This window comes from Archocentrus centrarchus, chromosome 13, assembly GCF_007364275.1.
Source record: "Archocentrus centrarchus isolate MPI-CPG fArcCen1 chromosome 13, fArcCen1, whole genome shotgun sequence".
NCBI lineage: Eukaryota > Metazoa > Chordata > Actinopteri > Cichliformes > Cichlidae > Archocentrus > Archocentrus centrarchus.
The window spans coordinates 18,565,488-18,687,577 of NC_044358.1; the positions used below are offsets into that span (position 1 = coordinate 18,565,488).

At 42.1% G+C, this 122,090-nt stretch overlaps 9 protein-coding genes and 1 pseudogene across 17 annotated transcripts; 8 read left to right on the forward strand and 2 right to left on the reverse strand.

The window, feature by feature from the left end:
- The first annotated feature begins 6,099 nt into the window (after positions 1-6,099).
- On the forward strand, positions 6,100-13,381 carry LOC115790407 (odorant receptor 131-2-like; annotated as a pseudogene).
- An 8,439-nt stretch (positions 13,382-21,820) lies between these two features.
- Positions 21,821-22,771, forward strand: LOC115790408 (odorant receptor 131-2-like). Its single transcript, XM_030744236.1, has one exon. The coding sequence runs from the start codon at positions 21,821-21,823 to the stop codon at positions 22,769-22,771; it is 951 nt and encodes a 316-aa protein (XP_030600096.1).
- Positions 22,772-38,739: 15,968 nt separating this feature from the next.
- Positions 38,740-41,013, reverse strand: LOC115790837 (diablo homolog, mitochondrial-like). 2 transcript variants are annotated; one of them, XM_030744803.1, is made up of 6 exons: positions 40,693-41,013; positions 40,410-40,524; positions 40,133-40,258; positions 39,782-39,892; positions 39,554-39,650; positions 38,740-39,355 (listed from the first exon to the last, which is right to left on the reverse strand). In XM_030744803.1, exons 1-6 carry the CDS (start codon positions 40,827-40,829, stop codon positions 39,150-39,152), a joined length of 792 nt encoding a protein of 263 aa, XP_030600663.1. In that variant the 5' UTR covers positions 40,830-41,013; the 3' UTR covers positions 38,740-39,149. The 2 variants fall into 2 exon arrangements, with proteins under 2 accessions (XP_030600663.1, XP_030600661.1); XM_030744801.1 differs by having other exon boundaries at positions 38,742-39,355; positions 40,410-40,527.
- A 6,892-nt stretch (positions 41,014-47,905) lies between these two features.
- On the forward strand, positions 47,906-48,871 carry LOC115791247 (odorant receptor 131-2-like). The gene has a single exon (XM_030745411.1). It carries the CDS (start codon positions 47,906-47,908, stop codon positions 48,869-48,871), a length of 966 nt encoding a protein of 321 aa, XP_030601271.1.
- Positions 48,872-54,399: 5,528 nt separating this feature from the next.
- Positions 54,400-55,362, forward strand: LOC115791262 (odorant receptor 131-2-like). The gene has a single exon (XM_030745436.1). It carries the CDS (start codon positions 54,400-54,402, stop codon positions 55,360-55,362), a length of 963 nt encoding a protein of 320 aa, XP_030601296.1.
- Positions 55,363-58,105: 2,743 nt separating this feature from the next.
- Positions 58,106-74,407, forward strand: p4ha3 (prolyl 4-hydroxylase, alpha polypeptide III). The gene is made up of 13 exons (XM_030744647.1): positions 58,106-58,375; positions 59,208-59,362; positions 59,493-59,716; positions 64,794-64,943; positions 65,018-65,069; positions 65,145-65,302; positions 67,026-67,202; positions 69,068-69,132; positions 69,268-69,427; positions 69,526-69,588; positions 70,008-70,076; positions 71,138-71,234; positions 71,744-74,407. Exons 1-13 carry the CDS (start codon positions 58,203-58,205, stop codon positions 71,812-71,814), a joined length of 1,614 nt encoding a protein of 537 aa, XP_030600507.1. The 5' UTR covers positions 58,106-58,202; the 3' UTR covers positions 71,815-74,407.
- A 380-nt stretch (positions 74,408-74,787) lies between these two features.
- c2cd3 (C2 domain containing 3 centriole elongation regulator) lies at positions 74,788-96,645 on the forward strand. Of its 2 annotated transcripts, none has more exons than XM_030744431.1 (33): positions 74,788-75,022; positions 76,739-77,008; positions 77,083-77,240; positions 78,567-78,745; positions 78,860-79,002; positions 79,084-79,216; positions 79,305-79,445; positions 79,539-79,686; positions 79,782-79,891; positions 80,063-80,260; positions 80,349-80,461; positions 80,557-80,675; positions 85,217-85,345; positions 85,440-85,886; positions 86,016-86,167; positions 86,653-86,896; positions 87,349-87,532; positions 87,620-87,803; positions 88,359-88,531; positions 88,673-88,808; positions 89,225-89,499; positions 89,849-89,929; positions 90,019-90,636; positions 90,717-91,061; positions 91,147-91,285; positions 91,365-91,429; positions 91,517-91,722; positions 91,813-91,943; positions 92,587-92,730; positions 92,803-92,993; positions 93,781-94,525; positions 94,789-94,897; positions 96,424-96,645. In XM_030744431.1, exons 1-33 carry the CDS (start codon positions 74,971-74,973, stop codon positions 96,559-96,561), a joined length of 6,600 nt encoding a protein of 2,199 aa, XP_030600291.1. In that variant the 5' UTR covers positions 74,788-74,970; the 3' UTR covers positions 96,562-96,645. The 2 variants fall into 2 exon arrangements, with proteins under 2 accessions (XP_030600291.1, XP_030600293.1); XM_030744433.1 differs by having other exon boundaries at positions 80,560-80,675.
- A 1,001-nt stretch (positions 96,646-97,646) lies between these two features.
- On the forward strand, positions 97,647-105,350 carry LOC115790022 (mitochondrial uncoupling protein 2-like). 2 transcript variants are annotated; one of them, XR_004020757.1, is made up of 7 exons: positions 97,647-98,039; positions 99,562-99,769; positions 101,136-101,339; positions 102,679-102,780; positions 102,859-103,039; positions 103,120-103,353; positions 103,442-105,350. XR_004020757.1 is itself a non-coding variant. In XM_030743668.1 (6 exons), exons 1-6 carry the CDS (start codon positions 97,914-97,916, stop codon positions 103,217-103,219), a joined length of 921 nt encoding a protein of 306 aa, XP_030599528.1. In that variant the 5' UTR covers positions 97,647-97,913; the 3' UTR covers positions 103,220-105,350. The 2 variants fall into 2 exon arrangements, 1 of the variants encoding a protein (XP_030599528.1); XM_030743668.1 differs by having other exon boundaries at positions 103,120-105,350.
- Positions 105,351-106,949: 1,599 nt separating this feature from the next.
- Positions 106,950-108,950, reverse strand: LOC115790023 (vacuolar protein sorting-associated protein 37D-like). The gene is made up of 4 exons (XM_030743669.1): positions 108,823-108,950; positions 108,175-108,346; positions 108,013-108,086; positions 106,950-107,687 (listed from the first exon to the last, which is right to left on the reverse strand). The coding sequence occupies exons 1-4, from the start codon at positions 108,928-108,930 to the stop codon at positions 107,268-107,270; spliced, it is 774 nt and encodes a 257-aa protein (XP_030599529.1). The 5' UTR covers positions 108,931-108,950; the 3' UTR covers positions 106,950-107,267.
- A 946-nt stretch (positions 108,951-109,896) lies between these two features.
- Positions 109,897-121,013, forward strand: LOC115790021 (calcium/calmodulin-dependent protein kinase kinase 1-like). 6 transcript variants are annotated; one of them, XM_030743662.1, is made up of 18 exons: positions 109,897-110,040; positions 112,229-112,560; positions 112,639-112,686; positions 112,781-112,834; positions 112,921-112,972; positions 113,058-113,191; positions 115,160-115,196; positions 115,283-115,304; positions 115,422-115,510; positions 116,346-116,545; positions 116,886-116,939; positions 117,036-117,109; positions 117,396-117,483; positions 117,592-117,720; positions 118,822-118,925; positions 120,216-120,266; positions 120,634-120,739; positions 120,786-121,013. In XM_030743662.1, the coding sequence occupies exons 2-17, from the start codon at positions 112,306-112,308 to the stop codon at positions 120,713-120,715; spliced, it is 1,473 nt and encodes a 490-aa protein (XP_030599522.1). In that variant the 5' UTR covers positions 109,897-110,040; positions 112,229-112,305; the 3' UTR covers positions 120,716-120,739; positions 120,786-121,013. The 6 variants fall into 6 exon arrangements, with proteins under 6 accessions (XP_030599522.1, XP_030599521.1, XP_030599526.1 ...); XM_030743661.1 differs by having other exon boundaries at positions 120,634-121,013; XM_030743663.1 differs by lacking the exon at positions 120,786-121,013 and having other exon boundaries at positions 109,918-110,040; positions 112,234-112,560; positions 120,634-120,715.
- Positions 121,014-122,090: the final 1,077 nt, after the last annotated feature.

Sequence of the window (122,090 nt, forward strand, 5' to 3'; positions counted from 1 at the left end):
CCCCCCACACACACACACACACACAAAAACTTGCTATCACCCAACCCGCTTTCTCTACTACAAAGTTACGCCCTTGGCAAGATGACAAGCCCTAGACCAATGTCACTGAAATCAAGGATAGGGTAACAATCACAGACACACAACTTATATAAAACAACAAATACAAATGTTATTTTATTGCTATCATGTGAATGATAATAAGCACTGAAGTACAGAAACAATTTATTTTGAAAAACATCTTTGTTACAAAAACAAATGCCGCAAATTCGTCCTGTGAAATGAAGCGGTCAGTGTGAACGGCTGCATTAAGAACAGGCGAGTCGGTCCGGTGTGTAAAGGCCTTTAAGGCCTTTCCTGTCCGGACGCGTAAATTCCAGGTGAATGTTTTGTTAAAAATATTATTATTAATGCAGCCATTCACACCAACCGCGTCATTTCACAGGACGAATTTGCGGCTTATATTTTTTCAGATCAAGTTCGATTTTTCTGACTTTCGCAAGGAACAAACAGGTCTGACCAATCAGAGCACTGCATTTAGCAACGTGTGAAGTCATAGCTCAAAATGTGCACTGATGCCCTGAATATACAGTGATGTGGGAACAATAAAATCATACTATTTTATCTCGACACATGGCTACACGCTGCTCCGGGTCAGTTGGCTATCGGAAATTATTCTCTGCCTCCTCACATGTGATCCCAACTCTGCCAACAACTGCCCACTGACATCCTGAAGTATGCGTGAAAGCGGCCGTGACGCAGCATCAGCTCCTGTGTTGTGCGAAATTCCGTTCCCCCGTGAAAATCTGTTCCCCCTGTGTCAGGAGCGCGAAATGCAGCCAGAGAGGCGGATCCGACTGAATTCACGGCGCTTCTGATCGATTTCTCGGTAAAAAGACACTGTGAAAGACTTGCTCATAAATGAATTTGTTCCCATTTCATGGAGGGGAACACAATATTTTGGATGGCTGAAATATTTGGTTCCCCCCGTGTAACTTTGGCAAATAAAGAGCAAATGTTTTCATATTCACAAGAGTTGTTGTTCTTGATGAGAGGAATAAACACTGTAAAAGACTTTTACCGAGAAATTGATCAGAAGCGCCGTGAAGACTGTGGGATCCGCCTCTCTGGCTGCAGTTCACTCTCCCGAAACGGGGAACAGATTTCCACGGGGGAACAGAATTTCGCACAACACCGGCCCGTCGCCAATTTGTCCGCGTGTCTTCCCCTGTATCTTTTCCCCATTTCCTGTCTCTCTCCACTGCTAACAAAAGCTGCTGTGGCCAAAAATGCAAAAAAAAAAAAACAAACTTTAGTGGTTTGATAAGCCTCCCGCCCTGAACACAATGATATGCATAAAGTCCCTAAACCTTAGAGCGCCACATAGTGGGACCTGGAAATATGAAATACCATGTTTTTTATCTACATATCTGAAATTGTGCAGGCTCATATAACATCCTAAGACGTACAAAAAAGCCTCTTGGACCCATACCCGAAACCCTACAGGAAGTCAGCCATTTTCAATTGAAGGTGTCGATTTTTGCCATTTTCAGGCCTGCTATTTAAATCATCTCCTCCTAGGGCATTTGACCCAGTGAGACCAAAATGGCTCCAGATCATCTACACAAGTAGCCCATCAAAAGTTATTCATGGTTTTGTAGAATATTTAACTGCCTTGTCACACCAGGCCATTGAATTTAGTAGTGACTTCATGGATTTCTTTACAAATAAAATTTTAGACATTAGAGAAAAAATTATTCATAACCATCTCAAAGATTTATCTTCATGTTCGGCTGCTTTCAGCACTGCCGGTATTTTTTAGACTCTTTCGCTCCAATTGATCTTTCAGAGTTAACTTCATTAGTTACGTCCTCCAAACCAGCAACATGTTTATTAGATCCCATTCCTACTAGAGTGTTCAAAGAAGTCTTTCCAATTATTGATGCTTCTATCTTAAAAATGATCAATCTGTCTTTATTAGTTGGCTATGTACTACAGGCATTCAAGGTGGCTGTAATTAAACCACTACTTAAAAAGCCATCACTTGACCCAGCTCTTACAGCCTCTGACAGTGGACTCATCTCTGTGCTTGTCCTGTTGGACCTCAGTGCAGCTTTTGATACTGTTGACAAAATATTTTATTACAGAGATTAGAGCATACTATAGGTATTAAAGGTACTGCACTGCAGTGGTTTGAATCATATTTATCTAATAGACTCCAATTTGTTCATGTAAATGGGGAGTCTTCTTCACACACTAAGGTTAATTATAGACTTCCACAGGGTTCTGTGCTAGGACCAACTCTATTTACATTATAGGCAGCATTATTAGAAAGCATTGAATCAATTTTCATTTTTAGGCAGATGATACTCAGCTTTACCTATCAATGAAGCCAGATGACACACATCAATTAGTTAAACTGCAGGAATGTCTTAAAGACATAAAGGACTGGATGACCTCTAATTTCCTGCTTCTAAACTCAGATAAAACTGAAATTCTTGTACTCGGCCCCACAAATCTTAGAAACATGGTGTCTAACCAGATACTTACTCTGGATGGCATTACTTTGGCCTCCAATAACAATGTGAGAAATCTTGGGAGTCATTTTTGACCGGGATATGTCCTTCAATGCACATATTACGAATACCTTCATTAGTCCCACAATGGGGAAATTACAGTTAACAGAACAGCCATCCAAGAACTACAAACACAGAAATAAACACAAACAGGGCAGACAGGTGTCTGAGGTCGTACAGCCGTTTTAGCAGCGCTACCTTTAGCAGGAAAAACAGAAAGAGATACACTGGGATAGGTAGGTTAAAAAAAAATCATCTCGTACTGTGTTCATTATGAACACCTTATGAGGTTCCAAAAAACATCTCAGCAAAGCAGCAGCACATTTAAAGCCTGGAGAGCACTAGGGTGGGTAGGGGAGGGGCTGCCAGCAGAGACGAGCAGGATACTGTGATGGACACACAGCTTCCAGACCAGCACTTCATGATAATGCTCATGATAAGATGGTACAGTCAGCCTTGGTTGCCAGGATACCTGTTCATACAAGTCACAACATGGGGCGGGGGTGAAGAGCATCTGTTTACAAACATCTCCAGGAGATAATTTAGATAGACAGCATCCAAGACCGTCTGGGAGCCAAATTCCAAATACTGCAATTGTTTTGGTTCAGGCCGTCATAACTATTTACTGACAGACCTTACAGTTTTCTGGTTACCACTCAGAAGTCCAATAATCTGAATTTGGTTCTACTCCGCCACGCAGAACAGAGACTCCAACACTCCTCCAGATGTAATCCACTTCGATTCAACTCTACTGAGTCTGATTGAGTTCGTACTGTTTCTGCATCCCTCATAGACAGCCTTACTAGGGCCTGAACAGCTGCCCAGAAACCAGATATCCCCAGGTCCAATTCGGGAAAAATCCTGGTATCAATATATATGCCACATCCACACAGTACAGCCAGGAAGATTATCTTCCATCCCCACGGGAATCCATAACATAACCAGCCGGGTATGTAGCCGGGCCAGAGGAAAGAGGGTTCCCCTTCTCCAAATCTCCTCGTGATGAGAATTTGATCATCAATAGTGTTGAGAGACCAGCTGACCAGATCCATAGTTTAAATTCCAGTTCGGGGATGTGTAAAGGGACGTTCTAAGCAGCGATGCAGCAAAAAGCAGGGGTAGATAGGGAAGGCTGGGGAGAAGACAAAAATGCGTCTCCACCAAGAGCAGGAAAAAAAAAATAAAATGTAGGACTGCTTTTTTGCATTTGTGGAATATTTCTAAAATTAGAAACATCCTTTCTCAGAGTGATGCTGAAAAGCTAATTCATGCATTTATTACTTCTAATGTGGACTATTGTAATTTGTTATTATCAGGCTCAGAGGTAGGAAGTAACGAAGTACAAATACTTCGTTACTGTACTTAAGTAGATTTTTCAGGTATCTGTACTTTACTTGAGTATTTATTTTTCTGACTGCTTTTTACTTTTACTCCCTACATTTTTACACAAGTATCTGTACTTTCTACTTCTTACATTTTCAAAACAGACTCCTTACTTTTTAACACGTCTGAGAAAAGTTTGCATTTCTGGTCAGTGCGCCGTCAAATATCAAATGATCTGAGCCTAAACGGAGGAATAATAACACATTAAAGACAATCGTACTGGCATATCGTCCATCACCGGGGCTTATCGGGTACAAAGGGATTAAATACGCAAACTCATATAATTTCTTTATCATTTATATCGCTATAATCAGGGGTTACTGCGGGCCGGACCGAGTCTGTAAGTTGTGCTTGCGGCACGTAAACATCTTAGCTAGTGGTGCTGAAGAGGAGCGAGCATAAAAGTAGTAACATGTTGCAGGTAATTTTGAATGCAACATTTATAAATGCTCAACAAATGTCAGCAAACACACAAAGTGTCTGCAGTTTGTCACACTGTGTGTCTGCTAGCTAAGAAGAGCTGCTGTATTTCAGGGAGAGCAAAGAGAGAGAGAAGTTCACTCAGAGATGGAGAAAGAGGACAGGAGAGGAAGACGAGAGGTTAGATTTAAAAAAAATCTTCAAAATCTCCCTGTCCTCTGCTGATGTTCCAACTGGCTTCAAGGCCACCACCATCGCCCTTATGCCAATTAAGTCCTCAGTGTCCTTCCTCAATGGCTTATCTATGACTACCCACTATCATGAGGCACTTTGAGAGGCTTGTCGAGGGGTACATAAAATCAATTGTCACCACATCTGCCTGTCACCCAAACTGCTCACAGATCTACAAATGCTGTTCATAGGCTTCATTTCAGTGTTCAACACAATCATTCTTTTGCACTTGGTTAGAAAATTGAGTCTACTGGGCCTGAACACCTACTGTTTATGTGCAACTGGGTCTTGGACTTACTGACTGGGAGACCTCAGTCACCCATAATCAAAATCTCCAAAATAACTGCACTGAGCACTGCAGTCCTCCAGAACTGCATGGTGAGTCCACTGCTGTTTCCCCTGCTGACTCATGACTGTGCAGCAATGAACAGCTCAAATCTCATCATTAAATTTGCTGATGACACAACTATGATGGATCTCATCAGCTAGATTGATGAATCAGCATAAAAAGAGGAGGTGCAACAGATTACAGACTGTTGCAGAGTCAACAATCTTCCTCTGAACATCAGCAACTTCTCTAAGAGATCATCAAGAGCCTCAAAAAGCCCCAAATTCCATGGTGTTCACGTGGTGAAGATCCTCTCCTGGTTACCTACATAGACAAAGTGTCTGTTTTCTGTGAAGGCAACTCCCACCATTCATACTCATCACATTGTACAGAGGTACTGCTGAGAGCATCCTGAGCAGCTGAATCACCATCTGTTATGGAAAATGCATAAGGTCAGATTGAAAGACCCTGAAAGGAGGACCTTGATAGACAGGATCAAACAGGGAACTTTGTTCTACCCACACTGGCCACAAATGTGTGTGAAGGAGTAACTTGCTTGAGTACAAATAATCACTAACAGTCTGTTCAGTGGGACCATGAGGTTTTTAGAAGACTGTTTACAGATCAACTTGGTTATGTACGTACTTTAAAAAACATCTCTCATCAGGACACATACCAGCAGACCAATCTATATGATGGTCAGTTTAATGTTTTTAAAGGCCCACTATGGACAGGCATTTCAAATTTTATGTTACTTACCTGTCCCTGTACAGATAAACAATTTTTAAAAAATACATGCAAAACTAGCAAGCAACAACTTTTTCAGTTCTTTCAGATCTGTAATGTAGAGTCTCTCGAGTACGCCATCTAACAACTATTTAAAGGCATCGAGGGGAATGGGTGTTAAGGGAAGTCAACAACACAGCAGAGCAAAAGTTCATGTGCTATTGTTGTTCTTGGATGCTGTTACCTTTAAATTAATGATGCGCAGTCATCTCTCAGAAAACTGCATGGAGCTCAGCAGAAGACATTTGACTCTGGAAAACAATGGAAGGTTTCTCCACTGGACTTGATTTTGAGTTTGGTTTTTAGAAGAAAACCTTATATTTAATCATGGCACTCTGATTGACTCTTAGAAGTGTTTCAAACACGTGTGTGTTTTCTATGGCAGGTAACAATTCAGTGAATGATGGTTTTTTGCTGCAACCATTGACTCCCCGGAACATTATTGTGCAGATCCTGGTCATAATTTTTCTTAGCATCAACATGTTGCTCATTTTCACCATTTTTAAAAAGGAATGCTTTCACACATCTGCACGCTATATCTTATTTTCTGTAACATTATTGTCAGACAGCTTTTTGTTATTGATGTCTGATATCCTGCTTATCATGATCTTTTTTGAATTTGCATTGCAAGTTTGGTTGTGTACAACTATCTTTGTTTTTGTGCTCCTTTACTTAAATGTCACACCAGTTACTCTGACAGCAATGACTCTGGAGCGCTATGTGGCCATTTGTATGCCTCTGCGTCACAGACAGCTGTGCTCCACACGCAGCACTGTGTACTGTATCCTGATCATTCACGGCCTCAGCTCTGGTCCCTGCATTGTTATTATTTCCATGTTCTTAGCTTCAGCGTCTCTTGGTTTCTACAAACAATATATGATATGCAATGCGGATTTGTTTATTCTTTACAGATGGCACGATCATGTTCGCTCAGCTGTGAATCAATTTTATTTCTTGATCATGGGCATCACTATTGTTTTCGCATATATTGAAATAATGAAAGTGGCCAAAGCTGCATCAGGAGAAAATAAGAAGTCGACACATAAAGGACTCAGAACAGTGGTTCTTCATGCTTTTCAGCTGCTCCTCTGTCTCATTCAGCTGTGGACCCCGTTCATAGAAACTGCTGTCCTTCAGATTGATTTTAATTTATTAATGAATGTCAGATTCTTTAACTATATATCATTTAATATTGCTCCAAGGTGTCTGAGTCCTCTCATCTATGGCCTCAGGGATGAAAATTTTTTTCTTGAACTGAAAAATCTTATGCCTACTTCATCCTGTTCAAAAATAATCATAACTTGACAAGTTATGCTTTCATCACACCATACAGGGAAAAACTGGTGGTGTATGTAAGAGCAAGTTTGATCATAATGAAATGTAGATAACCATTAACTTTACATTATTGGAGCAAATAATTTGTGGTAACTTGCTTTTCTATTTGTCATTTCCTTCTGTCTGTTCAGTCACACATCATTTTTCAGATACAAGTTACACATAAGTTCAAATTGTGAAAAATAAAATTAAAAATATAGTTTATCTTATTTGACATCATTTACTGTAGAGTATCTGTGCATTTTATGCAAGAAAAAGTTGATTCCTGATAAAAGGGAGTTCACTTGCTCAAAATTAATTGTTGACTTTCTGTAATGTTACAGTTTGATGTCTGTTGTTCTGAACTGGTGCAATATACATGAAACTTAAATGAAACTTGATAGGATCGAGTATTTTCAAGATGACAAGTCCTAAACATGTCAGTGAAATCAAGGATTATATAATAGGGAAACAAACACAGACATACAACATATATAAATATAAATTTCACTTAATTATTTTTATGTGAATGGTGAGAAACACTAGAATAATTTAAACCTTGAGGTTCTTTCACATTTAAATTTAAATTTTTATTTATATAGTGCCAAATCACAACAAACAGTTGCCTCAAGGCGCTTCCGCTTCCGGCGCCGCGCGAGCAGGCAGCCAGTTTCAGCAGCTCCGCACTCATTTCGTGTTTTTTCTCATTTTGTTTAGTATTAGATGTGTTTTTGTGTTTCTGTATCTTCTGCTCTTTTTCCCCATGATGGAGCAGACTTTTTTCTGGAAAACTTTGTTTTTGATTTTTACCCTTTTTATGGTGTTTATGTTTGGAGACTGCGAGAGTGGCCACACTCCTATTGTTTACTCTCGGGACCAGCTGTTCTCCATCGGGAGCTCCGCTGTGCCTACTCCTGCTGAACGACTCGATATTCCCCGCGAACTGAGAAGGAAGAGACGCGGGAGACGTGCGGGCATAGGTCGTCGTTGCCAGAGGAGAAGGTACAGGCCCGTCATCCCGTCCATCATCATGGGAAACGTGAGATCTCTTCCCAACAAAGTGGACGAGCTGGCGGCGCTAACGCGACATCAAAGGAGCTACCGGGAGAGCAGCCTCATGTGCCTGACGGAGACGTGGCTAACCGAGCTAACCCCGGACTCACACATAAACATGGACGGCTTTCATTTGATCCGTGCCGACAGAACCAAGGAGAGTGGTAAGAAGAGGGGCGGGGGTCTGGCTGTGTTTGTGAACGATAGATGGTGCAACTCCAGACATCTAACCATCAAAGAGACGCTCTGCAGTAAGGACATTGAACTGCTCGCTGTTAGCTTGAGGCCGTACTATCTTCCTCGGGAGTTTTCACATGTTATTGTGATAACTGTGTATGTGCCGCCCTCTGCTAACGCTGCTGCAGCCTGCGATGTCCTCCATGCTACTACCAGCAGACTCCAAACACAGCACCCACAGGCCCTCTTTCTGATCTCAGGGGACTTTAACCACGTCTCCCTGTCCTCCACTCTCCCCACCTTCACCCAGTATGTCACCTGCCACACCAGGAATACCAACACACTGGATCTACTGTATGCCAACATCAAGGAGGCATACAGCTCATCACCTCTGCCTCCCCTGGGGGGCTCAGATCACAACCTGGTTCATCTCCAGCCTGTGTACAAACCCTTGGTACACAGAGAACCAGTTGTGACACACACAGTGAAGAAATGGTCTGAGGAGACTGAAGAAGCTCTGAGAGACTGCTTTAGCTCCACTGTGTGGGAAGAGCTTTGTGCCCCTCATGGGGAGGACATCGACAGCATCACGGACTGCATCACTGAGTACATAAATTTCTGCGTGGAAAACACTGTGCCCACCAGGAGGGTACGGTGTTTTTCAAACAACAAACCCTGGATCAACTCCGAAATAAAGGCTCTCCTGAAGGAGAAGAAGAGAGCCTTTAGATCAGGAAATAAGGAGGAGCTGAGAGCCGTGCAGAAGGATCTGAGAAGGAAAATCAGGGATGGAAAAAACATCTACAGGAAGAAGATGGAGGACCAGCTACAGCAGAGCAACATCAGTGGGGTTTGGAGGAGTTTGAACTCAATTTCAGGCCACAAACCAAGCCCTAGGATTGTGGGAAACTTAGAGTGGGTTAACAACCTGAACCAGTTCTTTAACAGGTTTGACCAGCCACCCACCCCTCCCCCAGCCCAGTCCCCCCTGCTGTCAGCCCCACCATCTTTAATGACTGCCAACCTTTCTTCTTCTTGGGACCTCACACCTCTCAGCTCTCAGCCATCACCCACCCCCTTCACTTCTGAGGACTCCATCTCACAACCCCCACCCCCCACCTCCATCTTGTCCCTCTCAACTCATCATGTGAGGAAGGAGCTACGTAAGATCAAGGTGCGAAAGGCTGCTGGTCCAGACGGCATCAGCTCCAGGCTCCTGAGGTGCTGCGCAGATCAGCTGTGTGGCATCATGGGATACATGTTCAACCTGAGCTTGAAGCTGGGGAAAGTACCACAACTGTGGAAGACCTCCTGTGTGGTACCGGTACCAAAGACCAAACATCCAAAGGATCTTAGCAGCTACAGGCCGGTAGCCCTGAAGACCCTCGAGAGGCTGGTCCTCAACCATCTACGCCTCATGGTGTCGTCTTCGTTGGACCCGCTGCAGTTCGCCTACCGGCCTGGCATCGGGGTGGATGACGCCATCATCTACCTCCTGCACCGAGCTCTGACCCACCTGGAGAAGCCTGGAAGCACTGTGAGGATCATGTTCTTTGATTTCTCCAGTGCTTTTAACACCATCCAGCCAGGACTTCTGAGAGACAAGCTGGAACTGTCAGGAGTGGACCACCACATCTCCGAGTGGATACTGGACTACCTCACTGACCGCCCACAGTATGTGAGGACACAGGGCTGTGTCTCTGACAGGCTGGTCTGCAGTACGGGGGCCCCACAGGGAACTGTGCTGGCACCGTTCCTCTTCACCCTCTACACTGCAGACTTCTCCATCAACTCCCCACGCTGCCATCTGCAGAAGTTCTCTGACGACTCTGCCATAGTTGGCCTCATCACAGGTGAGGATGACTCAGAGTACAGACAGTGGACTCAGGACTTTGTGGACTGGTGCCAGCGGAACCACCTCCTGATCAACGCCGCTAAAACCAAGGAGCTGGTGGTGGATTTCCGCAGGCGCAGACCCACCACACGGACACCGGTGAACATCCAGGGAGTGGACATTGAGATAGTGGACTCTTATAAGTACCTGGGTGTTCACCTAAACAATAAACTGGACTGGACTCATAACACTGATGCGCTCTACAGGAAGGGTCAGAGCAGACTCTACCTGCTGAGAAGGCTGAGGTCTTTTGGAGTGCAGGGGACACTCCTGAAGACCTTCTATGACTCTGTGGTGGCATCAGCCATCTTCTATGCAGCAGTATGTTGGAGCAGCAGCTTATCTACAGCTGAGAGGAAGAAGATAGACAAGCTCATCAGGAAAGCCAGCTCTGTCCTAGGATGTCCTCTCGACTCAGTGCAGGTGGTGGGAGACAGAAGGACTCTGACCAAAATAACATCACTGATGGACAAGGTCTCCCATCCCATGCATGAAACTGTTGCTGAGCTGGAGAGCTCCTTCAGTGACAGACTGCTGCATCCTAAATGCACAAAGGAGCGTTACCGCAGATCCTTCCTCCCAGCAGCTGTAAGACTTTATAACCATCACTGCTCCCAACAAAAACCACAATAGCCTACACAATGTAGGATAATATATAATATACTGTAAATAGTCCGGCCTGTTAAGGTTCAACACACAGGCACATCATGTACATTGTATATAGTGTTATTATTAGTAGTATTAAGGTTAATATTGTTTGTTGATTTTATATATATTTATATTCTTTTCTTAGTGTGAATTATTATATTTTTACTTATATTTATAATAACTGCGGCTGCTGTTACACCCAAATTTCCCCTCTGTGGGACAATAAAGGCTGTTTCTTCTTCTTCTTCTTCTTCTTTATATTGTAAGGTTAAAAACCCTACAGTAATTACAGAGAAAACCAGGCTCAGGGAGGGGCAGTCATCTGCTGAAACTGAGAGACAGGACAAATGACATGCTGTGGAAGAGAGACAGAGATTAATAATAACTAATGATTAAATGCAGAGTGGGGTATAAACAGAGTGAAAAGAGGTAAATGAAAAGAAACACCAGTAGCTAGCCAAGACCCCTGTAGTCTGTGCGGACCATGGTAGCTTAGCTGCCGTTAGCTCCCCCCCAGCAGATCCCAAGCAGCAGGGGAAGCAGGCCGGCTGGGTGACTGTTAGGAGGAAGCGTAAGCCTAAACAGAAGCACCTGGTACACCACCAACCCATTCATGACTGTTTTTCTCCACTCGGTGACACACCCGCTGAGGAACAAACTCTGGTTATTGGCGACTCTGTTTTGAGAAACGTGAAACTAGTGACACCAGCGACCATAGTCAAATGTCTTCCAGGGGCCAGAGCAGGCGACATTCATGGAAATTTGAAACTGGTGGCTAAGGCTAAACATAGATTTGGTAAGATCATAATTGACATTGGCAGTAATGACACCCGGTTACGCCAATCGGAAGTCACTAAAATTAATATTGAATCGGTGTGTAACTTTGCAAAAACAATGTCGGACTCTGTAGTTTTCTCTGGGCCCCTCCCCAATCAGACCAGGAGCGACATGTTTAGCCGCATGTTCTCCTTGAATCGTTGGCTGTTTGAGTGGTGTCCAAAAAAAACAACATGGGCTTCATAGATAATTGGCAAAGTTTCTGGGGAAACCCTGGTCTTGTTCGCTCTCCTTTCTAGAAATCTGGCCAACTTTATTGGCTCAACTAAAACCTGACTGCCCAGGGCTGAGACCAGGAAGCAGAGTTGCAGTCTTACACGCCTCTCTGCAGCTTCTCTCCTCCTGCGATCCCACCAAAACTCCATTCCAATAGAGATGGTACCTGCTCCTAGACCACCAAAAAACAAAGCTAAAATCAGCAAAAAACTATTTAAGTGTAAAAATTAAACATTAAGTCTCTCTTTTCCAAGTCCCTGTTAGTAAATGATTTAATAATTGATCAACATATTGATTTATTCTGCCTTATAGAAACCTGGTTACTGCAGGATTAATATGTTATTTTAAATGAATCAACATCCCTGAGTCACACTTACTGTGAGAATGCTTGAAGCACAGGTCGAGGAGGAGGTGCCGCAATCTTTAATTCCAGCTTAGTAATTAATCAAAGTTTTAATCCTTTTGAAAGCGTGACTCTTAGTCTTGTCCACCTGACTTGGAAAATTTGAAAACCTTTTTTATTTGTTATTATCTATCGTCCACCTGGTCCTTACTCAGAGTTTCTGTCTGATTTCTCAGACTTTTTATCTGATTTAGTGCTCAGTTCAGATAAAATAATTATAGTGGGTGATTTTAACATCCATGTAGATGCTGAAAATGACAGCCTCAACACTGCATTTAATCTATTATTAGATTCAATTGGCTTATCTCAAAATGTAAAGGAGCCCACCCACCACTTTAATCATACTCTGGATCTTGTCCTGACATATGGCATAGAAACTGAAGAGCCCCCTCCTGTCTGATCATTTCTTAATAACTTGAAGACTTTTAGACTTTAGTCCTGATGTTTTGCCTGCTCTGTCTGGGCCTGGAAATCTTTGGACTGAAAGAGATCCTGTGGCTTATAACCCCACAAATGAATTAAGAGAGGACATGATTTACACGGTGCCTATCTTGTGTAACAAATGGTTAACTGGTCAAATACAAAACGGTAGTCACCTCCAAGCTGCAGAGACAAATTTCTGATTAATTGCCTTGGCCTTTGGACTCTTTACATGAACTTGTAAGAAACTTTCTAGTAAACACAGTGCACCTCAGTCCCCCAGCTTCCATTCCCTCAAAAACTGTTGCTCCTGTCAAGGCCTCCTCAGTGCTGGAGCACCCTGCATACATTTCTGTTCCTTGGGTGAGGGTGTGCCAAGCTCAACCCATCCCTGCACCAGCTCTGGATTGGCCTGTCTCTGCACTCGTTACTGTGCCTCAGGGGTGGTCGGCTAAGACCCCTCCTGGACGTTAACTTCAGGAGTCAGCAATGAGCCTTAATGAACAGCCTTCAGCATCTCGGGCCGCACTACAGCCCACATTGTCTCTGCCTGCACCACAGGCTTCTACGCCACAGCTACCGGCACCTTGGCCAGACTCTCCACCTTCACCACCACTAGAATCACCCAAGCAATCCCCAGAGCAGCCCCAGCCATGCAAGGAGACTGCTGTGAACCCTACACATCTGTATACATCTGAGCGAGTGGGTCCCACTCAGTCTGAGTGTCCAGAGCCTGAGCCTTCAGTGGGTCCTGCTCAGTCCAAACATCCAGAGCCCAAACTTGGACTGTTGGCATCACTACCAGCTAATGGTGAAAGATGCCAAACGGGAGCACTTGTCTAGCATCATTCTGCGTAACTGTCACAAGCCTCGTGTATTATTTAATATTATTGATAATGTTTTAAACACCCGTCAGTGTACTGGCATTGAGCCTTCACCTGAGACTTGTGAGAAATTCTGCAATTTTTTTGTGGATAAGGTGAACGGTGTTAGGGCTCATATATTATTCCCAGCTTTTGACCCCTCAGTCTCCGCTCATCGCTCTACTGCTTTGTACCAGTTTGAGCCTGTCACTCTGTCTTCCTTATGTGAGACTGTTGGTCACCTGAAGCCCTCAGGCTCTCCGACTGACGCTATCCCACCTCGACTTTTTAAGGAGGTTATTTCTGTCCTAGGCCCACTTGTCCTGGCTCTCATTAATAGTAGCCTGTCTACTGGCGTGGTTCCTAAAGTTTTTAAATGTGCAACAATTCAACCACTGACCAAAAAAACCTGGTCTTGATCCCTTTGTTTTATCCAGTTATAGGCCCATTTCTAAGCTTCCTTTTCTGTCTAAAATCCTAGAGAAAGTTGTTTTTAGCCAATTGAAAACCTTCCTAGATGACAATAATATCCTTGAGGTCTTTCAATCTGGTTTTAAACCTCTTCATAGTACTGAATCTGCATTGCTGAGGGTTTTTAATGATATCCTCTTAGCTACAGATGCAGGAGACTTTGTGGTTTTACTTCTCTTAGATTTGACAGCCGCCTTTGACACTGTGGATCATAGTATTTAAATTTCTCGTTTAGAGCAGTATGTGGGTTTCCAAGGCACTGTCTTAGAGTGGCTGATAGGTCCTTTTATGTTAACCTAGGCGATTTTAGATCATCCCCTACTCCTTTGTCGTGTGGGGTGCCACAGGGTTCGATACTTGGACCTCTGTTGTTTTCTTGATATCTACTCCCCCTCGGCTCCATCCTTAGAAAGCATAAAATTGCTTTCCATTGCTATGCGGATGATACACAGATTTATATGCCCCTAAATCGCAAGGAAGCCAACTCTGTACAGATTTTAATTAAGTGTCTTGATGAAATTAAATCTTGGATGGCTCTAAACTTTCTGAATTTTAATGACAAAAAGACGGAGGTGATTGTTTTTGGCCCTAGTACCATTGGTGGATAATTGTCTTGTCATGTTGCGATAATGTGATAATGGACCTGGGTCCATTATCACAATAAGTAAAGCCGTCTGTCACAAATTTGGGTTTTATGATGGATGAGAGTTTTAAGTTGGAGGACCAGATCAGTGCAGTGGTGAGATCTAGTTTCTTTCATTTGAGGCAGCTGGCGAAGATAAAAAATATTTTATCAAAACAACACTTTGAAGTAGTGATCCATGCCTTTATCACAACTAGGCTGGATTATTGCAACGCATTGAATGTTGGTGTTAGCCAGTCTTCCCTATCTCGTCTACAGCTGGTTCAAAATGCTGCTGCGTGGCTCTTGAATTTATTTATAACTGTCAGATACTTTAACTATATCTTATTTAGTATTGCTCCAAGGTGTCTGAGTCCTCTCATCTATGGCCTCAGGGATGAAGCATTTTTTCTTGCACTGAAAAATCTTATGCTTACTCCATCCTGTTCAAAATAAGAATAACTTGACAAGTTACTTCAGAAATATTAATGCTTCACATTTCATCAACCCATACAGGGAATAACTGGTGGTATATGCAAGAATAGCACTAATTATAATGAAATGCAAATAACCATTAACTTTACATTATTAGAGCAAATAATTTTAATTCTAAAGCTTGCTTTTCAATATGTCGTGCTTTGCTTCTGTCTGTTCAGTCACAACACTTCATGTTACATGTGAGTTACAAATGAGTTTAAAATGTGAAAAATAAAATTAGAATAAATTTTAAGTGTTAGTTTATCTTATTTGCCACTATTTACTGTAGATCATCTGTGCAAGTTGTGCAAAAGAAAGTTTATTGTTGATTAAGGAGAGTTCCCCTGCTCAAATGAAATGTTGATTTTCTTTAATGTTGCAGTTTTATGTCTGTTGTTCTGAATTAATGCAATATACATGAAATGTATTTGCAACATGACAAGACCTAAACATGTCATTGAAATCAAGGAAAGTGTGATAGAGTAACAAACACACAACATATATAAAACAACAAATGCTGCTGCACTGAAGTACAGAAACATTTTATTTTGAAAACCATTTTTATTACAGTAAAACATATTGTAATCCACTGATGGATGGACATCCTCTGAAACCCATTCTTTTGTATCACTTGCACTGCACAATAACGGTTTCCAGATATGCTGCAGTTAAAGTTCAGCACAGTTGGACTTTAACTGCAGCACAGCGTGATGTACATCTGCATTCATTTGCTTGAAGAACATTAATGGCTGCAAAAATTGATGTAGTGGCAACTGGCTCAACACAAATTTTTAGCCCTTTGCTCACTATAGTGGTCAGCACAGCACAAACTGCTATCAATGTGAAAGGGCCTTTATACACCTCATGTTCTTTAGAATTTTTTAAAAATTTACTTCAGTCTCAGCCAAATTATTATCTGTGCGCTTCTTCCCAAAACACTCCAAAACAAATGATTGTTTATTGACTTTATTGTCACTGCAAAAACAGAAATACAGTGCGACAGTGAAGGTCCAGATAGATGCAGTTGATGCTTACTTAGAGAGAGCAAGGAAAATATGTAAGGAAAGGTGACTGATCAGATCTTTGTGGCTCTCCTTTCATGAGATTCACTGGAAGTTTGAGCTTCAAAGCCTCAAACACAGACTCCCCCAGTGACATCTAGTGGTCAGCTGCAATTATAACCCAAAAAAACCTTCCAAATGATTTACACATCTTGCTGATTCCAGTTCCAGCACAAAAGTAACAAGTAGCTGTTTCTTCATTCTGATAATCATTGTCCACACATGAAAGTATTACAACATTTTCCATCCATCCATCCATCCATTTTCTTCCGCTTATCCGGGGCCGGGTCGCGGGGGCAGAAGCCTAAGCAGAGAAGCCCAAGCTTCCCTCTCCCCAGCCACCTCCTCCAGCCCATCCGGAGGGACCCCAAGGCGTTCCCAGGCCAGCCGAGATACACAATCTCTCCAGCGTGTCCTGGGTCTACCACGGGGCCTCCTCCCGGTGGGACATGCCCGGAACACCTCACCCAGGAGGCGGCCAGGAGGCATCCTAATCAGATACCCGAGCCACCTCAACTGGCTCCTTTCGATGTGGAGGAGCAGCGGCTCTACTCCGAGCCCCTCCCGGATGGCCGCACTCCTCACCTTATCTCTAAGGGAGAGGCCAGCCTCCCTTCGAAGGAAACTCATTTCTGCCGCTTGTATTCGCGATCTTATTCTTTCGGTCACTACCCAAAGCTCGTGACCATAGGTGAGGGTAGGAACGTAGATCGACCGGTAAATCAGGAGCCCCGCTTTTACGCTAAGAATCAGCACCTCTAAGTCTGAGGCCATGGTCCTCAGCCGGAAAAGGGTGGAGTGCCATCTCCGGCTCAGGAACGAGTTCTTGCCTCAAGTGGAGGAGTTTAAGTATCTCGGGGTCTTGTTCTATTACAACATTTTGAAATGTCAATTTACTAATAAAATATTTAAATATGTTGTCCTTTTAGTGCTTAGATTTACTTGAAAATGACGGGTTTGTGCTTTGAAGCAAGATGACAGCCATTTCAACATCAGTGTTTTAGAGGTATGATTAAAAGTTTGTGAGAAATTCTTATGTAATTCGATGGAAAGCACTTATAGTAGGAATGCTAATAAGGAGACCCACGGATTTCTATCATACACCCGTTCCTGATTTTCATTAAGCGAACATTATTGTAATGTAACACAGCGATATAGAATTAGGTAGGGACGGCATGTCCCTACCAATATTTTGAATTTAATAATCACACTCCATGGTACACAACGGTTTAACAACACACAGATGTCAGCAAGTAGAACTGCAATCTTTCAAACAAAGTCTAAGTCACTTGGACTTGGTAAAGTCATTCTTTTTTTTTTTTTTTTTGCATTTTTGGCCACAGCGGCTTTTTTTAGCAGTCAGGAGAGACAGGAAATGGGGGAAAGATACAGGGGAAGACACGCGGGCAAATTGGCGACAGGCCGGGACGCGAACCCGCGCTGCCTGCACCGCAACGTGGTTGCCGGCTTCAGCACTAAGCCACCCAGGCGCCCAAGTTTTAACAACGCTTTCCCTCAATGTTCATATGGTGCATCAGTTACGGATGACAGAAGCAACGCGTGAAGTAACAGGGACAGGATCACAGGGGATGTTGATGAAGGACAACTTTTAATTTAGTTTAGTTTTCAAGCCAAGCACCACCTCAGAAAAGTTGACTTTCTAAGCGACATTTTAAAAGCTTAAAATATGCCGAAATGAGGATTATTTTAAGCCTAAACCAAGGAATTAAAAATGCAGATTAGCCAAGGAAAAATCATTACTGAAGGACAAAACATGAACTAAATCCAGGAACAAATAAGAACCAAAGCAGAACTAAATCTGGGACTAAACTACGAATAAACCAGGATTAAATGCGGGATTAAACTCAAACAAAATACAGGACTAAACTAAGACTAAGACTCATCACCCATGAGTCATAGTTTTGGATGGGGGTTTTAAAGGTCAGGACTGAGTCATGGTTGCTAAAAACTTTTCAAGACCGACTGACTTTAGTGATGTAGTAGGTGTAAAATATTGAATAAAATGTTCTTCTGCATGACTGGCTTTATTTTCACTCTTACATTTAACTTTATGACACGCAAATTTTCAAGTGGATCGACGATATTTTCTCCAAGTGTATTTTGGGTAAAACTCGTCACCATCTGTCCACCAACGTCATCATCAGTCACTTGGCAACAGATTGTAAACTAAGTGGAGCGTTTCTACGGACTAAGCTAACATGAGTGGCACTTCATAACATACACATTCCCGCTGTTGCAGGCATGTGTATGCTATAAAATTATGTTATGATGAGCTTTATTATTTGGGTACAAAGGGCCCGGTCATTTGCCCCGCCCCCAGCCCGGCTCTGATTTGTTCCACTAGTGTGGGGTGGGTATCCTTGTATCCCCTTGGCTTGCTGCCTGTATGTTTTTTTAAACCGTTTTCACCGGTGGATGAGAGGGTTGTTTCCCTGCACCTTCGGGTGCACAGACCTGGTGCACCTAAACATATTGTGACTGGGACACCCCCACTAGGGGTATGGCAGATGTACAGCTCAGCTGTACATCTGCACCTAAAGGGTGAAGGGTACTCTTGTGAGGATGCCAATGTTTGCATTTTGGATTGGGAATACAGATGGTTTGAAAGAGAATTTAAAGGAGCCATCTATGTCCACTGTGGATGATAATCACTAAACAGGTGGGTGGTGGTTTGCAACACCAGCTGTCCCAATTTACAATGCAGTCCTGAGCTCCCTTCCCAGGCGCCTCAACCCCCACTCACACCTTTTTTCAGGTGACCTCAAAAGGTGACTTGATAGAGTGGAGCAAAGTCTCAAGCCCAATTTACACAAGGACATTTTCAGATGAAAACAGTAACAGTAACATTTTGATGTGTTTCAGTTTCCTCTTTATACGAGAATGGGTTCCAGAGCGGAGTTTATAAAACACTCCGGTTTCCATTTCCGTGTGAACAGGCAAAAAATACTACTTTTTTGAAAACATGGGTACTGGCACATGCACAGTACAGTTCTGACTCCTAAATCCACACCACCAACTTGTGACCTGGCAATGGGAACATTTTGTGTTTCCCTGTAAATGGAGATCATTTCCATCTGAAAGTGTTACTTTTCGAAAACCAAACAGTAAAACAACACTGAAAACGCTCTTGTGTAAACGGGGCCTTACAATGGTTTCACCTGAAACCACTCATTGTAATGGCCCAGGCCTTTTTTTCACAACTTGGTGCATGTGATTATGCACATGAACAATAATGGGTCGACGAACGCCTCCAGTAGACAACCCCCACTCGAGTTTAAGTACATGGGACTCTCCACCAGTTGGTTTTAGAACTAAAGAAGCCTTTCAGATGACAGGTGAAACATCTTCAAGAAACTTTAAAGAAGTCTGGTCACTATTTTCAAGCCCTTGAGACCCTGATTTTTTTTTTTTTTCCAGCCATTCTGTTGTAGATTTCGTGGTCGACTCAGTGACTGACATTTGACTTGCTAACTGAGGCCTGTGGAGTCTGTAATGTAGCTCTTGTTTTTATTCTCAAATTTCACCAAGCATTGCACAAGGGTAAATTTGCTAGGACGTCCACTCCTTGGTAAATTTTGGAACTGTGTTAACACACACCTGAATGTTTCAGGAAACTGCCAAAGCATCTTTTATAGAGGTGGCCTGGCTGCTGCTCACCATCTTAATTCTTACGGAAGCTATAAGGGTGTAGATGGTTTTTCACAGGACTGCATAGAGTCCTAGGAAAACTTTCTTTGTTGTGTCACTGTATTTAAATGTTTTTTAAAGGCCAATCTATATACAGGCATTGCAAATAAGCTTAAATATCTTGGTGTGTTGTATGGTTCATGTTATGTAATTGTTCCTATATAATTAAACAATTAGAAAAGTGATTTAGAATCTGAAACACAGAAACAGAATTAAAGAAAAAAATTAATTTATACTGGCTTGTGTAAAGTAAATACCTCTGAAGAGCCAGCATGCTGAAGATCTCACAAATAGGCCTAGTACCTGCCACAGTCCCATCAGGATAGGGCTTTATATGACATAATTGTTAAATAATCGGATGTTGTCTTTTTTCGTGGTAATACTATGTGAGAGTGCTGTTTGTAGATTACAGCTCAGCATTCAACACCATAGTTCCCTCCAGGCTGGTCTCTAAGCTGCTGGACCTGGGCCTGGGCCTATCCCTGTGCAGGTGGGTTCACAGCTTCCTGACCAGCAGACCACAGGTGGTACGAGTGGGTCACCTCACCTCATCCTCCCTCACCCTCAACACTGGATCCCCCCAAGGCTGTGTGCTCAGCCCTCTGCTGTACTCACTGTACACCCATGACTGCGAGGCCACGTCAGAGTCCAACATCATCATCAAGTTTGCTGACGACACTGCTGTTGTGGGACTAATCTCTCACAATGAGGAGACAGCCTACAGGAGAGAGGTCTCCCGCCTGGAGAACTGGTGCCAGGAGAACCACCTCCTGCTCAACGTCAGCAAAACGAAGGAACTGATCGTGGACTTCAGCAGGAAGCAGCAGAGGGACTACCATCCACTTGTCATCAGTGGTGCTGAGGTGGAAAGAGTGGACACCTTCAAATACCTGGGAGTGACCATCTCACAGGACCTGTCCTGGACTCATCACATAAACAACACTGTGAAGAAGGCCAGACAGCGTCTCTACCTCCTCAGGCGGCTGAGAGACTTCAAGCTCCCACTCAAGGTGCTCAGGAACTTTTACACCTGCACCATCGAGAGCATCATGCGTGGGAGCATCACCACCTGGATGGGAAACTGCACCAAGCAGGACTTCATGGCCCTAAAAAGGGTGGTTCGTTCAGCTGAACGGACCATCAGAACCACCCTCCCCAACCTGCAGGACATTTACACCAAGCAGTGCAGGCTGAGGGCCATGAAGATCCTAAAACAGCCCAGCCACCCCGGACACTCTCTCTTCTCCCTGCTCCCATCAGGCCGGCGTTACCGCTGCCTGAGGACTAAGACTGAAAGGTTGAAGAAGAGTTTTTACCCACAAGCCATCCGTCTGCTCAACTCTGAGCCCTAACTGGACCATTATTGCACAATGTAAATATTATAATTTATAAAAGTGTGTATAGTGTATAGTATATAGAGTATAGTGTATAGTGTGAATTACTTTTTTATTTTTATTCTTCTTATTTATATGTGTGTGTATATATGGTTGCAGGTACAAAATACATTTCACTGTGCATTGTACTGTGTATAACTGTGCATGTGACAAACACTATCTTATCTTATCTTATATATATAGCAATCGATTAACTTGTCAACAAGCAACAACTTTTTCAGTTCTTCAGATCTGTGATGTAGAGTTTACTGTAGAGTCTCCTGAGTGCTCCACCTATTGACTATATGGACCCACTGAGGGGAATGAGTGTAAAGGGAAGATGATGACACCATAGAGTTCCAGTTTCATATGACCTTTAAATTAATGTTGCACAGACATCTCTCAGAGAACTGTATGGAGCTCAGCAGAAGATGTTTGTCTCTGGAACTGAATGAAAGTTTTGTCCTCTGGACTTGATTTTTTGGTTTGGGTGTTTAGAACAAATCTAATATTTAATAATGACTCTTTGATGAACTCTTAGAAGTGCTTTACTGTATTCTCTATGGCAGATAACAACTCATTAATTTGTGTTTTTTTGCAGCGACCATTAACTGACCGGGTCATCACTGTGCAGATCCTGGTGATAATCTTTTTTTGCATCAACATGTTGCTCATTGTGACCTTTTTAAAAAAGGAATGCTTTCACGCATCAACACGATACATCTTATTTTTTGTTATATTATTGTCAGACAGCTTTTTGTTACTCATGTCTGATATCCTGCTTATCTTAACCAATTTCAAATGTTCATTGCAAGTTTGGTTGTGTTTAATTATCTCTCTTTTTGTGTTTCTGTATTCTATTGTCACACCAGTTACTCTGACAGCAATGACTCTGGAGCGCTATGTGGCCATTTGTATGCCTCTGCGTCATGGACAGCTGTGCTGCATACGCAGTACTATGTACTGTATCCTGATCATTCATGGCCTCAGTTCTGGGCCCTGCATTGTTATTCTCTCCATGTTCTTTGCTTCTGCATCACTTAGCTTCTACAAACAATACACAATTTGCTCTGTGGAGTTGTTTATTCTTTACAGATGGCAGGATCATGTTCGGTCAGCTGTACATCAGTTTTATTTCTTGATTATGAGCATCACTATTGTTTTCTCCTATGTAAAAATAATGAAAGTGGCCAAAGCTGCATCAGGAGAAAATAAGAAGTCAACAAAAAAAGGACTCAGAACAGTGGTTCTTCATGCTTTCCAGCTGCTCCTGTGTCTCTTGCAGCTGTGGACCCCATTCATACAAACTGCTGTCCTTCCGACTGATTTCGATTTATATCGAAATGTCAGATACTTTAACTATATATTATTTAATATTGCTCCCAGGTGTCTGAGTCCTCTCATCTACGGTCTCAGGGATGAAGCATTTTTTCTTGCACTGAAAAATCTCATGCCTGCTTTATCCTGTTCAGAAAAAAGAAAATGTAATTCGATGCATAATGCACACACATGAATACATTAATATTTAATCAAAGCATACAACAAATAACCGGTTGCATGTGTAAGAATAACTCTGATTATACCGACAAGCAAATAATGAATAACTTTACATGATTACTACACGTAATAATCTGTAGTTTTGTATCGTGCTATACTGTATGTTTTACTGTTACATATCTTTAAAGATAAAACACCTCGCTTCTGTCTCTCCAGTCACAAACTACTTTACCTTCACAATTTACACTGATTTTTTTTTCCATATAAAAAGGGGTTTTTTTGTTTTTGTTTATGTTTTGTTTTTTGACGCAATTGACCTTAGAATATCTATGCAATATGTTCAAAAATAAATAGAATATCAATTTTGTATCAGGTTTTCCATTGATCAAGTCAGATATACTGAGAGGCTAAATAAGACTGAAGGTCTGTCATGTGTAAAAACAAGTTATGTCTCCTTATTGCCTTTATAGTTACAAAGATATAAAATGTAAAGCATCTTCAAGTTCACGATTCTGTTCATAATTTTTATGGACATAATTTCAAAGCTTCTTGCTGCTGCTCGACTTTTAACAGGGACCAGAAAGCGTGAGCATATTACTCCAGTTTTAGCCTCACTTCATTGGCTTCCTGTTAATTTTAGAATTAATTTTAAGACTTTATTGATTGTTTTTAAGATTTTATCTGGGCAGGCACCTCTGTACTTGTCTGATCTTATTCATGTTCATACTCCTGTCAGAACATTATGGTCTGCCAATCAGATGATCCTAAAAATTCCAAGGTCTAGACTTAAAAACAAAGGTGATCGAGCTTTTTCAGTTGTGGCGCCGAGTCTCTGGAATGCCTTGCCATCTCATATTAGATCAGCTCAGACTGTTGCTACATTTAAATCTTTGCTAAAGACGCATTTTTATGGTCTGGCTTTTAATTCGAGCAAATCTTGACATTTTGTATTTATTTAGTTATTATATTTTTGTCTGGATTTTTGTTTGTGTGTTGATGTTTTGTATTTTATGTATTGCCTGTGAAGCACTTTGGTCCATTCTGGTTTTTAAATGTGCTATATAAATAAATTTGACATTGACATTGACAAAGCTTAGCCAGGTGGCGGAAGGCTTCTTCCTTGGTGGCCTTAGAGTCTCATCTCTGCTTTTTGAGGATGATGCGGTCCTGTTGGCTTCATCAGGGGGTGGCTCGCAGTGGAACGGTTCGCAGCCGAGTGTGAAGCGGCCGGCATGAGAATCAGCACCTCTAAGTCTGAGGCCATGGTCCTCAGCCGGAAAAAGGTGGAGTGCCCTCTCCGGCTCAGGAACGAGTTCTTGCCCCAAGTGGAGGAGTTCAAGTATCTCGGGGTCTTGTTCACGAGTGATGGGAGAAGGGAGCGGGAGATCGACAGACGGATCGGGGCTGCTTCTGCAGTGATGCGGACGCTGCACCGGTCTGTCGTGGTGAAGAGGGAGCTTAGTGTAAAAGCGAAGCTCTCGATTTACTGGTCAATCTACGTTCCTACCCTCACCTATGGCCACGAGCTTTGGGTAGTGACCGAAAGAATAAGATCGCAAATATAAGCGGCAGAAATGAGTTTCCTTCGAAGCGTGGCTGGCCTCTCCCTTAGAGATAAGGTGAGGAGTGCGGCCATCTGGGAGGGGCTCAGAGTAGAGCCGCTGTTCCTCCACATCGAAAGGAGCCAGTTGAGGTGGCTCGGGCATCTGATTAGGATGCCTCCTGGCCACCTCTTGGGTGAGGTGTTCTGGGCATGTCCCACCTGGAGGAGGCCCCGTGGTAGACCCAGGACACGCTGGAGGGATTATATCTCTCGGCTGGCCTGGGAACGCCTTGGGGTCCCTCTGGATGAGCTGGAGGAGGTGGCTGGGGAGAGGGAAGCCTGGGCTTCTTTGCTTAGGCTCCTGCCCCTGCGACCCGGCCCCGGATAAGCGGGAGAGAATGGATGGATGGATGGATCTTCAACTTCATAATAACAATGTTCAGTAATTCAAAATTGCAATATGTGATTACCATCTTTATGATGTCAAAGAAATAATGTCATTACATCTAAACATTAATATTTTGCATGAATTAATAGATTTTTCACTAAATATGTTGTGAGCCACTTGTTCCTAGTAACTGTATGCATGTGTAAAATATATATATATTCAGGTTTTGGCTGTTTGACCAAATTGAATTTTGACTTTTGTTACACCTTATTAAATGTATTTAATATGCTAATTCACTGTATTGATCCATTACTCTATAACTGAGGAGTGTTACAGTAATTACAATATAAGAAGGTGCTCATTGCATAAATACTTAGATTGTAAATTCTGTGTCCAAAAGTATTCAGCAACATTTGTATAATACTATAAATGTTGTGGCTTAAGATGACTAATTCTATGATTTTGGACATTATAAAGAAAACTGAATGGAATATTTTCCAAAATTGAACATGTGCAACACTACAAGACCTAAACTGCATCGTGGTAATTTAGGATTTTGTGACAGGACAGCAAACATGGATGTACAACACATACAGTACCAGTCAAAAGTTTGGAGCTCCATACCCTCTAGCAGTTTGAGGTGGGTAATGAACAGCTCCCTCTTTTACTTCTGGCACTCCGTAGCTTCTTATGTTGTTTCTCCTCAAACGGCTTTCAAAATCAGCGATTTTGTCCTGCATCTCTGTGTTATCTTCCACCAAAGTTTTAAGCCTAATCTTAAAAAGAGAAAGGTTATCTGTCTCCCGAATTCAAGCTGGGAGCTGCTTCCACAGAAGAGGGGCCTGAAAGCTGAAGGCTCTGCCTCCCATTCTACTCTTAAGTATCCTAGGAATCACAAATAAGCCAGCAGTCTGAGAGCAAAGTGCTCTAGTGGGGTGATACAGTACTATGAGGTCTTTAAGATCATATGAAATAATATGCTCTCTCTTTCTATTCGCTGTCAGTACTCTAGCTCCAGCAACTGGAGCTGAAGGCTTTTCAGGGAGCTTTTAGGACAGCCTGATAATGATGAATTTCTTGGAGCACTGCAGTGAAAACAATGCTAAAGAGGGTTGGTGTGAATACACATCCCTGCTTAATGCCATTGGTGATTGGGAAAGCCTCCAATGTCTTTCAATCATCCATTACCCAAGCTAACATTCTGTCATGAAACTGTAGAGTTCACAGTTTCGCTCCTGGCCCTTCTGGAGCTGGTGGGCAACAAAAATCCACAGTGCTTCTGTTTTTTTTTAAAACCACATTGAGTTTCTGTTAGGAGATTGTGACTTCAAGATGACTGATGAGCCAGTTTAACAGGATATAAGCAGGAATCTTCCCAGCGGAGGAAAGCAACGCAGTGTCACTCAAAGGCAAGAGGAAGCCTTTTACTTCATTTTATTATTCAAAACTCAAGATATCAAGACTGGTCAGGAACCAGCTACATGAAAACTCGAAAATAATAAGAAACTCAAAATACTAAGGCTGGTGGGAAGCCAGCTGCACAAAAACTTGAAACACCAAGGCATACAGTAGGAACATCAACCTAGACGCCAACAATGACGAGGACCCGACAAAAACAAAAGCAGACAATAAATACACCAGGGCTAATCAGGAGACTGACAGCAGGTGAGGGGCACAGCTGAACATAACTACAAAGGAGAAGCAAAACTAAACACAAAGCACGAGGAACACAAGACTGTCAAAGCAAAACAGGAAGTGATACTCAAAGTCTAAGACGGGGCTCTTCAACTTCAGGCCTCAAGAGCCCCTGTCCTGCAGGTTTTAGATGTGTCCCTGATCCAACACACCTGAATCAAATGGCTGAATTACCTCCTCAGTATGCAGTCAAGTTCTCCAGAGTCCTGCTAATGACTTCTATATTTGACTCAGGTGTGTTGAAGCAGAGACACATCTAAAACCTGCAGGACACTGGCTCTCAAGGCCTGGAGTTGAAGAGCCCTGGTCTAAGATATCACAGACTGCAACCTCTGCCAGGTGTTCCCACCACACCCTCACTATGTTTAGGTGCGCCAGGTCTGTCCAGCATCCTGCCCCGGCACCTGATTCAGTTCACCACTAGGTGGTGATCAGTTGACAGCTGCTCTCTTCACCCAATTGTCCCGAACATATGGCTGCAGATCTGATGATATGATTACAAAATTTGGTCATTGACCTGTGACCTTGGGTGTCCCAGTGCCACGTGTACTTATGGAGATTCTTATGTTTGAACATGGTGCAAACCTAAGCACAAACAACAGTCAGGACCTGTTCCCTGGCACTGAGGGCACAGTGAAACAAGCCTCTCATCCACCAGTAAAAACAGCAAACAGTAAAAGCAGCAAGCTGAGGGGATATGACACCCACCCAAATCTGCCGCCTCTCACCAAGGGAAACTCCAGACTGGAACAGCATTAAGCCCCTTTTCAGGAGACTGGTTCCAGAGCCCAGGCCATGCGTTGAGGTGAGCCCAACTATATCTAGTTGGTATCTTTGAACCTCATGCCTTAGCTCATGTTCCTTCCCCACCACAGAGGTGACATTACATGATTTAGTCACCAGTGCCTACAGCTGGGATTGGTCTGCCAGGGCCTCCACCTTGGCCTCCGCCCAACACTGCACTTGACCCCCTATAGTACCTCCAGCAGTTGGTGGGCCTACAGGAGGCCAGGCCCTTGTCTTCTCTTTGGGCTGTGATCAGATGGGCAACACAGGCTAAGGCCTGCCCACCAGGTGTTATTCATTGAGCACCTGTCCCAGGCCTGGCTCCAGGATGGGGCCCCAGTAACCCTATCCCGAGCAGGGTAATCTGTTTTCTTGATTGTCCTCTTGTAAGGGTCGTCTCAATCACTCTTCATCTGGCCCCTCGCCCAGTACCACTTTGCCTTGGGAGATGCTACCATACAACATAACCCATGGGATCCCTGGGACACACAAACCCCTCCACCCTGATAAGGTGATGATTTGTGGAGATGGATCTGAAGCAAAAAAAGATGGAATTAAGAAAAAAAAAGTAAAATTTACACTGCATTGTGTACAGTAAAAACCTTGGAAGAAGAAATACTCTGGGAAGAAAATCACACTTTACCTGTTAACTTATCTAAATAACTCACAAATAGGCCTAGTACCTGTCACAGTCCCATCAGGATAGTAGTTTAGAAGACATAAATGTAAAATAATGGGATGAAGTGATTTTTGTGGCAATAGCTTGGCTAACTTGTCATCAGGCAACAACTTTTTTCAGATTTGTGATGTAGAGTTTACTGTAGTGGTCCAGCTATTGACTAAATGGAGCCACTGAGGGAATGGGTGCAGTGGGAAGATGATGACGCCATAGAGCTTCAGTTTCACATGACCTTTAAATTAATGTTTCACAGTCATCTCTCAGAGAACTGTATGGACATCAGCAGAAGATGTTTGTCTTTGGAACAGAATGAAAAGTCTTTCCTCTGGACTTGATTTTGGTTTGCGTGTTTAGAATATTTAATAATGACATTTTGATGCACTCAGAAGTATTTCAAACATTATTTCAAACACTATTTTATATGGCAGGTAACAGCTCATTAATCTGTGTTTTTTTTGCACCAACTGATGAATGTCAGAGTCATTTTTGTGCAGATCCTGGTGATAATCTTTCTTTGCATCAACATGTTGCTCATTGTGACCTTTTTAAAAAAGGAATGCTTTCGGCGAGGATGAGGATAATTTTCCATGCTCTTTCTATTTGCACAGATATAATTGGAAAGAATTAAATGTTTTTGTAACATACCTAGTAAGAGGATTTAAATGGACGGCATATATTTTTTAATGAGACAGTGAGCGTCAATAACTGTCATGATCCTGCGTCCTTTTGACCCAGTGTGCTTTGTTTTTGTCTGTTCTGGGTTTCTTTTGTTGTGGGGTGTTCAGTGTTGAGTCCGCATCTTTGTTCCCTTGTCTGACTTCCTGGATATTCATCTGGTCCCTGTGTGTTGTGTTCACTTTTGCTTCCCCTTGTCTTGTCAGCGTAATGTTCAGCTGTGCTCCTCACCTGTTTCCACTCCCCTCATCAGCCCTCTTGTGTATTTAAGTCCTGTGTTTTCTCTGCCTGTTGTCGTGTCCTCATCATTGATTTTCCCTGCTGTGGTCCTCTCTGTCCGGATTCAAGTGTGTGTTTCGAGTTTATGCTGCTGGTTTCCATCCAGCCTCCCTGTGTTCAACTCAGCAAATAAAGCTTTAATTTATAGTAAGCTTTCTGCCTTGTGTATCCTGCTTTGGGGTCCTCATTCTGCCTCCCACAGCGTTAATAATAACACTCAAAACATTAATGTGGTGTAACACAAGTGTTAATATAACAGCTCTGAGATGCATTTGTAGATATTATGTGACATTCTCAGGCCAGCCGAGAGATATAATCTCTCCAGCGTGTCCTGGGTCTGCCCTGGGGCCTCCTCCCGGTAGGTCATGCCCACAACACCTCACACAAGAGGTATCCAATAGTCAATGAATGTCGGACGATTGTCAAGGGCGGAGACCCTGGTGGACCGATTGTTGGCTGTTGAGGATGGCTGTTGGAGTTCTGAGAATGTCATTTCAAAAAAGATTGTATATGTTGTCAGCTCTCATGGGTGAAGTTTGGCTTTGAGGGTCTGGGTGGAGAGTGGAGGAACACCTGCAAGTAAAATTCCCTTAGGTGGCATTGTCACAATATGTTAAAAGAATTCCCTGATCATGTTGCCAGACTTTCAAGGACCTTTTGATTTACAAAAGAAAAACAAGGATGTATTACCTGGGCATGCTGCTGGTTGGTGCAGCACTAAATACAGGTTTCCAAACTGGTAGCTTGATACAGCTTGTATTAAGGATGAACCAACATGTGATTTCTCAAAGATTTCAGTGTTTCTCTTTGCTGTACCGAAATTTGTTCTCTCAACTGATAAACAACGACAATGTAAAACTTACTAATCAGGAATAAAAAGTGTTGAAGGTAAGTAGAGAGTTTACACACCATCTTTAAACCTAAAGCTTCTAAATTAGTGACTATAAAGCTCTCTGAGCCATCCTCAACCTGAAACTTAAACAGAAAGAAACTTGTAAAATAAATATTTGAGACAGGGTGCAAACTCAGTGCACCCTGAACCAAAACCTGATAAATGGTTCAGTACAGAAACACAGATGGACTTTTGGGTTTGTTTTTTCAGCTGTTTAAAGCTGAAAATAAGTCACTGCTCACTTACAATGTTTCCCAGAGTCTGACAGTCTTCTGCATGATATAAATGTTACTATAAGTTTCCAGGTTACTCTCAGGTATGGCAGTAGAAAAGCAGGTCCAATAAAGCTGCATCCTGAGGTTTTTCATGGAGGATTAAAGGCAGACAGACTTTGCTTAGACAGTTTTATTTCACACTGACCATAACCCTGAGTCAATGTGATACAGTTTAAATGAAGCACTGAACTAGCAGATATCGCATATAGATGCATCAAAGCTAATCAAGATATTTATTGGGAATCTGTAATTAATCATTTTACTTAACTAGTAACTTAATTATTCCTGATAGAAGCTAAAATTTTTGTCATAACATCATTTAAATAGTAACAGCTTTGCTACAATATAGCTAAAATTTGCACAGTAACTTTAGGATAGCGCCACAAAGATGGTAAAACACGTAATATACCTAGAAATGCGTCTCAGAGCTGTTATATCAACACTTGTGTTACACCTATGGATGGCACGATACTACTGTAATGATCCATGATGGACGTTATTGCTAAATGTGTGTCACAGTTATTGTTCTCTTTAAGTTAGGTTGTTTTGGGGTTGAACCGGAAGGAGATGTGGGGGGTCGCTCTTGGGAGGGAGGTCTCTTTTTTTCTTGTGTGAGTTAGAGTTGGCTGTATCCGGCGAGAGCTGTTCTGTGTGTGTCCGGCCTGATTAAATGGTGTTAGTAACGAAACCTCTGCCTGGTGCTTGGGTGACATAACGGAACGTTACACTGGTGTCAGAAGCTTAAACTACGAACTACCACGCCTGGATCTATTACCAGCGGCTCTGCTCACGGCTCAGGGACACAACTCCCGATTATGCGGAGGAACACTGTTAAGAAGGAGGAGCAGGAGATGGATATCCGACCCGCTCGCAGCGTGAGGGAAGCGGCGCTCCAGCTGGCTGCTGAGGCTGGGTTCTCCCCAGGTTTGTCTCGGCTGGAGGGCCGTTCGCGCCATGATCGCCATTTCGGCGGGACGGAGCGGAGGTCATGTGATGTAAACAATGATGGCAGCGCCCATGCACAGCCGGCTACGGTAAACATAAAGACACCCAAGTTCAGCGGTAAGACGCCGTGGGAAGTGTTTATTGCTCAGTTTGAACTATTAGCTGCTGCAGCTGGCTGGTCTGTCGAACATAAAGCATTGCAATTAGCTCTGTGCCTGTGTGAGGATGCAGCAGCATGCCTGCTGCTGCTGAGTGAAAGAGAGAGGGGAGACTATACTGCTCTAGTTGGGGCACTCCAGAGACGGTTTGGGCAGTATAACCAGCCTGTGCTACTGAGGTCAGAGTTTCACAACAGACGGAGACTGCCTGGAGAACCGCTGCGTATCCTGGCCCATGACATTGAGTGCCTCTGCAGGCGGGCCTATGACAACATGCCCCTTGCAGTGCAGACAGAGCTCGCCCGTGATCAGTTCCTACAGGCCCTCAGTCCCAAAGAGCTCCGTATTCAGACACAGCTTGCTCGTCCAACCACACTCAGTGCAGCTCTGGAGTTGGCGTTGGAGAGGGAGATGCTGACAGGACCTCCTGGAGGGGCTGAGGATTCACCAGTGGTCAGAGCAACATCTGCACCTGCTGAGCGGACGGAGAGGCAGGGGGGACCACACAGCATGACCCAGGCGGCTGCTCTTCAGTCACCTTCTCCCCGTGCTGGCACACGCCGCCGACCACAAAGCTGCTGGGGATGTGGACAAGCTGGACATCTCATCAGGCAGTGCCCCAGGTTTGCAGCGGCGCAGGGAAACGGTCAGGGGCCCGTGTAGGTGGGAGTACACGGGCCGTCGTGACCAACACCCCCACACCACCCACATTGTCACCTGGCATGGTCATTACTGTAGGCTGGACCCAAGTTGGTGACTTTTGCCACATTCCGGTGGTGGTTGATGGGGTATCCTGCACAGCACTCCTCGACACAGGGTCCAACACAACACTGGTCCGACCTGACATCATTCCAGCTGGGACTGCCATGCAAACAACCAATGTGCAGCTTAAGACAGTGACTGGTGACCTGGCCCCCATAAAAGGGAGGGGGATGTTTCAGTTTAAGGTTGGAGACCTAACCATGCCTTTTGCTGCCTGGGTGGCTGACGTCCAGGATGCCTGCATCCTGGGGCTGGACTTTTTACGAGCCATTGATGGTGTGCTGGACCTCGGGGAAGGCTGTCTGTTACTCCCGGGAGGAGAGAGGGTGCAGCTTAAACCCCCACCTTTAAACCCATCCCCTGCTGTAATAGCGGCTTGCACCTCGGAGTCCCCTGTATTACCACTAGTTGAACAGCGAACTGATGAAGAGGAGAGGCTGTCAGCAGTGAGAAACGTCTGGTCCAGGAACTGTGAGGGCCTGACTCAGCAGCAGCAAGGAAGTCTATGGCAGGTGCTCTTGGACTTTAAAGACATTTTTGCCCTCACAGAGTGTGATGTAGGCCTGACACACTTGGTGGAACACGTTATTGACACTGGGGATGCTCGTCCTGTTAAAATGCGTCCTTGTCGCCTTCCTCTGGCTCATCAGGAGGCGGCTGACCAAGAACTGCGTGAGATGCTAAAGATGGGCATCATAGAGCCATCTGAAAGTCCCTGGGCATCTGCTGTGGTGATGGTGCCCAAGAAGAACAGTCCACGAATGCGCTTCTGCGTGGACTACAGGCCACTTAATAAAGTTACTAAAAAGGACTCTTATCCCCTTCCCAGAATCGATGAGTCTCTCGACCTGGTGGCAGGGTCTTCCTGGTTCTCCACCCTGGACCTGCGAAGTGGTTACTGGCAGGTGCCTCTGTCCCCAGATTCTAGACCAAAGACGGCCTTTTGCACGAACAGGGGACTGTGGCAGTTCAGAGTCCTGAGCTTTGGCCTGTGCAACGCCCCAGCCACCTTTGAGAGACTTATGGACGGTGTGCTGGCTGGTGTCCCAAGACAGCAGTGTCTGGTCTACCTGGACGACCTCCTGGTGCATGGGACCTCTTTTGAAACCACCATGGATACCCTGAGACAGGTAATGGAGAGAGTAAGGGCCGCAGGCCTTAAGCTGCACCCGGACAAGTGTCACTTCATGAGGAGGGAGGTGGAGTTCCTTGGTCACAAGTTGGGTCGGGAGGGCATCAGCACTTTGGAGGAAAAAGTGCAGACCATTAGGGACTGGCCCACTCCCGCAGACCAGGTGCAACTAAAAAGCTTCCTGGGACTGGCGTCATATTACAGGAGGTTTGTAAAAGGCTTCTCCTCCATAGCTGCACCACTCTTTCGCCTGCTGCAGAAGGATCACGACTTCAGCTGGACCCAAGACTGTCAGCAGGCATTCGACACCCTGCGCAGATCCCTGACGGAGTCTCCGATCCTTGCCCCACCTGACCCCGCACTACCATTTGTCCTGGACACAGATGCAAGTAGTGTGGGACTGGGAGCCGTGCTGTCGCAGGTCGGACCTGAAGGTGAGAAGGTGGTGGCATACTTCAGCCGGGTCCTGAATAAGAGTGAGCGACGCTATTGTGTCACACGGCGAGAGCTCCTGGCTGTGGTGATGGCAGTGAGACACTTTAAGTACTACCTATGTGGCACGCCTTTTATCATCAGGACTGATCATGCCGCCCTCCAGTGGCTTATGTCTTTCAGAGAACCAGAGGGGCAGGTGGCTCGTTGGCTGGAGGAGCTCCAGGCCTTTAATTTCACTGTGAAGCACAGAGCAGGGGCACACCACTCCAATGCGGATGCACTATCCCGCCGCCCATGTGCCGCGACAGGCTGCCGCTATTGTGGGAAGCGGGAGGAGAAGGAGAGGGAACTCACAGCAACAGATAATCCTGCACAGCTCTCCTGCAGGGCACTCCTAGTGGTGGACATGGCAGAATGGAGGGCCCAGCAGGAGCAAGACACCGACCTGCTACCAGTACTACGATGGCTTGAGAACGAGCAGCGACCTAACTGGGATGAGGTTACCGGGCTCTCTATCGCCACCAAAGGGCTGTGGGCCAAGTTCAATGCTCTAAGGTTGGACAAGGGAGTGCTGCAGCGCGGCTGGAAAGATCCTGCTACAGGTGAGGAAAGGTGGCAAGTTGTGGTACCCAAGTCGCTAAGGCCAGCGGTGCTGGAAGCCTGCCATGGGAGTAGAGGCGCTGGCCACTTTGGCGTGTCAAAGACCCTTCGCCGCCTGCGCCAGGGTTACTATTGGGGCCAGCAGCGTAGAGATGTGGAGGGCTTCTGCCGAAGCTGTGACTCCTGTGCCGCCCACAAAGGTCCGCTGGACCAGTCCCGTGCTCAACTTCAACAGCAACCGGCAGGTGCACCGATGGAGCGAGTGGTTGTGGACATCATGGGGCCATTTCCCCGGACTGATAGGGGAAACCGCTATGTGGTTGCTGCTATGGACTATTTTACCAAATGGCCGGAAGCATACGCCATCCCGGACCAGGAGGCGGAGACAGTGGCTGACACATTAGTGGAGGGAATGCTCAGCAGATTTGGAACGGCAGGGGTTCTTCACAGTGACCAAGGCCGTAACTTTGAGTCCAGGGTGTTTGCTGCCATGTGCGAACGCCTTGGAATTCAGAAGACCCGCACCACGCCACTCCACCCCCAGAGTGATGGCCTGGTGGAAAGGTTTAATAGGACACTGGCCCAGCAGTTAGCCATCATCACGTCAGAACACCAGCGTGACTGGGACACTCACCTCCCACTCATCCTAATGGCCTACAGGTCGGCCGTCCAGGACTCCACCCAGTGCACACCCGCCCTGCTCATGTTAGGGAGAGAACTAAGGACCCCTGCTGAACTGGCTTTTGGGAAACCTCCTGATGCTCCGGATGCGCCACCGGGTCAAAGCTATGCCAGGAAGCTGCAGGACCGACTGGAGTCGGCGCATTCCTATGCTCGGGACCAGCTGGCAAAGGCGGGACTGCGGCAAAAGAGAAACTACGACCTGACTACTAAAGGGAGGCACTTCCGTGCTGGAGAGCTGGTGTGGGTCTACAGCCCGAAGAGAAAAAAAGGACGGTGTCCTAAACTGGACAGCAACTGGGTTGGACCCTGCAGTGTCCTGGAACGAGTTGGGGAAGTGGTTTATAGAGTACAGTTACCACCTAGAGGCAGGAAAGTGGTCCTGCACAGAGACAGGATGGCCCCTTATAAGGGTCGTTCTCCTTCCCCTTTCTCTGAGGGATGCGTGCAAATCCCCCACACTCCAGCTCAGCTGGACTCCCAGCTGGACATGGCTCCCTCCCCATCCCCTTGTTCTCCCCCTCAGTTTCCTGTAGTTCATGCCACCCCTCGGAAGCCAAAGAGGCGACGTCAACTGCCTCCCCGCCTCAGAGACTGTGTTTTTCCCTCGAGGACGAGGAACTTTTTGTTGGGGGAGCAGTGTAATGATCCATGATGGACGTTATTGCTAAATGTGTGTCACAGTTATTGTTCTCTTTAAGTTAGGTTGTTTTGGGGTTGAACCGGAAGGAGATGTGGGGGGTCGCTCTTGGGAGGGAGGTCTCTTTTTTTCTTGTGTGAGTTAGAGTTGGCTGTATCCGGCGAGAGCTGTTCTGTGTGTGTCCGGCCTGATTAAATGGTGTTAGTAACGAAACCTCTGCCTGGTGCTTGGGTGACATAACGGAACGTTACACTACTTTTTTATGTCCGATACCAATACCGATATTTTACATTTGGCTATCGCCGATACCGATACAAATCCGATCTTTTTTGTATTATTATTTAAAAAAATTTTTTTTTAAATGCCTGGATCAATTTTAGGTAAGTCAACAGTCTCTCACACAACAAAATCAAAATCTTTTAGTTGTCCCACATACAAGACTAAGGACCAGGGGGACAGAGCTTTTCAGGCAGTGGCACCAAAGCTCTGGAACTGTTTACCACTCCATCTCCATTTAGCTGACTCTGTGGAGTCTGAAACAGCTGAAAACTTTTCTGTTTAACCAGACTTTCTGTTGACTTTATTTTTATTCTTTTTCTTTTAATATGGTAATGTTACATTTTAACATGGTGTTTTATCTGTTTTTTGGGGTTTTTTTGGACATTGTGTTTTAATTATTGTACAGTACTTTGTGACTTTTTGTCTGTGTAAAGCACTATATAAATAAACTTTACTTACTTACAACAATCGCTCTATCACCTGAATCCTGTTGCTCCTATGTGAGAAGGTGATGCATTGGCTTATGGTATGTTGCAAATTTCATTAGGGCTGCAACTATTGATTATTTTAGCAATCGAGTATTTTATTGATTATTCCATTGATTACCCGAGTAACTGGATAAGAAATACTTTTTTCGTATTAACAGTTTATCTGCATATTTTAACTTACGTACTGCAGTTTTTCCCTGTGTGAAACAAACAGGGTGGATGGAGCAGCTACAAAGTTCTCTTTTCTTCACTTACTGATCAGGTGGTTGATGAAGGACCTCCAGCTGTTTCACAGTAAAGGTTTAATGGAGGTTACAGAGGGAAAAGCTTCATTTGGACACTAGAAAAACATTTAGTCCACTCCATCTGAGCGCGCCGGCTCCGCCTCTTTGCTTGTGGAGACAGACTGCACGTAAATCAGCTGACTGCTGCTGTTGCGTCATCGGTGTTTATGTTGAAAAACTAGGGGCTGTGTGAGCGCAATCTTGTAATACTTTATATTCACAAGCATTCTCCTAAATACGTTTCTACTGCAGGTCTATATTTAGTCACTAATCAGGGATTAAAGTATAAAAAATATTTTGACGGAGAAGGGGTCCTTCCGGTACCGGATGGTCACCAGTGCTAATAGCTGCGCTCGCTAGCAGTATGTCCGGGAACTGAAGTAGAGAAAGAAATAACAGCTGATTCTCAGCACAGCGAGCACAACACACAAACACGCAGAGAGCGGTGGAGGCGGAAAAACATGTCAGCGATGATCCACTCAGTGTCAAAGGGAATCCGTCGCAGCGACGGAGAACTTCATAGAATCTGAGGGTTTTTTCTAACTCCTGATCCACTCCATTCCAGTAGGTGGCGGTAATGCAGCTCTAAGCTGGTTTGTTCAACCGCAGACAAGAAGAAGAAGACGACCGAAAACTGCAGTGCAGCTAATGTGGGTCGGATCGGATTGCATTTTTTATTTCTTTCCGATATCCGATCCAGTAATTTAGGCTGAATATCGGATCGGCGCATCCCTAGTTACACCACATTAATGTTTTTCAGTGGTTATTGACACTCACTGACTTATTAAAATATATGCTGTCCATTTAAATCCTCTTACTAGGTATGTTACAAAAAAATTCATTCTTTCCATCTGAAATGTGTCCAGACAGAAAAGTTACAGCCAATTAACTGCTCCTAATAATGCCATGATGGAATACAGCTTTGACTGTGGAACACTCTGGCATTAATAAACTTTCTGATCAAGAAAACATTCTGAAGCTAAGTTAAAACATAAAATTATGCATCCACATATCTTAAATTGGTGTCCAAATGTGCAATCAGCGCTTCTCTTCTCTTTTCTCTTCTCTTTTCTCTTCTCTTTTCTCTTCGCTTCTCTTCTCTTCTCTTCTCTTCACAGGCTCCAAACAGCTGAGGTCAGAAATCACTGGTCAATAATAAATTTTATTTTATTTTTTTAATGTATTATCTCTATTACACGCTTTGCTGTGATACTGGGTTGTTCCAGTAGCTGCTCTCCTCACAGTCACCCAGTTTTACAGCTGCGACTTCAGCAGCTCATCCAACAGGCCTTTAGATCACGCCAAGGTTGTCTTCCACATTTCTCACCGGTCAGGACGAGTTGAGAAGTTGTCCACACCTGAGTGGAATATAAATCCCCCTGTCTGCTCTTCAATCGAGTCTTACAGAAGATTTTGGCACACTGAACCTGGTCAAGAAGCAGCAAAGGCTGTGGTTGGTATTTGCCAGGAGACGCATAGAGCCCCTAATTACATGACTGACTTTCACCATAAGCAGCTGGAACAACTCTGCCCTGTTGGTTGTTTTCCTCTCCAGTCCAGCTGGGAAGAGCCCATCTGTCCCATGAGTGTCAGCATTGCTTAAAAGGAGGGAAATACATCTATATTACAGACACTTTCTCTCCAAGTGAAGAACAGGGTAGTGATGAGCTGAACATCCTCTGATATAAATCCATCTATGCCAACTCTGATTTCTTCACTCTCTGCCCCACAGACCAACCTGTCTTTGGGAGGAAAAATCCCTGTTGTTCCTGTTACACTCCCCGAGAGGCGAACACTGAAAACTTTTACCTGCCTCAGCCCCTGAAGAGGGCCCAGATTTCCCTGATATGTTCAGAGTTCCCAGCTGCTACCTCGACCTCAACCTTAGGGAAATGTTTAATAAGACACAAACTACATCACTGCCACCGCATAGATTATATGACTCAATTGGGCAGCTTCCAGCACAGAGGTGAGATGGTGAAGGCCTGCAGATTGGGGTGGAGCATAGTGGACAACAGATGAAAGTGAGAGAGGCTGCAGGTCTAATAAAAAAGAGGCAGAAGTCAATGGTGTGATAAACTTTCACTGTTCTACTTTTGCAATTATTCATTTATTGAAATGTGCTCCTTATTTTGTTATGTGGTCATTTTTAAAATCTAGGTAATCTGTTTCACAATGAGCACAATATTTTTAACACCTTTATTTTAGCAAAATCAATACCACACCCATCCATCCATCCATCCGGATTGTGTATGTGCTGCATGACAAGACCTAAACCATGTCATCATAATACAAGATTATGTGATAGGATAATAAACATGGACGCAGAACACATACATGTATATGATAACAAATGTAAATTTTATTTTATTGCTGTTATGTGAATGGTTAAAAACAATGGACAGAATGATTTTATTTGAAAAAAATATTAAAGTAAACATACATTGCAATTCACTGATGGATAAGAATCACTGCAATGAAATAGTAACAATTGTATTGACATTTAATAATCAAATAAATAGTTTTAAATAATGATATATGCAACAGTAAATAATTCCCAAAGTGGTTTCTTAATTTCATTTCAAAATTAAACTTCTGTTTTTGTTTTGTTTTGTTGTTTCTTGCTTCTGTAAATGCAAACAGGTAAATATTTTACAGGCTCAGTAAGAAAACTATTGTAGTGAACAGTACAACAGAAAAGAAGTTTTCAAAGGTGAGCTCGTATCACTTTGAAGTCAGTAGCACCTGCAGCTGTTTTCCTGTTTTCTCATATCTGACTTAGTCCTCTCGTAGATAAGCCTCGTGCACCTCACGCTCTTCGCTGTCCTCTAGGAAGGAAGTGTATTCTGCCATCCTCTGGATCTCTTCTACTTTAGTCTCAGCCAACTTCTTATCTGCTTCGGCAGAAAGTTTCAGTGCGTCTTCCACCTGCGACTGGGCCACCTGAATGTTTGTCCTCAGTGAGTTGGACGCCTGCTGTGCTCCTGGAAATACACGGATTCATTTTTGTCAGATTTCTGGCAAACATCAGAAGTTGTTACAACACCTGCTAAAGATTTTTTAAAAATTAGGCATGTGCAACTATTCCTGAAGCTCCCCAGAGTAACAGCATATGACTGCATGTTCTAAAAATGATTTTAAAGACTTCTCTAAATCATCATTCAGGCACACATTTTTCTCACCTGAAGCGCACGCTGCCTCAGCTGCCATTTTACACAGGCTGACAGCATTGATCCAAGCTGATTCATAGCGCTTGCATTCAACTAGTCTCTCGCTAGCCTGTAAGGAAAAAAAAGAAGAAATATGTTTCTTGGAATAAAAACTCATTTTCAAAAGACAAACTCAACATGTTAATACATTAAGGTTTTGTTTTGCGCATGTTTTCTCTAAAGAGGACAACACAAACTAACCTCTGCACGCCAGCTGTTGATTGCTTGCTGGAATGAATCCTCCTCTGCTTGGGTCAGTTTTCCCAATGAGGCCAAGTATCGTCTTTGGAAAGCAATCCGTGAGTGTACAGCCTGTTGGCGAACAGAGGGGGCACAGACAGTCAGTGTGGTAATTGCTGAAAGTTTTATGGTTATTGTCACCATATTTAATAATTGGTTGCAAACTGCTGCAGGGTATTATTGAATGGATGCGTGTGTCCAAATTTTTTTTGTCCTCTTATATTTGTATTGAATTCTTATGACACTATTTTCTAAATCTCTTGGGGAATCCTGCGTTTTGCATAACAGGCTTCACATGCAGTTAAAACCTACCTTTGAATACTCTGTAAGTGCATCAACGTAAGCCAAAGTGGTCTGAGAGAGGAAAGTGCACGAGCTGTCTGTAACCACTGTGGCTGCTCTTCTGATCAGCGAGTCATGCGAGAGGTTTTCCACTTGCTGCAAAAAGGGAGAAAAACAAACACCTGTTTTTTTAAGTTTTTCCTTTAGTTTCTCCATGTGCAAAATACATAGAAGATCTGAAGATATAACAGTACTGGAGTTGTAGGTGACTGGGTTAATTTTATGTTATATGAGGAGATTCACCCACCTGTGTAAAAGGGGCAGCACAAAGCCCATGTGCAACACTTAAAGATGCTATGCTCATGTGTGAAGGCTTTGTCGGTTCCCCCAACTTCTGGTTTCCAGGCTTCCTGCTCTCAGAGCTGCTGTAAAAATGTTGCAGTACTTTACAATAAGGACCACAAAATAAATTAATGCTATTTCAGTTGTCTGATATGGACCAAACTGGGGCAAGTTTCAGTAAGCAACAAAGATTACTGTTCTGTTTTAAGTTCAAACTGCATGGTGTTGGCTATTTATTCATAACTTACCTGAGGAAGCGGATGCAGGCTGCTCCTCTCCTGAGTGAGCTCTTGTTGAGTCGCAGTACTGACATGTCTGTCTGATTCCACACCAGTGCCCCGGTGGCACGGCTCGCACACACTGTACACTGACGAACAGCTTGCATTTTGGAGATTAATTTGATCTGCTGCACTTACAGAGTCTGTTGATCTGATCTGTAAAATAGGTTCCTGGCTGCAGGTTTTCTGTTCTGCTTAAACCTTGCGCTTGTCTTACTAAAAGTCAGAGAAATGATCTCGCTTGCTGCTAGAGAAGTTTGAGTCTCCTCTCTGAATCAAAACTGTCCTGTCCTGTGGGTATTTGTAAGGTTTCAGCACTAGTCCATTACGTAAAAGGCATTGATCTGTTGACTAGCTCTGTAAATGTACGTATTTGGTGTTATCTACAAAACCCTGCAGATACGTGCAGACTGGAGACCATTTGTGTTGGCTGATTGACAAATCCTTTATCACTGTATAGGGTTTACATGTATGAATAATAGGGACAGATGTAGGGTTTTTCAGTGGAGACTTTACATTGTTTTTGAACTTTTCATTTCACTTGAGCTGTTTGTATGTTATAATTTCTCTCTTCTCCATAGTTGGCTGATAGACGAACAACGGCACAAGTAAGAGTAGCGCACAGACTGCCCACACATTGCTTTTGCACTACCCATGCTGAAGGATAATTTTGGCCTTAAGGAATTAACTGATCTATAACACGTGAGAGAGAAGTGTGTCATCTCCACTAAAAAAATCCCCCCAGTTAAGACACAAAATGCATAAAAGCATGAACCTCTTTGTACTCTACAAGAGTGCTTTTCAAAAAGGTGTTTGCACAAAAATGACAGAGACAAAAATCCAAGACTGTGACAACAGAAATAAAATGTTGAGAATTGGGAGATACTTGACCCAACTGCAGAAACAGGATAACAATTAAATAAAGTTTATTGTAATTTATCAATTAGTTAATAGTTGTTTGGATCAGGCCTGTGTGTGAATGAATACTAGCTGGCTCAGGTGAGCTTCTGATAAGCATGGGAGGACTACCTGAATCTGACAGGAGTTGGGGAGTTGAGCATGTGGCAGACTGGATTTATCCAGGATGAGCTGGTGGTGGACAGCTGGGAAGAACAGAACCTCAGGAAAAGTGTGAGAGCTACTGGGAAATCAAAACCAAAATGAGGCTGCTAGAGCTTGTCATAGAACCAGTAAACTAAATTAGGAACCCAGATTTGTGTGCTTTTTCTTTTTTTTTTTTTTTTGGGGGGGGGTCTGGAATGAGTTAAAACTCTTCCTTCCTGTGAGGTCTGTTTGCCTTATTTCTATCTACTAACCTTGTATGTGTCTCTTGTTTTATGCAGGTCATCTAAACTGTTGGAGAAAGAGGGCCTCAATTATGAAATGAGAAATTGCTGGCACCATAACAGCTTGTATTGAGTTTTTTTTTTCTTTGTAAATGCCGCATTAAATAAAGAGTTGGATTAAGCTGATACTATCAGATAATATGATTTAAAGCTATTTGGGGGTAATGAAGGAGAGTATAGGGTGTGTTAATTGTGTTGTCTGTGTAGATTCTCAGTCATCCAGGTCATAGTAGTCTCTGGAGCTTGAAAAAGGCGACTGGACTTCTTTTTGTTTCTTGAAGACGTTTCACCTCTCATCCGAAAGGCTTCTTCAGTTCTCAACCAAATGGTGGAGAGACCCAGGTATTTAAACCCCTGTGGGCGTAGTCCCCTGGAGGTGGTTATGACCCTCTATTGATCATGTGCGTGAACACATGTGCCCAGGTGTGAAGGGGGCGTGGGTCATATTTAATCAGTGGTTTCAGTTGAAACCAATTTATTGTGTTAATTGTGTTAATTGCATTTCAGGGAAAACTTTACAACACGAGGAGCATGCAGGACAATCACATAATTAAGCCAACGCCGTAGCAAAGTGATGCATACTTTCATTTGTCAAATCGGTATTACAAAATTATTTCACTCATATTCTCTGGTTTTCTCTTTATTTTACTAAAAATGGGCAAGTTCATTTGTCCCGCCTCTGTGCCATTCAGTGCTTCACTGAAACTGAAATTGCCAAGTTTGGTGACTGCTCTTTGTCTCATAGCCTGCAAGTGAGTTATTTGCTGAGGTGGGTTCAAAAGCAGAAAGTTTGTTTTGGACACAGATTGTGGCCCAGTCCTCTGGGGTCCTCATTACTGACGCAGAACTTACGCAAAGAGCTGATGAACCCCCATGAGCTGCTCTCCACAGAGTCAACTTGTTTGCCAAACAAAAGAAAACTTCAGGTTGCTCAATGGGACTCTGTCTGGCTAGTCTGTTAATTACTAAGCAGGGGAGACGGGACCTGCTCTCTAACTGCGCTCTGGAGATTCAGCACAGTACCTCAGTGCAGAAACATCTCTTAATAGTTTTCATCACCTTTTTTTGAAAACAATGCTGACATTACACCCGCAGCTCTCTGCTCTGATTACCAACTTCAGTAATGTTGTGCAAGAGTGACATGTTGAAACACTGTCACAAAAAGATAATGCACATCAAAAATGCAACATGCTTTGTGCCAAATGGTTGTTTTTTAAAGTGTGCGTTTGCCATTTGCACTCCCCTCTATAATTATCTAAGCAGTCTTTACTAGTACAAACCTCAAAATCACAGTTCAGTATTTACACAAACTAAATGGTACATTTTGTTAGAAGTATTCAGGTCATTCCTGCTGGAGCCTGATATCTGAAAAGTCCACATTTTTGGCCTCCTTTCTGGCAACAACATTACGTAATCTGTTTGTTCCTTAATGAACCCCAAACACTAGAAACCTGACCTAACAGACATATTCTTTTAGTCAGCTTTGGTTTAAAAAAGTATAGATTTACCTTGCTGCTATATTCTGTACTTTTCTTTTGCTAATTACAAATATGAGAAATTTTACAACTGGTAATCGCTTATAAGCATAGTTCAAAGTGTAAATATAAAGTGTGACCTAATTTCTGAGTCAAATGTTTATTCCCCGTAACAAATTTTACCAGGAATCTCAACATCCCTTAACTCTGAACACTGAATCACAATTGATCCTGAGCTTAATCTGGGGTCTAACAGTCTGTTTAAGTTGCTTTCAGCATGTCTTCCCAACATATTTTATATTGACCACTCGTGCCAATCTGGGCAATCCACTACAACTGAGGTGGTACTGTATATTGGTCAGGTAAACTTTTCAACCCATATTCAAATCTTAGCTAAATGTCTAAATTCTCAACCAGTGATTCTCCAATTAGGGCCTGGAGGCCAAATCTGGGCCACAGAGGTGCGCCCACCCACCATTTTAAAGGCTTCTAAAAATAGTGACTGAAGAGGTTCAAGCTATAATGTTGTAAATTTGTAAGTCATTCATAATCAAGCTAATCATTTTCAATTTGCAGGTTTTTTTAATGCAGTCAAATATGCAATTTATCAAATGTCATTTAATTTAAAAATAACTGAATAACCTAAAAATAAAGACGAGCTGTGTTGACCAAAGTAGGGATTAGTAGTGCTGCATTCGCATCTTCTAGTACACTTTCAGAGGGTACTTCACATAGTCTTGGTAATCGGCCTCGGGAGGTCCAGGTTTATGGGTTAGCCATGATCTTGGCTTTCAGGTCAGATGCTCTGGTATTGAACATACCAGTTGTTACTGGGGCTTGATAACCAATCTCAGAGTGTGGGGATGACAATATCTCCCCCTGACCTGATGTCCTGGCTCCCATTTACTGTAGCATTTATGTTGTACCTCGTCAACCTCTAATTGCAAAAGCAGTTGCTTTCTGCAGGTGAGCTACGGGTTGTTTCAATGTCAGTCTAGATGTTGGGTGCATCCTCTTTATATACCCTTTGACTGGGATTACATGTGTAGTAGCATTCCAACATTTCCCGATTCTCATCTCGTGTCCACTTGCACCGTATCCTTGTTCCAGTAGCCCACTTATTGTCAGTATGCTCTGCTTCCTCAACACCGGAAGCGGACCTTGTTAATCCGGGCGGCATCCGAGCCAGTAGGGCTTCAGTTACATCTCACTCACTCATTTTCTGATGTAGGCTTGGCTAGCATGGGAGTCTAGTCTGGGGACCCTTACTGGATACACGCCATGACCGGGATTCAAACCTTCAAACCAAAGACTGTAACATTACCACTACACTATGCATATATCCAAACTTTTGACTGGTACTGTATATATACAGTACCAGTCAAAAGTTTGGACACACTTACCCATTCATATGAATGGGTACATATACTCCCATTTTGAATGTGTACTTAGATGTTGTTTAACACTAAAAGTGCTACTATAACACTGAAAGTGTTATGGGGCAACAGCTTTACTGGTCCAGCCCACTTCAGGTAAAACTGTGTTGAATGTTGCACAAAATGAGTTTGACAGCCCTGCTCTGTAACACTGCTCGTAAAAAACACTTTAAGAGCCACGTTTTGCTCTTAGCTCAGAGTTGAGCATGACGAAGGTGAGATGGTTAACCTTTTTAATCTTAGAATAAATCAGTTGTTACTTTGTAAAGCCTGGATTAGAGTAAGAGAAAAACTAACTAACATATGAATTGTGACAGGCTCATAATGAAAGAGGTCTCACCAACACCTGCAGCTCATAAACTGCCACGCTTAATATTAAACTAACGTTAAAAAAAAAAAAAAAAAATTGCATTGAGATGTGGCCAAATGGCAGTGCCCAGCAGTTTGTACAAGACACAGCTGGTTCAACTAACCCAGATCACTTTCAAGGTGCCCACTCAGCAAAGTCAGCATAATGCCAGCAATCGATACGAGAGCTCCCCTTCCAGCTGGACGAGGCTCGACTGACTGAATCAGCAAAATGTAAATTTAAAGGGGCATTTGCGGTTTGTCCGCTGTGTTCGAGCGTCTCTCTTGCCCTCAAAGTACAGCCACTTCAGTGGCCTTCATTTTCACAGATGTTCTGGCACTAATGAACTGTACCATCATTGCATAACAGGCTTCCAACGTGCAGCCAAGTTCAGCAAACTGAGATACTTTTAAACCTGTGGGATGGAAAAACACTGTGCTTAGACAGGATGTTAATTATTTTGCTGGTTTATGATCGTTTAGATGGATCTGAAAATTATAATATTTTTTTAGTGATTGGGTGTAGATTTAAATATTTTATAAATCTTTAGTGTAAAGGCTGGATTTAATTCATAATAACTACTGTATTTTTTGGTTTAGCTTGCTGGTGAAAATAGAAACAGCAACATTTTGTGCTTTTGCTTTTCCCATATTGACTCAATTTATGATTAATGCTGAATACAATTATGTGTTTAACATTGTGTAAAGGCCTGGATTTATCTGCCTTGTGACAACAGTTATATCATGATATCATTATAGGTTTTACTGTCATGGTCCTCGGTCTGAAGCCTGGTGTTTTTGAGTTTGATGGACTTTTAAGGATTAACTGTTTACATATCTGATCCCTGGTTTTGTTTTCTTGTCCTTCGTGTCGTTTTTTAATATGTTTAATCACGTTCTCGGTTTTGATGCTTAGTTCTGTTCTTTCTCAGTGTGTCTGTATTCCCAGTGCGGCATTAAGTCTGCGTTCTTGTCTCCGTCCAGTTGTTTCCTGTTTTACTTTGTGAGTTATTGTCTCTTGCGCTCTGTGTTTAGTTTACTTCCTGGTCTTGTTTGTTGTATTACTTTCAGCTGTGCTCCCCACCTGTTGCCCGTTCCCTAATTATCCCTTGTGTATATATTGTCTCAGTCGTTTGTTCTGTAACCAGCCTTGTTTAGTTCTCTTTTGCTTTCAGCCAGAATAAAGGCTCACCTTTTGTTTAACCATGGCTTCCTGCTCCTGAGTCCTGCATTTGGGTCCTCACTAGTGGAAGTTCGGCTCTTTTCAGAGAGCCGGCTCTTCTGGCTTGGCTCCCAAAGAAGAGCAGGCTCTTTTGGATCCCAAATGGCTCCTTGGATTGTAGTTAAAAAAATGTGTAAAATGAATCACTTTTCCTCACCATTCCTGCATGTAGCCTATATGTAAAGTGCAACTTCCTCTTGCTATTTCTGGTCTCTGAGCAAACTTTGCAGGAGATGCTCCCTCTGTGTTTGATCTTTGTGGACTCACTGTGTGGTGTGTCTCTGCCCTCCCCACCCTGTTGCTCCGTGTAGACACGCAGATTCCACCACACGTCTTAACCAATCACGTGCGGCTTCCACAAAAAAAAAAAAAAAAAATGAACGAAGGAATGAAAAGAATAAAGAAACGGCTCACTATCAGGAGCCCGCTCCCATCGTTCACTTCAAAGAGCCGACTCTTAGAGCCGGATCGTTCACGACCGACCCATCACTAGTCCTCACCTCCACACACACCACACGCTCTGCTCCCACGCACCATGAAATTTACCTTTTGTTAAACTGAAACTATAAAACACAACTTGCTCTGTTTTTCAAAGTTTCAAATTTGTTGCATCAAATCTGGTAGACCATCATCATTGTTTAGAGTTATGATTATTATAGAGTGATTTCTTAAAACCTACTCTGGTCAGGCATTTAGGACAAGAACGAATATTAATATTTCAAACCTGAGAATGGATGACAAACGCCTGCATTTATTGTGACATTTTTACTTTACAGGGTAATTTATTGTTCATTAGAAGAAAACTGTAAAATAAACTGAAGTCAAACAACATACATGCCCCTCCCTTGAACATAATATGGCTTCTATTCAGAGTATGTCTGTTTTGTATGCTAATGTTTTAGCAGCAGTCATGAATGTTTAAGTCCCTCCTTGTCAGTAGAGCAGTGCGTCACCTTTTTTAGCCTTTTGCCCCACAGGAATCTGTTCGTAATGAGAACCATAATGCTTAATGACAATAGCATGAAATTAATTTATCTCTGGGGGAATCACCTCTGAGCCTAACATGAGGAAATGAGGCCCAAAAACATCAGATAAGGGGAACGGCATCCCTGAGATTTTGATCACTGAAGACATATTTGATAAGAAATCTGAGCTCATCTGATTGTCATTCTTACAGGGTGAGTTAGGCAGTGTCTCAGTACTAATTTGGAAATGGGTTTTTAGTTACATTCTGCTGATTATTTTATGAGGCAAAGCAGCTGAAGTTGTAAATTTTATTGAACAGTATTTTTGTGTATATGGAGCTTTAAATTGTGCTTTATTTTTGAACCGTGTGCTGCAGTTCAAAGCTGCAAAATGCAGAATCTGACTGAACTTCCTGTTAATGCAACGTCTCAAAAAAGGCTGGCGGTTATCATCAAGGTGTGTGCAGTTATCCCCTTCTTCTGCGCCTTCCTCTGCTGCATCGTTGTCATGCTGCACATCTTTGCCTCTCAAAGGCAGTTCCTAGATAGCTCTCGATATATCCTGTTTGCTCACATGCTGATCAATGACACCCTGCAGATCCTGTCCTCTGTGCTGCTCTTCCTGTTTGTAATGGGTCAGGTGAAATTTCCTGTTGTCTACTGTGTTCCACTGTTGTTCGTATCCACCGTCACTTACCAGAACACACCGTTAATCCTGGCTGCAATGTCACTGGAGCGTTATGTTGCCATTTTCTATCCCCTGCAGCGCCCCGCTGCCTGGCACTCAGGCCGTATCTGGATCATTAATCTTTGTCTGTGGCTTATAAGCTGCATGTTCCCCATCATCGAGTACTCCATCGGGAAGCAAGATCCTGCTGTGAAAATCCTCTCTACCCCTGTGCTCTGCAAAACTGTAGTTTTCAGCTCATCTCCAATCCAAGTATTGTTCAGAAGTGCTGTGAGTGTGATGTTCTTTGCAGTTGTGGCTGTTGTCATCTTCTTCACATACGTGAGAATCCTGCTGGAAACCAGGAAGCTGAGACAGGACAGAGTATCTGTGAACAAAGCCATGCACACCGTGCTGCTGCACGGCTTTCAGCTGCTTCTGTGCATGTTGGCTTTCACTCTCCCCGTCACCGAAAAACTCATATTGCTGATCACCAACTGGCTACTAGAAGACATTATCTTTTTCAATTATTTCTGTTTTATCTTAATCCCGCGCTTTCTCAGCCCACTCATCTACGGCTTCAGAGATCACAGTCTGAGGCGCTACGTTGGTAAAACATTCCTCTGCTGCTCAAACAAAGTCAAACCCCATGTCAGAAACAAACAACGGGACCGTTCGTTTGCTTCTTAAAAAAGAAGTTTAAACTCTTGTAGAAATGATGCTCAAACAGGGTATCTGCATCTCTGCCTGTCAGACACCCAAATGAACACTGAACAGTTTCTTATTCTGTCATTATTTCTGCTCACACTGACAATTTAACAGATTCCTTCTTGTACTTGCATGTGGAGCAAACTTCATAATAATCTAAAATGAGTCTTCATGAATTGATAGAAAGTAGAAAAAGTTACACTGCTGAAGAAAATCTGTCTTTGTGTTACTGTCCCTCCAGCGCAGGTCAATAAAAAAAAAATGTATTCAGATGATTTGTTTGACTAATGCTATTCTAAAGCTTCTCATTAGCTCCAGATATTTTTTCACAGAAGAAAGGAACTGGCTAATTAAAAGGGATCATTATCAGGTAAATACTGTATTTACAGTAAAGAATAAAGTTTCAGTGTTAATGTGAACACCTGAATTTTGATTTGGCAACCTGATGAAGATTTGACTTCTTTTCCTTTATATGAAAAAAAGGCTGGAAATTGTGTAAATGTGTCTGAAATCTAAATAAGAAAACCCTCATGCATGCTGTCAGTCATATTTTTGTGTCAGATTGTGTGTTTGACTAAACGTGTGATGCTTGCACTGATAAATGTGATGTAGATGAAAAGCTCATTGTCTCTATGAAGCAAATCTCAGAAAAGACTTTTTATTGACACATTTTTGCAATTTTACTGTGTCCAGGACTTACTGAAAATAACTGCATCATAAAAACCTGCCACTGTATACTGCAGGGAAATTCTATAAAACTGTGATAACATGTCTTTATAATTGATCCTGTGGATTTTCATGCTTTAATGCTTTGGCTGGTACTGTGAAACAACTTCTGTCTTAAAAGGTTGTACTTGGTGAGTCCTGCAGAAAAAATTCACTCCCTGAAACAAGCGAACAATCATGCTTTGCCGTCTAATCTGAGGATTTATAAACAGTTTAGACATTTACTAATCTCTGAATAAGAATGAACTAACGTCTCGTACCCTCTGTGAAGCAGTCATGATGCCCGTGGTTTTATAGATCTGATGCTGTTAATCATAAACCAGCAGAGAGTAAAATCTGCACCAGCACCGTCAGACTAGATTACTCCACAGTGGAAGTGAATGTTAAATCAGGTCTGGCAGGGACGAATCCTCTCATTCTGTCAGTCAGGATTTATGATCAGCTGTAACTCTAAATGCTTTTTGGCTCTCTGTGACCCACTTTAGTTGGATTTTAGTGCAGATATTTAAAATCTTTTTAGATGGTGGTGTCAGTGTTATAAGGTCTTACTGCAGCATATACAGTATTTGGATGCAGAACGTTTGAATGCATATACTGATGCTGCTGCTTGTCAGACTGTGCTTCATGTTTACTGGGATTCTTTAGGGATAATTATTGAGTGATGCTAATCAAACACTGACAGGCTACAGAAGTAGCTGAAAATGTTTCGTCCCTCCTCAACTTGGGTTTGAGATAAGTCATCACAACATGATTCATAGATTCAATGTAACAAGTGTTTTCATCCTAAATGTATCCAGTTTGCATTGACATGATTTCTTTCTTTAACAAAGAAATTAAAGATATAAAGAAGTAACCTGCATGTTTCCTGTGTTCTGGTTGTTAATTTTCCTGTTTTATCACATTTCAATGGAACTCTAAAAGTAACATGATAATAAAATCTTCATATCACACTACTGAAGTACTCTTTGCAATAAATAAATTAATCAAACACCTCTGAGCTTTGTTTTATTTGGTTTGACTGTGCTTTGACAGGAAATTAATTATTTTGCTGAATTATGATCATTTAGATGGATCTGAAAATTATAGTTTTTTGTATTTTTTAGTGATTGGGTGTAGATTTAAATGTTTTATTAATCTTTATTGTAAAGGCTACATTTAATTTGTGATAACTACTGTATTTTATGGTTTAGTTTGCTGATGAAAATAAAAACAGCAACATTTAGTGCTTTTGCTTTTCCCACATTGACTAAATTTATGATTAACACTAAAAGCAATTATGTGTTTAACATTGTGTAAAGGCCTGGATTTATCAGCCTTGTGACAACAGTTATATCATGACATCATTATTAGAAAGCATTGCATCAATTTTCATTGTTATGCAGATAATACTCAGCTTTATCTATCAATGAAGCCAGATGACACACATCAATTAATTAAACTGCAGGAATGTCTTAAAGACATTAAGGCCTGGATTACCTCTAATTTCCTGCTTCTAAATTCAGATAAAACTGAAATTCTTGTACTCGGCCCCACAAATCTTAGAAACTTGGTGTCTAACCAGATACTTACTCTGGATGGCATTACTTTGGCCTCCAGTAACACTGTGAAAAATCTTGGAGTCATTTTTTACCAGGATATGTCCTTCAATGCACATATTAAATAAATATGTAGGACTACTTTTTTGCATTTGTGCAATATTTCTAAAATTAGAAACATCCTGTTGCAGTGTGATGCTGAAACCCTAATTTATGTATTTATTACTTCTAGAGTGGACTATTGTAATTCATTATTATCAGGCTGTCCTAAAAGCTCCCTGAAAAGCCTTCAGCTGATCCAAAATGCTGCAGCTAGAGTACTGACAGGGACTAGAAAGAGAGAGCAGATTTCTCCCATATTGGCTTCTCTTCATTGGCTCCCTGTTAAATCTAAAATAGAATTTGAAATTCTTCTCCTCACATACAAGGTCTTGAATAATCAGGCCCCATCTTATCTTAAAGACCTCATAGTACTTTATCACCCCAACAGAGCACTTCACTCTCAGACTGCTGGCTTACTTGTGGTTCCTAGGATACTTAAGAGTAGAATGGGAGGCAGAGCCTTCAGCTTTCAGGCCCCTCTTCTGTGGAGCCAGCTTCCAGCTTGGATTCAGGAGACAGACACCCTCTCTATCTTTAAGATTAGGCTTAAAACTTTCCTTTTTGATCAAGCTTATTGTTAGGGCTGGATCAGGTGACTCTGAACCCTCCCTTAGTTATGCAGCTATAGGCCTAGGCTGCTGGGGGGTTCCCATAATGCACTGTTTATTTTCATTCACCTTATTTACTTTGTTTATACTCCACTCTGCATTTGATCATAAGTTATTATTAATCTCTGGCTCTCTTCCACAGCATGTCTTTTGTCCTGTCTCCCTCCCCTCAGCCCAACCAGTCACAGCAGATGACCCCCCCTCCCTGAGCCTGGTTCTGCTGGAGGTTTCTTCCTGTTAAAAGGGAGTTTTTCCTTCCCACTGTCACCAAGTGCTGCTCATAGGGGGTCGTTTTGACTGTTGGGTTTTCTCTGTATTATTGTAGGGTCTTTACCTTACAATATAAAGCACCTTGAGGTGACTGTTTGTTGTGATTTGGCGCTATATAAATAAAATTGAACTGATATGGTCCTGGGCCGGTGGCCCAGTGTTTTGTGTTTTCTTGATTCTGTTTCAGTTATTTCTCTGATTGTTAGTTTTCTTTTGTATTCCTCAGTTTATTCTAGTCCCTTGTGTTCCCCCATGTCAAGTCTGCCTGTTCCTTGGTTAGTCACTTCCTGTATTATTTTGACAGTCTTGTGTTCCCTGTGCTTTGTGTTTAGTTTTGCTTCCACTGTTATTAGTTTCATTTGCTTCACCTGTTGTGCCCTGCTGTTTCCTCTTGCCCTAATTACCTGCTGTGTGTTTAAGCCCTCAGTTGTTGTCTGATCATTGTTGTGTCATTGTCAGCGTTTCTCCTCCCTGTTGTGTGTTTCCCAGTTTACGTATTCCCTAGTTCTCCCAGGCTTGTTTTTTGTGGTTTGGCCTTGGTTGAGATTGTGTTGTTTTGTTTATTTTCTCTTGTGAGCCGCAGCATAATAAAAGCTGTCAAAGTTTAGCTCAGTGTCACGCATCCTGCATTTGGGTCCTACCCTTTCACCACACAGCCAACCATGACATGAATTGAGTTATAGGTTTTACTGTCATGGTCTTCGGTCTGAAGCCTGGTGTTTTTGAGTTTGATGGACATTTAAAGATTAACTGTTTACATTTCTGATCCCTGGTTTTGTTTTCTTGTCCTTCGTGTCCTTTTTTTAGTACGTTTAATCACGTTCTCGGTTTGATGCTTAGTTCTGTTCTTTCTCAGTGCGTGTGTATTACCAGTGCGGCATTAAGTCTGCGTTCTTGTCTCCGTCCAGTTGTTTCCTGTTTTACTTTGTGAGTTATTGTCTCTTGTGCTCTGTGTTTAGTTTACTTCCTGGTCTTGTTTGTTGTGATTACTTTCAGCTGTTGCCCGTTCCCTAATTATCCCTTGTGTATATATTGTCTCAGTCGTTTGTTCTGTAACTAGCCTTGTTTAGTTCGCTTTTGCTTTCAGCCAGAATAAAGGCTCACCTTTTGTTTAACCACGACTTCCTGCTCCTGAGTCCTGCATTTGGGTCCTCACCTCCACACACACCACACGCTCTGCTCCCACGCGCCATGAAATTTACCTTTTGTTAAACTGAAACTATAAAACACAACTTGCTCTGTTTTTCAAAGTTTCAAATTTGTTGCATCAAATCTGGTAGACCATCATCATTGTTTAGAGTTATTATCAAACAGCTGATATTGAATATCGATTTGAATTTTGATAAGGAGGATGTAAATGTAAAGTTTTACTAGATTTCTTAACATCTACTTTGGTCAGGCATTTAGGACAAGAACGAATATTAATATTTCAAACCTGAGAATGGATGACAAATGTCTGCATTTATTGTGACATTTTCACTTTAGAGGGAAATTTATTGTTCATTAGAAGAAAACTGTAAAATAAACTGAAGTCAAACCACATACATGCCCCTCCCTTGAGCATAATATGGCTTCTATTCAGAGTATGTCTGTGTTGTTCTGTTGCACTATTTATAAAGGACTTTAAACATTTTTATTGTATGCTAATGTTTTAGCACTCATGAATGTTTAAGTCCCTCTTTATCAGTAGAGCAGTGTGTCACCTTTAAGGTTTACGTAGGGGTAAATAACTCAATTAAAAACCAGTTTTGTCTGAGTTTATACTTTTTTTTTCTAATTTGTTAATTGTTGTAGCCAAGACAAGACATGCTTGTCTAAATTATTTTCCACAAATCCAGTAATAAAAGACCCATTAGCCTTTTGCCCCACAGGAATCTGTTCGTAATGAGAACCATAATGCTTAATGACAATAGCATGAAATTAATTTATCTCTGGGGGAATCACCTCTGAGCCTAACATGAGGAAATGAGGCCCAAAAACATCAGATAAGGGGAACGGCATCCCTGAGATTTTGATCACTGAAGACATATTTGATAAGAAATCTGAGCTCATCTGATTGTCATTCTTACAGGGTGAGTTAGGCAGTGTCTCAGTACTAATTTGGAAATGGGTTTTTAGTTACATTCTGCTGATTATTTTATGAGGCAAAGCAGCTGAAGTTGTAAATTTTACTGTACAGTCTGTTTTATTTAGTTTTTTCTTTTTGTGTATATGGAGCTTTAAATTGTGCTTTATTTTTGAACCGTGTGCTGCAGTTCAAAGCTGCAAAATGCAGAATCTGACTGAACTTCCTGTTAATGCAACGTCTCAAAAAAGGCTGGCGGTTATCATCAAGGTGTGTGCAGTTATCCCCTTCTTCTGCGCCTTCCTCTGCTGCATCGTTGTCATGCTGCACATCTTTGCCTCTCAAAGGCAGTTCCTAGATAGCTCTCGATATATCCTGTTTGCTCACATGCTGATCAATGACACCCTGCAGATCCTGTCCTCTGTGCTGCTCTTCCTTTTTGTAATGGGTCAGGTGAAATTTCCTGTTGTCTACTGTGTTCCACTGTTGTTCGTATCCACCGTCACTTACCAGAACACACCGTTAATCCTGGCTGCAATGTCACTGGAGCGTTATGTTGCCATTTTCTATCCCCTGCAGCGCCCCGCTGCCTGGCACTCAGGCCGTATCTGGATCATTAATCTTTGTCTGTGGCTTATAAGCTGCATGTTCCCCATCATCGAGTACTCCATCGGGAAGCAAGATCCTGCTATGAAAATCTCCACCACTGTGCTCTGCAAACCTGTAATTATCAGCTCATCTCCAATCCAAGTATTGTTCAGAAGTGCTGTGAGTGTGATGTTCTTTGCAGTTGTGGCTGTTGTCATCTTCTTCACATACGTGAGAATCCTGCTGGAAACCAGGAAGCTGAGACAGGACAGAGTATCTGTGAACAAAGCCATGCACACCGTGCTGCTGCACGGCTTTCAGCTGCTTCTGTGCATGTTGGCTTTCACTCTCCCCGTCACCGAAAAACTCATATTGCTGATCACCAACTGGCTACTAGAAGACATTATCTTTTTCAATTATTTCTGTTTTATCTTAATCCCGCGCTTTCTCAGCCCACTCATCTACGGCTTCAGAGATCACAGTCTGAGGCGTTACGTTGGAAAAACATTCCTCTGCTGCTCAAACAAAGTCAAACCCCATGTCAGAAACAAACAACGGGACCGTTCGTTTGCTTCTTAAAAAAGAAGTTTAAACTCTTGTAGAAATGATGCTCAAACAGGGTATCTGCATCTCTGCCTGTCAGACACCCAAATGAACACTGAACTTATTCTGTCATTATTTCTGCTCACACTGACAATTTAACAGATTCCTTCTTGTACTTGCATGTGGAGCAAACTTCATAATAATCTAAAATGAGTCTTCATGAATTGATAGAAAGTAAAAAAAGTTACACTGCTGAAGAAAATCCATCTTTGTGTTACCGTCCCTCCAGCGCAGGTCAACACAGAGAAAATTTATTTTAAAAAAAAATGTATTCAGATGATTTGCTTGACTAATGCTATTCTAAAGCCTCTCATTAGCTCCAGATATTTTTTCACAGAAGAAAGGAACTGGCTAATTAAAAGGGATCATTATCAGGTAAATACTGTATTTACAGTAAAGAATAAAGTTTCAGTGTTAATGTGAACACCTGAATTTTGATTTGGCAACTTGATCAAGATTTGACTTCTTTTTCTTTATATGAAAAAAAGGCTGGAAATTGTGTAAATGTGTCTGAAATCTAAATAAGAAAACTCTCATGCTTGCTGTCAGTCATATTTTTGTGTCAGATTGTGTGTTTGACTAAAACTGTGATTATCAAACTGATAAATGTGATGAAGATAAAAGCTCATGGTCTTTGTATGGAGCAAATCTCAGAAAAGACTTTTTATTGACACTTATTGAAAATAACTGCATCATAAAAAGCTGTCACTGTATACTGCAGGGAAATTCTATAAAACTGTGATAACATGTCTTTATAATTGATCCTGTGGATTTTCATGCTTTAATGCTTTGGCTGGTACCGTCAAACGACTTCTGTCTTAAAAGGTTGTACTTGGTGAGTCCTGCAGAAAAAATTCACTCCCTGAAACAAGCGAACAATCATGCTTTGCCCGTCTAATCTGAGGATTTATAAACAATTTAGACATTTACTAATCTCTGAATAAGAATGAACTAACGTCTCGTACCCTCTGTGAAGCAGTCATGATGCCCGTGGTTTTATAGATCTGATGCTGTTAATCATAAACCAGCAGAGAGTAAAATCTGCACCAGCACCGTCAGACTAGATTACTCCACAGTGGAAGTGAATGTTAAATCAGGTCTGGCAGGGACGAATCCTCTCATTCTGTCAGTCAGGATTTATGATCAGCTGTAACTCTAAATGCTTTTTGGCTCTCTGTGACCCACTTTAGTTGGATTTTAGTGCAGATATTTAAAATATTTTTAGATGGTGGTGTCAGTGTTATAAGGTCTTACTGCAGCATATACAGTATTTGGATGCAGAACGTTTGAATGCATATACTGATGCTGCTGCTTGTCAGACTGTGCTTCATGTTTACTGGGATTGAGTGATGCTAATCAAACGCTGACAGGCTACAGAAGTAGATGTAGATGTTTTGTCCCTCCTCAACTTGAGTTTTAGATAAGTCATCACAACATGATTCATAGATTCAATGTAACAAGTGTTTTCATCCTAAATGTACCCAGTTTGCATTGACATGATTTCTTTCATTAACAAAGAAATTAAAGATAAAAAGAAGTAACCTGCTTGTTTCCTGTGTTCGGGTTGCTAAGTGTCCTGTACATGCAATCACATTTCAATGGAACTCTAAAAATAACATGATAATAAAAACTTCATATCACACTACTGAAGTGGTCTTTGCAATAAATAAATTAATCAAACATCTCTGAGCTTTGTTGTATTTGGTTTGACTCCCTTTTAAAATTTAGGCCAAATATTTCAATAAATCCTTTACTTCAGTGTCAAACTTGGTTGACACTGAAGTAACAGTGAAGTAACACTGAAGTGAGACTTGGTTAAATAATGAAACCATTATTAATTCATCAGTTTAGTCTGTCATTCACATCACAGTGATACATACATTTTGCGACATAATCATGCCGTGACCCAGAAAAAAACAAGTGAAAAAAATTGTTTATTGTTTTGTGTGTGTGTGTGTGTGTGTTTTAAAGAAGAATATGGATATAAAAAAAAGTATTCATGCTTGTATAAACTAAGAAACAGTTCTTAAAAACTATCCTAAGCATTGCTTGGGAGAGTTGAAACCCACCATGCTTTTCCCTTTTGGATGGACCCTGCTTAGATCGCTGTAGGCAGGTCACCCATCAGCAGCTGCCATCTTTCAAAATTTATATTTTCAATTAATCTATTACAAATGCGACCTGTACAGGGTTCACCGTGCTTTTTGCCCTATGATAGCTGGGATAGGCTCCAGCCCCTCCGTGACCCTGAATAGGATAAACGGAAGAGAATGGATGGATGGGAGGGTGGACTAAATACCTCTCAAGGTCCAAATGGAGTACCTGTCACCACCAGGGGAGGCGCTGCCCATCTTTTAGGAATCTCTCCTGTTGCTGCAGCTTGGCTGTTGTGCAGAGCTTTGTCCTGCAGATGTCGCTGTGACTCCAAACTCGATATCTATTCTCTTGTAAAAGCAAATCATTTCGTTTAATTGCACATTTTAAAACATTCACTTGGAAGTAAAATTGAACTAAATATAGCAAATACATGACTTAATGCACACTGCTCAAACTGAATGAACACTTAATTTAATCACAAACCGCGTCTATAACAACCCCATAAATCTGTTATTGTTGAGCGCATGAGCGCAAACTAATTGCTGGGAATGAATCCAGGGGGCAGATATGATAAACAGAGGGCGAGAGCTGATCTCAGATCAGATGAGATGCCTGCTGCAAATCCTGAAGCCCATCAGTGCTGCTAACGAAAACTGAGCGGAGCAATTAAGAGCCCAGGGAATCTGCTGAAGAAGAGAGGACAGAGTTTCTGTTCGGAGATGAAGTTTCCTGTGTTTGTTTGCTTTCTGTGGAGTCTCCTGAGTGTAGCAGGGGGGGAAATGTACACGTCGCTGCAGAACGTAAAGCAGGCAATCAGTGTTGAACGGAAGCTGATCGATTACCTGAGAACTTACATTGACCACGAGCTGGAGAGGCTGGAGGACATCAAACGGTGAGTAACACTGGAAACAGACTTTATTATAAGAAGTTTACAAGAGTTGCATGTTAGAACATATCTGATTTATTTTTATGTTTAGGTAAAGCAGAATAAAAGAAAAAAAAACGCAGTTATTGGTGGCTGTTTTGAGTGTTTAATCCACTGTTGGTGAATATACCGTATTATAATCCGGGAGCGGCTGCGCAAACACAGCAAATAGTAATAGACTACGCTTTGAAGATGTGAGGTGATCCCATTATTAGATTCTTGCTGCGCGTGAATAAACCTCGTATATATGAAATCACTGAACTACACTGAAAATTAGATAAAATTTTTTTACAGCTTTATTTCACCGTGTTGAAGGCAGGATCGCTTACCATGTCAGTTCCCACTAATTTGCAAATAACTCATCTGTTTCGCTGTGGAAGCGCCTCTAATTTTATGGAGGAGCCTTTTTAGCCATGACGTTTCAAACAGTAGCTTGACTAGAATAGAATAGAATGAATAGAATAGAATAGAATGCCTTTATTGTGGTGGATATGGTGGATATTTACAGCACTGGAGCTGGAAAATGCTTGCTTTTATTGTTACACTTATATGAGCTGCAGGTTTCCTTAATTCAGTCTAAAAATCTAATTTATTCTTAGCTGAACAGTCCATCGACGACTTGCAGGTGCAGCTTTAATGCTTAATTTCTAATCTTCTAGAATTTCTAAGCTTTATTAACTTTTCCTTAAGTTTCTTTGTTCTGATGCAAATAATGTGCTCTCCAATGCCAATTTAATCACTGAGTTTTTATTATTTCCCCTCTGAAGACCCTGTTTAACAAAAGTGTATCTTCACACAGTTTTTATGCCAAAGTGTCTGACCTGCACAAAGATCTTTACAAAGGCCCAGCGACTGCAATGGTCAACCCTCTGGTGGCTTTCACCCTGATCAAACGCCTTCATTCAGAGTGGCTGAACGTGGTCTACAGCAACGAAGCCCCCGAGAACCTGCAAGGTTGCCTCACTGCCTCCTGCACAGACACATCTGGTGGTGATGACTAAACATCCACCTCCCCTTGCCTCTTCTTTGCTGTCACAACCCAACCCCCCCATCCCATTCACCTTTTTACCCCTCTGCTGTCCAGCCCTCAGGTCCAGTTACGAGGAGGAAGAGGCTGATCTACCCAAAGTGGAAGATCTCCAGGGGGCCGCTAAGGGGCTGATGAGGCTGCAGGATGTGTATGCTCTGCAAGTTTCCAGCCTCGTAAGGGGTCGCTTCCAGAGAGTCACTAATGGCGAGCCTTTTGATGTCTACATGCCTGCAGTGTCTGTCCCGCTGTCTGGTGATGACTGCTTTCTGGTTGGGAAGGTACTGAAAACATTACTTTCCTTGACTCCCTTTGCACAGGTAGGAAAATGTACTTTAGAAAAAAAACACAGTTCTATGTGTAAAAGAACAGAAATATCAGTAAAAATGTAAGTATAACCAGCCTCAGGGAGGGGCAGTCATCTGCTGCGACTAGTTGGGGTGAGGGGAGAGAGGCAGGGCAAAACACAAACTGTGGAAGAGAGCCAGAGATTAATAACAAATGATTAAATGCAGAGTGGTGTATAAACAAAGTGAACAGAGGTGAATGACAAAGAAACAGTGCATCATGGGAAGAGCAGCCTAGGCCTATTGCAGCATAACTAAGGGAAGGTTCAGGGTCACCTGATCCAGCCCTAACTATAAGCGTGATCAAAAAAGAAAGTTTTAAGCCTAATCTTAAAAATAGAGAGGGTGTCTGTCTCCTGAATCCAAGCTGGGAGCTGGTTCCACAGAAGAGGGGCCTGAAAGCTGAAGGCTCTGCCTCCCATTCTACTCTTAAGTATCCTAGGAACCACAAGTAAGCCAGCAGTCTGAGAGCGAAGTGCTCTGTTGGGGTCATACGGTACTATAAGGTCTTTAGGATAAGATGGGGCCTGATTATTCAAGACTTTATATGTAAGAAGGATTTTAAATTCAATTCTGTATTTAACAGGGAGCCAATGAAGAGAAGCCAATATGGGAGAAATATGGGATATTGATCTGGTCCATTAAGTAGCAGAGGGGGCTGTTTATCACTTTCATTTGCTTTGGTGTTAATGAAATTAACAACAGGTGCACAACAATGAGACAAATCCCAAAACAGGAATGGTTTTACAGGTGGAGTCTACTGACACTTTTTTCCCCTCATGATCTTTTCTGACAGTTTTTTCACTAGTTTTGCATTTGGGTCGGGTCAGTGTTGCTACTGGTAGCATGAGGCGACACCTGGACTCTACAGAGGTTGCAGATAGTCCATTTCCAGAAGGTTTGCTGTCTCCCAGCACAGTCTCAAGAGCATGGAGGAGATTCCAGGAAATAGTCAGTTGCTTTAGAAAAGCTGCACAGGGCAACAGAAAGTCCTTAACCCATCAGCAGGACTGGTATCTGCTCCATATGCAAGGAGGAACAGGATGAGCACTGCCAGAGCTACAAAATGACCTCCAGCAGGCCACTGGTAAGAATGTCCCTGACCAAACAATCAGAAACAAACTTCATGAGGGTGGCCTGAGGACCCAACGTCCTCTAGTGGGCCCTGTGCTCACTGTCTGACTCTGTAGAGCCCAAAAAGCATTTGCCATAGAATACCAGAATTGGCAAGTCCACCCTGTGATTTTCACAGACGAGAGCAGGTTCACCCTGAGAACATGTGACAGACACGAAAGGGTCTGGAGAAGCCGTGGAGAATGTTAATGCTGCCTGTAACATTCAGCTTGGCTGGTTTGGTGGTGGGTCAGTGATGGTCTGGGGAGACATATCTATGGAGGGGATACACAGACCTCTGCAGGTTAGGCAACCACATGCTGACAGCCATTAGGTATTGGGATGAAGTTCTTGGACCCAATGTTAGATGCTATGCTGGTGCAATGGATCCTGACTTCCTCCTGGTGTGTGACAATGCCTGACCTCATGTGGAGAGAGTATGCAGGCAGTTCCTGGATGATGAAGGAATTAATACCATTGACTGGCCCCCACGCTTGCCTGACCTGAATCCTATAGAACACCTCTGGGACATTGTTTCTGTCCATACGACAACACCAGGTTGCACCTCAGACTGTTCATGAGCTCAGTGATGTCCTGATCCGGATCTGGTAGAAGATCCTCCAGGACACCATCCGCTGTGTAGGAGCATGCCCCGACATTGTCAGGAATGCATACAAGCACATGGGGACCATACAAACTGCTGAGTACCATTCTGAGTTACTGCAAAGAAATTTTGGCAAAATGAACTGGGCTGCCACACAATTTTTTCATGTTGAAAAGCCTCTGGGGCTGGGCACTGAGTGGTCCTGATATGCTTCATGTGTTGGTAAATACGGTCTTTTACTACTACACAAATTTATATTCAGAATTTGGTCTTATCTGTCTTTGAAAGTTTTATGCTTTTGATCAAAAAGTAATCTTTACCAAATGTCTGAGAGAGAGCACTCATTGATGAAACTAATAACAACCCTAGATTATATAAAAGATGAATGCAGTCACCATGACATCACTCAAAGGTTTAAAGCTGTAAGTCTGGCATTTTGACCAACTCCATCTTGGGTTTTTTTTGGAAACAGAAGTGAAAATATGTGCATGAGAAGTTGCAAACATCGAAATACCAAAAAAAGTGGAGCACAGATTACTTGGCAGGCTGTTAGTGCAATTAAACACAGAGCAAACCACATTATTTGTCAGATTACTGCAGTAAAATCCTCCAAAATCAATACCAGAAACAAAGTTGAGACTTGAATTAGTGGAAGTGACGTCTAGCAGATAACTATCCACTTTAGCTGTTTATGTTGGCAGCAGCCACCCATCACTTAAAGCAGCCCTAGTGTAACTTCAATGGGTAAATTATATGAAAAGCTGAAAATGAACTGGAAACTTTCGTTTAAGGGCATAAGAAAGAATCGTGTTTTAATCTTTAACAATGCAGAATTATCTTTTTCTCTTAAAAATATATATAGCTGTTAGATAAAAGTAGCCAGCTAAAATGTGGTGAAGCATAAAATAGAAGCGGTGTAGAAGACTTGAGCACTTGTACCAACTCTGTATTTCCTAAACGCACAAAGGAAAAGTGGTGAGAGTAAACATCTGTCTTCTTTCTGGAACAGCTGTAAAATAAGGTACAAGCACTCACTGAAAGAAATTAACATATTTGGAAGTTGCTGCTCTGAAAATTTCCCTCTCTGATTAACAGCCCATTCCAAAGGGCTGCAGTAGTTTTATCCCAGACTTGTAAGTAATTCTGTGGTGGGAACCCTGACTGGAAAAGTGGGATTCTTTCCATTGCATGGCTGGGAATTCTTTTCATGTGAAGACAAATATAATATTCTATAGATGGGGAAAAGAAGAGATTAACCCAACAATAAATTCCACTGTTTTCATACAGTGATGATGTGTAAGGGCAGGGCACTGTGTGGGGGAGACATACTCTTGTGTGGAAAAGACATTATCTCATGCTGCAGTAAAGCAAAGAGCAGAGCTTGCCTTCACTTGTACCAAGGCTGAGATTACACGAGACACTCTGTAAACAGGAATGCTTGGGTTAAGGCAGCTGTCAGTAAAAGAGCAGCATGTGCTTTTATGTAGCTGCTCCTCAGAACCAGCAGGGTTTGTTAACACAATTTTGTGTGTGTCAGTTTCAGTGATTTAAAGCCTTGGGCTCTTTAAGGTGTAATTGTGAGCTGATGCTTCCCTCAGGCTCATTACCTCACCAGCTGAGTATTTTTACATATTCATTTGCTCTTTAGGTTATTTTTGTTAAGACTAACTGATCTTAAATTAAAGACTGAAATGCTGACAAGTGGTTGTAAACCTGTGTTGGATCAAGTCAGCGTGTCTAATTAGTTGGTGAGCTTCTGTGTGTGTTTGTTGGGCTTAAATGGCACACAGGGAGTTGTGGCTGTGGATATGATCTATGGTGGGAGGAGCCTCCTGCCACCCAGTTTCTGTCAAGCCTTTAGTCAGCACCCACTTTATAAAGTCAGGTCAGCTCCTAAACTGCGTTGAAACCAAGTAAAGTAGACTGTAATCAGTGTTTGTGACTTTCAAAATCTAAAAATACTGCACTTTAGTATTGCACTTCCATAATACAAATAGATATTTGCTGCAAGGACACACCCCTGTGTAAAATATAAGCCTACTCATAATGTAGAGTAGGCTTATGTAGGCGGCTTATCCTTCTATCTGCTCGCTTCAGGCACTGCTGAGACTCAGGCTGCAAAGGCCTGGCAAATTTATTTATTAATTCTGCACCCCAGATTTTTTTTCCCATTCCAATCTGTCAGCTGACACCAGTTTGTGGTAGTTTATCAGATTTCACAGAGCTTCTCAATATGTATGTGGGATCCAAATGCAGGACAGAGCAGATATCTTTAATGACACTTCCTGTAGAGCAATAGCTCCCAAAGTATGAGCCCTGCAGGTACTGCGGGAGGGCTGTGAGGCATCATTTATAATAAATACATAAAACAGTTTTATTTTATTTCAAACTACAATCAAATATTTATGATTAAAACAAAACAAACAAAAAAAGCCACGATATTAAAGTTGCATGTGTTTCTTCATTTATTTGCCCTCAATTGATGCAGAACGTATCTTTCTATCTTTCAATGAAATGTCTTGATTTAGGATCACCCTCAAGAAGGACAAACTGAATCTTTGAAAGCAAAAAGAAGGAAATAATTTATTTTAGTTTGGTGAGTTTATCGGAGTTTTGATTACAGGTTTCAGTTTTGAAACTGGGCCTTGAGGGCAGCTGTAGAACATAAACTGCTACATAATACTCACAGGATAAAAGGATGAACTAAACAAAAACCGAATGTGCAGGAAGACAAGGAATCAACACAGATGGGTGAACAGATGGACTGAAGCTGAGGGGGAGACAGGACTATAAACACAAAGGGAGCTAACTGACAGGTAAAACTGATCAGGGTCACAAAAGGAGTCATACCTTAGGTGTGGAAAAAGAACAAAGGAAAGCAATTAAGGAGCACATATAGAACCGAGGATGATGCAGACAATGCAGCACAGGACACAGAGAAGAGTAAACACTAAGAAAAAGGATGGGTGAGATGTGCAAAAATGAAACAAGATCCTAACCCAATAAACCCAAAAGAAATAAATTCAAGTGAAGCTGAAGTAGCTCAAATGGCTCGGCCAACAGCCTCCAGAATCCAGCACGTCACAACAGCAAACACATGACAGCTGATTGCTGTGATAGAAGAAACTGTCTGATTCTGGCTGCTGACTCTGAGTTATTAACATGATGATCCTTACTGGAGTCATCCCTCCAACCACAAAACCTAACAAATTCTGGCCAAAATGCACATAGCATTTGGTTCTTCAGTTCTAGACAATTGCCAAATGCTATTTATTTTTCTGTTACTGTAAACAGGTGGCCTATGAACAAGAAGACTATTATCACTCGGTGCAGTGGCTGGAGGAGTCTGTGCGCCTTTTCAGGGGAGCAGGCGGGGAGTGGAGCCCCGAGAATGAAGGGACTTTGGAGGACGCTCTGGATCACCTTGCCTTCTCTCACTTTAAAGTAAGTAGGAAGACATTTAGGAAATTCGCAAGATTCATGATTTAGATTGCCCTGAATTCCTCTCATCGTTTCAGACAGGAAACGTCTCCTACGCTCTGAGTCTGTCTCAGGAGTTACTGCATCACAGTAAGTCTCTTAAAACCCCTTCCCTCAGTGAGCAGTGTGAACCTTCACTGACTATTTACACATTTTCTTTCTCAGATCCGATGAATGGAAGAGTTCTGCAGAACGTTGAGAAATATGAGAAGCTGCTGGTGGCTGCTGGTCCACCCAGAGGCAATGGGTTGAGGAGACCCTCTTCTAGGTATTTAAGGACCAGGGACACTTACGAGAGACTCTGCCAGATTCAAGGCTCTCAGGTATTATACATGTTCAAAAAAAAAAAAAAAAAAATTAAATGAACTCTTTGAAAACACGTCAGATCTCAATGGGGAAAAAAAAAAAATTGTGCTGGGTATCTATACTGATATGGACTGGGTAATGTGTTTGAAATGAATGGATACCACATCATTTGATGGAAATGAAAATGACACAGAGGACTGAATTCACAAGACACCCTGAAAATCAAAGTGAAAAAATGATATGGTAGGGTAGTCCATTCTGCCAAATTTTCATTGCAAAAACTCATATTATAGCATCAGGCATGCTCCTGTGCATGCCTGATAACATCGGGGCATGCTCCTAATGAGACGACGGATGGTGTGTTGGGCGATATCCTCTCAGATCTGGACCAGGGCATCACTGAGGTCCTGGACAATCTGAGGTGCAACCTTGCAGTAGATGGACTGAAACATAATGTCTTCCTGACGTGTTCTATTGGATTTAAGTGAGGTGAGCGTGGGGGCCAATCAGTGGTATCAATTCCTTTATCCTCGAGGAACGGCCTGCATAGTCTCATCACATGAGGCCGGGCATTGTCATACACCAGGAGGAACCCAGGACTCGCTGCACCAGCGCAGGGTCTGACAGTGGGTCCAAGGATTTCATCCTGATACCTAATGGCAGTCAGGGTGCCGTTGCCTAGGCTGCAGTGGTCTCAGGCCTCCCTCATGAAGTCTGTTTCTGATTGTTTGGTTAGAAACATTCACACCAGTGGCCCGCTGAAGGTCATTTTGTAGCTCTGGCAGTGCTCATCCTGTTCCTCCTTGCACAACGGAGCACGTGTGCACGGAGGAACGGATCTGTGCACGAGGTATCCTACAGTGAGTTTACTATTCCTGGATGTACACTGTTCGTGGATACACTTTGCTTAAACAAAGCAGGGTTTTTTCATTTTCTTTTAATAACTCTTTAAAATCGAATTTTTTGGTATGGAGTCTATGGTAACTTGCACCAAACAAAGAGGCTGATCATTACGCCATATTTAAATTTGTTTAAAAGTAATTGTCAAATAAATCCTCGAATTAGTTTATAAAGTCAACATATTATACAGGTCTTTATTTGCTGTTGTGCATTTTTATTTTCATATGGTCAATGATCCAAATAACTAGGTCAGCATATGTCACATTGTTATGCCAATGAGAGTCAAAATTCTTATATCGTCATGTGAAGCATACACATGCGGCTGAGTGCAGAGGTTTGCTTTTCAAACCTCTGTTTATGAGGGGCAGAAAATCAGTCTTTTTCACAAAGAGGATGAACTGAGGGCCTGCACCAAGGGATTGTTTTAAACTGTGAATCATTCAAGGCTACTCCAGTGGAGTCCAAGAATTTACAAAAAAAAAAAATTATGACTTTCTATACCAATTCATCCAACAGTCATAAAACTGTCAGCAGTTATAGAGGAAAATCTCAGTCATATGAGTTGACTTCATTCTCTGAGGATCATTAATGTTTGTCCAAAAACACATGAATCCATCTCATGCTAGCCTCGCCCCTAACATAGTCAAACAACTCCATTTAAATTAAATATTTTCATGTTTGCAAAATGTTTTCTTGGCTTTAAAAAGGCCCGTAATTACTCTAAATGTCATAATTGTTTTCCTGCTTTTGTGTGGTGAAAGAACCATTATGAGTAACTGTAGATGAATATCCTCGTTTTGAGCTTCTTAATAGACTTCAGATGCCTGTCTGTTCTTACAGCGCACGCATTTTGCAAATCCCCAACTTTTCTGCGACTACTTCGCCAACGACAATCCTGCGCTGATGTTGATGCCCGCGAGACGTGAGGTGCTGAGCCTGCAGCCGTATGTGGTCCTTTACCACAACTTCATCACTGACGCAGAGGCTGAAGACGTCAAGCGGCTCGCCCAGCCAGGAGTGAGTGCTCATCACATGTGGTCAAACAACCCACATGTCTTCAATAAGTCAGCTTTGTAGGAATTAAGAAAAAATCTTAATAATCTATGCTTTTTTTTTTTTTTTAGTTAATTCAATCAGATCTTCGACTGGTTTTGTTATCCCGTGTTTTGCAGCATTTTGTCAAGAAACAGTTTTCCCATATGGGACTCACAAAATGTGAAGCTGTGAAATGTGTTCTTGGCAACAGGAATTCAGGAGAGCCTGTTTAAGTCTGTTCAAATCAGCTGTGCAACAGAAACTCTGAACACTTTCTTACTTTGTAAAGTCACATTAAGTTTTTGTGACTTTCAGACTTTCAGGCTGAAGGATGTAATAGACTTTCAAACAGACTAAATCAATGCATTTTTTTAACTGGAGCATCCTCATTTTTTATATTCTTATGAATAAATTCCCTGTGCATGTGGCTTCTCATAGCAGACTATTGTCTACTGAAATTAGCTCTGATTGACGTAACTCATTATAGTATAGTATGCAGTATAGTATAATTTTCTGTTGCTACTGAGAGTTTTTGTCCTTTGGAGCATTTATTAACAACAGATAAAGATTCTGAGTAACCCGACTAACTTTTGAGATATATTTTCTTGATTTTCTTCATGCATACCATCATCCTCAAACAAATGCTAAACTATTATAAACAGTCAGTATGCAAAGTTATTCAGATTAGGTACACCTTGACCTTTAGAAGAGTTAAATATTGTTTACAGATTAATGCATGTGTAGTGGGAATCTAATTACAATACACATGTAATAAAAAGCTCTGAATAGAGATGTAGGTCATAATGATGGTTTTAATTTTAGTACTTGTTGCTGATCTTTCTTTGACCTGCCAAAGATAAGTGCTTCGAGGTCTTGAATCTAGACTGTGCAGGTGTGTTGCAAAAGCCCCCTGACTGCTGGGGTCTAAGCCAGACTCTTTCTACTGGGAAGATCCTGGAGGGATCATATGGAGGAGGAGTTAGTCTGCTTCCAAACATTTAGCAGGGCTTAAGGGAAAGGGGGGGGATATATTACAAGGAAAACTTGGCTGAATTCCTCAAACAGTCCAAATAATCCGACAGACGTCGGCTGGTAAATGTTCCGTCCGCAATGGCTGAGCTTTAATTTCTATTTAAAGGTCAAACTTTGCTTCAGTGGCTCATCATCAGAGCTCCTCACAGTCTGCTGAGGTAGTTACTTCAAGAAATATTTGGTGGGATAGCACATTTGCTGCCCCTATAGTTTCAGTGAGGTTTTGGCATTGTTCAGTGGGTTTTCCATATTTTGCTCAGATAGAAACCCCTGTACTTATTTCATCATTGTGTCAGCTTGTGGGCTGATTGAAAACAGGCCCATGGTATGGTATTAGTTTGGAACAGAGTGGGATTAGAGCATGGTTTAATTTTGCTGTTGCTGGATCCCAGAATACAAGTCATTTAACAGATTGTTTTATAGGTTTTCTTGTTTATATGTATTGAGCAGAATATTTTATTACTGATTCTCTGTGTGGAGATGGCTTGTGTGTACCTGTTGTTGAAAACTGGAAAACATTCATGAAAACAGCAGACGCTGGTGTGGTTTACACAAGTATCTGCACTTCCTCAAACTCCTCTCCAGACTTTGCAGTGGTTTTTCCTCAAGTTGTGCTGTAAGACATAATGAAACTTTATACTGGTGTCTGTGAGCATGTCCTCCGCATCACTTCTTCTGATTTGCAATCAAGAAAAATACCTGCGTCACTTTACACCTTAAGGATTAATACAAGCCCAACCTGATTAGACGCATTAAAGTTTGGCTTCTATAATGTTCACAAACATAAGATGCTGTTTTCTGTCTTTGCTCACAAGCTGAGGAGATCTGTAGTGGCAGCTGGAGAGAAACAAGCAACAGCAGACTATCGGATCAGCAAGAGGTACAAACAACACCTGTTGTTACTCTTCTAGTGCCATATCAATAAAAACAAATTTAGCAGTAAACCTGCAGCATGCAACTGATATTCCTTTTAAATTATAGTATTATTTTATATATCAATATATTTTACTTTTAGTGCATGGTTGAAGGGCTCATCACAGTCTATTGTTGGGAAGTTGGACCAGAGGATCTCACTGCTCACAGGTCTAAACGTGAAGCATCCATCCGGCGAGTACCTCCAAGTGGTGAATTACGGGATTGGGGGCCACTATGAACCTCATTTTGATCATGCTACTGTAAGTTAATTGTGTTGGTTGATTGGCTGTTATTTTCACTGTAACTGTGGGTACTTTTATTGCCTTTCTAACGTCTGTTTGCACTCCTGTTAAAACAGTCACCTTCAAGTCCTGTGTTCAAGCTGAAAACTGGGAATCGGGTGGCAACTTTTATGATATATGTGAGTAAAGTCGAACCATCTATTGACCCTGCATGACCCAGATAGAAGTCAAGCAGTTCTCTCTCAGCTCTCCAAAAGTCTAAATTAAAAACAAACACATCTGGCATTTGCCACAAGTGCTGCGAGACCTGGCCAACTTGGACAGCGAGCCTGAGAAACTCTGACAACAGCAGCTACATTTACACGTTGGAGATATTCTGTCACGCCACAAACTCTAATATTTTAGACAGTCAACTTCTTATCCGCCCTTCATTTGTGTTCATGTAACCCATTTTTTCCTTCTGGTGTGCTTCTTGCTCAGAATAAGGTGCTGATTGAAAAAGAATGAGTTTTCAAACAGTGCAGCAGACAGAGTGGCTTTTCATAACACGAGCACATAAGCTCAAGACACAACTCTGAAGGAATGTCCTTTTCCACAGCTCAGCCCCGTTGAGGCAGGTGGGTCCACAGCGTTCATTTACGCCAACTTCAGTGTTCCTGTTGTGGAGGTAAATACGCTGCTAATATCTTAGTGTCTTTTCTTTTCATTTCATTTTATTCATTTCATTTTTGGCTAGTTTAAATAGCTGAATCTCACACACATTGTCTGGTGTTAACAAAATGTTAAAAGTCAAACAATATCCTGGAGATTCATTTACCCCTTTTGTAAAGTCAGTGGAAGGTGTTTTTTGTTTTGGTACATATGGTTTTCTGGTTGATAAATGCGCTGCAGTGGAGGGTTTCACAGGCCATTCCTGGGGTTTCACCTTTAACCTTTCTTTTAATTAGAACTCATTTCCTGTCCGAACTTTAGAAAAAGATAAAATAAAATAACTGAAAGAGCTCTTATGCACAAATTAAACACCAACATAGTTTTTCTAAGTAAAGCACTGGGCCACAGTGTGAGCACATTCAGTGCACCTTGGCATTGATTCTTCAAGCCTCTGGAAGTCCACCGAAGGGATGAAACTACTCTTTAAAAAGAAATTTCCTCCTTTGGTGTTTTGATTATGGTGGTGGGGAGACCCGTCCAGCATGGCAGTCGAAATCTACCACAGGTTTTAAATTAGGTTTACTGTGGTAACTGCGAAGGCCATGGCACGATTTAAAGCAGTTTCACGCCCATTAAACCTTTCAGTGATTCCCAGGATGTGTAGCACTGTCCTCCTGAAAGAGGCCGCTCCCATCACAGGATAAACAAGATCATTCAGAATAACTTTGTACCGATTTGCAGACCTTCCATTTAAGAGGACAAGTGAGCCATGGAAGCAGATCATCCCCCACAACATAACACAGCCACTGAATCCTGTGCACTTTTATTTTTTGTCTTCTTGTTACTCTCATTGGTGAACCTGGTTATATATGGTGAGCCTGTAAACATCAGTTTCTTGTTGAGAAGACTGTTGTTGTAACCTGGTGCTGTTTAAATTGAACTGAGATGAATACCCTCACCTCAGGGGTCAAATTTTATAGACCAAAAAATTAAGAAGACAATGCAACATATTGAGTACTTCAAATAATTGATATTTACTGATCATAGTTGAAAGTGATTTATTTTTTCATGTCACAGAAAGCTGCTATCTTCTGGTGGAACCTGCGCAGAAATGGTGACGGAGATGACGACACTCTGCATGCTGGCTGCCCCGTACTTATTGGGGACAAATGGGGTAAGATTCAACAGGCTCGTTATGATGTGACAATGCTGTCAAAAAGTGACGTAAATATGGAAAATAGTAAGTCGGTCATTATCACTTCTCCAGTGTTCAGTTTTCCTGATATGCTGAAGCACATCTGTGCTGCATTAGGCATTTAGAAATGTGGCAGAGTGCAGTTCAGACACTTGGAATCTAAACATCTGCTGCTGCTTGGAACCAGGCCATCACACGTGTATTTGAGACCCAGTTAAGCTAACAGAAAGATATTAATCATTGCAAAGCAGCTGCAGAAGCAGTTAGTGAAGGTGTGTGTGTGTGTGTGTGTGTGTGTGTGTGTTTTTAAGCAGCCATATTTATCATCAAATATTAACCTCAAGGCTATACTTTCCAAGCACGATTACTCAAAAATTTTAAATGTGCAACAGCAAAAAAAAAAAAAAACCTTTTAGTGATTCTGTTTTTTGTTTTTTTTTTCTGTAGAAGATCATTTAACATGATTTTGTCCTATCTATGTGTTCCAGTGGCAAACAAATGGATCCATGAGTATGGTCAAGAGTTCCAACATCGCTGCAGCCTGAATCCTGAAGAGTGAGTGGGTGGAGCCATTGTTGGGCCCCTTTGGAGTGCAAGCCTTTACAATGTTGAGGCACATTTGCAGGCAGAGCAAAGAAGGCAATGAGAAAGTTGATGCACAAGCAAGGGAGGTGAGAGCCATAAAGGGGAAGCTTGCATCTGCGATCGCAGCCCCAGGGATCCTGAAGCATACAGCTGCTGCAGTGGACATGGACGAGGAGGAGGAGCAGGGCATCTGGCAGTCAGCCCCCCCAAAAGTCGAAAAGCTCTTTCTGGCCAGTTCTTGCAGACAGGGGCCTCTGCCTTCACACACTGTGCTGGCTTTAATACACTGTGCAAGGCTGTTTACCTCCTGCCAGCTTTAATTTTATGCAGCCCCTGTTCCTACACTGGCCACACTCACAGATCTCCTATTACAAGCCAATATATGATTATCGTATTTTTTTTAAATATGTAAATACCAAATTAGCAAAGATATTTAGTATCTCAGAAGGAATCAGAAGAAATCTAAAAATATCCATTAAGTTTAAAGGTGTTGAAGAACAGATATCTCTTCAGGAGATACAGAACAGTGTTCGTTAGGGTTGAGGACAAAATCTGGTTAAAATCTGAGTCATCAGAGATTAATGTCATCAGGCTTGAGCTTCAGACTGGTGCCAGTGTATCAAAGGAACCAGTCATTGTGAATGTGCCTGTGTATTCCCAGCTGACTGAACAATGCGGTCATTGCTGTCTGTGGGAGACTCTTTGAATTTGGTTTGATTTAACTGTCTCATGGAACAAATGAACCAGCGAGGGGAGAGAGCTCAGCTACAGATTCTGGTCTTCATTAATCTTGGAGCCTGTGTAAGCTCGCACAGGCGATCCTGTGTGCATACCACTCAGACGTGAGTGTCTAAGTAGGTCATAACCCATCGCAAAACAGAGTGAGGTGGGTCATGCACAGTGCTGAAATTCACTATAAGAAAAACATCAGGCCTGGATGTATGTGACAGTTTGGAGACATCCTACTGCTTGAGTGGCAGGAATCGCTCAGTAACACCTTTGCTCACAACAGTCCAAGTATATCAGCGAGCCTGTTTCACATTCCTGCATGCACAGTAAAGAGCAGGATTATTTTCCCAGGGAGATGATGGATAGAGCGACTCTGCTGCTCTGAAGCTCTTTTCCAACTGTTTTGTTGCACCTATGAAATTACAACAGCAGGTAAATGAAAAAACTTTGTTACGTGTAATTGACATGAAACACTCAAAGTGTAACAATCTTAGAAACCAAGTTTATTTAAAGAATGACCAAATACTGCTGTATTGATAAAAACACTGTAGCTACTAGTCAGATTAGATATTTGGATTCCTTTTATCACCTATGAAAACCATATTTCTTTCCTAATTGAATTAAAGGTTCTTTTTGTTCAGTCAAGCAAAATGAACTCATAAATCAGAGTGATTTAAAGTAATCCTTTTACTACTCTATTTTAACATAAATCATAGTGTTTTTTTGGAAGTAAAGCAGCTTTGATCTGCAGATATTCGTACATTCTCACTGGTCCCTCACTGTTTCCACAGCAAATACGGCTGCAGAGGGACTTCTGCTCTGCAAGCATAAAGTCCAAAGTATTTAAGCACGCATAACTGGAGGTCATAACATCAGGTCATGAATAGATCTTCCTCGGCACATTGTCAGGAGCACACAGGAATTCTGCGCCTCATAACACAAACCCTTTTGGACCTTTTATTTATCTTTCTAACTTAAGAACCAGCTGATTGCTTTTCAAAGAGTCAGTGAGTTTGCACAAAAAAAAAAAAAAAAATGCAGATCAGCTGAGCAGTAAAAGTAAATCACAGGTTTTTTTGAACTCAGGTTCAAAAAATAGAAAAAACTCATTACAGGCTGGTGTTAGTGAGAGGCTTTGTATCAGCGACTCAGAGAGCAGGGCTTCCCTCTGCTGGTAGACAGCTGAGTGGCATTAATGTAATGTTTGTGTTTTGTCCACTTTATTGAAATTTCTATGGTGGTGTTATTAAATGTAAGGTTTTGCAATAATTTATATTGCATATTTTATTTTTAAGTAAAATTAATTTCATGCTTTTTTAAAAAAAATCTGCTGTCACACAGTGGAATATTTAATTTGAAAACATTTTTGGATGCATTGTTGAAATTGTACTTGTGCATTTTTTTTTGTTTGTTTTTTACAGCATTTATTTTAAATGAGTATTGGACATTGGGTACAAGATAAACACTTTAGTGCCAGTAAAATAAAATTATTGCAAGTAAAGTTTTCCTATTTATGTAGCACGTAAATCATGATAGGCATTTCACACAGTTTAACATGTCCTCGTTTCAATGCAAAGCTTGAGATGCAAAAAATAAAAGTTTACAACTAGTTAACTAGCAACTAGTTAAATGTTACTTACACACTGTATTAAAAACCTCAAACTTGAGATGCATATTGTACACTGTTAATTAATTTTGTATGCAGCACAACACAGTGTAAATGTCAAGCAGACCTTGATGATGGTCATGTTCAGTTCAGCTGTCAATTGTGTAGTCATTTGTGAGGCTGCATTTGGGGTATTGCTGAATTGTGTCGTTTTTCCACATCAATTATTTAAAAATTATTGTGTCCATATAATTTATACTAATTTAATTAAAGAAGTTTATTTACTTATTTCATCAATGTCGTTAGCTTGGTGTACCTAATAATTTGAGGATTTGGTGTGGATAATTGTAACCACGCTGCTCACGGGGTACTTCTTCCTTTCAGTTCAATTCTCGATGCACATTTATATATTAAAATGTTTATTACGCTGATATCTGCGAAACTAAACTGCAATTCTTCTCACTAGCCTTCGTTCAGCACAGAAAAAAAAAGAAGAAGAAGAACTTAAACTTGCGTCACAGCAAATTAAACTCACTTTCCCAGAATGCCTCTGTGGAAAAGCAGCGGCAGCGGAAGCGGGGCAGAAGTTCTCTCCCTGCTTCGTTGCTCGGAAACAGTTTTCCGCGCTGTCGTTTGTGTGAGTGTCTGTGGGTGTGTGCGTGTGTTTGCCGCTCACTCAGCTGTGTTTAACGGATTATTAGTTAGCTGCAGAGCGGTAATAAACATGATTGCTGACGGCTCTGACTGTGCTTTGGCCCGGCTGTTAGTTACGGTCCATGTTTACTGAGCTGAGGGATGAAGAGCAGAAAGCAGAGGTCCGCCAGAACTGCAAGCAACAAAAAGAAAGGTAAACTCTGTTTAGCTAGCCGCTGTTAACGGCAGCTGTCAGCCTCAGATTAGCCACGCATGTTTGTTTACTTATTAAATGTATGTATCTACTGCCTCTGTTTCTCCAGTCTTCACGTCTCTTTCGATGGTTAACTCGTACATATAACAGTAAATGTTTTGCAGCCCTAGTCTGGTGCTAAGGCTAAAGGCAAAATACCTTGTTAAAATTTAAAGCCTTTATGATTATCTGTTTATTTATTTTTACTCTATTCTTGCCTTTTTTATTTTTGGTTGGCTATACATAAACAATCACGTTATTTCTTCAAAGTTGCTGCAAATATTTGATAAGGAACTTTGCTGTTTGTTTATTAAGGATGTAATAATTATATTAATATACACATATTTTTGTGTATATAGTCAGTAATAAGACCCTGACTACGCTTACCAGCCACTTTGGTAGGTGCATCTGTTTAACTGCTAGTTAACATAGATATATAATCCTCCAATCACCTGGCAGCAACTTAGTGCATTTAGGTATGTAGAGGTGGTCAAGAAGACCTGCTGAAGTTCAAAGCGAGGATCAGGATGGGGGAAAAAGGTGATTTTAAGTGACTTTGAAGTTCACATGGTGGTTGGTCCCAGATATGTTGGTCTGAGTATTTGACAAACTGCTGATTTACTGCACAAACATCTTGAGGGTTTACAGAGAATGATTTGCAAAAGAGAAAATATCCAGTGACCAGTTCTCTGGGAGAAAATTTCTTGTTGAGGTCAGAGGAGAATGGCCGACGGCTTTGAGTTGATAAGAAGGCAAAAGCAACTCAAATAACCACTTGTTACCAGCAAGGTGTGCAGAATAGCATCTCTGAATATAGCAAAACACCAGTCTGTGTGCCATTTTTGTCAGCTAAGAACAGGAAACTGAGGCTGCAATTTGTACAGCCTTACCAAAATTGGACAATAGAGAATTGAAAAAATGTCTGTGTCTCAATTTCTATTGCGGCATTTGGATGGTAGGGTCACAATTTTTCATAAACACCATAAAAGAATAGATCCATTCTCTCTTCCAGGGAGTCCAAGCTGGTAGTGGCAAAATGGTATGGAGGATATTTTCTTGCCACACTTTGGGCTCCTTTGTACCAACTGAGCACTGTTTAAGAAAATACAGAACCTACCAGAGTATTGTTCTTGACCATGTCCAGCCCCACAGTGTATCTATCCTGCTTCAAGCAGGATAACGTGCCATACTCCTCAGATAATCTCAAATTGGTTTGTTGAACATGTCAGTAAGTTCACTGTACTCAAGCAGCCTTCAGAGTTGCCAGATCTCAATCTAATAGAGCACCTTTGGGATGTGCTGGAATGGGAGATGACATGGATGTGAAGCTGACAAATCTGCAGCAACTGTGTGACGCTATCATGGTCCCAGCACCTTGTTGAATCTGTGCCGTGATGAATTCAGGCACTCCTGATAGCAAAAAACGGGCTCCAACCCAGAACTAGCCAGCTGTGCCTAATGAAGTGTCCAGTGAGCGTATAAGCATCCAATGTGTCACATTTGTACAGTGTTATTCTACTTAAAGGCATTAAAAGAAAATACTGAAATACTTCCAAGCCCAAAAGAGAAGTGAGTGAACCAAAATGTGCAGCAAGTATCTGTTTTATTGTATGTTCATCTTGGATCTTAATATTTCCTGTGATTACATTGTTTGTTTTTCCGCTTTAACTCTTGCAGTCCCCAGCGATGTGTCCCCATCGACCAGTCTACCTCCTCTGGTCGAGGGCCAGCTGAGATGCTTCCTGAGGGTGACCATAGGCCGGGTGTTATGGACAGTTCACAAGCCACCAGCTGCAACGTTTATCAGACTGCGCTGGTGGGGAGAGTCATCTGACGGGACATATTTCTTTCCCACAGATGGATCACAGCTGACGCAGAAAACTATCAAGACCACAGCTCGCTTCCCCATCCGCTGTGGCCCAAAGCAGTTCACCTCATATCTGACAGGTAGCTGACAAGAGGTTGATGTTCTTGAGTTTCCTATGCTGCCATCTTTAAATCTACATGTTGTTCATCAACAGATATGGGCTCTTTGGTGTTGGAAGTCCTCACCAAACCCGATCATCTGCCAGTCGCACGGGCTCAGGTCGCTGGTATCTCCCGCCTGTCTCTGTCACAGCCAATCAGCGGATTTTACACTCTTGTTTCTCCAACGTCTGAAAAGCTGGGAGAGCTACAGGTGAAACTTAAAATCATTTTTACTTGCCAAGTGCTTATTGAGTACTGCTTGAGTGTTTGCTGTACTGACATTTGGCTTTGTTCACTCACTTTATGACTCAAGCTTAAATCAGTTAGTTGTATGGCTAACAGGGAGACTCCACTTCAAATTAATGAAGTCTTTAAATTTCCTATTGTGGAAAGTTTAATGCTCCATTTCATATCAAAAAGAGTAGAGCAGAGCTGTCATTCCTTACAATATTTTTGTGATATCTAGGGAACATTTAAAAAATATAAACATGCCCATGCCATAATGCTGCCTCCACCATGTTAGACAGATAATGTGGTGGCTTTGGCTCACCAGCTGTTTCTTGCTTTTGCCATACGTTTCTCTTTCCATCATTCTGGTACAAGTTAACCTTGATTTCATCTGCCCAAAGATATATATATATATATATATATATATATATATATATATATATATATATATATATATATATATATATATATATATATATATAATATATATATAATATACTTTTTTTTTTTTTTTTTTTTTACAGAACTGTGCAGTCATGTACTTCAGTTGTCTTCTGTGGTCTTTCAGGCTTTTTTGGTGTTGCTGAGCTGCTCAGTGCATTCCTTCTTTTTAACAATGCACCAGATCATTGATTTGGCCTCTCCTAAAGTCTTTGCTGTCTCTGACATGTTTATTTGGGGTTTTGAGCTTAATGATGGCCCGCCTCACTTGCACCAACATCTCTTTGGGCTTCATATTTAAAATTACATTAACATGACATAAAATACAAATTCAACACTTTGAATCAACTTTGGATATCATGGCTGCTTCATTTGGCCGTGAAACTGCTCGTCGGTCAATCGTCCCATTAGCTTTTAACCTCTGAAAATAGGGGACTGTGTATAAAAATGGCTGTAATTCTTAAACATTTGATTCCATTTTTTTTTCCATAAAACCCTTTGAATTAAAGCAGAAAGTCTGCTCTTCAGTCACATATTGATTGTTTGATTTACAATCCACTGTGGTGGTGTACAGAGACAAAGCTACAAAAATTTGCTACACTGTATACTGAAAAACCAATAACATACACAGTCTTTACCATACACAGCCTAAAGCGACACATTGGCTGTGAACATAAAACAGTGTGTTCTAGTTCTGGTCCCAGCCTGGAGGGTTGCAGAAAGGACACTGAGTGTAAAATCTTTGCAAAATCAAATATGCTCATCTGTCCACTGTGACAGCCCCAATAAGAAAAGGAGCAGCATGAAGAAAAAGAAGACGACTTTGAGGACAGTCCACATCTTAGTTTTTTCTTTTGCCCCCCCTCAGGTGTCTCTTAATTTGGAGCCGTTGACAGAAGCCTATGACAGCAGCAGCTCAGGTCCCCATGCAGATCTCAGCACTGAACGACAGCAGGCCGCCACGCTGACCTTGCCCTCGCAGCACGGGTCGCGCTCAGCTGACAGTGGGAAAGAATCGGCGGGGAGCAGTGGTGGAAACACACCAAGGTTTGGATTTGTATTCAAACACCTGCTGCACAGTACCTTATGTTAGCATGTGCAGGACCATTTTTAAATATGAATGCAGTGATCTTACTTTATATGTTGCTGTAATGTTTCCAGAGGGAAGGACCACTTGTATTTCCAAAATGCACAGAGGGACAAAGAAGAGGCGCATGAGAATCAGATGCCAATAACAAACAGATCTCAGAACAGTCAAACAGCTGTGAATCCTTTAACTCAACCAACTAATGAGCTTCTTTCAGGTTTGTTTAAGCACCCCTGTTTTGTCAGTGTGCAGAAACACAAATTTAACTGTTGAAATCTAACATTTTCTTTCATATCAGTTATTCTCGAGCGTGGAAACAAACTCAGAAATGCAATGGTGAAATCAGCTTTAAAAAGTGACTCGGATTCTGCTCTGGCTCTGAAAGATACTCTGTTGCCTCTACCAAAGGTCGACAATCAGCCTCCACTCAAGTTAGTGTTGGTCAAAAAAAAAAAAAGACTAGTGCTTTCTCTCTTCTTATGATGCACATTCTCTAACACTTTCTTCTTTTGTCTTCAGGCGCTTGCCATCTCCTTCTGGGATGTTTCTTGAAAATATCCTTCATGCTGATTTGGCTGATGATGTTGTTTTAATATCAGACAGCGGCTTGGATGGTCCTGTTGATATGGAGAACAGAGCTGTGGATCTTCTCCTTGGCAGGTATCTGTGTGAATTTATATCCAGAATTGATAGAGGATGTCATATTTTTACTCAGTTTTTGCTCTTTTTTTTTTTTTCTTCTTTTATTTAAAGCTCAAGTACTTCTGCTTTGCCTCTCTGGGATGGACGAGTCTCCTCACCTGATTCTCTGTCTGGCCATAGCAGTGTGTGTGGAGATAGCGAGCTCAATGATCCACAATATGATCAGAGCTTACTGGAAAATTTATTCTACAAAACTCCTGTAAGTAGTTTACTTTGTGATGTGGGTTTTTGGTAAATTAAGCTTTGTCCGTTTAACTGATTCTCTAGGATAATTCAATTAAGTCATTCTTTCAGGTCACAGATACCAGATTAGGTAACAGTGAGGAGGAGCGCCAAGGGATGGTGTCCTCAAGTAAAGCTCAGCCAAAACAGCTGACACAGTCTGGACCCAAGATTACAGAAGGGTGAGGGCCTCCTTTAATAATCACATTGCCAGAGCTTCTCTCAGAGGCTCAGGTTGTGCATAGATTTTGAAAGTGAAATTTTTGACTTGTGTGCAAAGTGGGTGCATAGCTACACATCACCACCTAAACATTTTTTAAAGATGGTTGGCAACTTTGTTTTTCTGTGTCCAGCCCAAATTCAGAGGATCAGCAGTCAGCAGATGCTGGCACTATCCATCCTCTTTTGAGTGCAGAGCAGCTGACTTTACTGAGCTCAGTCCGGCTGGCGAGAGTGACGATCGAGTCTCTGACCGTACCTGCAGGCAGCACGACACCCAGAAAGAGCGCAAATAAAGGAAAACCCCCTCGACCAGTAACAGTCAGGAAATGGTTGGCAAAACATCTAAAATCTTGAATTAATTATAAAAATTATATTGTAACTATGAGTCACAAACCATGTATAACTTCTTTCTTTTAGTACATATTTTGTTGAGTATGTCTTCCCGGTGACTTCAAACCGGAATGATCGCAGTAAGACGGGTGGAGACGGGGAGGTGACCAGAGTTGTTTCCAGTAAAGTCACAGGGGAAGGTATGACCTTTGATAATCCGGTTTAATGAAACCCACGTGGGTGAAAAATACTGCTTCATGTTTGTGACTGACAAACACAATTCTGTTTTTTTTAGCAGTGAACTTCCAACATCTCTCTGTGTTTCCTGTCAGCTTCAGTAGAGCCACAGTCGAACAGTGGTGGGAGAGCGATCTGATTTTCAAGATTTACTCACGAAAGAGTGACCAAAAGAAAGTAAGTACCTTTGGGGTGAATATTACTCATCTGATTTGTTATAATTAGTAAAATTTTTGTATTAGAAGTTTTTTTTTGTTGTTGTTGTTGTTTTGTTGGGTTTTTTTTGACAAAGTTGTCCTTTATATTTGGAGCTTTTTGAATTAAGCAGTTATTATGAAGTTAAAATGTTTTCTTCTTTCTGCCCTACACATTTGAGACAATAACACAAGTATATATTTAAGAGTCTCTTATTATACACTATATTGCCAAAAGTATTCACTTGTCTGCCTTCACACACATACGAACTTGAATCCATAGGGTTTAATATGATGTTTTATGATGTTCTCCAAGATGGCGCCGCGAATGGATGCCCTGGTACTTCGGTGCGCTCTGTTTTGTTTGTTTTTGTGCGTTATTTCTGTGTCTGGACACTCTTCTGGGTATTCTTACACCAGAGAAGAGCTTTTCAACATTAGGTCCACAACACCTCCGGATTTATTTCCTGTTTTTGTCTCATCTGCGGCGGGTTTATTACACACTCTGGCCCAGAAAGTGAGACGCCGAAAGAGAGGGAAGCGCGCTGGCGTGCTTGTGAGGCTAAGGAGACGTGGATTACGCACAGCCTTACCTGGGATTTTCCTCTCCAACGTGCGTTCACTTAGGAACAAAATGGACGAACTGACACTGATGAGGAGCATGAATAGAGACTTTTCCATATCCTGTGTGTTATGCTTCACGGAGTCATGGCTGTGTGAGGAGATACCGGACTGCGCGCTCCAGTTGGAGGGATTTCATCTCCTCCGCGCAGACCGGCAAGCTGCGCTTTCCGGCAAGGCTACAGGTGGAGGAGTCTGCTTCTACATAAACAGTGGCTGGTGTACGGATGTGACAGAGATTGCTAAGCACTGCTCTCCCTCACTGGAATATCTTTTCATTCACTGTAAACCGTTCTACTCTCCGCGGGAGTTCGCTTCATTCATACTGGCTGCTGTTTACATCCCGCCGGACGCGGACGTGCACGAGGCCCAGTGCGCGCTCACAGAGCAGATTCTGTGCATGGAGCGGACATACCCGGACTCTCTTATCATCGTACTTGGGGACTTTAATAAAGCCAGCCTGAGACAGGAACTTCCCAAATATAAACAATATATCACATGTCCGACCAGAGAGGAGAAGACACTAGACCACTGCTACAGCACGATAAGCGGGGCTTATCACGCAGTGCCCCGCGCTGCACTCGGCCTCTCTGACCACGACATGATCCACCTGATCCCCGCGTACAGACAGAGGCTGAAGCTCTCAAAACCTGTGGTGAGGACAACAAAGCAGTGGACCCGTGAGGCTGTGGAGGAGCTCCGCACATGCTTCGAAACTACAGACTGGGACTCAATGAGGGCTGCCTGTGACAGTCTGGATGACTACACGGACACTGTAACCTCGTATATCCACTTCTGCGAGGACAGCATTGTGCCATCACGCACCAGGGTGTGTTATAACAGTGACAAACCCTGGTTTACTCCCAAACTGAAGCAGCTGTGGATAGAGAAGAGGGAGGCTTTTAAAAGTGGGGACAAAGACTGCTACAAAGAGGCCAAGTACAGGTTTAGCAAGGAAGTGGCCACTGCTAGATCACATCACTCTGAGAATATACAGCAGCAGATCTCAGAGAACGACGCGGCCTCTGTATGGAAAGGTTTTAGGCAGATTACCAACTACAAGCCTAAAACCCCCCACTCCACAGACGACCTACAAACTGCAAATAGACTGAACGAGTTCTATTGTCGTTTTGATGATCAGTTCAGCAGCCTTCACACCTCCACCAGTCCCAACTACAATACAGCCAACACAAATATTCACCCCCCAACCTCCCCCACTCCCCACACCTCAGAGAAGCCCACATCATCAAGGACTCCCACCCCAGAGTCCCCCTCCTCCCCCACCCCCACAGTCTTTTGTATTCAGGAGGACCAGGTGCTAAAGCAGTTCAGGAGTGTCAAAGCTCGCAAAGCTCCAGGTCCAGATGGTGTCTCACCTGCCACACTGAGACACTGTGCTAACGAGCTTGCCCCATTGTTCACGAACATCTTCAACTCCTCACTGGAGGCTTGCCACGTGCCTGTCTGCTTTAAAACCGCTACCATTGTTCCTGTCCCCAAGAAGCCAAGGATCACTGGACTAAATGACTACAGACCTGTGGCACTGACTTCTGTGGTCATGAAGTCATTTGAGCGTCTGGTGCTGTCCCACCTCAAGTCCCTCACAGCCCCCCTTCTGGACCCCCTGCAGTTTGCCTACAGAGCCAACAGGTCTGTGGACGACGCCATCAACCTGACTCTGCACTTCATCCTACAGCATCTGGACTCCCAGGGAACCTACGCCAGGATCCTGTTTGTGGACTTCAGCTCTGCCTTCAACACCATCATCCCTGATCTCCTCCAAGACAAGCTGTCCCAGATGAACGTGCCAGATCCCATCTGCAGGTGGATCATTGACTTCCTGACGAACAGGAAGCAGCATGTGAGGCTGGGGAAGAATGTCTCGGACTCCCGGACCATCAGCACCGGCACTCCTCAGGGCTGTGTCCTCTCTCCTCTGCTCTTCTCCCTGTATACCAACTGCTGCACCTCTGACCACCAGTCTGTCAAGCTTATTAAGTTTGCAGACGACATGACTCTCATCGGACTCATCTCAGACGGGGACGAGTCGGCCTACAGGATGGAGGTCAAACGTCTGGCGTCCTGGTGCAGCCACAATAACCTGGTACTGAACGCCCAGAAGACAGTGGAGATTATAGTGGACTTTAGGAAGCACACAGCCCCTCTACCCTCCATCATCCTGACTGACACCCCCATCACCACAGTGGACTCTTTTCGCTTCCTGGGAACTACCATCACCCAGGACCTCAAGTGGGAACCCACCATCACCTCTGTCGTCAAAAAGGCCCAGCAGAGGATGTACTTCCTGCGGCAGTTGAAGAAATTCAACTTGCCAGCAAGGACCATGGTGCAGTTCTATACTGCCATCATTGAGTCCATCCTCACCTCCTCCATCACTGTGTGGTACGCTGGAGCCACCACTAGGGACAAACAGAGACTACAGCGCGTTGTGCACTCTGCTGAGAAGGTGATTGGCTGTAACCTCCCATCTCTCCAGGACCTGTACACCTCCAGGACACTGGGGCGTGCAGGTCGGATCACAGCTGACCACTCTCACCCTGGGCACAGACTTTTTGACCCTCTCCCCTCAGGCAGGAGGCTACGGTCCATACGGACCAGAACCTCCCGCCATAAGAACAGTTTCTTCCCCTCTGCTGTTGGACTCATGAACAATTACCCTAAGACTGTTACCACCACCCTCCACAAACGCTGATGACCCTATGTCTATGCACCTGTCTGACTGCACTGATGTACATATTAGTGGAATATAGTCTACATTTTTTTATCTTTTAATTAGTCTCTGCACTGTATATTTTGTAATTTTGTAATATTGTGCTATAGTTATAGCTCTAATATCTCTGTATATTTGCAATTTGTATACTTGTATATTGTCTTATAGTTTTTATACTTATTTGTTTTTTTTTTTTTTCTGTAAGCACGAAGTACCGCAGCAATTTCCTAATGCTGTGAACCTGTTCACCCATATGGCAATAAAAACCTTCTGATTCTGATTCTGATTCTGATGTTTGCTGCTATAAGAGCTTCAACTCTTCTGGGAAGGCTTTCCACAGGGTTTAGGAGTGTTTATGGGAATTTTTGACCCGAAGTGCATTTGTGAGGTCAGACGCTGATGTTGGATGTGAAGGCCTGGCTCGCAGTCTTCATTCTAATTCATCCCAAAAGTGTTTTGTTGGGGTCCCAAATGTTTTGGTATGCTGAAGCATTAAGAGCTCCTTTCACTGGAACTAAGGGGCCGAAGAACGACCCTACACCATAACCCCCCCTCGACCAAACTTTACTCTTGGTGCAGTGCAGTTAGAGAAGTATTGTTCTCCTGGCTACCACCAAACCCAGACTCATCCATCAGATTGACAGATGGAGAAGCATCTGAGAGAACACTCCTCCACTGCTCAAGTCCAGTGCCGGAGTACTTTACAGAGAGTACTTTACACCACTGCATCCAACGCTTTCCATTGCACTTGATGATGTAAGGCTTGGATGCAGCTGCTCGGCCATGGAAAGCTCTCTATGCACTGCTCTTGAGCTAATCTGAGGGTCACATGAGGTTTGGAGGCTTGTAGTGATTGACTCTGCAGAAAGATTGCAACCTTTGTGCACTATGCACTCAGCTCATCCCACTCTGTCATTTTACATGGCCTGGTCTGCAAGCCCAGGTACTTAATTTTATACACCTGTGGCCGTGGAAGTGATTGAAATACCTGAATTCAGTGATTTGGATGGGTGAATGAATGCTTTTGGCAATATAGTGTATTTCAAAATTGTTCTACAAAACTGTGGCTGTTTTTAATGTGAAATTAAGCTTTCATTAAATACGGAATAAGAACTGTTTTAAATGCTCAGGTATATATTAAATAAGACTACTTACTAAATCTTGTGTTGCAGCCTGTTGCCATCGGTAAGGCAGTTCATCCACTGCGCTGTCTGCTGCAGAGCCAGCAGCTGAGTCAGTCCGTCATCTTGCCTGTACAGAGAGAAGGGAGCAGTGAAAGACAGAAGATTGGACCTCTCAAAGTAATATAATGAATTGTTTTTTGCTCGCTTTTTTCACTCAAGGAATCATGTTTGCAAGTAACTGTCACAGAAACAATCGTGGTATGTTTTGCAGGTGTCACTAGAACTTGGAGCACACAGTAAAGGTTGCTCGTCTGAAAAAAGTAAAAGCAAGCTGGCTTGGAGAGACATGTCACCATCACAAAGCCCAGAGAGACAAACCAGCCTCAGAACTCACCATCCTAACAGTGGCATGGGGGATTCACCAGCTTGCTTTTTAGAAGAGTCCAAGCTGGATCCTCGTACACCTCAGCGACCCTCAAGAGAACCAGCTCCTATTTCCAGCTTTCAAACATCTCCTCATAAATTGTGGCAACAGGTGGAAGAGCAGCCTGAGGTCCTGCTGCATGCCTTACTCATGGTACCAGATGGGAAGAACTTCAACTGTGGGCCTCTGCAGGCTCCTAATGTTTACCTGAACTGTAAACTGTTTTGGTGTGATGAGCCTGTGAGATCTGTTGTCAGCTGGGGTCAGGCAAACCCTACGTTCAACTTTGTTCAGGTGAGTCCAGGAGATCCAGTCTCCTTACACCTTTTAAAGTTGGCTGGCGTGTGTCCACCCTCACGTTGTCATCAGCGAGTCCTCAGTGACTGCAGCGTAAATACACTTATTTCAATTTCTCTGTTTTAGGTGACACCTGTGGCCTTAACAACTAAGCTGCTGGAGCGGATGAAGAACAATATGATGGTGATTGAAGTGTGGCAGAAAACAAGAAGCTCAGGGCAGGATCGACTCCTCGGCCTCGTTAAACTACCTCTTCATCAGTTCTACATGTCGTTCAGGCAAGACAGTCAAAAATGTAGAATGATCACTAAATTTTAGAGTTGATCACTTATTTGTTTGGAAGAAATACATGAGTTTTAACTGGAAAGAAAATGGCCGTAAATGTGAATGGAAATTGTTGTGAGCATTTTGCCTATTTTTTTATGTTTATGTACCAAATTCTTAAAGTTATCCATTGATTAATTGGTATGGTAATTATTATTTAGCTGACAGCCATAGAAATAAGAAGCATAGTTATAATATCTGAGAGGGAAAGAGCTGGAAAAAAGGTTTAGCCTCTCAGTTCAATTCAGTTTTATTTATATAGCGCCAAATCACAACAAACAGTTGCCTCAAGGCACTTGGCGCTCTTAGGTTTACATACATGAGAGTATGTTGTAAAAGTATATTGCTCTACATGTTAGTCACGTGGATTTCTAAGATTTACCACAAAGTATAGTATATATTTTAAAAATGTGGACTAAAATATGTCTGTCCCCTTCAGGGATCCAAAGATCACCCATCTCCTCCTGCAGGCGCAGTACCCCGTTTTAGGGGTGGACTGCTACATGCCCGTCACTGATGTGTTCTCAGGGAGCTGTAAAGGAAACCTCAGGGTTGTCTTGGCTATGGGCCGATCAGAGCAGATAGTTTCCCTCCAGCGCACAAGAGATGAAGAATATGACTCGTTGCCTCATCTTGTGAGACCAGTTCATCTGCTTGATCATCAGCCACATTCACAAACAAAGGTTGGTGTTAGCATTGGCTGCATGGTGCTTGTCAAGCAGATTATTGCTGGCAGGATTTCTGTAGAAAAGAGTAGAAGAAATTCTACTCTAAATAGTTGCTGTTGCACAGTAATGACTAAAATCTGAGAGGAAAAAAAAACTTGCACTGTTGAGTTATTGAGCAAATTAGCTGCAGCACTTCTCTTATTTAGATACTTCAAACCTCATGGTTTATGAGTATGATTCATGAAAATGAATATCCATCACCCACCAATACAAAATTACAAATATCTTGTTTTATGCTAATATCATCTCACACGGTTCAGCACCCTCCATCTTTTTCTTACAGAACACGCATTTTTGTGTGTGAGTGCAAATATTTAAACCAAAGATCATTGCACCTTGCTTGTTTCCTTTCTTTCTCTAATGAGTGGGTATGAACATGAACAAACACTGACTGACATCTCCCTCAGGTGACTACAGCACATGTAGAATCTATGAGAGAGCACGTTTTTGTGGTAAAAGTGGAGAGGGTCAGCGGGATGACTCCTCTGCAGTCCACAGTGTGGGGTGAGGCCGACTGTTACATCCAGTACAGCTTCCCGTGTCAGGAGGGCGGCGCTGCTGTAAACGTGGACCAGAACCTCATAGAGAGCAGTAAGGCCACCTAATCATTTAAAAACTTCAAGCCGAGATGTTTCTGTTCCCTCTGATTCATTCCAAGCTTAATCACATCCCCAACAGCTGTGAACCTGAAGCCATTTCGTACCACCACCACTCTCTGTGTCCCTGACCCGGTGTTTGGTCACACTGAGACTCATGTGCTTCTGGCTCCTGAAGGAGTTCCTGTCCAACGGCTGCTGCTCAGCTCGCTCTCAAGTCAAGGTCTGAGCAGTGGTGGAGGTGTCCAGTTTGAAGTGTGGTGCAGGTTTGTGGATGCTACTTTCTCCTCCATGCAAATCAAATATGAACTTGAACATGAAATAATGTGTTTCACAGGTAAAATGTTGACAAAAAGCTTAGGATTTTTGCCCCAACACCGGTAGTGTCTCGGCTTCCTGTTTAGTTGCTTTAACCTTTACTTGGTGTTTCATCAGGTACAAAGTGTATTTCTTTTTGCAACTTTTGTGATTTTTGTTTTCCTGCTACCTCTGGGATGAGTACCACACTGTATCCAAATTGTTGGCATGTCTACTTTTCTTCTAAATGCGCAGTTATGCCTGATATTATGCAGGTCTGTGGCATTACTCTTTAGTGCAGTGGTTCTCTAACTGCAGATGGGTGCACAGACAACCAGGTGAAAAATCTGAGGTGAAACTAGGGTCACTTAATAAGATTGAGTCTTCTGTCTGCTTTAATATGTAAAATTCAACTTGGATCCTTTATAGCTCATCCAGCTGAAGCACCAATGAGCTCATGCCATGCCTTGATGAGGTGTCCATCCTGACATCCACAATTCACAAGAATTGCTATCTCTCTGTAGATATTACTATCCAAATGTGAGAGATCAGCTTGTGGCCAGAGGAATGCTTCCGCTGTCCAAACTGTGTGCAATGGTCACCATGCAGAGACAACATCCGAATGAGGCTCAGATGTTCTCTTTGCCTCTGATTCCCAGGACAGAGAGTCTCTCGGGACACCATCCTCAGCCCTCAGGTACACACACACACACGCACACACACACACACACACACACACACACACACACACACACACACACACACACACACACTCTTGATAAGAATTTGTTTTTATTTAGAAACTCAGTATCTGAATGTTATTGCTTTCATTTCATAGGACTGTTAGATGTTTGCATTCGATACAAACACAGGCCTGTGAGACTTGAAGAGCACACTGGAAGAGGAGCTGCCTCTCGGGTTGTTACGCTCGTGGTTCAAGTGCACAGAGCATGTGGTCTGAAGGCTGCAGCAAGGTACATCACTACTACTGACCTCTGTACAAATGCATGTTTTCATTTCGTCTGTGTAAGATGGAATTCATTAGCACTCTTCTTATAACATATTGTCTGACCAGCTGCTTTCTTTGATAAGTAAATTTGGGTTTTCAGCTGTGGGAGGAGAAGTTAAAATGAAGTGATTTAGATATTTATGACCTGCTTAGCCAGCAGTCATAGCTTATTTGCAGAGTTGGAGTTGCCGCTGAAACTTGAGCCACCAAACCTATTACACAGAGACACTGCTGTTTTAGTCTATTTAATGACTTTCTGATTCAGTTATTGGTGGCAAACTTTACCTGATCAAACTGAAAGTATTTTGTCATTTCTTCTTTATGTATATTGAATCTGTAACACCAAAATTTGTACTTAGAAATATGTCTCTTCTATTTCAGGTTATTATCAGAACAAAATGAAAGGTTCAGCTACTTCATCGGCGTTGGTTTGAATACTTTCGTCACAGTCCAGCTTTCTTTCTTGCCCGAGAGCGAGAGGAGGTGCACCCGCACAGCAGCCAGGACCTTCTGCCCCGAGTTTGACCACCACATGGAGGTGTCCTGTGATCTGCTGGTTCAGAGCAGCAGTGGAGAAACCTGCAGCCTTGCTGAGCAGCTGGAACAGGCTTCTGCTCGCTTCACCATCTGGAACCGAGACAGTCGGAAAAGTTTAAGTGAGCTCATTGCACTCTTTGTAAAACTACATTTAACTTGCATTAAGTATGTTATGCCTGTTAATATCTTTTTTTTAATTCTATTTATGCTTAATTGAGACTATTAGGGGCGCTGGTTTAGCTCACTGGGCAGGTGAGCCACATGTCATAATTCTAATGTAGAGGCCCAGGCGCACATCTCCCTGAGGGCATTTACTGCATCTCTGTCTCTGGTCTTTTTCCCGGCTTCCCTGTGTTCTCGGCACTGTCCTATCACAATAGAGACTAAAATATACATAAATACTTTATAAATGTTTTATTTGTGGTATGTTTATTTTGTCCTAGTTATTTGTATTTTTGTTTTTTGTAGCTGTGAACATTTCCAATCCTAAAGACGTGATGTTGGGGACAGTGAAAATACCTCTGTCTGATCTCATCCACAAAAAAACAGGTATGTTGGTCTTAAAATTATTTCTGGGTGAAGCAGCTGTTTTTTTTTTTGTAAATATTTTGTCAGTGTTTCTTTTTCCGCACCTGCAGGTATTTCAGGCTGGTTTGGGGTTTATATAACTCAGGAAACGAGTTCCTCTCAGCACCAGCACATCTTGGTCGGAGGCCTCGAGATCTCCGTCAGTTTCGCTCACCACTCTGATAGAGAACGGGTCATTAAAGCCGCTCAGGGTTTAGGCTGGGAAAGGTCCGTGACTGACAGTGCCATGCTGCAGGATGATGAAGAATCCTTTGACGAGAGCATGAGAAAACTCTCTCTAACTTTATCCATGCCCAGAGTGTGGCTACCCATCCACTGTTTGCTTCTGCCTGGCCACAGTGAGCTGCAGCGCTCCACCTACTGCTACTTCAGGTACAAGTTCTACGACCGGGATGCCTTCTGCTCTCACTTGAAACACCCGTCTGTCGAGGAGGGTGCAGAGGAAGACCAGGCCACAGTGAGTTTTGAAGGAAGTAGGACTGTGGAATTGAGAAGCACGCAGCCTTTAATGTGGTATCTACAAGAGGAGAAGCTGGAGGTGCAGGTCTGGGTCGCCTTTAAGAAAAACAAAACCAGAAGGCCCAGTGATGCAGACCGACTGGTGGGTTCAGCATTCGTCGATCTGTCCTCTCTTGCAAAGACTTCCAAGCAGAAGCTAACTCTCAGTGGTATGAAATTAACCGATCAGCACTGCTTTAGTAAAATCATCTCTATATTTCAGAGTGTAACAAGTTTTTTATTTTCACAGGAGTGTACCCTCTGTTCAGGCGCTCAGCAGCAGATCTACAAGGAGCAGCTCTCAGGGTGCACATCACCCTGAGAGCAGGTTCTTATCTAGGAGAGATACCTGCTGGAGGTGAGACCCAGGTGGACTCTGACAGTCAGGAGGAACTGTTATCAGAGGACATAGAAGCAGAAGATCAAGTCCCTTCCCCATCTACACTCAGAAAATCATCTACACAAAGCAAACACAAGTATAAATCCTCCAGAGCCACTCCAGACACCTCATCTGTACAGCACACTGAGACGAGCACAGGTGAATCTTTCCCTGTGACAGTCACAGTGGATCGGGCCATGCACCTGAACCTGAAAGGTGAAACATGTGACTTGATATCTCTTTAAACAAACAGAACCCCGTACAGTTCACTAAAAACACTGGGCTTGTGTTTCTCTGTCAGGCTGTCCTCTCGCAGAGCGCAGTGAAGGGATGCCGTGCTGCTGTGTTTCATACGTCACTGCTGACTCTGCTGAATCGGTGTCCACACCTCTGATATCCAACACAGACTGCCCCGTGTGGGACCATCAGCACGAGTGCAGGTCGAGTTACATCTCAGACCTCATCTTAAATAATCCACTGATCAAACATTAGGCTGATGTATGTGTTTCAAATTTCCAGGCTGTCAAAGCAGCTGCTGGTTGATCCACAACAGTCTCTTGTGTTTAAAGTCTGGCATAAAGGAGGTACAGAAAGCAGTTTCACTCTGTGATTTGTGTTGCTTTGATCTTTTTGATGGATTCATTCATTCTTGGGTTGTTCTGTATCCATAGATCTGGACAGGGTGATTGGATTTGCCTCTGTAGACCTGTCCCCTTTAGTCTGTGGCTTCCCATCGGTGTGTGGCTGGTACAACATCACAGACTTCAGCGGTCAGTGTCACGGCCAGCTGAAAGTGTCCATCACTCCACTGAAGGGGGTCCAAGATCTGCGCTGGCAGAGACGATCTGTGAGTGAAGAAGCTACCAAAAACTCATCGGTGAGAGCGCTCTGGCAGCTTGGAAGGATTTTTACATTTGATGCCTTTTTTAAAATTTGAAATTTGAACCAGAATGTGTTTGTCTGACAGGTTTTGTTCCCGGCCTTTCCTCTCAGTTACCAGACCACAGCCATGTACAGCAGCTTTCCCTCTCACATTAGCAGGTTCCCTGAGCAGAAGATCTCATCACCTGACCACACTGACAGGCTGTTCTCTGAAAGGTTTTTGTTCACACCAGGGTTGTGCTGATCTTCTGTTGATGATCGCCTTCCTGGCTGCCAAGATGTCGTTGGCAGCCAGTGAGGCAGTGACAAATGTTCATCTGCTGTGTCCCAGCATTTTCCAGTTCTTATTCCTGAGATCAAATTTCATAAATCTGTATCATTTTAGTTTAGACGCATTCAGAGATGATGTGATGAAGGGCTAAAAAGACTTTAAGGCACATTTTTATATGTGTACAGTGTTGTGCAAAAGTTGTGAGCCTCCCCCTCATTTCTTTATATTTTGCTGGGAAAATGGGAAATGGTTGCAGCAATTTATTGAAACATGCAACCATAAATGGAAATACAGTATGTAAAGAAAAAAACAGAGTTTGTACAACACGCTTTAAGATTCATAATGCCGTCAATAATGTCGAGATTCCCGACACTACTGTCTGAAACGCAAACCCTGACAGCTGGAACGCTTTGTTTTCTGCCACAAAAAAGGGAATTAAAACAAACAAAAAAATTGTTATTTTAAACACGGGTATCGGCTCAGAATCACTGCATCCCTAATTTGCATTTTTTAATTGATCCCCACATGCTAAACTATAAAGCTTTCAACTGTGTTTCTCTGTTATTGTAACAACTCCTGCACGTCCAGTGAGGGTGATCGCCATTCTGAGCACATGGACAACGTACGCCTGTATCACCAGAGTCTGCAGGAGCAAACAGCGTCTCAGTCTGCTCACGGCGGCAGTGCAGGTGATGTCAATCCCTCCAGCTCGTTCCTGTTCTCAGCACTCAGGTACTGGTCCTCACACACCTTGTTAACATTTTTATGAATGACACAGAAGCTGAGTTTTGTTTCTTTTTACAGGAAAAAACTGAGCGAGCTCGACAACATTCAGAGATATTTTAGCCGTAAGCTTTCGACTCCTACATTCCCGTCCCTGCCGGAGCAGGGCTGTCAGAATAAACACGAGGAAAGGAGGGACTCGGAGTACGACACATCTCAGCTTCTCCTAAAGTCGAACCAGTTAGTTGGAGAAGTCCACAACATCATTAGTGGTGAGCTCATGACCCAAGCAGAGGTCTCATTTAATTCCTGTTACAAGCTGTGTTTCCACTACAGGGATCATGGTTTCATTTGAGTCTGCTCAGAGGATTGTATGTTCTTAAATCTGAATTTGGGGGTGGAGCTTGGAATTCTGAATATTTACCTTACACATTAAACAATAAAGGAGGTATTAGTGCAGGTTTTAATGATCTTATGGATGCCCATGAGACGTCCATCAGACCAGAATAAAGTCTGCTGCTGCTGCACCTTCTATTTAGCTTATTGAACAGTTCTCCTGATATCATATGCTATTTATTTGAAATACAGATGACATCGATGTTAATAACTTTGTAGTTGTGAGTCAGTCAAAACCAGAAATGTAGACACACAGCAAGGCAAAAAAAAAAAAAAAAGATAATAAAACAACATTTTTGCTACTTTGGAGAGTTTTTAAAACAGCTCGACATTTTTTATAAAGTGAAATAAGTTTTCTTGCACAGAACAGGACAAGTAGTAATCAGTACCTGTCACACCTGTACTGTAAATATGAAACTGTCATAGCTAGCAGCTCGTCAGCTTAGCTTAGCACAAAAACTGGGAACAGGCAAAACGTGAGTTTCATTGAGTTCTGATATTACCACTTTAGTTTTTGCACTAATTTAACAAACATAGCCTTTAATTAGTGAATTTTAGAAGTGCAAGGAAGTTTTTTTTTTTATTATTATTATTTCATATTATTCCTTTAAGTAGGGCATTTACATTTTTATCAGACTTCTGGAACTTCGTCTCTTCACGCAGGTTTGCGAGGACACCGCTTGGAAACAATTCCCTCAAACCCTCAGAGCTGCTCAGCAGCTTCACCTGTTAGAGACAGCAGTGCACAAACCATCAGTGAGAGAGCCTCCAGTCCTCACAGAGTTTCACATTACTCCACAGAAGTCGCCTCTCCTCCGCTGTCGGCACCAGCAGAGATGTCCGAGGACCTCACAGACTCTGAGCCTGAGGAAGAAAAGCACGGACGAAGCTGCGAGGTTAACATAACTGAGAGTGATGAAGAAGAGACAGGAGGTAGACAGGATGATGATGATGATGATGATGATGAAGAAGATGAGGATTATGAGGAGGTTGTGGTGAAGCTGAGGCCTCTAAATGAGGTGACCTCATTAACTGACAAAACCAGTCCCTGGACCAGCATCATGTCAGACCCTGAATTGGTTTCTCTGGAGAGCCTGGAGACACCAGAGAAGCTGGACCTGAGTGAAGATGAGGGCAAGAAGAGGCTGTTGACAAATATGGAATCTGGTGACCTCAGTGGGAAGCACAGAGGAGAGGAAAGTGAAGACCACTGCAGCTCAAATGGTTCCACAGGAGATGCCTCAGACTGGGAGAGAGATGATGAAAGGTCACTACAAGCTGGAGATGGAAGACGAGACCTCAGCAGTCCTAATGAGAGATCAGGTGACACGGGTTCATCATCAACCACACAGCACACCACAGACACCCACAGTGGTTCAGGCTCCTCGGACAATCCACACTTCCAACCGTATCCTTTCATTTGCTTTTGAGGGTCAGTTCCAATCAGCAGTTCATTACAAAACTAGTTTAATGCGTGAAGCTATTTGATGGGACATATGCTTGCAAATGAAGGCAAAAACAGAAAAAGTCATCAGTGCAACAACTTTAGTGGGGAGTCTTTAGGTTTTATTAGTCGACTTTATAAAATGTACATCATCTTTGGTTGTAATTAGCTTGCAAAATACAGTTGTGCTCTGTCTCTGTACGTTTTCTTTAACTTTATGCACTAAGCTGTGTTCCTGCAGAGGCCCTAAACTTCTTCCTGCCCTCCCACCAGCTGGAGGCGTCAATGAGAGCCATACGTTTAGCTCCCACCTTCTCCCAGACATCCAGCAGCCCTGTGAGTGTTTGTCATCAGCTTTCTGGCCTTTGCACTCGCTCGTATGTTCGGTCTCTCCATTCCTTTGCTTGTTATGAGGATCTCTGCTTGCATTGGCATTAGAGGGTAACCTTTAAGTTCCAGCAGCATTTTATAGATTTATTCATGTTTGCAGAATTTAGTGCTTTTTGTGAACATATTTATTCAACTTTCATAAAAAACACAGCGCTGTGAGTAACTCTTCAAATGATGTATGATGTGAGTGACACCAGACTGACATTCGGTGTGATTTAACACTCATTTCTGCAGCACTAACAGCTTATCTTTCATTGTTACATAATCTCATATTTTTGCAAACTTTGGATGTGATGAAATAGAAAATCTCTGAATTTTACAAACCACTGATGGATTGTTTTGAATGTGATTGTGGTAATTTTACTGCAATACACAACAAATTAAAAACAACAAGCTGTTGTCACATATAAGAAAAACTGATCCAGTGGGGTCGAGGTCATAGAATCCGAGACTCAGAGCAGAAATTCCATCTTGAACGGCAATTTAAAATAATAATGGATTAAAGAACAGGACAAACACTGTTACGCCTACGTTATGCTAACGTAGCACATTCAGCTACATGACGCACAACGAACACGTGTTCGGTATGTTAACGTAACATTAAGTTATTCAGATAACCATAGCATAAAGAACATACTAACAAGTTAACCAAACCATCAATCCATTGAATTCTTCATCCTCGGTGTCACTTCTAAACAATTCCGTACACTCCGTAGACGAAGCGCCGCTTCCTCTTCTGTGTCGCGTTAGTCAGACTCGTCGTCAGCTGCAGTTCCAATTATTCCAGCCTTTCTGAATCCCAACAGGATGGTTTGTCACTGAAGCCCAGGTTTTCTTGATCCATCCAATGACTTCCAGGAAAGTTGGGTGGCACATTCTCCCAGTTGCCGTTAAGCTGTGCTCTCCATCCATCATCCACTGCGCCCACAGGTTACGCAAGACTGCCTTAAAGCTGCAGTTCACGGAGATGTCAAGTGGCTGGAGTATTTTGGTTCATGTGTTATAAATGTCACATATACGTCGCTCCGGAGTATAGGTCGCACCCCCAGCCAAACTATGAAAAAAAGTGCGACTTATACTCCGGAAAATACGGTAGTAAGAGCACAAGAACACAAATAAGTTGATGGTTATAAATTCTCGGTCCCAGTGCACGAACGCTGTCATTCACACCTTTTCTCCTCTATACGATGACGAGACCTTCCAGAGAACCTGTACAAACATGTCAGTTCATGCTGAAGCATATTGCAGGTTTACAGTTTATTAACCAAACAAAGGTTTGTTGAGTGCGGATTGTGAGTCATGTAACCACAAACATTTTCAGACTAATTAGGTTGTTTGTCTTCAGCCTCACCTTGTGACTCTGCTTTCTTGGTACATCATGTACTTGTGCAGTTCAGGATGTGAAAATGCAAGTCCTGAACTGCACAACTTTAACTGTGGAGTTTTTATTAATTTATGTTTTATGTTTTCAGGACCAGAGTTCATCGGTTCACAGCGTTCCTCCTCGCAGAGGAGCTCGGCAGCGTCCCAGTATGTCACCGTCATCCATGAAGAAGGAGACGGAGAGGATAGCAAAAATATTTGCTGCTCACTTTGATGACACTCAGTAGCACGCGGCTTTTTGTTTCAAACAGCAACAACAATCATGTATTAAATGTAATATTTTGTATTTTTATTAATAAATATTGACCTTTTTTTAGTGCTTTATTGATACTGAATGTCTGCACTGCTGTTTGATCCTGAGCTTTTGTGCCTGTTGCATATGTGAAACACATTTTTTAAGAATATCTGACATGAATGTATTTGGAGACTGTTGCTGCTACTCAGTTTGGTGACATAGCTCTTGTGTTTTTCAAAATTTCAAAATTTAACACCATAAGTTTTTAAGGTGTTGCAGGTGCACTGCTGAACGAGACCAGAAATCCAAATACGTGAAATTAACATGTTAGTTTGACGTATTTGGATTTCCGCTCACGTTAATCTGTAAAGAAATCGAGTGTTGAAGATGAGCTCTCAAATCTCAATGCCAGTCCACATCAGATTTTTATTGTATTATTATAATTGTTACACATTGAGTTGACATGCAGGACAGGGACATGCACATATGTGTGTGGGTATTTGTGTGATATGTGATGCAGGGATGCATAACTGGCATCAAATAAAAAAAAAAAATGCAAGAAGACTGAAACATAAGTTTGTATAACCAAAATGATCATGAATCAGTAGGTATTTGGCAAATGTGGTGACAGTTAATGTTCAGGGGCATGGTTTGAGTCTACTTGTTCCCTTAGAGCAGGACCAGGCAATAAGCTTATAAAGAGGATAAAATTAATATTTAGCAGAACTGAGTTCAGCTTATTGGTTATTGGCTTATGGAGGGAGATAATCAATACCGAGGCACATGAAGTTTTCTGATGTTTTTTTTTTTTCCCATTTAATTTATCACCCTTTCTGCATTAGATTTAGATTACTGAGCCTCTGTAGCACCAGTCAGCCCAGTTTTCCGGCCAGTACACTAAGCCCTAAACTGGACTGGACTGGCTCCGACACTGGAACTTGTGGGTGAATGATCATAACAACAAAACGAATAAAAAAACAACTTGTAGTATTTCATGTAGGTGTATGATGAGTATCTGCTTTTCAGACAGGGCGGTGCAGCAGCTCCGTTCAAAGTCGGTAAATGTGGGTCAGGCTTCTGCTCGAAAGCTGGTGGTCGGAAGCGTTTCCGTGTAATGGCACAAAAACAACAGCAGCAGCGATACTTTTGTTCTCAAACACCAAACTTTTCTTTGTCTGAAACTTAACTTAGACTGCATTTTATTTATTTCCGGGCTTGGAGGGTGAAAAGATGAGTAGTCCATTCAAAACATCGGTATAGTCCTTTAATGCACTCTTTGTTATTTACCGGCTGCCTTCGCTAAGTTTTGTCGTTGGTGAGGCTTGCTGAGCTCAGGTATTGATCATGGTTGGAGGGAGAACAGCTGATTTAGCGCCCACAGCTGCTGTCAAGATCTTCTCAGCTGGAACAGCAGGCTGCGTGGCTGACCTGCTCACTTTCCCGCTGGACACCGCCAAAGTCCGGCTGCAGGTGAGAAGCTCCGCGCGCCGCATCTTATTTGCAACTACAGCCTCCGCAAAAGGTTTTAATATTTTACATTAGTTATAGGCCTGTAGTTTTCAGGGTTTTATATTAGGTAAAACATTTTAAAGTGTTTATTACTTTTGCACGTTGTGTTACATGTCAACTTTGTGGTACACGTCGTTTACTGTCACGGACGCGACAGCGTGCAACACACTGCACAAAACTCGCCCCACAAGCTTGTGACATAATTTATTCTTATTCTCGCAACAATATATGCATCGGATATGTAAGCGTCATAAGTAATTAAGTGTGGCAAAGTAATGTTTGCATTTGTTTTTGCATCACTCAAGTTATGCACTGACACTAAAGCATAAAGCAAACTTATTATAGTCTTCTATAGTCACACGTATCTGCTCCAAATATGTTCATGTAATTAAAAAAATAGCATCAAGCATGTAACATTTAAAAACTGGTATTAATGCAATACATTCTGTAAATGCTCACATGGGCTACAGACGATATTTTTAATATTATTATTAAAGCACCCCTCAAAACGTGTCTGATAATAGAAATTATTCTTTGGTTATTTGAGCTACTTCTGCTTTCTGTCACCTCAAAGTAGTCTGCCTGTTCTCCTCAGCAGGGCATTTTTACCCAGAGAGCTGCTCACTGTGTATTTTCTTTTTTTCACACTCTAGAAATGGTTTTGTCGGAAATCCCAATAGATGAGCAGTTTTTTTTTTCTTTTTAAGTTTTCAAAACATTCAAAGTCACTAAAGTTGCCTTCCTTTCCCATTCTGATGCAACATTGTGTCTACCTGTCTGTTGAGTCACTGCCATTTGACTGGCTGATTAAATATTTGCATTAACAAGCATCTGAACAGGTGTAGCTAACAAAGTGTTGCATCTCAGTTTTTCCACATTCATTGAGTCTGTTCTCATTATATGGAAAGTAATCATTTACAGTTACAGTGAAAAGATACATGTAGACTTTTTGTAGCCAAATAATACTGCAGGGAGTCCCAAAAAAATTGGCCCAGTTTTGCAGGCTAATAACAGCCGATTCTCAAATGATCTCAAATTTTAACAAAATGTGTAAAAACTAACCGAGTTTAATTTTGAATGTTTTTTCTTTCAGGTTGAAAAATGGTGTTCACTAGAAATGAAAAGGCATTTTGTGTGTTAGAATGTGCTTGAACACAGTCAGACAAGAGTGAGCAGTGAACATTTTAGAGAAAACTCAATAAATATATTCACATCTCAAATGATGTCAGGTTTTTTGGGGATACCCTGTATTTTAAGATTTATGATTCAAACATGAGAGTCTGTAAATATAATTTTTAAAAAATCATTAAAAAATTATTCACTGTAAATATCAGTTATCAACCAATACACATCCACCCACCCCAGTTTATAGAAACAAGCATACAGTACCTATGATAAGAGACATATATGCACATTTTTTCCTCTCAGAAGACTTCCCCTCGTGAGGCTCGATGGATGATCACATGTCATTATGTTTCCTCAGGTCCAAGGTGAATCCAAATCCTTACTAAAAGGTCAGAGGGCGAAATACCGAGGTGTGTTTGGCACCATCTTCACCATGGTGAAGACCGAGGGGCCGAGGAGTCTGTACTGCGGACTGGTGGCAGGACTGCAGAGACAGATGAGCTTCGCCTCAGTCCGCATCGGCATGTACGACACCATGAAGCAGCTCTACAGCCAAGGCTCAGAAAGTATGTGTGTATTAATCAAAAGTGCATCGCACAGCTCAGCACTCAGCAGATTACAGCCGGTGCATTCGTTGTACTCTGTTTGCAATCTGGTAATAGTGAACTTTCTAAAACAGGTCTACCTTGATAAAGAGAGACCTGGCTTTAATCTTATGGTACTTCTTGATTAAATTAATAATTTTTTTAAAGTAAATGGGCCTCAAATACAGTTATTTTCTTTATAAGCATTGGCTGATGTAGCTCAAATAAAGCCTGCATTGACATTTCAGTATAATTTAAGTCCAGGCTGGCTCGGCCCAGTCAATTTCTTTTATTTTATTTTTTTTAATTGATTTATACACAGCTTTCTCTGTGTGCATGGTGGCGGTGTGGTGGTGGTGGGTGGGGCTACAAAGGTTTTCAGCCTGATCTCAGCAGTTTAGTCTAAAGATAGTGTAGGCAGAGAAAAAACAAAAAGGCCTGCACGCGATACAGGTGTGCAAAAATTCCACTGCCTTGAGTCTGACGTCATTGTTTTGAAACTTTCAGGAAAAACATGCCAGTCTGCAGGTATAAACATATAACAGAAATGTTCAAAAAGAGGTCATATAACTTAGAGCAACCAGTTAGATCAGATTCTTTTAAAGGGGGGCTGTGAGGACAAACACTGCTCCCAAATGTCTGAACATAAAATCCAGAAACTGAAAATCCTGATCATCTAAATGAAAGTCAGACTCTTAGTCGCCTGAACTTGTTTGGGAGAAAGCGCCTCCAGCATGTGGGGCAGTTTCCTCTTTCAAGTAATGTGTTTATGCCAGAGGCTTCACCTGTTCCTAACAACTGCAGATTCCCACCTGATTCAAAACACTTGAGCAGCTGGAGATACTCGCACAACATCCACTTGTTCTCGTTTCCATCTCCCACCCTCCGTCTCCTTTTTCTCTGGTTGTTAGTCTCTCCCAAAGGTATCAGGGGGATCTGCCAGGCCCGGGAGCTGCCACCGATCCTCAATGAGGCCTTCTCCAAACCATAGCCTCTGGCCTAGCTTGTTGCTTTTTTATGAATAAATGTTTGTCATTCAGATTTAGGGTTGGGTTCCTTGCTTGTGAAATTACCAGTTAAACCAGCTTGAATGCATAATGTTGTACCTAAAGACAACAGGTGTTCTCAAAGACTGTACATAATAAGTAAGACCATTTCTTAGTGGGGCAGGACCTACCATATAGGCAGTAAAATAATTATTGGCTTCATATTAAAACCCTAACTGACACTTTTTCTGCAGCCAGGTTTCATTATGATTATCCAGACTGCTCTGAATTTGACCTCTAATTGCTGTGTGTGTCCTTGTTTGTGGCAGTAACATGTCATAACTGTACTGCTTGTGTAACAGATGCTGGAATCGGGACTCGACTGCTTGCAGGCTGCACCACCGGAGCGATGGCGGTGGCTTTCGCTCAGCCCACCGACGTGGTGAAAGTCAGGTTCCAGGCTCAGGGCTGGCTGCCTGAGAACGGCTGCGTGAAGAGATACAACAGTACGATCGATGCCTACAAGACCATTGCCAGGGACGAGGGTTTTAAAGGGCTCTGGAAAGGTATATTAAAATACACTCTACAGGATTTAGGTGTTATTGCTCCAACTGGTGAGCAGCAGCCATCACTTCCTTCACTTATATTATTTGATTAGTTTTGTTTTTTAATTGTTTCATACACACTAAGAAATAGAGGTACAAGAATGGACCTAAAAAGGTACAAAGGCTTTGTCGCTCCAGCTGTACCCTAGTGGAGTACAACATTGTACCTCTGAACATCAGAATAATCTTGTAGCCTTATTGTCTGTACCTTTTAAAAGAACAGTTCTGTACCTGTAGTGACAAATATGTACCTTTATATACAGGTACAAAACTGTACCCATTAAAAACGTTCAAATTATGTACCCAATAAGGTACAGCTGGAGTGACAAGCCTTTGTACCTTTTTAGGTTCATTCCTGTCCCTCTGTTTATAAGTGTGTAGACTGCCACAGGGAAGATTTTTTTTGTTGTTGTATTTTTGTGATTTTATGGATTCGAAGCATAAGTGGAATGGCAAGAAGTAAAAAAAAAGTAGTGAGGCCTGGGGAAAACAGATGGGAAGCACAGGGGGAACAAATCAGGAATAACGAGACTAGTGAAGTTAAACTCAAAACAAAGCATAAGAGACTAGAGACTATCAAAATAAGACACATCTGAACTTGATGTGGCTAAACAGGGAAACCAGACAACCCTGGAGACAGAACACAGAGAGACTGGACAAACACGGGGACCAGACTGGGAAACAGGAAGGGATCACAAAAGAGAACTAAACAATCTCACATCATCTATAACTAAACTAGACACCAATAACAACCAAGAACTAATACAGGGATCAGAAAAACTCGAAAGCACAAGCAAGAAAATCCAAACATTATGAACAGAAACCGCCCCACATCCATTTACTGGCTGCTGTTGTGTAGTTCATGTCAAGTCAAACAGCCCTTACACAGCCTGTCGGTTTGAACTGTCCTGCTGAAAAGCTAACAGTCGTCCTACTCATCTCTAATCTGAATGTTGTGGTGTTGCATTCTTCTTTCTCTGTGCTTCACTCATGCATCCATTCACCTGCTCCTCATCTCACGTCCCACATCTCTGCAGCACTCGAATAAAAATTCCCGCAGTCTTTCCTCTGAACAGCTGTTACTGAGATGAGCGTCCTGCTGAAACTCTGATACAGGCTTTAATCACAGATGCTGTTAACTGTTGATATCTGAGGCTGGCATATGAACTGCTCCCTTATAGCAGAGGGAGCTCTTGGACTGGTCCTGGATTGATTCTCACGAGAGTCAGTTTGATGACATTGCAGGATGGTTTTTGTGTTCGAAGACACTGTTCTTCTTGTATTTTTGCCATTTATACAGGTAGTCTGCCAAATATAGCTCGTAATGCCATTGTAAACTGCTCTGAGCTGGTGACCTATGACATCATTAAAGAGCTCATCTTGCACCACAACCTATTGACAGGTAAGTGGAGCTCTTTTTCTAACTCTTTTCACACTCTTGTGTTTATTTGTTTAAATAACAAATCTGTGTTTTCTGCAGACAACATGCCGTGCCACTTCACTGCAGCCTTCGTGGCCGGGTTCTGTGCTACGATTGTAGCGTCGCCGGTGGATGTGGTAAAGACGCGCTTCATGAACTCGGTGCCCGGGCAGTACAGCGGTGCTGTTAACTGTGCCTTAACCATGTTGATTAAAGAGGGACCAACAGCTTTCTATAAGGGGTAAGTAATACATTTTTGTAAATCAAGCATGACGGCACAACCCCTGCACACATTCTTGATTTATCTGATTTCTTTCACAGATTCATGCCCTCGTTTCTTCGTCTGGGTTCCTGGAACATTGTGATGTTTGTGAGCTACGAGCAGATAAAGAGGGTCGTGGTGAGGTTTCAGCAGCCCTGAAAGTCTCTGATTGCTACAACAGCGCCACATCTTCAGTGTCAAACTGACAACTGAAGATGTGGAGCTGTTGTAGCACAGTTAAGATTGTTGTTGTTCCTGTTCATCCTCAGGGATAAAAGTGCACAACTAAGAAGGTAAAACCCAAAAGAGAAACTGCAGGGATGATTGATTACTTTTTTTTAATTTAAATATTTAATTGATCTTTTCTGATGTCTTTTACAGGAGACATGTTTTTGTTTATTGTCACACTTGAACAGACGCACAAGTCAAAATGCCTGCTGCAATATATTAGTCAGGGCTTCATTAACTTTGTATTGTATTCTTATTTGTAAAGTGACTCATTGTGTAGTTATACACATGTGAAAGGAGATGCACAAAGCTAAATTCAGATGTGTAAAGTAGCAAATAATTGCTGGATATATACTTAAAGAACAGGTCAGACATGTTTCCGGCTGTAAGGAGTGATACAAGAAGTGCAATGATATGTAAATATGTAGCCCAGTGTAATCTAATACTGAATGTTTCCCAAACATGCAAATATCCAGATCACATGTCATCAGTAACCTTTTGGAATAATCAGCTACTATTTTTTGATGAAGTAGTAGATGAAGGCGTGTTTTATGCTTGATCACAATTGTGACCAATGGGATAGCACGCATAGTGAATTAACATGTTTCTCCACTATTACCACCCATCCCACCCCCTTCTACCTCTCTAGTATACTGTACCTCTTCACGTGGTATTTCTAAGGCCCTAGATAAGGGCAGCTTGTTGTATTTCTTAGGCACTCCTTTCTTCAGCACACCTTTCTTGGCTAACTTCTCCCTGTGCTGCCTTGATCTCAGCCTCTATTCTCCTTCTCCATGGAGGGTGCTGCACCTTGTGACGGTTCATCTTATAGCCAAGCATCTCAGGGATCACTGTTGCTGTGGTATGCATCAGCTGGTTGGTTTCAGTGATAGTTGCAGTTGGGATTGTCCATAATGCTGCATTCACATCTTCTAGTAGACTATCAGAGGGTACTTTATGTAGTCTTGGTAATCAGACATTGAGGATCCAGGTTTCCAGCTTTGGAATTGTACATGTGTTATATTGATTTGAATAGTGAAGCGCAAAGAAAACAAAATACAGCATTTCAGTACTGAAACATTAATACTGGTGGTTGGTGGGGATGCTGGACAGGCCTGGCATGCCCAAACGCATAAAGAGAGTGTGCTGGGAGCGTCTAGCAGAGGCCCTGATCAGTGAAATCTTCAACTCCCACCTCCTGCAGATTTTCAACAAGATTCTGAGGGAGGCTGGGGACGTTAAGTGTGAATGGATCATATTTCGCATCTTGATTGCAGAAGTGGCTGTACAGAGTTTCGATTGTAAGGTGGGTGGTGCCTGTCATGGCAGTAACCCCAGAAACTATCAAGCTTGTGGGACATGAAAGGCAGCTGACAATGACAGTGCTGCTGACTTTATCTGAGGACGTAGTCAGGCGGTGGAAGGAGTACGTCAAGGATCTCAATCCCACCAACAACTGCTTCCTTGTGGAAGCAGGAGATGACTTGCCCATCTGTGTGTTGGCAACATCACATAGAAACCGGGGACAGTGCCTCTGGATTGGCAGACTGGGGTGGCGCGTCCCCTCTTCTTGTGGGGGAATCACATTCCTCAGCCTCCACAGTAAGGTCTATGCCTGGGTTCTGGAGAGGAGAGTCCACCGTTTAGTCAAACCTCAGACTCTGTAGCTGTGTGTTCGGTCCCTGTGAGAGTTGGTTCACACTGCCAACAATTAGTCACTTGTTCTCGGGGGGGGTTGAACTCTCCTGGGGCTGTCCTTTACCACCAAATCTGTTCATCATTTTTATGGACAGAATATTTAGGTGCAGCCAAGTGGCAGAAGGTGCACAACTGCACAACTTAAAAAAAAAATCTCTGATTTATGAGTTTGATTTTGTTCATTCTGTGTTTATTTTTTTAACATTTACATACATACCTGTATTCTGTATTTCCACTTGGTCTTTTGCAGTTGTATACCTGTAAATTCTGTCTAATGTATGATTTCTACTTGGTGACAAAGAAACTGCTGTACCACCATGTTTAAAGTTTTGGAAATGTGAATAACAATTTAAATAAAGTAAGAATGCAGTAGACCAAAGAAAAATGTTTGTAAGGACAAATTTTCTATAAGAGGCCAAATGTTGACCCACATACATACACAATGAACCTCATCATGTGTTACTCCATACCTGCTCTACTACCGGATGCTGTTACAGATACTCTGCTGTATAATCCCCCATTACACGAGACCTTTCAGGAAAACAATGCAGAGCTATACGTGTGAGATACGAGCCAGTAAAGGACTTTTCAGGGCGGTCCACAAGATATTTCATGACAAATGTCATCTTTGTTATGCCATTTTTATCCTTTTTGGTGTGTATACAAGCCCATTAAGAAAAAGTATCCACATATGCAAAAATAATCGAGTAGAGACGCGGAGGTGAAAAGCACAAAACAACCAGCTGACAGACAAGAAAATTGCCCAGTTTGAGTCTTGTAGGACAAAAGACGCTGCTGACAAAGATGAAACAGAAGTCTGTGGTGTAACAAAAGCCAGTAAACACGCTCCACCTTGCTAATCATCTCCATGGCTGAATTGGTAGGGCAAGGCGTGGTGGGCCACATGGCACCCTGGCTAACCCTCGTGTGTGCTCAGGCGAGTCCGTGTGGAGCCAAAGCACCACATGGACTCATTGGCCTTTTATTAAAGACTGTGAGGATGGACATCATCATGAAGGAGGAGCTGTTTGTGCTTCTCTGACTTTGGCAGGAGTCTCTGCACACAAACGGTTTCGAGTGTCAGTGAGCAGTTCAAGTTCACTGCAGAGGAAACACTGATGTGTTCCCGCCAGCTCATAATTACTGACGGTGTTTACAGTAATTTTGGCTTAGGTTAAAAACTCTGTAATCCAAATGTTTGTTATAAAAACAGCAGCTGCTGCTGCTGGTGTGCTCTGCATTGATTCAGTTTGCTTTTATCTCCTTCACACAAGTGTAGATACGCTGAATTAAAATATGCTCGCGTGTTCTTCACTTTTGCTGTAGTGTTACAGTCAATTACAGATATTTTACATGCAAACATCAACCCCCTTCTTACTAAAATAGATTGAAAGCTCCGAAGCTTTGTTCATGGGAATGTTAAAGTGAAAATAATGTGCACGGCTCAGTGATTGAACAAATATTTTCCCCTAAAGACAAATAGAAGTGTGTCTTCATTTGCTCTGTTACTGTCTATTCCTCCTCCTAATGTTGGTATGGTTTTATTATCATCTGCAATGTATGGATCTATGGAAGCTTGTCTCTGCCACTGAACAAAAAATACATAGATTTTTGCCCCGCAAGGCTAAGTCATATTTTCAGATAATTATCTCAAAATTTTGACTTATGAACTTTGGGTTTGTTTTCCAGTGGTGGAAACAGGCTTCCATAGATCCATACATTGCAGATGATAATAAAACCATACCTGAAGTATTATGTGCAAGTGAGACAGTTAAACTGTAGAAAATGTGAATGATTCATATGCTTTTTAATGATTTCAGATTCATGCAGCCAGCTTTTAATGAACAGGAAAGAAGTCAGGAATATGAGTTTAATTTTGCCCACATGACAGTTTGCTATTCCATGCCTCATATGTTGCAGGGTGAACACAGACAGCCATTCACACCTACGGGCAATTTAGAATCACCAGTTAACCAAACCCCACTAACTGCATGTCTGTGGACTGTGGGAGGAATGTGTGGGAGGCTCTTAACATGAGGCTGACCGGCCAGTCACCGGTCCAAGCTTAGCACCCTGAAAATTAACTCAATTCTCATCCCCGAAGTGTGATGTGCAGCTCAAAGAACACCTTACTGAAGAATACACAGTAAACCCACTGAGCTTTTTATGTGAGATCGTTTAAGAATATATTTTCTACCCCAAACTTTGCTGCTTCTCACTGTTAATTTTTTTATGACAAATACATGAATCTGGACTAAATTTGATCGAAGCTTCACGGACTTCACTGTGGTGCTTGTTGATGCCTCTGCTGCGTGTTCAGTGGCTGCAGGCGGACGGGTCTCGCCGGCCGTTTCAGACCTCGTCCGTGCACGCCTATTTGAAGGAGCTCATTCTCATCAGAGCAAAATAGTGAAGGCTGGAGATACGGGGCCGTGTTTATGTGGGCATCAAGTGGCAGCAGGAACGGAGGTAAGACAACGGCTGAGCTCAAGCCGATCTGCTCAGGAAGGCCCAGAGAAAAATACTGAGCCTCAGGCTGAACCTCACTGAGCCTTTGTGCTGTTCTCTGTTTGTGTCTGATAATCTCCTGCAGTTTCTTCACCAGGACCAGCCTGATGTGATGGAGTTTCTGGACGCTGAGAAAGGACTCCAAGAAATCTGGCATTGACGTTTTTCCTTCTGTAAACCTCTGAAACAGCAGCTGTGAGAGAAAACACACACGAGGGCATTTTGCACCACATTAGAGCACAACTTTGCTCCTGAAATGTTTGTGGGTATCGGCCGTTTTAGGTGTGAAAAACTACTTTTTCATAACAGGCACGAAAGTTTCTTACAACTTGGCTCACCTTTTAAGCAGGAATATTTCTGAGCCTGTAGATCTTTATGGTGTAATGCACTGAGATTTGCTCAGCACCATCTTATTATCGGTAAGGTATTTGAGAGGGACTAAGAGTCTTCATTGAAGAAATTACTTCACTGATCAACACGGTGACTCTACAGATTTAAAAGAAAAAGTGCGTCCTCACCTCAGACTCCACCTCTGCATGACTGATCTTGTTCGTGAGGCACCAGTGAGCATAATGGACGCTGTATTTTTCAGCTTTAGTGAGAAATAAAAGCTTTTCAGCGTGTTGTCAAAACAGATTTGCAAACAGGCAAAAGAAAACAGCAGAATTTGTTTCACTCACCAAGCTGTTCTTGTTTGGCCTGAATGATGCTTCGAAGTTTCTCCAGCTCCTTGTACTTCATTGCGAGCAGCAGCTTTGCATCTCTAAATCTGGGTTTCTGGCTAAGACTGACTTTTGCCAGCTTTTGATTTGAAATGAGGATCTTTTCTGCAGCGTGCTGCAGTCTCTGAAACTGAAAACAAAGCAAAAAAAAAAAAAACACTGCATGCTGTTTAAGAAACAACGAACACATAAAGTTTGTTGGCTGGGAAAATATACATTAATCTCCACACATGTAAGATTACTACCGTTTTCCCCATGACCTACTGTTTAGGTGCAAAAGTAAACAGGAGCAGACCTGAGCTGTTTAATGGACTAATCACTTTAACTTAAACTTTAACAAAACTTTAGAATGTTACGCTTGATTAATTTCTGACTTATCAGAGAAGTTCAGTGTGCAAATGTGAGCATAAAAACGTGAATTCAGTCATTTTCACTTTGAAACAAGGTTTGACAGATTTATAAAATATTTGTGTCTTGCTTTTATGGCAGTTGGTCGAATAAATTTGTTAAACACTGAAAACACTGAAAGTACGAGAATACTCATTCCACCGCAGATTATTTGTATTTTTTATATTTTTAAACAGGCGCAGTATCTTTGTCGCTCACCTTCTCGCTGCTCCTGACCACGTGATTTATTTTGTCTTCGTCTTCCAGAAGCTCTCGCAGCTCTCTGGTTCTCCAGGCGCTGAAATGAAGCTGCGCCGGCGGAAACATGATGACCCTCCCTGCTCTGGATGCTCTCTGTCTCTGACACCTGACGGTTCCTGAAGCGTCCTGACGGAGCTGTTAGTGCTGCATTCAAGGACAGTCGGAGATTATACAACTACAGAGCTTGTGGTAGTAAACATGCATCTTCTTTTCGATGGTTTCCTGGGGCAAAATATGTTTTGTTGTAACTTTTTTCATAATCAGCCTATGGAGTGTGTTAAAACTGTGCTTGAATGCACAAAAATGTACAACTTTTGAACTACTTCAAGTCGTTCTAGCAGTCTGTCTAGCAGTGAATCTAGCAGTGGGGGGAAAGCTCTTGAGGATAATGCTAGTGGTTATTTATTATTGTTAATAAGTTACAAACTTAATTCCTCACCATGTTTAATATCCATTCAAGATGAGTTCTAGAGACTTTCAAAACAGTTTACAAAGAGAGTGTTTCCATTTTTATAATGAATGTAGGATAATATATAATATACTGTAAATAGTCCGGCCTGTTAAGGTTCAACACACAGGCACATCATGTACATTGTATATAGTGTTATTATTATTAGTAGTAGTAGTATTAAGGTTAATATTGTTTGTTGATTTTATATATATTCTTTTCTTAATAGTGTGAATTATTATATCTTTATTTATATTTATAATAACTGCGGCTGCTGTTACACCCAAATTTCCCCTCTGTGGGACAATAAAGGCTGTTTCTTCTTCTTCTTCTTCTTCTTCTGAATACAGACCTTAGTAATTAGCCAATTATTACTGCCTACTTTCTATATTAATATAGTGTATTTATCACACTAAAGGATGAAAAGGAAATGTCACTGCGCCGTATATTGTATGAGTGTGTGTTGTTGACATGCTGTCACTCTCACTGTGGGATTATTCTGAGTTTCGTTTGTCTCTGTTGTCCGGCCTCATCCTGTCTTGATCACCCTGTCAACATGACCACTGCCGCCCTCAGAATAACTGAGGCTATATGTAGCCTCGGTTAATCCTTAAGTCCAGCACTGCCGCCCGTCAGTGAAAGTCCTGCGCTGAGACTGAGATGAGCTTCATGTCCAGACAACATGCAGATTTACCACCACAGCCCTGAACACAGGACATGTCCACTGGGTGAGGAAACAATTCATCCTGTATTTTATTTTATATTATTTATATTTTATCTGCATTTTATTGTGTGTGATATGCTGAAGAGGGTTCTAGTGAGCACTGAAGGGTTTTATCTTCTTCTTTTTTTTTTTTTTTTTTGCATTAATCTCATCTTTTTTTACTTTTTTAATAGCATTCATTTTTAAAAGTGCAAATTGTATTGTGTTCAAATATTATCGATATGTTTCTGTTTGGTCCATATAGCTCCAGTTATTTGGTGCATTAGTTTAAAAGTTAGTTCTGTTACCCATGTAAGTACAGGGCAGTTTCAAGGAGGGCTGAATTTGACTTTTGCCCATTCTTAACTTGTGTCCCTCCATTAAATTGTGATTTTCACTGTTGAGCAGCTGTAGTTGGAAGTATTTTTATTATTCACTGTCTCATTAGCTATCACTGTACCGACCAGAGGTGACTGCTCACTGGCTTTGATCTTGAGCAGTTTTGTGCCAAGACTGCAAAGACTCATCGGAGAGTTAATGTTCATGTTAAAGCTGCAGTCATGTTGTGTTTAGACGGCATGACTGCACCTTCCCCAGGTCTCATTATGCAGCAGGAGAACACCTGTGTGCCTGTTCAGTGTCTTTAAGACAAAGTTGTGGTTCTTATAACACGTTAAAGGACAAATACCACAAGTTATTGTGGCACTTTCTGTCGTGGTTGCAGATTCTTGCTATTGCTGAGTTCTGTTTCCTGTTTGGATATTTTTTGTTATTCCTTCTTGTGTTTCTAGTGTCCCACTGTTTCCTTGTCTTTTGCTCCCTCTGTCTTGTCTCACAGTGGTAGTTTCTCCTCCTCGTGCGTCATCTGTACCGTAACTCATCACCTTCCTCTTCCCACTGATTACCTAATTTTTTTCACCTGTGACTTGTCTTCTCCTGTCTGCGTGTCCTCCTTTGTGTTTGCCCTCTCTGTCTTAATTGTCTTGTTGTGTAATCAGTCCCCTGTGTATAATTAGTCATGTCTTTTCCTCTGTTCTTTGTAAACACGTCCTGTTGTTTCTCATTATCTGGATTTCTTAATCTGTTTAAGTTCTGTTCATTTTCTTGTGCCCAGTTTAGTTTTACAAATTTGGACTTTTGAACCTGGATTTTTGCATTTGTTTTTTTATTTACCCCCCACTGCCTCTGCATCATGCACTGTAGCTCCAGCTTCACCATCACTTCATGTGACACTTTAATATCAAATTATTTATATTTTGGCAGTGGTGCAGTGGGTAGGTGCTCGTCTTGCAGCCAGAGGGTTGCTGGTTCAAGCCCCTGTCCCTGCGCTGCATTGTGTCCTTGGGCAAGACACTTAAACCACATTGCTTAACGGTAACGCCGGTCTCTGGCTGTGTGACTGCAGATGCTCGTCTCTGGATGAGTGATCTGGAACGATCATTTTGTTGTGTGCACAATGACAATGAGTTGAATCTAATCTAATCAACTGTTATGCAATAGAATAACAGCAACATTGGTGGGTTTCTTCTTTATTCCACAAATTATTCTTCTGAAAACTGAAAAAATTCTGAAGGAAGGCATCCTCCTGTTTTTGAGAAAGGTCACATAAATCATATTAGGAACACCTGTGCAATATACTGAAATCCATTACTGCAAAATTCAAATGTAAGATGCGTCTTTACCTTTTATGTTAACAAATACAAAGAAACAGTTATAGCTACAGTTATAGCATCACCCCAAGGTTGCAGCCATAATCCCAAACAAAGCTGGTAAACCTGCTCCTTTCATTTCTGTCTTAATGAGGGGTGACATTGCACTTCAACACCACAGCTGTAGGTGCACTGGCACTTGCTGTGGTCACAACCAGCAGTGGTCTATTATTGTATACTGAGATATTAATATTGTATTAAGATGCAGCAGAACCTTTTTTCATCAATCAGAGATAATGCAAACATTAACCTTGCTGTCTATCTGCGGGCCCCCAAATTATGGCTCATGGTAATCTTGGAGCCCATGCGGCTCCTTTGTGCAACATTTTTGACAGAGGTTATGCTGTAGTATCTTCCTAACTTCCAGCCAGCCAGTGACTTGAACTCATACAGTATGGTGTAAAGGCTGATAACGTGAGAGGCAGCATCTAAAATGCACTGCTTCCAAAGCTATCCCCATCTCTGAAGTCTCTTCATGTCTCTGTTTCTGCTTCCAATTGTCAGCACAGTGATGACTCCTCTGGCCCTTCAACAAAATATCTCTGGGACGTTGAGCTGCGAGTGAGTCAGAATCAACCGCCATGAGTGCTGACACTGTTTGCAGGCCAGAGCTGGAATCGGAGAACAACGTCGAGCTTGCTGACTTGGTGGCAGCCATGAACGTAGCCGGCAACCGTTTAACCCCTCCTAATGGCTACAGGTCGGGTGGTCCGAGGACCACCAGCACCAACAGAGTTCGCCTCTCAGACAGGAAGATGTCTCTGCAGGAGAGAGGGAGTCGCATGGCCCGACAGCCAACCATCGAGACCAAACGCGTATCAATCACTGATGTTAATGTGAGGGATCTGGCTGATTTTTACATAATTTTATATTTTACTTATGAGATAATGAAATTCTACTTTTAATATATACAGGACTGTATCCAGCTGAACCAGTATAAACTGAAAGAAGAGATTGGAAAGGTAAATAATAAATATGATGCAGTACATACCCCGGTAATTCAGAAGTGATGGAATATGATTTTTAAAGCTGTGTAACTTTGCTGTTTCACCCCAGGGTTCATATGGAGTAGTGAAAATGGCTTATGATGAAGATTCTGAAGAGTACTATGTAAGTTAAAATGATTAAACCGCACTGAGGTGTTTACATGTCAGTTTGTCTTTATTATCACATTTTGGTTTGTCTAATTCATTTAGGCAATGAAAGTAGTTTCAAAGAAGAAGCTGATGAGGCAGTGTGGATTTTTGCGTGAGTGAAAAAAACATTCATATCCTTGCTTTTTTTTTTACTGTGGTCTTTGTGGTGATGTGTATGTATGTATGTGTACTTCCAGGCCGCCTGCCTACCTCAGGGTCAAAGTCACAGCAAGATCCGTTCCCTAAAGCCGCGTTTCCTCTGGAGAGTGTGTACAAGGAGATCGCCATCCTCAAGAAACTGGACCATCACAATGTTGTCAAACTGGTGGAGGTTGGTACGAAAACTCCTGAAATCTCACTGCAAGATTAACTGAGAACATGATTATTGTGCAGTTAAAACAAAAAAAAAGAACACAACTAAACCCAACAAACATTTATTAAACTACTCTTTCCAGTAGAAAAGCTAGCCTTTGACCAGGAAACGTGTTGCATTCAGTGACAAAAACATGCTAAAAATGTGAGTTAATAAACAGCAGCATACAACATGGAGGCCAGCGATAATATTATGGTGATAACTTACTCAAGTAATGCTGGAGTAAGGCCAGATTTAGACTTCTGTGCTGGGTCTTTGCGGGCTTACGTTTGTGACCTATGTAAGTGGCTGATGTTGTTGGCGGGATTTTTGCTTGTGCAAGATGTATTGTGTGTGTTAATTACTGTGTAGTTGTGTCCCAGTGTTTTACATGCAGTTCTGGCCAACAGAAACAAATAAAACACTGTGTCTTCAATCTATGTCCTATCATCTGTTATCTGACCCAGCATTATATGTTTATTGTGTTTTTCTTTTACACTAAAGACAAAAGGCAACATTAGATAGTGTTGGTGGGTGGTTTAAGCCCCATTACAATGGAAAATGTTCCCACTAATACACATTAATATCCGTCTTTTGTTTTTAGTTCTCCCACTGAGTTGACTCTGTAGTAATCACTGATATTTATTCTTTCTAGCAGTGATGAAAACTTTGACAGCTGTGCAACCTTTGAAGTTGTCCCCTCTGTTGGCAACTTCAACCGTTTAACAATGGACCAAAAAAATAAAAATACTAACATCTGGCTTTTGTTTTCAGTTGGGTGCAATTGTCATTCATTCTGCAGGAGTGACTGGTGTAAGTTCCAGCTCCAATATGCAGTGATGGAAACACCTCATGACTCATCACTTGAATCTTTGTAGAGCCTGTAACATAACCTATGTGAGACACCGTTGCCAGCATTCATCCTTGTGTGTGGTGTTAATTACCTTGTGGTCATGTCCTGGTGTTTTATGTGGTGCCAGCCACACTAGAAACAAATTAAAACCTCAGACGTTTTCCCTCATGGGTCCTCACTCTTTGTTGCACACATTCTTTAGCTTTTTTCTTTTTCCAGAGGCAAACATATTTGTCCCTCGTGGTTTTCCACTTCTTTGTTCAGTCCCTTACATCCATTCAAATAGTTCTGGCAATGTCCCTCCAGGGATTTGCGGACATATGCAAGTCCTTATATTGTTGCTGTGATTATTATTCCTTATATTGAGGCAATGTTGTTATTTTCTCACTGATTAATTTAAAAACTGCAGCAAAAAAAGTATCTGGAAATGTACAGGAGGGTTTGACAGCACTGATGAGGCCAATCACAAGTCAACACGACATGTAGTTACATTTCCAGAGAGATGCAAGTCAGGTTAAGTTACGGGATTTCAGAGAGGTTTGCATTTATGAAGTACCTATTGTGTAGATTTAACACGGGAGTATAAATCCGCTGTCAGCCACCGCATGGGGCCAGCACTGTTGCCTCATAGCAAGACGGTCATGGGTTCAAACCCAGGTAGGGATCATCTGTGTGGAGTTTGCATGTTCACCCTGATCATCCAGGACACTCTTGCAAAAGAGATGAATCTTTTTTGTTAAGATTTTCACTTCCTGGATAAAATAAATTAAAAAAAAAAAAAAAACTCCACACATTTCCACTCAAACATTCATAAGTCTGTGTTTGAAGAAACCTAAAAATAACCAGCCAATGTAACGATGTCACCGGCCTCCATGCTGCTTCCTTCTGTTTACAGTGTGTTTGTGATGTCCCATATGACACAATAGGAAAATAGGAAATTTCTCCACTGGCAATGGGAAACGAGCCAATCACTGTGTTCTTTATCTACTGGTTACAATCAATCAGCGCACAAAATCATAAAAGTACAGTAAACATTATTGCAACTGTACAAATAAATAACTTATACAAGACACCTCAGTTACTGTGTCTTGCAGGTGCTTGATGACCCCGATGAAGATGGACTTCACATGGGTATGAAATAATTAGTTTAGTTTGCATTAACATTGTTTAAAATACGAAGTCCAAACATCTTTAAAACCTGATTATTTGTCCCCAAGCCTTCGAACTGATGACAAAAGGGTATGCTGTTGTGCATTCGTGTATTCTGTCAACTTCTAAATGGAGATCCTTTGGAGTTGGGGATGCATCAGTATTTAATGTACGTTTCTGCCTTTCTGCTCCTCTCGTGTTGATCAGACCGGTGATTGAGGTGCCTACAGACAACCCTTTAACAGAGGAACAGGCTCGTTTTTACTTCAGAGATGTCGTGCTTGGAATAGAGTACTGTAAGTTCACAGATTTTATGACAGATTTTTATCACCTGATTTTACATATTTTCTGAATTGCATTCACTGCATTCACATTCGTGCACCTTGAGGCTGGCACGGGTGGACACGTGTTTACAGTTTGTTTCCATCTGAAATTAAGCCCAAATTACCTCTCCCCATCACAACCAAACATTTCAAAATGATTAACAACTTCTAACTGCAAATGTGTCACCATGGGTTTTAACAGTATCAACTTGAAGTTCTTTATACTTTGGAAGTGTGGAAACCAGGATAGGTGAAATATGAATAGCTGGGCTCAGCAGCTTAGATTTAGAGTGAAAAGCTCGGTCATGCAGAAGGTGCTCAGAGTCGCTGCTCCTTTGCATTAAAAGGAACCCGTTGGGGTGGTTCAAGCATCACTCCCAGCACCTCATAGGTAAGGGGTTCCAGGGTGCCCTTCCAATTGGGAGGGCACCCTGGAGAGGTTATTTCTCTTGACTAGCTTGGGAACAATTCAGTATCCTCCTGGAAAAGTTGGAGGACGTGTTTGAGGAAGGGAAGTTTGGGCATTTCTGCTTAGACAACTGCCCTCGTGATCCCGGTCAGTAGGTGTACTGCAAAACTAAAATCATTAATGAATTATTCAAAGAAAATGAGCCTTTCAGTGACCAGTGCTTTTATAGAGCCGGTGTCTTCTTCACTTTACCCATTAATGTTTAGCCATTAATTATGATTCTGTGATAATTACAGGAGAAGGTGTTAAATGCTTTAAGGTTTCCATAATCAGATGGTAATAGTTCAGAGCTGATATTTTGTAGCTGATTAACATTAAATCTATATTTTTTTTGTCCAGTGCACTACCAAAAGATCATTCACAGAGACATTAAACCATCCAACCTGCTGCTGGGGGATGATGGCCACGTCAAAATAGCAGACTTCGGTGTGAGCAAAGAGTTTGAGGGCACAGACGCCCTTCTGTCAAACACAGCAGGGACGCCGGCCTTCATGGCTCCCGAGACGATGACCGAACACGAGCAGAGCTTCAGCGGGAAGGTGAAACAAGGCTTCTTCCCCCCGCTGGTCACCAGTAATTTACATATTTCAGGCAGGCAAGCAGAAAGGGTGGAGGGAGAAGCAACAGCTTATTTGTGCTACCCCCTATACGTGATATAATGTCAACCACAAAAAATAACAACGCAACAGAAAACAGTATTTCATAGGTACATTAATTTCAAATAAATCATATATCTACCTATTTTTTTAAACAAATAATATACATATGCTTTGACTCACCATATCAGGCTGTGTTATATGTGAGAAATTATCAAGAAATGATGCCTGCTGAGAGCCTTAAAATGATGACACATCCCGATAATTTGTGTTTGTTTTCCAGGCATTAGACGTGTGGGCGATGGGAGTCACGCTGTACTGCTTTGTCTTTGGGAAGGTAAGCATGTTCACAGCGTGATGCATGTACAGTGACGTGGCTATATGTGATTTATTTGAACATTTTGATCCTTTTACTCTATTTTTCCTGCTTTAGTGCCCTTTTTATGATGAATACATAGTTTCTCTACACAACAAGATAAAGAACAAACCTGTGGAGTTTCCAGAGACGTAAGCAAACTGTAGACAGAGCTCAGATTTGTGTACCTGCTGTTTGTACAGTAGATACATAAATCTACAAATTAGTAGTACCAGTATGGGTTCAGACAAGTAATGGAAGCAAATCATTTATTTATTTTTTATGGATAATTAAATCTCTTATAAACTTGTGCTCAAAATAGTGACATTAGGTCGAAGATGATTTGATATTATATTCTTCATCAGTAACTTCATGTCATGTGCAAACGTTCCTAAACATGTTTATTTCCCATTTTTATCTGAGTGTGTTTTTTAACAGGCCATTAATAACTAAAGAACTGGAGGAGCTGATTGAAAGGATGCTGGATAAAAACCCTGAAACAAGAATCACCATCCCAGAAATTAAGGTTGAGAATCTATTACATCTACATCCTGTGATTGCACAAATAACATCATTTATAATTAATTTTGTTTTTGTTTCTGTTTTTCTTTAAACACGTGCGGTGCCGATGCAGCTCCATCCGTGGGTGACGGAGAACGGCACAAATCCTCTCCCTCTGGAGGAGGAACACTGCACGGTGGTGGAGGTCACTGAGGAGGAGGTGCAGAACAGCATCAAACTCATCCCCAGCCTCTCCACTGTGGTGAGTGGCACACGTCACACTTTCTCTGGCCTCTGATTATTCATGCAAAGACCACGGTGGTACGACTGAATTAGTTCAGTCTTTCATTTTATAAATTCTTTGCACTTTTATTCTCTACCTGAGCACTCAAAGCTTTTTTAACAGGATGTCTCATTCACCCGCATATTCGTACAAGCACTTTTTTCTACATCTATTCATACATATTCACACTCCAATGTATGCAATCGGAGCAACTCGGGGTTCAGTATCTTGCCCAAGGATATTTTGGCATGCAGACAGGAGCAGCCAGAGATCCAACCACCAATCTTCTGCTAAGTACATGACCTCATGGGCTCAGTCAGTGCACCCCAACCTCTTAAATGGGGTAGCATATGTAGTCCAAGAAGCAGTCAGGAGGTGTGAAAAATCAGAAATAAAAGCAAACAAAAGCACTTGAAAATGGATGAAAATATATGATCTTAATGTGCTCAGACCTCCTGCTTCCATAAACATGCATTTGGAGACATAATGCATAATTATATATGTACTAAAGCACAAGCTGCAAGATTTTCTGGGGAGGCCAGTGCCATCCCAGGCTCCCCCATTTAGCCCCGTCCCTGCCACTCATTTCTCTTTAACTCTTCAACTTTTGAATTTCAGGACTTTAAACATAGTTCACAACTTGTGGATGTGATGGAATAAAAGAAATTGGGATAATTTTATCAATTTTTTCATTATATGACAGTATTAAAAACTCAGATCGGCAGCTCAACAGTTTACCAAAAATGTAAATTAACCTCCTAAGATCTATATTTGGGGACATCATGTTTTGGCTTTGCTGCACTTTATACTTCATTGTGCTCAATAATGTTTTATACTTTGTTAAGCCATGTTGACTTTGTGGTGTTATGCTGTAAAATATGCCCATTGTCTCCATCTAAGGACATTTTTGTTTTTACAAAAGTATGTAAAAGCCATGTAACATAATACAACTCCCTGAATACATACCAGGTGCAACTAATCACAGATATTTAGGAGAAATCAAAAATGCATTGCAAACAGGAGCTCAGGTCTCAGGAGGCTAAACAGGAATTCACTGATACTCTCTCTGATGGCCCTCAGATTCTTGTGAAGTCCATGCTGAGGAAGCGGTCTTTCAGTAATCCCTTTGAGTGTCAGGGCAGACGGGCAGAGAGGTCCATGTCTGCCCCTGGAGGTCTTCTTACGTAAGTAGCCTACTCTGCAAATCCCGCCTGCGCCGCTCTGCCAGACTGCCAGCTCTGCGATTAGGCCTCTAACAAAGCAAAGCAGCGAGCAGATGCTTGGATAAAAATAGATCAGTTCATATGTAGAGTCTCTTTCACATATTACATGCAGGAGATCTACGAGTATACAGAGAGCATTAATCTTCAAATACTGAGTAGCTCTTGCCCTGCATTTGTTGTGTCCTTAAATGAGCAGCAGGCAGATAAACGCATTTGTCCTCTCCTGATAAACTAAGCGGGAGCCCCTGTGGCAGCAGTAGCGGCTGCGCTGCTTTTGTTTTCCATTAACTGTCTGTGGGGGGGCACAGCTAATTACACCTCCATGTGAAGCCATGTGAAGCTACACGCTCCTCCTCCACACTTACCCAGCCACCAGCAGTACGACAGCAAAGCGCTGCAGTCTCCCACCCAGTGAAATATGTGGACTCCGTCTGACACATGTGATAAGTAAATGCTAAAATCTTCCTATGATTTGAGCTGATAATGGCAGCGCTGAAGCTCCTTTTGAGTGCATGAAAGAATAAAATTAGAGATATAAATATTTCACACTCTAAAGGGTATTAATTGACGCTCCAGCCGGCTTAAAGAAGATCAAAACTTTTTAGATTGATCTTCTTGGAGGGATGACGTAGTGCGGCGCTGTGATCCAGCCTGAGCCAGGTTCAGCCTGAAACAGATGAAAAAATATATTAAAAGAGCAAATTTATTTTGCTTAGTTTATTACATGTATTTTATTTTGACTGCTTGTTCTCTCAAATGTTTATCAGTCACTGGAAAAAAATAGCCAAAGATCTGCTTCGCTGCTGTAAACAAAAAGTGATGAAAAAACATTTAAAATACAGAAATATTTAAAGTATGCTGAAGCTTCACAAATGATTTTTTCACATAATGATTTCACTTTATTTGCATATAACCACAAGATGAAGACTTTTTTCTGCAGAGAGCTTGTTAAATATGAAGCTCCCGCCAGCAGCAGGAGCAGCTTACCTCACTCCACTCAACCTCTGGATGACAGCGCCTCTAAAGCTCACAAATTAACTTTTAATTTTTAAACTTTCTACAAACACTACAACGTAAAAACAATAATTTGTGATTTTGTGGTTTTCAGCTTTACGCACAAACCCAACAACAAAAAAAGTTGTAGCCTTAGATTAAGGTCAGCAGTCCTTTCCCCCCCAAAATTTGTGTTTGTCATGAACTGCATTACAAGCTATAAATCCTGGCCTCTTATATCACATTTCCTTCTTACAGAGGTTCTTGGGGCTTACTGGGGTCTTCGTCTCACCTTCATCCTTCCTTGAGGTAAATTTTTAAGCATTTAGGCCGAGCTCAGATGCTTCATACTTAGTGCAGCTCATCACTTGTTTGTTCAACCTTAAGAGGATTTAGGAAGAACAAGACAACACAAATCTCTCAGCAATGAGCTGTACCAAAAATAAAAGGACGCATGCCGTTGTTGATGGCTGCTTTGTGTTGGCGTTCCTCACTCTTGTGTCCTCTTGAGGTCGATGCAGTGGGGGGAAAAAAGTGATGAGCTGTGCTGTGAGGGACAATGTACGCCACGACATTTCTAGTCTAGCGTTTCCCCTCCTCCCTCCTCTTCCTCACATGCAGTCTCACATAGTGTGCTGCACCTTCAACGACATGACTGAGCTTTTGCTGCCTGCAGGAAAGTCAGCAGAGAGGGGAGCAGAGAAGGAGAGTTGGAGGACTTGTATGAAGATGAAGCATTCACAGAGAGTGCTGATTAAACTGGCTCACGTGGATTTAAAAATGCAGGCTCTATGCAGAAAAGTATGTTTTGTACCTTTCTTCACGTCTTTTTCTCTTTTTCTTTTTTGCTTCATTTTTTTCTCATTTTAGAGACGATTGTGGTGATTTTGTGATTTACTGGATGTTAAAAATATAGATTTGCAGTGCATTAAAAATACATAAAAGATTAGATTTTCTTCCATCCAGGCTTGAAAATGTAAATAAACTCCATGAAGAAGATATTTTTAAATTTTCATACAGCTGTTGAAGAAAATAAAAGATGTGATATCTAAACAATGATTGAATGACGTTTCTGTGTAAACGCCCCGTTACACATATAGTTTTGTTAAATATAAAACACTAGATGGCAGCCTTGAGAAAACCTATTACCTCATTATGAGTTTTATTTTAATGTTTCTACGAGGTCGGCAGCAATTACTATCAATACCAGTTAAAATTGTGCAGGAATCCATACATACATGCACACTCCTTCATTACCGCCATTTCTAATGATTCTGAACATCAGTTGCCCTTCACACTTTTGACCAATAGAGGGGAGCATTGCGCAGCAATTATAGAAGCTCAAACTCAATAATCCACCCTGCTGAAGTGCCCTTAAGCTATAGACAATTTAGCACCATGGACACTGCTCTAACAATCGGTTGCAGAACTATGTCACCATTACAGCAGTTTGAAAACATCCTTCTTAAATTTTATACAGTTATATGAGTGCTGGACTGGACATAATAAAATAATTATTTTGAGGTCTTTTTAAAATCTGCTGTAATTTCCTCATTTTTTCTTTGCAGGAGTAAAAAAAAAATGTGATATACATTTTTATTTTAGCTTGAGAAAATGTTATTATAGCCAGACGCTACATAAATTATTACTTACAATTACATCAAACAACAGGACTTTTAGATTAATAAGATTAATAATATTACTGATCCTTCTGTTTGTGATTCTATTGAAAGTCCTTTTGTAAAGAGCTGGTTTGCCACTGTTAAGATGTTTTATCCAGAGTGTATTATATCACAACACTCCTCTCTTCTCTCCCTTGTTCGCGCAGCAAAAATAGATTTTTCAGTAGTGAGGATGAGGCGTGATGCTGCAAAATTTAAAATCCCTGAGCAAGAGTGCCACTGCCCATCACCATCACAGCTTCAGTCACAGCACAGCATCCTGATCAGCACAGATTTCAGATTCATCGCACTGAGCTGGCTTTAGAGAGGTGGGCTTCACTAAGGTACAGGTGGGCTGAAGGTTTTTCTAGGGGTGCGTGTAGTAGGTGGAACAATATCTCTGATGGTCTGAACAGCCGAATATGGAAAAGATACAATGGCAACAAGTAAAGAGTAAAGAAAAATCAATTAG

Excerpts from the sequence above, each read along its gene's own strand:
- LOC115790408 (XM_030744236.1), top strand. The coding sequence starts at position 21,821 with ATGGCAGATAACAACTCATTAATTTGTGTTTTTTTGCAGCGACCATTA.
- LOC115790837 (XM_030744801.1), bottom strand. The coding sequence starts at position 40,829 with ATGCAAGCTGTTCGTCAGTGTACAGTGTGTGCGAGCCGTGCCACCGGG. Across the intron at positions 40,528-40,692 it reads GCCTGCATCCGCTTCCTCAG|CAGCTCTGAGAGCAGGAAGC; the intron begins GTAAGTTATGAA and ends ACATTTTTACAG. Across the intron at positions 40,259-40,409 it reads GTGCTGCCCCTTTTACACAG|CAAGTGGAAAACCTCTCGCA; the intron begins GTGGGTGAATCT and ends CCCTTTTTGCAG.
- LOC115791247 (XM_030745411.1), top strand. The coding sequence starts at position 47,906 with ATGCAGAATCTGACTGAACTTCCTGTTAATGCAACGTCTCAAAAAAGG.
- LOC115791262 (XM_030745436.1), top strand. The coding sequence starts at position 54,400 with ATGCAGAATCTGACTGAACTTCCTGTTAATGCAACGTCTCAAAAAAGG.
- p4ha3 (XM_030744647.1), top strand. The coding sequence starts at position 58,203 with ATGAAGTTTCCTGTGTTTGTTTGCTTTCTGTGGAGTCTCCTGAGTGTA. Across the intron at positions 64,944-65,017 it reads TTGCCTTCTCTCACTTTAAA|ACAGGAAACGTCTCCTACGC; the intron begins GTAAGTAGGAAG and ends TCATCGTTTCAG. Across the intron at positions 65,303-67,025 it reads GCCAGATTCAAGGCTCTCAG|CGCACGCATTTTGCAAATCC; the intron begins GTATTATACATG and ends CTGTTCTTACAG.
- c2cd3 (XM_030744431.1), top strand. The coding sequence starts at position 74,971 with ATGAAGAGCAGAAAGCAGAGGTCCGCCAGAACTGCAAGCAACAAAAAG. Across the intron at positions 86,168-86,652 it reads CAGTTCTACATGTCGTTCAG|GGATCCAAAGATCACCCATC; the intron begins GCAAGACAGTCA and ends TGTCCCCTTCAG. Across the intron at positions 87,533-87,619 it reads CCAGAACCTCATAGAGAGCA|CTGTGAACCTGAAGCCATTT; the intron begins GTAAGGCCACCT and ends CATCCCCAACAG.
- LOC115790022 (XM_030743668.1), top strand. The coding sequence starts at position 97,914 with ATGGTTGGAGGGAGAACAGCTGATTTAGCGCCCACAGCTGCTGTCAAG. Across the intron at positions 101,340-102,678 it reads TTTTAAAGGGCTCTGGAAAG|GTAGTCTGCCAAATATAGCT; the intron begins GTATATTAAAAT and ends CCATTTATACAG. Across the intron at positions 103,040-103,119 it reads CCAACAGCTTTCTATAAGGG|ATTCATGCCCTCGTTTCTTC; the intron begins GTAAGTAATACA and ends TTTCTTTCACAG.
- LOC115790023 (XM_030743669.1), bottom strand. The coding sequence starts at position 108,930 with ATGTTTCCGCCGGCGCAGCTTCATTTCAGCGCCTGGAGAACCAGAGAG. Across the intron at positions 108,347-108,822 it reads TGGTCAGGAGCAGCGAGAAG|TTTCAGAGACTGCAGCACGC; the intron begins GTGAGCGACAAA and ends CTTTGTTTTCAG. Across the intron at positions 107,688-108,012 it reads ATGCAGAGGTGGAGTCTGAG|CTGCTGTTTCAGAGGTTTAC; the intron begins GTGAGGACGCAC and ends TTTCTCTCACAG.
- LOC115790021 (XM_030743661.1), top strand. The coding sequence starts at position 112,306 with ATGAGTGCTGACACTGTTTGCAGGCCAGAGCTGGAATCGGAGAACAAC. Across the intron at positions 112,561-112,638 it reads TATCAATCACTGATGTTAAT|GACTGTATCCAGCTGAACCA; the intron begins GTGAGGGATCTG and ends TAATATATACAG. Across the intron at positions 112,687-112,780 it reads TGAAAGAAGAGATTGGAAAG|GGTTCATATGGAGTAGTGAA; the intron begins GTAAATAATAAA and ends GTTTCACCCCAG.